Source organism: Solea solea, chromosome 8, assembly GCF_958295425.1.
Source record: "Solea solea chromosome 8, fSolSol10.1, whole genome shotgun sequence".
NCBI classification, from domain to species: Eukaryota; Metazoa; Chordata; class Actinopteri; order Pleuronectiformes; family Soleidae; genus Solea; species Solea solea.
In genome coordinates, this window is record NC_081141.1 from 766,245 (window position 1) to 897,497 (window position 131,253).

A 131,253-nucleotide genomic window follows, 5' to 3' on the forward strand; every position below is an offset into this window, starting at 1 on the left:
ACATACTATACTATGACTTTTTTGACTGATTTTGGACGACATACTATACTATGACTTTTTTGACTGATTTTGGACGACATACTATACTATGACTTTTTTGACTGATTTTGGACGACATACTATACTATGACTTTTTTGTCACATTTTGGACGACATACTATACTATGACTTTTTTGACAGATTTTGGACGACATACTATACTATGACTTTTTTGACTGATTTTGGACGACATACTATACTATGACTTTTTTGACTGATTTTGGACGACATACTATACTATGACTTTTTTGTCACATTTTGGACGACATACTATACTATGACTTTTTTGACTGATTTTGGACGACATACTATACTATGACTTTTTTTACCGATTTTGGACAACATTCTATACTATGACTTTTTTGACTGATTTTGGACGACATACTATACTATGACTTTTTTGTCAGATTTTGGACGACATACTATACTATGACTTTTTTTACCGATTTTGGACGACATTCTATACTATGACTTTTTTGACTGATTTTGGACGACATATTATACTATGACTTTTTTGTCACATTTTGGACGACATACTATACTATGACTTTTTTGACTGATTTTGGACGACATACTATACTATGACTTTTTTGACTGATTTTGGACGACATACTATACTATGACTTTTTGTCACATTTTGGACGACATACTATACTAAGACTTTTTTGTCACATTTTGAACGACATACTATACTATGACTTTTTTGTTACATTTTGGACGACATACTATACTATGACTTTTTTTACTGATTTTGGACGACATATTATACTATGACTTTTTTGTCACATTTTGGACAACATACTATACTATGACTTTTTTGACTGATTTTGGACGACATACTATACTATGACTTTTTTGTCACATTTTGGACGACATACTATACTATGACTTTTTTGACTGATTTTGGACGACATACTATACTATGACTTTTTTTACCGATTTTGGACAACATACTATACCATGACTTTTTTGACTGATTTTGGACGACATACTATACTATGACTTTTTTGTCACATTTTGGACGACATACTATACTATGACTTTTTTGACTGATTTTGGACGACATACTATACTATGACTTTTTTTACCGATTTTGGACGACATTCTATACTATGACTTTTTTGACTGATTTTGGACGACATACTATACTATGACTTTTTTGTCACATTTTGGACGACATACTATACTATGACTTTTTTGACTGATTTTGGACGACATACTATACTATGACTTTTTTGTCACATTTTGGACAACATACTATACTATGACTTTTTTGACTGATTTTGGACGACATACTATACTATGACTTTTTTGTCACATTTTGGACCACATACTATACTATGACTTTTTTGACTGATTTTGGACGACATACTATACTATGACTTTTTTGTCACATTTTGGACGACATACTATACTATGACTTTTTTGACTGATTTTGGACGACATACTATACTATGACTTTTTTTACCGATTTTGGACGACATTCTATACTATGACTTTTTTGACTGATTTTGGACGACATACTATATTATGACGTTTAGGAACGATTTTGGACGACATACTATACTATGACTTTTTTGACTGATTTTGGACGACATACTATACTATGACTTTTTTTACCGATTTTGGACGACATTCTATACTATGACTTTTTTGACTGATTTTGGACGACATACTATATTATGACGTTTAGGAACGATTTTGGACGACATACTATACTATGACTTTTTTGACTGATTTTGGACGACATACTATACTGTGACGTTTTAGACCGATTTTGGACGACATGCTATACTATGACTTTTTTGACTGATTTTGGACGACATACTATACTATGACTTTTTTGACTGATTTTGGACAACATACTATAGTATGACTTTTTTGACCGATTTTGGACGACATACTTTACTATGAATTTTTTTTACTGATTTTGGACGGCATACTATACTATGACTTTTTGTCACATTTTGGACGACATACTATACTATCACTTTTTTGTCACATTTTGGACAACATACTATACTCTGACTTTTTTGAAAGATTTTGGACGACATTCTATACTATGACTTTTTTGACTGATTTTGGACGACATACTATACTATGACTTTTTTGAAAGATTTTGGACGACATACTATACTTTGACTTTTTTGACAGATTTTGGACGACATACTATACTATGACTTTTTTGACAGATTTTGGACGACATACTATACTATGACTTTTTTGACTGATTTTGGACGACATACTATACTATGACTTTTTTGTAACATTTTGGACGACATACTATTCTATGACCTTTTTGACCAATTTTGGACGACATACTATACAATGACTTTTTTGACTGATTTTGGACGACATACTATACTATGACTGTCAGTCAAATTTTGGACGACATTCTATACTATGACTTTTTTGACTGATTTTGTACAACATACTATACTATGACTTTTTTGAGTGATTTTGGATGACATACTATACGATGACTTTTTTGTCACATTTTGGACGAAATACTATACTATGACTTTTTTGACAGATTTTGGACGACATACTATACTATGACTTTTTTGACTGATTTTGGACGACATACTATACTATGACGTTTGGGACAGATTTCGGACGACAAACAATACTATGAAGTTTTTGACTGATTTTGGACGACATACTATATTATGACGTTTAGGACCGATTTTGGACGACATACTATACTATGACTATTTTGACCGATTTTGGACGACATACTATACTGTGACGTTTTAGACCGATTTTGGACAACATGCTATACTATGACGTTTTAGACCAATTTTGGACTACATACTATGCTATGACTTTTTTGACTGATTTTGGACGACATACTATAGTATGACTTTTATGACCGATTCTGGACGACATACGACACTATGACTTTTTTGACAGATTTTGGACGACATACTATACTATGACATTTTGGACTGATTTTTGACGACATACTATACTATGACATTTTGGACCAATTTTGGACGACATACTATATTATGACGTTTGGAACAATTTTGGACGACATACTATACTATGACTTTTTTGACCGATTTTGGACGACATTCTATACTATGACTTTTTTGACTGATTTTGGACGACATATTATACTATGACTTTTTTGTCACATTTTGGACGACATACTATACTATGACTTTTTTGACTGATTTTGGACGACATACTAACCTATGACTTTTTTGACTGATTTTGGACGACATACTATACTATGACTTTTTGTCACATTTTGGACGACATACTATACTAAGACTTTTTTGTCACATTTTGGACGACATACTATACTATGACTTTTTTGTCACATTTTGGACGACATACTATACTATGACTTTTTTTACTGATTTTGGACGACATATTATAATATGACTTTTTTGTCACATTTTGGACAACATACTATACTATGACTTTTTTGACTGATTTTGGACGACATACTATACTATGACTTTTTTGTCACATTTTGGACGACATACTATACTATGACTTTTTTGACTGATTTTGGACGACATACTATACTATGACTTTTTTTACCGATTTTGGACGACATTCTATACTATGACTTTTTTGACTGATTTTGGACGACATACTATACTATGACTTTTTTTACTGATTTTGGACGACATACTATACTATGACTTTTTGTCACATTTTGGACGACATACTATACTATGACTTTTTTGACTGATTTTGGACGACATACTATACTATGACTTTTTTGTCACATTTTGGACGACATACTATACTATGACTTTTTTGACTGATTTTGGACGACATACTATACTATGACTTTTTTGTCACATTTTGGACGACATACTATACTATGACTTTTTTGACTGATTTTGGACGACATACTATACTATGACTTTTTTGACAGATTTTGGACGACATACTATACTATGACTTTTTTGACTGATTTTGGACGACATACTATACTATGACTTTTTTGTCACATTTTGGACGACATACTATACTATGACTTTTTTGACTGATTTTGGACGACATACTATACTATGACTTTTTTTACCGATTTTGGACGACATTCTATACTATGACTTTTTTGACAGATTTTGGACGACATACTATACTATGACTTTTTTGACAGATTTTGGACGACATACTATACTATGACTTTTTTTACCGATTTTGGACGACATTCTATACTATGACTTTTTTGACTGATTTTGGACGACATACTATAGTATGACTTTTTTGACCGATTTTGGACGACATACTATACTATGACTTTTTTGACTGATTTTGGACAACATACTATAGTATGACTTTTTTGACCGATTTTGGACGACATACAATACTATGAAGTTTTTGACTGATTTTGGACGACATACTATATTATGACGTTTAGGAACGATTTTGGACGACATACTATACTATGACTTTTTTGACTGATTTTGGACGACATACTATACTATGACTTTTTTGACTGATTTTGGACGACATATTATACTATGACCTTTTTATCACATTTTGGACGACATACTATACTATGACTTTTTTGACAGATTTTGGACGACATACTATACTATGACTTTTTTGACTGATTTTGGACAACATACTATAGTATGACTTTTTTGACCGATTTTGGACGACATTAATTACTATGAAGTTTTTGACTGATTTTGGACGACATACTATATTATGACGTTTAGGAACGATTTTGGACGACATACTATACTATGACTTTTTTGACTGATTTTGGACGACATACTATACTATGACTTTTTTGACTGATTTTGGACGACATACTATACTATGACCTTTTTATCACATTTTGGACGACATACTATACTATGACTTTTTTGACTGATTTTGGACGACATACTATATTATGACGTTTAGGAACGATTTTGGACGACATACTATACTATGACTTTTTTGACTGATTTTGGACGACATACTATACTGTGACGTTTTAGACCGATTTTGGACGACATGCTATACTATGACTTTTTTGACTGATTTTGGACGACATACTATACTATGACTTTTTTGACTGATTTTGGACAACATACTATAGTATGACTTTTTTGACCGATTTTGGACGACATACTTTACTATGACTTTTTTTTACTGATTTTGGACGGCATACTATACTATGACTTTTTGTCACATTTTGGACGACATACTATACTATCACTTTTTTGTCACATTTTGGACAACATACTATACTCTGACTTTTTTGAAAGATTTTGGACGACATTCTATACTATGACTTTTTTGACTGATTTTGGACGACATACTATACTATGACTTTTTTGAAAGATTTTGGACGACATACTATACTTTGACTTTTTTGACAGATTTTGGACGACATACTATACTATGACTTTTTTGACGGATTTTGGACGACATACTATACTATGACTTTTTTGACTGATTTTGGACGACATACTATACTATGACTTTTTTGTAACATTTTGGACGACATACTATTCTATGACCTTTTTGACCAATTTTGGACACCATACTATACAATGACTGTCAGTCAAATTTTGGACGACATTCTATACTATGACTTTTTTGACTGATTTTGTACAACATACTATACTATGACTTTTTTGAGTGATTTTGGATGACATACTCTACGATGACTTTTTTGTCACATTTTGGACGAAATACTATACTATGACTTTTTTGACAGATTTTGGACGACATACTATACTATGAAGTTTGGGACAGATTTCGGACGACATACAATACTATGAAGTTTTTGACTGATTTTGGACGACATACTATATTATGACGTTTAGGAACGATTTTGGACGACATACTATACTATGACTATTTTGACCGATTTTGGACGACATACTATACTGTGACGTTTTAGACCGATTTTGGACAACATGCTATACTATGACGTTTTAGACCAATTTTGGACTACATACTATGCTATGACTTTTTTGACTGATTTTGGACGACATACTATAGTATGACTTTTATGACCGATTTTGGACGACATACGACACTATGACTTTTTTGACAGATTTTGGACGACATACTATACTATGACATTTTGGACTGATTTTTGACGACATACTATACTATGACATTTTGGACCAATTTTGGACGACATACTATATTATGACGTTTGGAACAATTTTGGACGACATACTATACTATGACTTTTTTGACCGATTTTGGACGACATACTATACTATGACTTTTTTGACCGATTTTGGACGACATACTATACTATGACTTTTTTGACCGATTTTGGACGACATACTATACTATGACTTTTTTGACTGATTTTGGACGACATACTATACTGTGACGTTTTAGACCGATTTTGGACGACATACTATACTCTGACTTTTTTGAAAGATTTTGGACGACATTCTATACTATGACTTTTTTGACTGATTTTGGATGACATACTATACTATGACTTTTTTTTACTGATTTTGGACGGCATACTATACTATGACTTTTTGTCACATTTTGGACGACATACCACATTATGACTTTTTTGACTGATTTTGGACAACATACTATACTCTGACTTTTTTGAAAGATTTTGGACGACATTCTATAATATGACTTTTTTGACTGATTTTGGACGACATACTATACTATGACTTTTTTGAAAGATTTTGGACGACATACTATACTTTGACTGATCGGTCAAAAAAGTCATAGTATACTATGTCGTCCAAAATCTTTCAAAAAAGTCGTACTATAGTATCTCGTCCAAAATCTGTCAAAAAAGTCAAAGTACAGTATGTCGTCCAAAATCTGTTAAAAAAGTCATAGTATAGTATGTCGTCCAAAATCAGTGAAAAAAGTCATAGTATAGGTTGTTGTCCAAAATCAGTCAAAAAGTCATAGTATAGTATGTCGTCCAAAATCTGTCAAAAAAGTCATAGTACAGTATGTCGTCCAAAATCTGTTAAAAAAGTCATAGTATAGTTTGTCGTCCAAAATCAGTTAAAAAAGTCATAGTATAGGTTGTCGTCCAAAATCGGTCAAAAATGTCATAGTATAGTATGTCGTCCAAAATCGGTCTAAAACGTCGTAGTATAGTATGTCGTCAAAACTCAGTCAAAAAAGTCATAGTATAGTATGTTGTCCAAAATTTGACAAAAAGTCATAGTATAGTATGTCATCCAAAAACAGTGAAAAACGTCATAGTATAGTATGTCATCCAAAATTAAACTCACAAGACTCAGGATTGCATGGTTTGTTTGTTCCAACCAGGTTTTGAACCCGGATCTTCTACATTAAAGTCAGGAGTGCTAACCACTACACCAATCTTGTTCTCTTTGTGTTGTCACCTCTTCATCGTATACTATGTTTTCCAAAATTGGTCAAAAAAGTCATAGTATAGTATGTCGTCCAAAATCGGTCAAAAAAGTCATACTATAATATGTCGTCCAAAATCGGTCCAAAACTTCATAGTATAGTATGTTGTCCAAAATCGGTCAAAAACTTCATAGTATAGTATGTTGTCCAAAATCGGTCAAAAACGTCATAGTATAGTATGTTGTCCAAAATCGGTCAAAAACATCATAGTATAGTATGTCGTCCAAATTGGTCCCAAACGTTTTAGTATAGTATGTTGTCCGAAATCTGTCAAAAAAGTCATAGTATAGTATGTCGTCCAAATTGGTCCCAAACGTTTCAGTATAGTATGTTGTCCGAAATCTGTCAAAAAAGTCATAGTATAGTATGTCGTCCAAAATCGGTAAAAAAAGTCATAGTATAGTATGTCGTCCAAAATCGGTCCCAAACGTAATAGTATAGTATGTCGTCCGAAATCTGTCCAAAAAGTCATAGTATAGTATGTCGTCCAAAATCTGTCAAAAAAGTCATAGTATAGTATGTCGTCCAAAATCGGTCAAAAAAGTCATAGTATAGTATGTCGTCCAAAATCGGTCAAAAAAGTCATAGTATACTATGTCGTCCAAAATCGGTCAAAAAAGTCATAGTATACTATGTCGTCCAAAATCGGTCAAAAACGTCATTGTATAGTATGTCGTCCAAAATCTGTCAAAAAAGTCAAAGTACAGTATGTCGTCCAAAATCTGTTAAAAAAGTCATAGTATAGTATGTCGTCCAAAATCAGTGAAAAAAGTCATAGTATAGGTTGTTGTCCAAAATCAGTCAAAAAGTCATAGTATAGTATGTCGTCCAAAATCTGTCAAAAAAGTCATAGTACAGTATGTCGTCCAAAATCTGTTAAAAAAGTCATAGTATAGTATGTCGTCCAAAATCAGTGAAAAAAGTCATAGTATAGGTTGTCGTCCAAAATCGGTCTAAAACGTCATAGTATAGTATGTCATCAAAACTCAGTCAAAAAAGTCACAGTATAGTATGTTGTCCAAAAATTGACAAAAAGTCATAGTATAGTATGTCGTCCAAAAACAGTGAAAAACGTCATAGTATAGTATGTCATCCAAAATTAAACTCACAAGACTCAGGATTGCAGAGTTTGTTTGTTCCAACCAGGGTTTGAACCCGGATCTTCTACATTAAAGTCAGGAGTGCTAACCACTACACCAATCTTGTTCTACTTGTGTTGTCACCTCTTCATCCTATACTTTGTTTTCCAAAATTGGTCAAAAAAGTCATAGTATAGTATGTCGTCAAAAATCGGTCAAAAAAGTCATACTATAATATGTCGTCCAAAATCGGTCCAAAACTTCATAGTATAGTATGTTGTCCAAAATCGGTCAAAAACGTCATAGTATAATATGTCGTCCAAAATGGTCCCAAACGTCATAGTATAGTATGTTGTCCGAAATCTGTCAAAAAAGTCATAGTATAGTATGTCGTCCAAAATCGGTAAAAAAAGTCATAGTATAGTATGTCGTCCAAAATCGGTCCCAAGCGTAATAGTATAGTATGTCGTCCGAAATCTGGCAAAAAAGTCATAGTATAGCATGTCGTCCAAAATCGGTCAAAAAAGTCATAGTATACTATGTCGTCCAAAATCTTTCAAAAAAGTCATAGTATACTATGTCGTCCAAAATCTTTCAAAAAAGTCGTACTATAGTATGTTGTCCAAAATCAGTCAAAAAAGTCATACTATAGTATGTCGTCCAAAATCTGTCTAAAAAGTCATACAATAGTATGTCGTCCAAAATCTGTCTAAAAAGTCATACTATGTTATGTCGTCCAAAGTCTGTCTAAAAAGTCATAGTATAGTATGTCGTCCAAAATCTGTCAAAAAAGTCATAGTACAGTATGTCGTCCAAAATCTGTTAAAAAAGTCATAGTACAGTATGTCGTCCAAAATCAGTCAAAAAGTCATAGTATAGTATGTCGTCCAAAATGTGACAAAAAAGTCATACTATAGTATGTCTTCCAAAAACTGTAAAAAACTTCATAGTTTTGTATGTTGTCCAAAAACAGTAAAAAACGTCATAGTATAGTATGTCATCCAAAACTAAACTCACAAGATTCAGGATTGCAGAGTTTGTTCTTTCAACCAGGGCTTAAGACGGATCTTCTACATTAAAGTCAGGAGTGCTAACCACTACACCAATCTTGTTCTCCTTATATTGTCACATCTTCATCATATACTATGTTTTCCAAAATCGGTAGTATGACTTTTTTGACTGATTTTGGACGACATACTATACTATGACTTTTTTGACAGATTTTGGACGACATACTATACTATGACTTTTTTTACCGATTTTGGACGACATTCTATACTATGACTTTTTTGACTGATTTTGGACGACATACTATACTATGACTGTCAGTCAAATTTTGGACGACATACTATACTAAGACTTTTTTTGTCACATTTTGGACGACATACTATACTATGACTTTTTTGACTGATTTTGGACGACATACTATACTATGACTTTTTTGACTGATTTTGGACGACATACTATACTATGACTTTTTTGGACGGCATACTATACTATGACTTTTTTGTCACATTTTGGACGACATACTATACTATGACTTTTTGGACAACCAACTATACCACGACTTTTTTGTCACATTTTGAACGACATACTACACTATGACTTTTTTGATAGATTTTGGACGACATACTATACTATGACTTTTTTGACTGATTTTGGACGACATACTATACTATGACTTTTTTGACTGATTTTGGACGACATACTATACGATGACTTTTTGACTGATTTTGGACGACAAACTATACTATGACTTTTTTGTCACAATTTGGACAACATACTATACTATGACTTTTTTGACTGATTTTGGTCGACATACTTTAGTATGACTTTTTTGACTGATTTTGGACGACATACTATAGTATGACTTTTTTGTCACATTTTGGACGACATACTATAGTATGACTTTTTTGACTGATTTTGGACGACATACTATAGTATGACTTTTTTGTCACATTTTGGACGACATACTATAGTATGACTTTTTTGTCACATTTTGGACGACATACTATACTCTGACTTTTTTAACAGATTTTGGAAGACATTCTATAGTATGACTTTTTTGAGTGTTTTCAGATGACATACTATACTATGACTTTTTTGAGTGATTTCGGACGACATACTATACTATGACTTTTTTGAGTGATTTTGAACGACATACTATACTATGACTTTTTTGTCACAATTTGGACAACATACTTTACTATGACTTTTTTGACTGATTTTGGATGACATACTATACTATGATTTTTTTGTCACATTTTGGACGACATACTATACTATGACTTTTTTGACTGATTTTGGACGACATACTATACTATGACTTTTTTGACTGATTTTGGACGACATACTATACTATGACTTTTTTGGACGGCATACTATACTATGACTTTTTTGTCACATTTTGGACGACATACTATACTATGACTTTTTGGACAACCAACTATACCACGACTTTTTTGTCACATTTTGAACGACATACTATACTATGGCTTTTTTGATAGATTTTGGACGACATACTATACTATGACTTTTTTGAGTGATTTCGGACGACATACTATACTATACTTTTTTGTAAATGTTTAAAATCCTTAACAAGCAGTGACAGAGCTGCACCAAGCAGGACTTGAACACACAATCTCTGGGTTAGGGGACAAGTGTCTTATCCACTAGGCCACTGAGAATCTCTGTCTTTTTGACACACGCTGTTTTTGTCACATTTGGAAAGACATACTACACTATGACTTTTTTGTCAAATTTTGGACGACATACTATACTATGACTTTTTTGACTGATTTTGGACGACATACTATACTATGACTTTTTTGACTGATTTTGGACGACATACTATACGATGACTTTTTGACTGATTTTGGACGACAAACTATACTATGACTTTTTTGTCACAATTTGGACAACATACTATACTATGACTTTTTTGACTGATTTTGGTCGACATACTTTAGTATGACTTTTTTGACTGATTTTGGACGACATACTATAGTATGACTTTTTTGTCACATTTTGGACGACATACTATAGTATGACTTTTTTGACTGATTTTGGACGACATACTATAGTATGACTTTTTTGTCACATTTTGGACGACATACTATACTATGACTTTTTTGTCACATTTTGGACGACATACTATACTCTGACTTTTTTAACAGATTTTGGAAGACATTCTATAGTATGACTTTTTTGAGTGTTTTCAGATGACATACTATACTATGACTTTTTTGAGTGATTTCGGACGACATACTATACTATGACTTTTTTGAGTGATTTTGAACGACATACTATACTATGACTTTTTTGTCACAATTTGGACAACATACTTTACTATGACTTTTTTGACTGATTTTGGATGACATACTATACTATGATTTTTTTGTCACATTTTGGACGACATACTATACTATGACTTTTTTGACTGATTTTGGACGACATACTATACTATGACTTTTTTGTCACATTTTGGACGACATACTATTCTATGACTTTTTTGACTGATTTTGGACGACATACTATACTATGACTTTTTTGACTGGTTTTGGACGACATACTATACTATGACCTTTTTATCACATTTCAGACGACATACTATACTGTGACTTTTTTGACTGATTTCGGACGACATACTTTACCATGACTTTTTTTGAGTGATTTTGGATGACATACTATACTATGACTTTTTTGACTGGTTTTGGACGACATACTATACTATGACTTTTTTTGATTGATTTTGGACGACATACTGTAGTATGACTTTTTTGACTGATTTTGGACGACATACTATAGTATGACTTTTTTGACTGATTTTGGACAACATACTATAGTACGACTTTTTTGAAAGATTTTGGACGACATTCTTTACTATGAATATTTTGAGTGATTTTGGACGACATACTGTAGTATGACTCTTTTGAGTGATTTTGGACCACATACTATACTATGACTTTTTTGACAGATTTTGGACGACATACTATACTATGAATATTTTGTCACATTTTGGACGACATACTATACTATGACTTTTTTGTCACATTTTGGACGACATATATATACTATGACTTTTTTGTCACATTTTGGACGACATATATATACTATGACTTTTTTGTCACATTTTGGACGACATACTATACTATGACTTTTTTGATTGATTTTGGACGACATACTGTAGTATGACTTTTTTGTCACATTTTGGACGAAATACTATACTATGACTTTTTTGACTGATTTCGGACGACATACTATACTGTGACTTATTTGACTGATTTCGGACGACATACTTTACTATGACTTTTTTTGAGTGATTTTGGACGACATACTATATAGTATGACGTTTTTGTCACATTTTGGACGACATACTGTAGTATGACTTTTTTGAGTGATTTTGGACCACATACTATACTATGACTTTTTTGACTGATTTTGGACGACATACTATACTATGACTTTTTTTGAGTGATTTTTGACGACATACTATAGTATGACTTTTTTGAGTGATTTTGGACGACATACTATACTATGACTTTTTCACTAATTTTGGACGACATACTATAGTATGATTTTTTTGAGTGATTTCGGACTACATACTATACTATGACTTTTTTGACCGATTTTGGACGACATACTATACTATGACTTTTTTGACTAATTTCGGACGACATACTATACTATGACTTTTTTGATTGATTTTGGACGATATACTGTAGTATGACTTTTTTGTCACATTTTGGACGAAATACTATACTATGACTTTTTTGACTGATTTCGGACGACATACTATACTGTGACTTTTTTGACTGATTTCGGACGACATACTTTACTATGACTTTTTTTGAGTGATTTTGGACGACATACTATATAGTATGACGTTTTTGTCACATTTTGGACGACATACTGTAGTATGACTTTTTTGAGTGATTTTGGACCACATACTATACTATGACTTTTTTGACTGATTTTGGACGACATACTATACTATGACTTTTTTTGAGTGATTTTTGACGACATACTATAGTATGACTTTTTTGAGTGATTTTGGACGACATACTATACTATGACTTTTTCACTAATTTTGGACGACATACTATAGTATGATTTTTTTGAGTGATTTCGGACTACATACTATACTATGACTTTTTTGACCGATTTTGGACGACATACTATACTATGACTTTTTTGACTAATTTCGGACGACATACTTTACTATGACTTTTTTTGAGTGATTTTGGACGACATACTATAGTATGACGTTTTTGTCACATTTTGGACGACATACTATAGTATGACTTTTTTGATGGATTTTGGACGACATACTATAGTATGACTTTTTTGATGGATTTTGGACGACATACTATACTAAGACTTTTTTGTCACATTTTGGACCACATACTATACTATGACTTTTTTGACTGATTTTGGACCACATACTTTACTATGACTTTTTTGATTGATTTTGGACGACATACTGTAGTATGACTTTTTTGAGTGATTTTAGACCACATACTATACTGCGACTTTTTTGACTGATTGTGGACGACATATTATACTATGACTTTTTTTGAGTGATTTTGGATGACATACTATAGTATGACTTTTTTGAGTGATTTTGGACGACATACTATACTATGACTTTTTTGTCGAAGTCCATACAAGAAAATCTTTTTAGCTGACTGTGAGACAGGAGCTTCTGGTCTACTGCTGCCTCATGTGGTCAGTTTGTGTCACTGAGGATTTCAAACACTGAAGTCACAGTTTTCTGTATAGTGGCTGAAATCATATTTTCACTGAGAACGAGTCTCTATACTTTCAGCTGGTTCTCGGCGTAATGGGTGAACATGGCACATTCAAAAAACCTGAACTACCACTTGTAATTAGCTTTTCCACTGCTTACTTTTATTCCCCCTGATACTCACGTTGACCTCTGGTAGCAAATATTGTTCACTGAAAATGGATATGATGCAAATAATGCAAACAACTTTTCTTTCTTTTTTTTGGTGGAGCAGTGATGGCGGCCTCTCCTGTCACTCACCCAACTCCCCCCTCAGCTCCTCACAGAGGAGTTAGTGGAACTGTTTGATTCACTGGGCCTCTCTACAGTTCTTATTGATTTATTAATCACTCCACCAATGAACTAACAGATACTGACCTTTTCATAGTCCCAGAGAAACTGCCCAACCCCCCAAACCAGCTGAATCGATCATTTAATGGAACATCAAGGCCGCACAGATTATATGTCAGCGTTTTGTCATGCGTGGCCCCCCATATCCAGAGAGGTCAATACATTGACCTTCCCTAAGAAGTGTGTAAACAACAACAGGATTGGACTGAGTGCCGTTATTAACCCCCGTCATTGCATTTAAGAACTATTTAGACTGTAGGCTATAATGAGGGCGGCTGAGCTGGGGGGGTCACTGAAACACTCCCGCTCTCTTACTGCTGCTGCTGCTGCTGCTGCTGCTGCTGCTGCTGCTGCTGAAGCTGCTGAAGCTGCTGCTGCTGCGGTGAAGCTGTAAATATGGAACCAGACAGTCATTAGTGCCTGCAGCTGCAAGGCATTCTAGTGAGAACCCTAGGGTTCTCACTAGAATGCCTTGCGCTGCAAGGCATCTCTTGTAATCGTGCGCGTTTATTCTGCTTTTTATTCTCGCGCCCTCCCGTTATTTCGGCACGCTACTCCTCCTGCATCTTTGAGAAACCCCCAACACAAGTTATATCAAAATGTGCGCCTTGACCGGGAATGGTGTGCTATGACTTTTCTAAGATTTTCATATAACCATTGGGATAATATTTACAAAAAACTGAACAAAAATTAACATTGAAGTGGATGGGAGACCGAAAAAAACCAAGCCCGCTTTGGAGCATCACAGTGTCGTCATACTTTAACGTAGAAACGTGGTTGGAAGTTTAAACGGGTCACAAGACTTGGGACTTTTCTGACCTAAGTCGACATTTTGATACATGTTACGGTTTTTGAACTATCGCAGTTTAAGTTTTGTACTTTTTTTCAAAGCTTTCTGATTTTATAATGGGTGTGTGTGTGGTCGTTAGGTGTGAGCTAGAGTGACACACTCTAGCAAGATCCAGCAAAATAATCAGAAAAACTTCTAAACAAACTCTTCTCCTGCCCACAATTTCCAACCTACAGAGACAATTTTTACATCAAAATGTTGCCATGGTTGTCGTCTAACCCTGTGTGTGTTTGTCATGTTCATATGACTTGTAGTTTTTCTTAAAATCACCTCAAAGCACAGAGAACTCTGGTCACAGTCTCAATTCACTCCCATGTTAAAATGTCTGCTTTGGAGTTGTGGAAAATCAAGATGAGGGTGATTTTAAAACTGTGATTTCTCTGTCAATTCACGCCCGTTTGTCACAAATTTTGAGATGGGAGCTGCTGAAAGCCTCCTGGCGCTCACAAACCAAAAATGTTATCTCTATCATCAACCGTTCTTGAGATATGACAACTTTAAAACATGCTGTTTTCTCTGTGAGAATGGGAAACAGAGGGGATTGTGAATCTCTCTCTCTCCCTCTCTCCTGTCACTCCAGCAGTTTGCCCCGCCCCCTCCTCTGCCGGCCCTGATTACACACACCTGCTGACAATTAAGCCATGTGGACTATAAAAACTCCCTGTTCCCCTGTTTCAGTGCCAGTGTGTTTTCGTCCATGCCTGATCACCATAGCGCCTCGTCACAGCCCCAGAATCCTCAAGTTTTTGATCCTCTTGGTGAGCGATGCTTTATTTTGTAAGTTTTCTTATCATAGCCTGTTAGCTGATACCTTAGTTAAGATTTATAGCTTTTGTTTTCCTCCTTGGGAGAGATTTTTTGTTTGTTAATTTTCACAGCCTTTTAGGAACTCCAATCACTAGGCTTGTGACTTACCTTTTATTAGTTAGATCCAATCATTTAGATTGCGTTTTGTTTTTTATCTCATTCTTAGTTGGTTAAGGATCGCCAATCATTAGGATTGTGCTTTTGAGTTAGCTTTTGTTTTGAAGTGTTTAGAGCCGTGTTTTCCTCCGTTTGGAGAGTTTTCTGTTTAAGTTTTACATGATAACCTTAGTCCGAGTATGTTTCCTCTTCGGAGTGATTTTTTTGTTCCGCGTTTATAGTTCCACAACGTTTCTCTTGTAGAGCGTTGCGCTTGCAATTTGTTATAGGTTTTCATAGCCACGCTTTTGTTTTTCCTCAGTAAAGAGGACCTGCCTTGAGAATTGTTTATGAGTGCCAATAAAGACAATTAAAAGGCCTCTGCGTCTGAGTCCTCTCTGATCCGTCTTGTTATCTCCTCTAAAACTCGGTGTTTTTAAAGGGTGAGTCCAACAAAATACCACTCTGTCTAAATGCTTTTAAAGGTTCAATCCACATTTTTAGATTTTATAACGCAGGTGTTCGGAAGGGGGAGGGGGCATCAGGGAGTGGGAGGGGTTTATGAGTTATTCTCTTTCAAAGGGTGATTCCACCAAAATACCACTCAATCCTTTACCAGCACAAGTCCTGCACGCGAAGACACATGCCGCAAGAACTGCAGGCACACTCGAAATTTCGGCACGGAATTGCGGAAATCTAGTTTTTAAGTTGGCACACTAAATAAATAAATAAATAAAACCTTGTGTGGCTTTTATATATTTACTTTATATCATATTATATTATATTATATGACGTATAATAATCTTTTCTTTTATTTGTTGCTCAGTTTGTTTCTGGTAATTAAAGTGGTGAGCTTCAACATGTGTAAAGACGTAATGTAAAGAAGTGGTAGACACTTCTTTCCTACTCTGTTCAGACACAGATCAAAACAGACCGTTTTTTATTGTTATGCAAAAGTTGAATATTTCTCTATGTTAATGATTTCCTTGCCTTTATCTTTGCAATTAAACCATAGCATCGGGTCTGGATCCTGCAGCCCTGGAGTCACAGATACCTGCAGAATGGGGACAGAGAGCAAAACCACAAAAAAGTGTCATTTCATAATGTGCTATGTATATAAAGAGCCTATAAGGCCTGTAGCAACATAACTGATGGATGGTTTAGGTTCCACTGACAGCCTTAACTATGAACTTCATCAAAATGGAGAGTTTTTAACTTTAAACACTGAGCGAGTGTTCACCACTGAACTGGCACTGGAGAGGAGCCTGGACTGAAGTGATCTGTTAGTAACTTTAATTTGAAATGACATTTTAAACCATACAGGAAGCTAGTGGAGAGAAGCTAACACTGGAGTGACATGGTGTCTCGTTTTACTTCCTGTCAGAACTCTGCAGCTGCAGAAACTGGGCCCTTCTGGTGTTTTTAGTCTTACTGACGTTCCACCTTTTCAAGCACATTGTTACTGTTTGCCAGCATCTTTCTTGCCATAAAAGATACTACAGTCGCTACAGAGCTCCCCACGCAACTAAAGATGTATATATTTACAGTATATATAATTACAAGTGCTATACATATTCTTAACCACCACAGCTGCAGTAAATGCAATTGAAGTTTGTCTGGTTGTCTCTAATTTCTGTCTCTTGTTTTTATGACTTCCTGTTTGTTTGCCTTTATGGTTTTATGTTTGTGAGCCAAAGGCAAAATAATGAAATAAAGTTTTATTCTATTCTATATCATGACATGAGACAGGATTTGGTCTTAGATTTTGGATATCATCATTTCGTGATAAGGTATCTGATCTATTGATTAAAAAATACATGGAATCGGCATAAGTGTAATAAATGTGTGTGTCTTTCATTGTAAGTGTAATTATTTGTGTTACAGCAGAATTTGATCATATTTATAGTTAAAAAGGTGTAAACGTGTAAGATCATGTAATACAGATCATAAACACTAGATATTCTATGTCAGACTGTATTTACAGTCACTTTCCCTCAAAAGAAAACTTTTGGTGACTCCAGAGAAACAACCTGTGTGCAGCTTTATATCCACATATATATCTAATATCTGTGGATAAAGCCTAAAAAGATCCAGATATGATTTATTATTATAAACAGTTTGACTCTTTTAATTTCTGGTGACGCTGAAATTTAAAACCCAATCACATGTCGGACGGTGTCTCTCTCTCCTCCCAGAAATGTTGTTTACTGTTGTTTCTATTTTTTATTATTTTCCTCTAAAATGACACAAACAGCCTGAAGTTAATCCTCGTCATGGAGCCACAGTCACAGCTACAAAAAAACAACAAAAGTGTCCTAAAAAAACAAAAGTGGAAACAGGCCAGCTGGAGCTTACTGTGGAGCAGCACAATGGCTGCTGTGAGGGCTTGGAGGTTGCAGTATTGTCCTCTGATTACTGCCCACATGAACTCAACTGGATGCACAAGAAAAAGAGAGCAAAGGGAGGGGGGAGGGGGGGAGACGGGGGGGGGGGGGACAGGGGCAGGAGAACCCAACACAACAATGAGGCTGGATCCTCACGCTGCCCTATCAGCCAGCCAGTGTCAGAGAGCACTGGCTTCCTCAATGGATGTCACTCACTGCTCCACTAATGTCAGATGACATGGAACATAATGCACCAACTAGATCGTGCGCTGGAGAGTCGGAGTAATGGCTCATGAATTCAGTCGCCCTGGAGCAGAGATCTGTCAAAACTCAGCAATGCACTGTGGGTTCATGTTTTTCACACACACACACAGTCACTACAGTGTGTGTGTGTGTCACCCCCACACGCTCTCTGTATGCAGCCAGCCATACTAAAAACCATTTTCTTTCTAATTAATCTCGCCACTCCTGTGCAGCGGCGTCGGTCAGAGTCCGGCTGAGATGCTTAAGCCTCGATCAATGGGTTGAGAGCAAAGGGAGAGTCGATAATGTTCAAAGTACAAAGTCCTGGAGGCTGACGTCGCCCCAAATACAGTGGCCTGAGGATGCATGTGGCCCAAAAACTGCCCAGTGTTCCCGCCACGCTCCGCCCACCTTTTGTTCCTGAGAGAAGAGAAGTGCAAGTGGAAGTGTGTTCTAGCTCTGCCTGAGGTGTGTGTGTGTGTGTGTGTGTGTGTGTGTGTGTGTGTGAGACACAAAAATAGAATAAAAACTTGCAGAAGAAGAAGACACAATCATGATTCAATAACAGAGATCAATGTTTCCCATTCTGTTTAAATGGATTCATAAATATAAACCCTGACAAGAGCACATTTCTTACAGCTGTTTCTGTGTCACCTCATATTATTATTATAGTTTAATTTAGTTTTGCCATCGTAAACATAGAGATGACTGGTGTGTATTTATAGAACACGTTCTAGTCTTGATGAAAACTCACACGCGGTGCATTTTCCTATCTTTCACACATCTTTCATACCAACTGTCACGCTGCCGGCACAGTGCCTTGCCCAGGGACACATCGGCATGCAGAAGAGCCGGGATCACAACCTTGACACTGAGCTGCTGTCGCCCACACATCGCACATGTGTTACAGATGTTTCTATAATCTTTGTACTTTGTCACTTTCTTACGTGGTAATCTTTATTTTTGTGAAAAATCAATATTTTGTTTTGTTTTTTAATGAGAAAAAAAACATGAACTCAGTGATGGTGCTTAATTCTAGTGGCATAGCACGGCAGCCTATGGATGAGTGGGAGGGAAATGACCCTGTAACAGGAGGGTTGCTGGTTCAAATCCCAGGACAGGTCAAACACTTGTTTCAGGAAGGGCATCTGGTGTTTAAAAAAACTCCAAATCATTGATCCACTGTGGTGACTCCTACAAACAGAAGCTGAAAGAAAGGCTAAAAAAAAAGTGAAACGAGTTATTATTATTTATTGATTATGATGTCAAATTATAGACATTTACATTCCTGAACAGGAAAAATTAGTTTCACTGGTTGGATCTTATGCTTGATTCATTTCTGACTTCTGACTCAAATTGAGGTCAATTCAGTTTATTTGCCAAAAAAAAAATAACAATAACAATTTTAGTTTGAAACAGGTTTTTAAAAGATTTCTAAAAATATATATGTATATTTTCTAATTTTTATGACACTGTATATTCGTATATATATACATATGTACATTTGTGTATACATATTTGTACATATATATAAAACTGTACTGTATATATATATATATATATATATATATACAGTACAGTTTTAATGATTTCTTTGTCATATGGAGCAAATAAACCACAAAATATTCACGTTTGAGGAGATTGAAGAAGAAAAATCCGACTGTCAGACAAAAAAAGCCTCAACTGATTATTTGGTGGTAAAAATAGTTAGTGATTTGATTTATGAATGGATGAATGATTGCAGCCATACTAAGCTGCAGATGTCTGTCTGTTCACTGTCAGTCTCCCAGAGCTTCAAGGCCCAAAGATGCAAATGTCTCCGTCGTCTTGTGTGAAAATCTCTGTCATTATCTGAAGCTAATGAAGCAGACGTGTGAAAATGATACAGTGACTTAGAGCCGCTCATGCAGTTCACTTCAGTCCAGTTCACTTCAGTCCAGTTCACTTCCTGTGTGTCAGTGAAGCCACAGTGAAGCTGATGAAAGGTCAGTCAGTGAACGCTGACATCTCTGCTTACTGACTTACTGACATCAGTGCTGCCACTTTATGTTTATGTAAATGCTTTGTATTTTACACAAGAGTATTAGGAGTATCAGGGTATAATTTATGTCAAAAAATAATAATAAAAAAGCAGGAATTCTGTGATTAAAGTCACAATTCTGAGAAAAAGAAAAAGAGTTCTGAGATTCGGTCTTTTTCTCAGAATTCTGAATTTCTTAGATTAAATTTAGATTAAATGTGTTGACACAGCAGCTGCTGGACTTTAGCGTCTGTCTAACTGAGGTAAAGCAGCAAACGCAGTCGTCTGATATCGTACACTTGGCAGGGTTAGAATTCATCAGGTGAAGCTTTTGTTCAGCTGTTAAAAAGCTTAGTTTCCTGCAGTGACTGCTCCTGTCTTCTGCTGGTTCTCAGCACAGGGAGCCAGCAGGGGGCGCAGTCACTCCTCAAACAACCAAACCTCAAACAATAAAATTCACTATCTGTAATAAAACTGTGATGCACCATCTCTGCAGGACGACAGTGCACACGAGCTGTGTTGATTTGGTCTTGGGTTTCTTCAGAGCGAGACCAGAGCACCCAAACACGCTGACCACTGCTCGTCTGAGGTCAAGAGACACAACATGACAACAGATGGACTCAGTCCTGGGGACAACAATGAGCTTATCTGCCAAATAAACAATACAGGTTTGTTTCCGTTTAATGCTTCTTAGATGATGTTTGACCGAGCACACTGCAGTGACCTCATCAGGAACAATGGCCACATATTTACTGGTGAATCCATCTCTGATTACTTGGTTAACTACACTAGTTAGTGGTGTGGATCGCTCTCTGATTTGTCCGTGTTTCAGCTGTTTCCTCCACAAAATTTGGAGCTAAACAAACCGCCTATCTGGTGGGGATCAGTGGAAGAGCGAGCTGCCTTTCAAATGTAAGGCTGTGGGTTTGATTCCTGGCTCATAGTCTACAGTACATACCAACATGTTTCTGGACAGGACACTTCGTGTGCTGGCAGATGTGTGATAGAAAATGAGCGGCAGAAAGATGCATGAATGAGTGAATCCAGAAAAGCACTCAAATATGTAGAATATAAATATGTATAATATGTATAAAATAAATATGTATAATGTGTATAATATAAATATGTATAATGTGTATAAAATAAATATGTATAATGTGTATAATATAAATATGTATAATATGTATAAAATAAATATGTATAATGTGTATAATATAAATATGTATAATATGTATAAAATAAATATGTATAATGTGTATAATATAAATATGTATAATATGTATAAAATAAATATGTATAATGTGTATAATATAAATATGTATAATATGTATAAAATAAATATGTATAATGTGTATAATATAAATATGTATAATGTGTATAAAATAAATATGTATAATGTGTATAATATAAATATGTATAATATGTATAAAATAAATATGTATAATGTGTATAATATAAATATGTATAATATGTATAAAATAAATATGTATAATGTGTATAATATAAATATGTATAATATGTATAAAATAAATATGTATACTGTGTATAATATAAATATGTATAATATAAATATGTATAATATGTATAAAATAAATATGTATACTGTGTATAATATAAATATGTATAATATGTATAAAATAAATATGTATAATGTGTATATTATAAATATGTATAATATGTATAAAATAAATATGTATAATGTGTATAATATAAATATGTAGAATATGTATAAAATAAATATGTATACTGTGTATAATATAAATATGTATAATATGTATAGCATAAATATGTATAATATGTATAATATAAATATGTATATGTATAATATAATATGTATATTTATATTATAATATATGTATAAAATAAATATGTATACTGTGTATAATATAAATATGTATATGTATAAAATAAATATGTATAATATAAATATGTATATGTATAATATAAATATGTATATTTATATTATACTATAATATGTATAATATAAATATGTATAATATGTATACTATAATATGTCTAATATGTAGAATATAAATACGTATAATATGTAGAATATAAATATGTAGAGCATTTACTAAATACACATTAGTCAAAACATATGTGATTGTTTAACAAATATCAACATAGACCCAAATGAAACTTGTGAAAATGATGTGACTTCACGCAAAGCTTCATGAGTGGATCAGTATGTAGGCAAACACTGCCCTCAGCTGGTCGTTCAGTGAACAGCATGCTGCCACTCAAATCTTCATGGACAGAAAGACAGATGTAAACACTGTCTTCTGCTTTGTTCCAAATGTCTGCATGAAAAGTGGAAACAGGAGAACATGAAGCTTTGTGAGTTCATATCAATAGATGTTTTTAAATGTCTTTCCTGTGTGTTGACCTCTGATCTGACACCTCTACAGTTAGAATAGTCACTGCTGCTCTTATTATTTACATCATTACATAATGTTGTGCTTAAATGCAACACATACAAGAATAAAACTCTTATTTTAACTTCATTTGGTCCAAAGACAACGAGCACAACGACTAAATACTTACAAATACACAGGAAACTGATCAACTGATGTTACTCATTTTACAAAAAATATCACATGACATCACCAACATCTTTTTACAAAAAATACTTTCAGTGTTTTGGGGGCGGAGCTTTGGCCAAGGGGGCAATAGAAGAAAGTGTAACTATGATAGATATGAACTTTCATGTCACGATTCTCATGGACACAATCATTGTCATTTATGATATTTCTTATTGTTATTGTTTAAAAAAAATTAAAAATAAATCATCACATCATTTCAGATTTAGTAAGAAATTAATATTTTAAATTAAATACAATAATCTTAAATGACATCATTATATATATATATACATACATGTGTGTATATATATACATGTATATGTACATATATACATGTATATGTATATATATACATGTGTATATGTACATATATACATATACACACATGTATATATATATATATATGTATGTATATATGTATATATATATATATATATATGTATATATGTATATATATATATATATATACATATATGCAGTGTGACTGGGATGACACAGACGCCCCCTAGTGGCATTTAAAAATAAGCCTCTTGGAAAGCGGTTGATTTTAATGATTTACTGTGAAACAAATATGAAAGAATTCCAATGAACGACAAAAGCAGCCGTGTTTGTAACTCAGGTGTTGTGTGTTGCATCATGGGAGGACTCCTGATGCAACACACAACACTGGGTGAGACAGTTAACCCCATGTTGCTCCTTACCTCTGCAATGCATGTGTGAATGGGAATGAACGAATACAAGCAGCACATGTGACATCACACATCAGTCTGAGACACTCAAACAACACCTGCTGCGTCTGTGGCTGAGACATGATGACCATGTCTGGTGGATCCCGTGCTGGTTCAGGACTCTGGATTTCAGACTAGTGGCTGCTGTGACACAGGAGCTGGTTGTTGGTGTGTGACGGGGCTGACCGTGGATCAGTGACACACGGTGGATCAGTGACACACGGTGACAGTTGTTGTGACGCAGCAGCTGTTTGCTCAGACTGCCTGTGAGTCCCTGGTGGATCGTGAGCGTGTGACTTTGAAGCCCCGGCGCTCTGACAGTGTGAGTCCAGGTGTAACTGTCTCTGCAGCTCCTCTGCACTGTGCGCTAACATGATGCTCACCTTCCTCTGGTGGGCCAGCGCCTCCTCCTTATCATTCAGCTGCAGGATAAGAAACACGATGACTTCAACTGAGACTTCTTTATAATACAATACAATACAACTACAGCAAAGTCAGACAGAAGCAAACATGCCTCACATCCTGTGTGTGTGTGTGTGTGTGTGTGTGTGTGTGTGTGTGTGTGTTCCACAGGAATATAGTCTTGTGATCATGGGAAAGTTTTATAATCTTTCAGCACATGCACGAGATTATCACAGCTGAGCTCCATGTGATATTTGAAAGGTTTCACTAAATACTGACATGCATGTCAGGACTGACACTGAATACTAAACAGCCTGCACCTGACCTGCACCTGACCTGCACCTGACCTGCACCTGACCTGCACCTGACCTGCACCTGACCAGCACCTGACCTGCACCTGACCAGCACCTGACCTGCACCTGACCTGCACCTGCACCTGCACCTGCACCTGACCAGCACCTGACCTGCACCTGACCTGCACCTGACCTGCACCTGACCTGCACCTGACCTGCACCTGACCTGCACCTGCACCTGCACCTGCACCTGACCAGCACCTGACCTGCACCTGCACCTGCACCTGACCTGCACCTGACCGGCACCTGACCTGCTCCTGACCTGCACCTGACCTGCACCTGACCTGCACCTGACCTGCACCTGACCTGCACCTGACCTGCACCTGCACCTGCACCTGACCTGCACCTGACCGGCACCTGACCTGCTCCTGACCTGCACCTGACCTGCACCTGACCTGCACCTGACCTGCACCTGACCTGCACCTGACCAGCACCTGACCTGCACCTGACCTGCACCTGCACCTGACCAGCACCTGACCTGCACCTGCACCTGACCTGCACCTGACCTGCACCTGACCTGCACCTGACCTGCACCTGACCTGCACCGGCACCTGCACCTGACCAGCACCTGACCTGCACCTGCACCTGCACCTGCACCTGACCTGCACCTGACCGGCACCTGACCTGCTCCTGACCTGCACCTGCAGCACCATCACAGCCCTGTAAGGGCCACACTGATGATGCTGTGTTCGCCCCCTGCTGGCCAACCAGAAACAACACAATCAAACAGAATCTACACCGACGTTATAATCCATAATTTATGCTTGATTTCATTGTTCTCAGACTGAAAACAGAAGTGTGTGTGTGTGGCTCCAGATCCAAACACTCTTCGCCTCCATCAGTAAATTCAAATTCAAGTTTTTTTCAGCATTGACAGAAACAAGGACACAGTCGAGCAGCAGCTCCTGTTTCACTGGTTTTTTACACTGACTTTGGTGAAGGACAGTGAGTGGACAGTTTCCACTTGTCTAATGACGACATACATGTCAGACTGAAGCAGGTGTAGATTTCTTCAGTGGTACTTTTGTTTTTTAACTGTCTGCAGTGATTCAGGTGAGAACGATGACGCCTCTGTGACGCAGCAGCAGCAGCACAAACAGCTGAAAACAGGCATGAAGACGTGAAGTGAAGACACTGACCAGGTCCAGCAGTTTGTAGAGAGAGTCTAAGAGCTCATCAGTCATCTTCAGCTCCAAACCAGGAGGCAGCAATCCTCTCAACCTCCTCCTTACGTCCATTAAAGGACTCTTGTTAACGCCTGAAAGTGAAAGACAAACACTTTATTTGAATCATTCCAATAAATGGGAATTATGAGGCGCTCAGTCAAGGATCATTAGCTACAGGAGACCCTGCTCTCTTTAAGTCTGTTATTCTCATTATTATATAAACTTCTGTGAGATAATATATGTTGTTATCAGATGTTATTATTTTATTGGAACTGGATTAAACTGAGAAGTTCTATATTTACATTTAGGAAGTGGAAATGTTCTGCTATTTTTGTGACATCTGCCTCTGCTCCCACTAACCCCCGGTTTCTCTCTGCGGTCTCTCCGCGTTATGCAAAGAAAATGAAAAGTCAAAAAGAAAGAGAAGGAAAGACCTTCAGCTTTGCACGGGTGTGATTTCAGGATGTTGTTCTCCGCCAGCAGCAGGAAGTGATCACTGCGTTTCCTCAGCTGCTGTTCGAAGGCGATGCGAAAAGCGTCTGCAACCATCCACGCCTCCTCTCGCCTCACGCGCTGAGCATCGAGCTGGAACACACACACACACACACACAATCACACACACACACTTTAATTTTAACAGTAACAACAATTATCATGAGCATATATCACATAAATGTGTCACATGACATGACTTTATAACCTGCACTAATTTCTCTCTCAGTTTTAAACTCATTTTGATGCATAAACATGATATTTAGTCATTATTTATATAAAACATACATGTTCATGCTTTCTCTGGTTTTCACAGTGTAACTGAGCTAAAAACACAAGTTACACATCACCACTTCCCCTCAACCTGGCTTTCAAAATAAGAGACACTGTCTTTGGCTTTTCACTACTTCCTGTATAAACCCTCTGCCATAACACTTGACATGAGAAAATAGCTTACAGTTGTAATTCTTGTCAAATAAAATAGACATTTTCATTTTAGTGGTGACTTCACAACTGTCACGATACACTCGAGGTAACAGGAAGTAGTCCCACTTCACACATGTGCACAACAAATCTGCTGTAAACAGTCAGATTAGTCACTTATTCCCACAGTTAACAAACACACATTTCTTCCATCCCACACACGACTGTGACGTGATGAAGTTTACCTCCTGTTGCAGCTGCATGAGCTGCTTCCTGCTGGCAGCAGCTGTGCGACTGCAGGTGCACGCTTCCACGACTCCAGGACAGCGACAGGCTCCCAACACGGCCAGCTGCAGAACACAGAGCATGACACTGATACAGCTGCAGCAGCCTGAGATCACACTGAAAACAGGAGCCAGCTGAAGTCTAACATGTCCACAGACACTGTCGGCCACTTTATCTGGCTTTATGTTTAAATAACGGATGTTTGTGTCACTCTGTAAAGCGCTCAGTCCATCACAGCACGCAGGAGCTCGTCTCACCTCCAGGACGCCTGCGTGTCTCTCTGCGCTGCACTGAGGTTTGGTTCCTGTGTAAACCCTCTGCTCCCTCACATTGAACATGGAGAGAAGCTCCAAACACTGGCGACTCAGATCTGCAAACACACACACACACACACACACACACACACAGCAGCGTCAGTGACTGGAATTCACTTCACAAAGATACGACGATGACGTTATTCAGTGTTTACCAGAGTTTTCTGTTCGCAGCAGCTGGATCTCGCGCTCTCGTTCCTGCAGGCTGTCGCTCACACTCTGGTTCTCACTCACCATTCTGAGGAAAACACAAGCAGTTATACAGAGGGGGAGAGAGAGAGAGAGAGAGAGAGAGAGGGGGGTGTGAACAGAAGGAAATCCCACCGGTTATATTTCTGCTCCCAGGATTGTTCAGCCTTCTTCATTTGGACCTGACTGAAGCTGAGCTCCCACTGCAAACTGTTCACCTCCTGCAAGAGACGACACATGTTTATTGTGTGTGTTGTTTATGTGTCGTAATGTCGTAATGTCGTAATAATGCTGCGTAAATGACTTCTCTGGTTTAAACAAAGTGACCCTGAGCAGATGAAGTGAAGATGTTCAAAGTGTAGTTTGTTATCATCAATCATCATACTAAGATATTTGTGCACACTCTACTGTAAGTGCCTGTAACCACAGGAGAGACAACGCAATGTTTAAAAAGGATGAACTGCCCCACTGAACAGGGCAACAATCAAGCGTGCTGCCCCACACACACACACACACACACACACACACACACACACATACACACACGCACACACGTCAGATATCCAATCACTGTCTGTATGCGAGTGACCAACAGCAGAGTCAGATTTGTGAAGCATGTTTTGTTCTAAATGATTAACGTTAACATTCATTATTATTTTGTAGAAAGCAGCCTAAAGTACACGTTCACTGCAGACACACACAATCTAGAAAGGTTAGAAAATGATGTTCTGCAATAAAATGTTGACATTTTTTTTCCAATATTGGTTATGATGAGAAGTCTAGTAGAGAATATAACATAGAAGGAGAAAAGTCACAGGTTCATAGATGCCTGACTAAGTAATAATAATAATAATCAGGAAACACAATGTAAACTATTTGTATCTTGGAGAAACAACTATTACAGACAAAATTAAAATAAAAAGCAGTAATATATTAAAGTATGCAAACGTGTTGTTAAGTATTTCATATTTGTATCAGGACGTCTGTAAAGACGTTTTATGAGCAGCTGCATGTGTCAGAACCTGTTTGTGGTGGATCAACAGAAACAGAGCAGTGAGTTCACACTGTGAGAGCAAACACACCAAGCCTTTGTTTGAGCAGCAGAGGAACCAAAGCACCAACCTTCTCCAGAGCTTTGGCCCTCTCGTCACTCTTCTGCAGCAGACTTTTAGTGTGACTCGTGGCTTTGTCCAGAATGGCCTGTGTGAAGAAGAACAGAACACACGTTTAGTTGGTCTCATCATCTCAGACCGTGGATGCTTCCATCTCTCTCTGAGGGAACTTTCATACCCAGGTGTTTCCCCCACCTGTTTGTCCTGTGGGAACACACACGTCGACGTCGCTCTGACACAACAGCGACAGCTTACACTCACACACACAGTGGTCTCAGTGTGTCCAGTCTAGACTGCAGTGTGTAACATACATGACTCAACACAGGTATGAAAGCACCTTTACAGGCTGCATTTACACTGCATGGTGCACATGGATTCAGATTCAGGTCTCATTCATGTGTGGAAGTGCACAGAGGAGATGTTCCCCTGTCATGTCTTTCAGGTGTTTGGGGCGAGGCTTTCTAAATGTCACTTTTCTGTTTCAGCCTCCTGACTGTGTTCAGGTCAGTCTGTGCGTTAACCAGTGAAAAATGAGTGAAAATGAGTCACTTTTGAAAGACAATGTAAGCAGAGCAGAGACCAGTGCTGTGTTTCCATCATGGTGTGTGTGTGTGTGTGTGTGTGTGTGTGTGTGTTTACCTTTCCCTGTAAGATCTTCAGAGCCTGATATTTTCCCTCCAGGTAACGATGTGCCACTTCCAGTTCACAGCACAGCACGTCGATGACCTGAGAACACAGCAGGGTCATCAGTGACAGTCCAGTACTGGATGCTGTTTTTAACTCTTCATGATTCTCACCTCACTCGCTTCCTGCAGTCTGTCTTTCAGCTCATCTTTGGACATGTCGTTCAGAGAAGCTGCTCGGTCACACAGAGAGAGAGAGTTCATGTATTAACAATAACAACAACAACAATAATAATAATAATAAGACCTTAGAGATATTTGTCCGTCACATTTTACTATCGTCTCAATACGTGTGGAACCTCGTCAGAGCGCCGTGCCCAAACTGAGTATTAGAAATGCACCAGACGTGTTTTCTTGTAGCTTTTTCTATCAGTAAGAAGCAACAGGGTCAGACAGACAGACAGACAGACAGACAGACAGACAGACAGACAGACAGACAGACAGACAGACAGAGACTGTTTGAGTTTAATGCTAAAGGTGACTCCTCCCTGTAAAGTGAACAGACTGGTCCACAGACAGATACAGTCACTGGTCTCTCCTCTGTGATGTGACATCAGCCATTATGTGTCCGCTGTAGATCATCCTGATCTGACCTTGTTTGTATTTACACCACCAAGGAAACATGCGTCTGTGCACTACTCACTCTGTCACTCTGTCACTCTGTCACTCTGTCACTCTGTCACTGGTGATGAACCACTCATAGACAGTGAGTGTTACCTGTGTAACTATGTAACCATGTGGCTCCATGAGGAATAGCTTATATGGAAGAGCAAAGGTTGCAAAGGGGCAGAAAATTCCAAGTAAGATTAATTTAGTTAGCTGAACAAATGGAATAATAATAATAATATTGATTGTATGGTTACTGCAGGAAGAGACGAACAGTCCAACTGTAGATCAACGGTGACGACTCATGTCGAGTACGTACTAAAACCAACCTAAACCACAGGTGGAACAGGGGCTTTAGTTTGAGTTTTTTGTAATATGGAGTATTTTCCACATAAAAAAAAAAGTCATAAAAACCCAACAAAAGATGTCATTTTAAAAATGTATGAGGACAAATGAACAAACTTCTCTGAATCAAATAAAACCGTCTACAAGAAAGTAGACTGAACATGTGCGTCATTCTGCAGGAGTTCATATCTTTACGTACACGATCATGTGACTTAGAAAGACCGCTGAAACCTCTCAGTGCTTACACGAGGTTAGACAGGTGAACTTTGGTGGAGTTGTTGGAGCATTGAAAAATGTAAATCTGAGGGCCGTTCTCCTCACCGCAGCGTGGAAGCCTCCAGCTCACTCTCTGCTGTGTCTTCAGAGACTCTGGGAGACCACAGAGGCTCCCAGTCTTCTTACTGGAGGACGGACTGGACGCTGATCTGAGCCTCATCCCATCGCCCAGGTCTCCATCCACCATGTCATCATCCAGGCTGGAGGCCTCGCTCACCCCCTGCATCTGAACCAGGTCAGAGCTAACCTGGCTAATACACCTAAACACACACACACACACACACACACACACACACAGCATTTTCAGATTATTGTCATTTTTATGCATATTTTTCAACTGGAACTTGAATGCTATTGGTTTAGGGTTATTGTAATGGGGGAGGGTCCCTTCATCATGCTGAGCCTCATTATTAGGCAGCTTCTTTACCTTTAGACAAAATGAGCCCAAAAAAGAGATTTAACTAAATGCCTTTGAGAGGAAGCAGCTGAGGTATTGAGGTGTGATCACTGTAAGGTCAAGGGTTTTTAAGGATGATGATGATGATGATGATGATGATGATGGACTTAATATCAACTCCCAAACCTACGGCCAGTTTTAGAAGATACTTTCTTTAAGCAGTTGTACATGAAAAAGTTGACATCATTCAGAAGGCCGTGATTTTCTCACATCCATCCATGAACTCCTCTGTGCCAGCAAAGGCCTTATAGATGACAGGACAATGACACGCCCCCCCTCCTCACCTGACCTGAACCCCACTGAGGGCTGGTGGGTTCTTCTTAAACATGAGGTTTACACTGAGAGGAGATAATGCACCTGGGAGCAGATCAACAAACTAACAGACTCCATGGACGGCTCATGAAAAGAAGGGTGGATTTAATGGTGAAATGTCAGAATCTGTAATCTAGTTTAATCCCTGCAGGAGAAAATCCAGGCAAACTCTCAGAAACAGAAATGCCCCGAGTCACTTCATCAGGTTGTTGTTGTTTTTTTACTGTAAGGCGACAGTGCTCGCCACTACCCCACCGTGTGGACTGAAACATTTAAAGTCCATAAAAGAGACAGAAGTGAGTCCACTGACAGTGGTTTTCTCTTGAACGCAGCGGGGACGGACTGAACCAAACCAGATAACAAACGTATTCTAAGAAGCATATTTGTTTTGAAGGATAAACAAACCTGTGCTCACTGGAAACTTTTTCCGGTTTGTCCAGAAACTGGAGAAAGTCTCGGCTTTAAATAATGACATTTCACAACACTACATTACATATAACACCAATGTTGTTATTACTAAGTTTACCAGCACTGACCATTTGCATTATGACATTATTTTAATTGTTTATACCTGTAAATGCCACACATCATTTTAACTTAAAGATAGTATTTGTTATTATGTCAGTCCATGAGATAATAAACCATTTTATTCCAATGTACTTTAGTCACTTTAGTCACAGCACAATGAAAAATGCATTCATATTGTAAATATTTATAATACCATCTTTCATCACAATCTCTGAGTATGAACAGAATTATCTTTATTACTTTATATTCTGCTTATTCCATCATTGTTTACCCCATTATCTAAATGTTCTATATGTGCTGCTAATGGGAACTTTGTTTGTAAACTGTCAATAAAGAAAACTGTAAAAATAAAAAGTAACGAACATAGTTGGAGATTTGATATAAACTGTAAAAGACAACATTTGTTTTCATGTGATATTTGTCAGCAGCTGCTAATCTGTGGGAATATTAATGGCAAAAACCTGAAGGGTGGACATTTTAAAAAGCAGGAGTTTTCTTCTCACCTGTGACTGGAGCTGGACTGACGCGATAAACGTTGATTTCAAGTCTCCACTGAGTCAACGAGAGTTCAGTGAATGTAAAGAAGTCACTCACTTGTCATCATAAGAATAACGACAATGTTTCCGTTCTGTGCGTCGTCTTCCTGCACCTGCCGAACAACGTCTGCTCAGTCAAGCTCGACTCAGTACATCACAGCCACTTCCGGTCATTTTCTTCAAAATAAGTTTTTTATTTAATTTAACTTAACTAAAATAAAAGTTTAGAAAACAGTTAGAATTTGAACTATGGCTAGTTATTAAGTGCATGTTTTTTTGTTGGGAAAATGAATGAGAGAGAATGACACTTGATCACTTTGCTCTATCCGTCATATTAGAGAGGGGACTCCAACAATTATTTTGCATTTGTGTCACTTCCACAAAAATACCTCTAATCCAGCATCAGCAACAACTGCCTACACTGCAAAAAAAAGCCTAATAATGATGGGCAATAATCAGACATTTGAATATGATCACAGAAGTGTGAGGAGAGAGATTTCCTCAGCTCTGTGCTCATCTGCTCAATGACATCAAAGCTGCTCATTCATATCATTGAACAACCTCCACAGATAACTAGTTTTCTAACAATCATACCTGCTGCACTTTTAAGTTGAAAGTACTTTTGGGACTTCCAGCTGCAGCCAATAAGTCACCACCACCACCAGAGGGGATATTTAAAGGAGTTTCATGTGTAAATATTGGATGACAGGGTGTGTGAGTGGAAGACAATGTTCAGGTAAAGACGATAACAATCTGCTTCACATAAATCATTTTTATTCATACGTCTGTGGAGATTTGGATCATTTATCCCTCTGTAAGTCTAAACGTGACTAAAGAGGGTGGTTGTTGTTTAAGTTGTAAGTTGTTGTAAGTACAACAACATCATAGCCTGACTTTGCCGTGTGCGCCCTCTGCTGGAAGTTCCAGGAACTAGTCTGAGACACTATTGCTCACTTCAAACGTAGCTGCCCATGGAGACACATGGACAAAGTGATTAGAAGTCATTCATCGAAATACTCACATGATAAAACCTGATTTATGTCTACAATATTGTACCATGTTGGCTGCTTTAACTCACTATTAGACTTTAGTTTATTAGTGTTTCCCCACAGCAGAATTAATTAATACGCTGCTAAATGTCCTGCACCAAACTCCATGGAGACAATCAGTGATTTTAGCTTGTGTGGACACAGGAGCTGGTTCACTGCTGCCTCGTGTGGTAAGTTTGTTTCACTTATTTAAATCTGGACCAATGACTTTAAACACTGAAGTCACAAAATAACACAATGGAACTTACCGCCAGTGGCAGCTGTGGATCAGCAACTCCTCTGAGCCATGATGTCAAGTCACTGACTTTCCTGGACTTTGGTGCCGGGAGTAAGAGTTTACTCGTGAAACAAACCTCATTTTACAGCCCAAAAAAAGAGGCATATTCTTAAGATACCACAGAGAGGTGCCATGAGCATGTCTTTCCCAGCAGGGGGCGCACACAGTCAGTACTCAATACAACCACAGCTCAGAAGACTGGAATCATCCAGAGTGAAATGGATTGAGCTGCAGCCGGGGCAGTAACAACGGGCTCATCAAGCAATCAACAAAACAAAGACACAAAATATACAAAAAAAAAAATACACAAGTGCTGAACTTATACATAAAACTAATAAATACTGACAGAACTGAACATTTAAGGGCCTTAAACGCTGAGATTATAACAATTAATCTCCACGTGTTCTCGAGCAACACAATCACATTCACTTCAGGCTTTAAAGACAATATGAATCATCACAGCCAACTTTTTGGGAACAAAAATAACAACGTTCTTTTTCTCATGTCAAAATTTGTCTTGGAACTTATTTTGTTTCTTCCTAACTTTTTTCCATTTATGAAAACCAGACGAAGAAAAGGTGAAAGTGTGTGTGTGTGTGTGTGTGTGTGTGTTTAGTCACTGTCATATTCCTCAATGATCAGCTCCTCCTCTAAAAGAGCTGGATTTGTGGTCGGTTGAGGCTGACTGGCCGGCAGAGCGTCCTCAGCTCCACCCTGTCCTTCCTCTTTCTGCTCCTCTTCCTCACCGTCTGTCTCCAGCTGTCCTGGTTCTTTGTCCGTCAGAGCTTCCAACTTTAATCTGAACACCCAGATAACACAGAGGATGTCATTTAGTTATGAACAGAGGCTGGGTCAAGCTTTTGTAAGACTTTTATTTAAGACTAATTACATTTTGAGGTTCTTTTATCAAACATGAATCTCTTGAAAATGGTTGGCTGGTATATTTGAAAAGCAAGTACCCATTTAAAGGTTTGGGAAACAAAAATGTGCTGTAAGGTGTAATATTAGGACACGTCAGCGCCTGAGGTCATGAATGTTGCTATGGATACTTGTGGATGATGAATCAGTGGTGAAGAGCACACCAGCCAATTCATTCTTTGAACCGTTCATTTACCTTCTAGGGCAACTAACGATTATTTTTCAAAATAAAATGATAAGTGTTGTTTCCAAACCTCAAAATGAGGATGTTCTCAAATATCCTGGTTTATCCACAAACTAAAGTCATTCAGTTTGAATGGTTTCTTTGTTTTATGGAGCAAAGAAACCAGATAATATTCACATTTAAGAAGATAAAAAAAAAAACACTCAAACCAATTAGCAAAGTAGTTGGTCATAATCGATTAATATTTGATTTATTGAGTGATTGTTTAAGCTCCGGTATTTTCCCTGCTCACTACTTATTATCAGATGGTCAGTATTAAGTACTAAGGGGATTGATAAAGTATCTAAAATTAAAAAAAAATATATATATCCAACTGCATTATGGGAAAATGAAAAGGGGAGCTGTACCTGCTGCTGAAGCTCCTCAGTGACATGTGACCCACGTCCTGGATGAAAGCGATCTGAGCTGAGAGGAACAACAATCACAGAACACTTACATCAATACAAGTGTAAAAACAACAGCTGGAACAAAGTGCTGTACAACAGAGATAAACAAGATAAGATAAATAAAATATAAGAAATGACATCATAGGCCTAGACAACAAACAATAAAGTACTGTAGAAATGAAAAAGTCATACAATAAAACTATAAAAGGATAAAAAGAACAGATCCTTAATAATGACACGTGTGTGTGTGTGTGTGTGTGTTACCTTGATTCCTCATAGGATTGGTAAGTTTAGCCAGGTATGGCAGCAGCTCCGTCTGCAGGCTGACTGGTGCCAGACAGAAGTTCCTGAACAGGGACTGAGCAGCCAGGCAGTTCTCCCGGTGCTGACACAACAACAACAACAACAACAACAACAACAACAACAACAACAATCTCATCTACTGTAGCTGCATTTAAAGTGACACAACATAGGATTTCAACCTTCACATAAAGTCTACGAGACTGACACAAAGGAACTTCTGCTGAATGTGCATACAGTGAGTAACAGTCATAGAAGCCGGGATGAAAACACAAACTAAAGCACTGTCGTACGTCGTTTTATTTGTATAAAATGCTATAACATAGGCTGCTGTACCAGGTCTGAAGACATGGACACATATTTCACAACACTTTACCAACAGTAAGAATGTGTGAGGAATTGACCACAGTTGTTTTAATGACTTTAACATTTAATGTGATGTGTTTTTTTAATTTAAGCTTGATGTCAGACTATAAATAAGACAGAGTCTTAAGGTTTTCATTTTCCTGAGAGGATTGGTCTCAATCACAAGTTCATGGTCTTCATTGATAGACGATGATTTCAATTATGTAAATTATTTTAAATAAAAAAACTTCAACAGGAAATCTACTTGCATTTGTATATAGAGTCTATGCAGCTTTCACCATGTATTTATTAGCATAATATGATTTCTGTTGTTACCATTGCAGATATTTCTTATCAGAGAGAGAATATGGATGTGTGTGTGTTCAGTGAACAGCCTGACACCACAAACAGCATCTACATTACATTGTTCACCTGAGTGCAGAATATAGAGTTTGTACTTAAAATGAATAGTTGAGTTATTCCTCGCTCAGTCAGTTAATGAGTGTCTTACCCTCTTGCTGATCAGCAGCCAGTTGGGTTTGTGCAGAGGTCTGAATCCAACACAAACCTGCTGAGAGTTGGAGTGGAGGAGCCCTCTAGTGGCCACTGAAGATCCATACTCCTGCATGGTGCTGCGACTCTGAAAACAGCAGCGCTTTAAACAGCAGCTTTAAAGAGACACTGAAGGACGTTGATCCCTTAGATTACTCTATCGCCCTGTGTCAGAGGCGAGATTACCAGTGTGGATAACGTGAGTTTCAATACTGCGTCAGTATTGACGCTTGTCAACAATTCAAAAAATAAAACTATCAGACAAAAGTATAAAAATGAGAGAAACACTAAACCTTAGCATTCTTATTGGCATAAAACGTATAGAGAGCAACTGACCGTCCAATCAGAAGTGAGCAGGTCGGCATCAGACAGATACTCGCTGGCTCGGGCCACGTCCTCCACCTGAGAGAAGAAGTCCAGGTAGTTCTGGTGGAGGTACAGGTTGAAGAACTCTCCAGACATGTGTGAACGTTCAACAACCAGCTGAAGAAGAACACTGACGGTGAACACCGAGCCAAGATTTTAAAAATGAAAACATTTAAATCAAGATTTTCACCTCAGGGTCAACTAATAATGTTTCTCTGTGATGATGAGACAGGTGAGATGGTAGAGCAGGAGCAGGAGCAGCAGCAACTTCAGCTGCTTCAGCATCTTCATGGTTCCTTCCTGTTGATGAGAAACAAAAGAGCGTCCGTGTCACTGACAACAACCTGCATCTGCTCAGCCAGAGCAAACACTGGGAACCAAATCAAATATTTAATTTATAATACATTTTTCAATATAATAAATATGACGATAATCAATGCAACAGCCATTAAAACTAGGAAAAGTCATCACAGACACTTTCTCACAAAAATCTAAGACCATTTCTCGTCTCATGTCACGATATATAGATCAAATGCAGTATCTACTAAACACTGCTCCACCGTGTGGATCTAAAAGATGGGCGTGTCTGTAAATGCAGCCAACACACAGTGACTGTAGGGTGAAGTTTGGACTCACGTTTGCAGTGGAGGATTTTTCCCAGTGCTCTGAACAGGAAGAGAGAGGCATCTTTCCCTCCTATAGCCTGCTGCTCCTCCTCCTGCTCCTTTGCCTGTTTTGACTTCCTCTTCCTCTGGGTCGTTCTGGAAAGGGTTTTACTCGCTGAAGCCACAGGTCTGTCCTTCTTCAGCCTCCACAGATCCTTTTCCAATGACGTGTCTGAGAAAGTTACCGTTGAGTTCAGTGGGTGAGAACCAGGAGGTTAAAACCTAAAGTTAACTCTTCGTACCTGGGAGGGAGGAAAACTGTAGGCTGTTGACGGCACTGCGGATATCTCCTGAGCTTCCTGAACACAGCATCTCCAACACACTTTTGTCTGGGACACACATCCTACCACAGCTCTGTGGGGGATTATGGGGAAACATGGGCTCGTTTAATCCCGTACAAAAACAACGTGCAATCAAATGTATGATTTCCTCTTTACCTTTCCTGCCTCCAGGGTTGAAATGCGGGTGAGGACCTTCATCATCGTGGTTGGAGCCACTGGATTAAAACTAAAAACAAGAGAAGTCAGTAGGTTTGATTTATTATTATTATTATTATTATTATTATTATTATCATCATTATTATTACTAATATAGGAAATGGCATTATTATTTTTTTCCACCAGGGTAAATCCACTCATTTAAATGCGAGTGAGGTTTAAAGGCAGCAGTGCGAGTCATGTGGGAACCTGATGCAGCTGATGTCCAGCTCCTCCTGGACGTCTCTTGGAAAAAGCAAGCGTGAGCTGCTGTCTCCGCTCAGACTGTCCGACACTATGAACACTAAGGGACATCGACTGGTCTTCACAAAGCGCCTGAAAGACACGCGGCACACAATTTCAACACACTGTGTACACAATACTATAATACACATGTGTTATAGCACTGAAGTCTGAAATCACTCCCTTCTTAATTTAATATAAACCATCATGCACTGCACTTAGGCTGAATGAAAAAACAAAGCAACAACAGTGTATTCAGAGAATTCAGAAAGCATGGATGTATACTTTAAAATACATGTAGTCTTAAAGTAAATGATTCTTACTTTTGAATATAAACATATACACAGATATTCTGGCACAATTTAAAGTTATAATATATAATAAAAGTAGTGGTATGAACACCAGAATAAAATCCATGGCACCTTCAGTCTACAGTATCTTAAGAATGTTTGCAAGTGTGTGTTCACATATTCACAGTAACTGCTCCTGGTTTTCTCTGCTGCTCTCACCTCAAGTTATCGTGCAGGTTGCTAGGATGTCTGTAGAACTGGTTTGGCAATTCCTGAGAAAGCAAAATCCAAACATTAAACATTGTGTGTGTGTGTGTGTTTTTATATATATATATATATATATATATATATATATATACATATACATATACACACACACATATGTGCATAATATATATATATATATATATATATCAGAGTTCTTGTGCTAGTGAAATGAATGAATGAAAGTGAAGAAAACAGGAATAGTGTGTTCATATGAAGATGGGGTCCAAACCTCCACCAGGATGAGCTTCCTGTCTGTTGCTCCATCATCGCCTGCCATCCTCAGACAACTGTATTTGTTGGCTCTGAGGAGGAAGTCTTGGAACTGAGCCTGCTGGGAGCTGCAGGACATGCCGTTCATCCTCCATTCTGACAGAACAATGAAGAAGGAGCGAGACATGAGAGAAGCAGGCTGGAGACGCCGGTTTGTTGACTCTGCATATAACAGTGAAGGAGTAAGCTTCACCGTTATGGGTAAGCTCAAAGTACTCTGACTGTCACACAGACTGTCTGTCTGTCTGTCTGTCTGTCTGTCTGTCTGTGCTATCCAGGAGAATGAAATGACTAGCCTCATGGACCACTGATAACTATGAACATAATCCAACCATGGTGGTTTATTGTGAGTTGTTGTGACATCCACTTCAACAGCCTCTGTACTGCGTTCACTTTAAGCAGGAAACTCTGGTTCTAAACACAAATACAATTACTTTTCAGTTTCTAATTATTATCACTCATTTACTCGTTATATGTTTGCTTCAATGAAGCAGATAAAAAAAAGCAGGTTGAATTGACCATATTACCATATTACCATATATATATTATATACCATACCTGTTGGAGCTCTTTTATTGAGAGTCTTTGTGGTAGTTTGACAATACATGTACAATACATGATCAATTAAGTTAAAGGAAACTCAATTCAATTAAGTTGTATACTGTGTAAGAATGGGAAATAATTCAACTTTACCCTTTACCAGTGTTCCAAAACACTAAAATAAAATAAATATGGGTCTACATTACAAAATATCCATTTACATGCTCAAAATCTTGCATTTCATTGCATTGGAAAATTTGGATTGAAGACTGGTGAAGTAAATGGTTTGGTCCGAGCAGCATTTCATCTCCTAAAGAGAGACTGTAGTAAAAACTAAATTAAATTAAATTAAATTAAATTAAATTAAATTAAATTAAATTAAATTAAATTAAATTAAATTACATTGAAAACATGCGGTGGAGATTTGTGAGGATAGCAATAGTCTGGTGAACAGTCACAGTGTGATGCACTGTGACTGTTTAAAGCGTACAAAAGCTGCCAATTATGTGTTGATTTGGTCGTGATTAACCATCACCATCACAACCAGATTATCAGGCTGACATTTGTGGTATGAACCGGTCTGCACAGACCGTCTCTTTAGATGTAAACACCGTGAAAAAAAATCTGAAACTCTGAGCAATCATCTCATATTTTAAACTTCAACCCCAATATCTATAAGATAACATGGCCTCGCTTTTGCAGCAGATGTGTATGGGGGTGTATGTGAATGAGAGATTAGGGACCTACCTTGCTGGCTGCTGCTGCTGCTGCTGTATGGCTCTACATTGGTGGGGTTGACCCACTCCTGAATCCTTAAACCCAGCTCCTGAGACAAAACCTGGACTGTAGCAGTCTTCCCACATCCTGATGGTCCTGTCAGCAGGAGGATTCCACCCTGTAGGTAACAACAGACAGATGCTGTATATAATATTATAATGATACTGTATAGTATATAACAAGTATACTTGTGACTGGGGAGGAGCAGAGGAGAATGTGCAGAGCTCAGTTTTTCACTAAATGCCATTTCCTTGTATTGTTAAATACAAAAGGTCAGAACTGGGAAAAAAGAAAAACTCAAAGAATCTAAATAAAAAACAAAATCACTGATGAAATGAAAACTGTCATATTATACCTTTGATGCGTTTGTGTGGGTCCTCATCCAGTTTTCTACCTCCTCGATCTTCTTCTTGTGGACAGCCAGCTCAATCTACACACACACACACACACACACACACACACACACAACACGACGACTGTCCATTACAACCATTACTGTCAAACTACAGGTTTCACATTTACATTTTTATAAAGCTTCAAAACACTGTACTTTAAACGTAAACTTGAACCCCTGATTCTAAGTTTGAATAAGTAAGTTTTATAGTGATTGTGCCATAAAACGTCCATACTGAGGCAGTTACGCCTTGAATAGTTCTGGCACTATCAGCTCAACATACGTGATTTTTGAAATGATTAAGTAGAAGGAAGGTCTTCTAGCTTTTTATGAGCTTATGTAAACACGTAAATTGCTTTATCAAAGTGATTTTCAGGAAATAAAGTATCACAATATATAAAAGGTACGCAATATTAAATAGTTAACAAATGTACACAATGCTAAGCCATCAGCTCCACACGACTATATCTGTGTGTCTCTGTAGAGCAGTGTTGTGTCACTGCGTTGCTCAGCGATATCACAGCACTGCACGCAGGAAGTGATTTGTTTTACGACGAAACTGAGACAGACGAGGCAAGAGCACAAAAGAAACATGTGCTAGTAAAGCGAGACAGCGGCGGACGGTTTGTAAAGTGATGTGGACAGTGTTATTGCTGTCATTACTCAACAATAACACTGTTGGGGCAAACAGAAGTTATGCACAATATTCTGCCTGTCAGGTAAAAATAAGAAATAATCCTTGTTTTGGTAAAGAGTCCAGCAGTTCTATTTTAGTACTGCAGACAATGCTAGACCCTGTATTTGAGATTTTATCCCCTTGTGGGCCACCAACACACTCTTTGATGATATGATGGTAAACTAACTGTTCAAACATACTGTACATATCAGAAGAAACAGCGATGATTGCTGACCTGGGAACGCGGTGAGTATCTGTCCACCCAGGGCTCATCGTGGTCTCTGTGGGCCGACTCTTTCAGCAGGGCAGAGATGTGAGGGTCTGACCTGCTCTCCACTCCTTTCCTCTTCCTCGGCCTCTTGGACTCAGCTTGAGAGCACAAACCCTTTCTCCTTCCAGGTAGAGAAAAGCTTTCGCCTGTCAAATCGCTGAAAGACGGATCCACCCAGTGGTTCACCTTTGGTAAATACATCGAAACAAAAATGATTTCTGTGTAATTATTCAGTTATTTTATTTATAATGTTTTCTAAGTGCAGTTGTATGGAGTCAAAGCTGACTTTGCAGTGTGGACACAAGGAAAAACAGATTCTGTTCATTTAAAACAGGGCTCAACAGGGATGATATATGCCTGTTAGAAGTCTAACTAACTGAGGGAGAGGAGCAGGAGAGAGGGTGAGAGCGGATCAGTGCTCCACCTGATCAACAAATAACATTAAAACAAAGTGGTTTAGGGGTTTGGTTACACTTTAGGATAACTTTATATAAAACCCAGATTTTCTCTGTGGACTTTAGTGCGGTAGAGAGCGAGAGAGCAGTTTAAAAACTTCTGTTTTCAGTCTAATGGCAGGAAACAGCTTAAACAAATACATTCTTAAATTATCATAAACTTAAAATGACATGACAAGGAAAACCTTTGTTCGTTGGCTGTAATCTGTTTTTGCGTGATGTCATTTGTTCCACAGAGATTATTGTACAAATCACAACATTTGACAGAAAAAGAAGCCACAATCACCTTTACTGGTTTCTTGTGCCATCCTCGAAGAAAGCAGGTTACAGCAGCAGCAGCATTTTAACATCTGCGTGACTTCACCCACTTATTCCATTTATGTAGGAAATGTTTTGTTCTGTTTTATTCCAAAATAAAACATCAGCATAAATATTTCTAGGATTATCTTTTGCCAACAAAAGAGGAAAATAAGGGATTCAAATGGAAAAATCCCATTTATAGTTTAAGATATTTTCCCCAGAGCATCATGCCATATTCAGCTGTGTGCTGTGGTACAGCTGAAAGGTATGACGTCATGTTTTTATTTTGTGGACAGACTAACACAAACAGCTGACTGTAGACATTTAAAGATTACTAATAATGACACCTTGCTTCCAGGAAACAAACCATGTACAGTCATGATCACTTCAAAGCACTCACTCTGCTTGAAGCAGCTTTATCTCCCATGGAGAGTTTGTTCATCCTTCACACTGTGGGCAGGAGGTCACTGAAGAGCCACTCAGCACTGAGGTCAGCTGCTGCAGGAGCTCATGCTGAAACACGTGAAGGGAAAATATATATATATATATATATATATATATATATATATATATATATATATATATATATATATATATATATATATATATATACACACATACATAAACTGTACATATACATACACACATACATATATACACATACATACATACATACATATGGCACTTTTCATACAAATACAAATGAGTGTAACACATGTTTTACACAATAAAATCAACCCCCCCATAAAGAAGATATTAAAAGAGACAAAGAGAAGACACCACCATCATCAATGAGGAAACACTGAGGTTAGATTTTCTGCATGTTTGTCAGATTATTATCAGTTATTGAATTAACAGGAGGTGAACAGGCCGAGTTATCTACAACTTTGCACTTGGAAAATGTTTATGTTAAAAAACTGTCTAACCAGGTGTTGGAGGCACCTAGTGATGACCTGTGTGTGTGTGTGTGTGTGTGTGTGCCAAACACACTCACAACAAAATAAGCTTAAATTAATGGTCAGGGTCAATAAAAACAATTGTTTTACAAGAATGAGCAAAACAGAGATAAACAGTATAATGTCAAATTGAAACTTAAAGATGGAAAATAAAAGTAGGAGAACAGTATATAGAAGTAAAACATGATGTACATGTGAGGATCAGAGTAAATGACGAGGAGAGCAGAATATACATTATACATATTATCTAGAACGATATTTAAGTCGTTAAAATAACGTCAGACAAACACGTACGAGAGACTAACACGTGATAATGAAGCTGTAGTTGATTAAAACCTGTTAAAGAATGTTAATACACTGTTAATGAACTCGCCGCGTCGTCACTTCACGATGTCGCATTTAAAACAGTATCTAAAATAATAATAATGATAATAATAATAATAATAATAATGATAATAACTCACCTTGTTCGACCATTTGTTGCGTGTCAGCGTCGGTTTGTGCGTCACTTGAAAGTTTAGTTGTGAAACAGAAGTAACGTGTGTGTCAAAGTGACGAAGTCAACGTTAGTATTTAACTATTTAAAACTGCGACTGCCGCAAACCGGGCCGCTCGCTCTGCCGTAAAGTGGCAGTAAAGTGTCGTCACCGCGGCGCTGTGTTGTTTCCTCCGCAGCTGACAGTGAAACATCACGTTAGTGAAACATCACGTTAGTGAAGCGTCGCACGTGCGTTAAACAGTGTGTTTGTAACTGTGAAGAAGAAGAACAAGAAGAAGAAGAAGAAGAAGAAGGAGAAGTAACAGCAACAACAGCAGTGCTGTGTGTGTGAGGTCATCGTCAGACACGTGTCGGCGGCTCGTGAGAGGCATGAAGATGAGGAAACGACCCAACATTCTGTTAACAGGTGACAACAACTCACTCACTCACTGCTGGGTTTAACCATCTCAAGTAGACTCTTAATGACACTTCAGCCATCAGGTCATTAATACAAGTGGATACTTACTACTATTGTGTACTATCATAGTGAACCTTCACTTCGGTACTGTTACTACCTAACTATACTCTACTGTATTGTGTGTGTGTGTTTTAGTTCAAGTTGAATATTTAGACTGTGATCCATTCACTTTCTACCGCTGTATCCTCCACATGAGTGTCGCCGGGCTACTGTGATCAACTCTGATCCATTCACTTCCTACCGCTGTATCCTCCACATGAGTGTCGCCGGGCTACTGTGATCAACTCTGATCCATTCACTTTCTACCGCTGTATCCTCCACATGAGTGTCGCCGGGCTACTGTGATCAACTCTGATCCATTCACTTTCTACCGCTGTATCCTCCACATGAGTGTCGCCGGGCTACTGTGATCAACTCTGATCCATTCACTTTCTACCGCTGTATCCTCCACATGAGTGTCGCCGGGCTACTGTGATCAACTCTGATCCATTCACTTCCTACCGCTGTATCCTCCACATGAGTGTCGCCGGGCTGCTGTGATCAACTCTGATCCATTCACTTTCTACCGCTGTATCCTCCACATGAGTGTCGCCGGGCTACTGTGATCAACTCTGATCCATTCACTTTCTACCGCTGTATCCTCCACATGAGTGTCGCCGGGCTACTGTGATCAACTCTGATCCATTCACTTTCTACCGCTGTATCCTCCACATGAGTGTCGCCGGGCTACTGTGATCAACTCTGATCCATTCACTTTCTACCGCTGTATCCTCCACATGAGTGTCGCCGGGCTACTGTGATCAGCTCTGAACAATCGATTGTTTGCAGAACTAAAATACAACTTGACACAACATCTGCTATAAAACTGCTCGACATTGAATAGTTGTATGTTCTCTACAATAATGTAAATACATGAATACATTAGAATTAGAATATAGGTTGTTAAAGGTTCAGTGTATTTTTCCCAAATCATTTAAGAAAGAAGTTAAGTTGATATTTAGGAAAATGTCTCTCACTGTTAAATATCAGTATCAACTTCAAAAGTCAAGCACTTTCAATGACCCATGTCTATTTAGGGCAATTTTCAAAAACTTTCAAGGACGCATGAGAACCCTGAGTTGTCTGTTCCAGGTTTAGGTTTAAATGTTAACCCCTTTTTGTCGTGCAGGAACCCCTGGTGTAGGAAAAACCACTTTGGGGAAGGAGCTAGCCCAGCAGACAGGGCTGACCTATGTTAACATTGGAGACCTGGCCCAGGAAGGTAACCACTTCACCAATGTCCCCGTGTTTGGTTTGGAGGATACAGGATTAAAGAGATGCCTTTATTAACCTCCACGCAGACTGTAAATAATAATGATCACAATAAACTCGACTAAACGAAACCAAACTAAATCTTAATATAAATGAATCAGCTTTGTGTTTTCTGCTCTCTGTCAAAACTGATGTTGTCCTGATCCTCTTTCCTCAGGACAACTTTATGATGGCTATGATGACGAGTACCAGTGCCCCATTTTAGATGAGGACCGGGTGAGTGGGATGATTTTAACTGTATAGAAATATTAATATTAGGTCTGTGCTTCCATAAAGCCTGCACCACACAAGAGGTCAATTGGCCAGTTTTCCTGGACCTTCTAACAATTGTGGTGCTTCCAGTTTTAGGCTGGTTTGAGCAGATTATCTGGCCCAAATATCCTGTAGTGTGACGGGTTAACAAACACACAACAGCTACTAACTGACGCTGCCGACGGCCCGCCTCCATGTCTGTCAACATTCTGAATTACATCATGCACGTTTCTGTGAGATCCCAAATCTCTGGACTCTCCTCCCTGATATAGTTTGATTGAGTGTGTGGTCCTGCGTCTTGACTGGATTATCTAGTCTGTGCTTTCTCTGGATTAAAATCAATCCTCTAGTGTGGGGCAGGTTCAAGACAAAACCATGGCTGAACATCTTGGAGCGTATTGAAGGTAGTGACTTCTTCTTTTTTCTTCTGATCCTGCAGGTGGTGGATGAGCTGGATGAAAAGATGGAAGAAGGAGGAATGATTGTGGACTACCACGGCTGTGACCTGTTTCCTGAACGCTGGTTTCACATCATCTTTGTGTTGCGCACAGATAATACTCAACTGTACACACGGCTAGAGAGCAGGTGACTTCTTCTTCTTCTTCTTGTTATTATTATTATTATTATTATTATTATTCTCAAATGATTATCACGACGCCTTCAAGGCAACTCATGAGCGTACGACACATTTTGAATACAATGTGCTTGGCATTCAAACTTGTGAGGAGACTGTTGCTACAGCAGTTATAAAAAATAAACTTTAAAACATTAGATAGTTAATTAGCATGGACTCACATTGTAAACAGGATCCCAGTTCCCACCCATAGCTAATACCTGAACAATAATAAAAAGAAACCAATACACAGAAGGATAAGAAAATGTAGGTCAGTCCATGTTTTTGACCCAGTTCAAGTGAATGGATGCTAGGAAGACTCAGAACTAGCTGCTAGCCTAACTAGAAAGGGCCTGATAATATTACCACCTAGCGTAGCAATAGTGGACACACTTGACTGGGACAGTAGTCCAATTGAACAGGGTTGTCACACGGTGAAAGTCAGGTTTGTTGTGTTTTAGAAAATAAGGAGGCTAACTGACGCTAGCAGCTGAGGTTTACTGCTGCTAGCCCCTGAGGCTAATTTAGCTAACTGGGCTGGTCATATTAGCTGTGCTACTGGTAAATACTTTGTTAAATAACTATAAATATCAGGGTTTTTGTTTTTTTTTAAAGCTCAAAGACTTGAGAAAATATATATCTGTGCCATTTAGTTGTTTATAAGAACTACTGGTCTAATATGACACTGAGGTTGACACCCAGATTCAGGTTCCTGGTCAGCAAGAGCCTTAAAAATAACTTGACAAGCATTTTAAGTTAAGTTTTCCCTTAACTGCCAACCAGGAAGCTGCAAAATAGGACGCCAACTCCAGCGTGGCTGGCTGAATCTGTTAGGAATGGTTACAGGGTTGATTGACTGGGTCAGAAGTGAGTTCCTCTGATCTGACTCTGTAGACTCTGTCCTGTGTGTGATTGACAGAGGATACACCGGGAAGAAACTGCAGGACAATGTGCAGTGCGAGATCTTCCAGACCATTTATGAGGAGGCCATGGAGGCGTACAGCAAGGAGATCGTCCACCAGCTGCCCAGCAACACTCCTGAAGAGCTGGAGAGCAACCTGGAGCAGATAGTGCAGTGGACTGAGCAGTGGATGAAGGACCATAACTAGCAGCTGCTGTCAACAAGTCATGTTATTTGGACACTTAAGCATCATGGACTCTGGTGGTTTCTACTTAGACCCGACTCAATTCTGCAAGGACTCTCTGTCAAATAGTTATTCTTAAAACATGAAGAAGTGTTTTAAACAAAAGCAACATTAACGATCTGTCACATCCATCAGTCAAGAAGTGTGAGCTGGTGTCAAATTACAGTACTCACCTACTGCTGCATTCAAGTCATATTTTTTTATAAATAAACGACCCAACGGGGAAAAAGCACCGTCTCCATGTCCATGTAGTTCTCAGTGTCAGCTGGGAGTGGCTCATGTCAAGCACAAAACACTAGAAAATGAATCACAGAGTATCATGATGTCATTTATTATTAGCCCACACCAATGTGACGGCTCTGGTGATTAATCACGGAATTCAAAGACAGAGTTTCAACACAGACGTTGATATTAAAGGTTACAATAAAGGTAAATATTAAAACTGTACTTTACTGTTGAACGGCGTTAAAATCACATGTACACACACACCCTGAGATCACTGTGACATTTCCCCTGATACAGATGCATGCATGTGTAACCATGTGAAGTAAAGGTTTGAAAACAGGATTTCTTTATATAGGATTCCTACATCTTGGTTGACATCCAATTCAAGGACTTGTCAAGAACTTTCCAGGACCGATCCTCTCAAATTCAAGGACCAAATGTCCTGACAGCTTTTAAGAGCCGCTTTGCCCGTGGTGTCTACTTTCATTCATTTGCAGCACGTCTTAGGTCAATGGTCCACAACACCTCTAATATTTATGAGTCCTGTTTGTCACGTCTGCCTCGTCTACATCAAACAAAGCATGAAACAGTTGGTGGCGTCATAACAAAGAAAAGACATTTACCTAAATATCAACTTAACTTCTTTCTCGCACACAATTCAAACACTTTCAATGACCCAGGTCTATTTAGAGCAATTTTCAAAAACATTCAAGGACTGGGAACCCTGGAAAAATCTACAGCCATACGTTTTTTTTTTTCCTGAGTAATCCCGTCGACGGCTGCTGTAAACATGTTGATGTGACCGGCAGGAAAACGGCTTCGAGAGAGAGGACGGATCAAGGAGGACGGAGGAGTGGGGACGAAAGAGGGACGAGGAAGCAGTCGGGGGGAGAACTATGGGCTGTGATGGGAGGACAGGACTGCGGAGAAGGCAGTGTGATAAACTGTGGCAGTGGAACTGTGGAGTACTGTAGTGTGCAGCAGCAGCACCACATGGAATGCATTTTAAAAAATAAATAACGTTCTCATCATCATCATCAAATGATCTCACAACATAACAGTTACATCGGCCTGATCAATACACCAGGATCAATATAAACCACGTCACAACTGTGGCAGTGAGTGAGTTCCACTAGTGCTCGGAGGCTTCAACCATTCAATTCATCATCAACTCGTTTTATAATCCATGTTTTTCTTATAATAATCAGATTTTTTCAGCCTCTTAAAAGTGAAGATTCTCTGGTCTTTGCTCCATATCAGAGAGAAATCAAATGATCAAATGATCTTGTGAATGGAGAAAAACGAATATTTCACTAATATTTCAGGAGTGACTTAAAAGTCCTGTCTAGCTCGCCAGCATACAGTCCTTGTGATGTATTTTCTAATGTGCCACGATGGGCAGCTTCCTGTTTCGTTGTGACTTATTATGATGCTATTAAATTAATAAATGTTCACACACAAAAACGGATCCTATCTGCGATGTGTCAAGAGTTCAACAATCTAAAAAAATGATATTAAAACATTTTTTCAGTCATCGCAATAATAATGAATGGATTAAATATGAGGGTTAAATATTATGATCAAACGTCTTATTAACACATATAATTGGAGGGTTGGTTTTTTACAGGCTATTTCATGCATGTCACTGTGGTCCCAGCACAAAATATCATTCTGAAAGTCAGATTGGTCCCGAAATCTTTAAGATTTGTTTTAATGCCACCAGGACGGAAATATATAAACCTACACATACGGTTCAAAACAACTTTGCACCATTTTAACATTAAACATGACTTTTTCTGGTGCTGTAGAGTTAGAATATCGACTTCAGTGTTGTTTCGCTGCATGATGTAACTGCAAGACACTTCCAGAGAATTAGCTTTTAAACGATAAATGCTTTCTATTATTTTGATTAAATAATATTTTTATTGTCAATTAAAACTTGACAATAAAAATCCTGATAAAATCCTACTTAACCTTTCTAATGAATTATCTTTAATGGATTAAAGATAGCGTTGGAGAAACCTGTGATATTAAGATCCAACTAGATGATTACATTATATACAGTATGTAAATATAAATAACATAACTAAAGTTAATAAAGTGAATAAAAAGAAAATAATCATAATAATAATAATATAACGTTTGCTATTTATAGCTTAACATACTGTATGTGTAGTAGAAGCTGTACATATTAATTAAAAAAATAAATAAATCTAAAAGTAATCCAATTTATCCTCACCTCTCTTTTTTTAATTGTACCCTACATTTACACAAATGCCACTTATGCTTATAATAATAATAATATACATTTTAAAAATCTATAAAAGTTAATTTGATTTTAACACTGCAGCTAAAATTCATACGATTTTACAGTTTCATAGTAAAATATTAACCATTTCCTTCCTATTTCTATTTCTAGAGTTATGAGGTTTTCTCGTAAGTTGCATTTTTATGAGAACACTGAGAGAGAACGTGTGGATCGCGGGCGTCACACAGAACGTCCACGTCAGGCGTTCTTGGGCAGCAGCAGTGAGAGGTCTTTGAAGGCACACAGCTGTACCCTCTCCTGACTGTAGAGGGCGAGCAGGGACGGCTCGCTCAGCACTCTCAGCTCATGCTGTCGGTCAGCTGACTGGGAGAAATCGTCGGGACCCTCTCCACAGCCGCCGTCCTGAGGGTGACTGGGGTAACCGGGGTGAACCATGAGCTCTGCCGTCACCACGGCTTGATCCGAGCCCGACGCACTGTTGGAGCTGTAGCCTGAAGAGGGCCCTGCAGACAGAGCGTGGTGGAGCGCCCTCTGCAGGTGTGGCACGGACATGTTCTGCCCCATGGTGGTCAGTCCCAGGTACACGTCTGGCCACCTGTGGACATGGAAAAGGTTTACGATGGTCAGTGGACTGCACTTAAACTCATTGTTCTTCTTCTTCTTCTTCTTCTAATAATCATAATCATTCCTCTTCAGGCTGTAAATAACACTGCAAAGCACCTTAACCATAACCAGTTAATGCCTAACCCTAACCTGAACCTACAGACACCCACACACACAGCAGACCTGATTCCATAGCGGGTGAAGACAGGAATGGAGTCCAACGCGTTCTTCTCCACCTGCGTGTAGAATCTCTGCAGGTGCAGAGGCAGCCACGGGCAGCTGTGCAGACCTAGTTCCACTGGAACACGCGTGTACGGGATCCTGAAATCTGAGAGCACCTGAGCAAACACCTCCCGCACCTCTGCAACACACAGACACACCCACACAGTGTGAGTGAGTTTATTTATCAGTCGAATCCTCACACAGACTCAAAGGGAACTATAATGTGTAATATATAATGATATCACTCTGGTTTATATCATTCCATATCAATATCAATCAAATCATAATAATATCTGGATATTTTTAGTATACAAGATAATCTGTGGATATAAAGCTGCACACAGGTCGTTTGTGCTTCTCAGAGGAGAGAGACACTGGAAATACTGTGTACTGTTGTACTCTGCTACAACACAAATACTCTGTATTCAAATTAAGGAAGAATTATCAAATGACTTTTTGCATGAACGTCAAACAAGGAAGAGAACGTGCGGCTCGGTCAAGCCAGGTGTAACTTCTGTGAGGTTACACGACGGTGCACGGAATAAATATGGAAGCAAAAAGCTGCTCCGTGTTCGTCTACAATGAATTAACCATTTTAAAAAAGCTCTGATTTTCAATCATGTGTACAGAGCTTTTTTTAAACAACACCGTACCTGGCAGCACATGGATGTGCTGGTGTCCGTCCATGTGCTGGGGCAGGTGACCCGTGAGCTCTCTGAACAGCCGGACCTGAGCCCGCAGCTCCTGCTCCACCTGACAAGAGAACATTTGACTCTTTGTTACACTGACTGTAATTGTAGTAACTCCACATTTCTCATGCACCACAGAACGTCTTCACCTCCAGCACAAAACCAGTTCCATCTGGTTCCACCTGGTTTAACAGTCACCGATAAGGACTTGAACATCTGGTTTATGCATTTACCTTCAATGAAGCGGACGACTGAATCATAGGATTACTCTTCTTCTTCCCTGTTCTCTGTATCCCCCTCTCTCAAACCAACTAACTTCATGTCCTCTTTCACTACATCCATAAACCTTCTCTTTGGTCTTCCTCTGGACCTCCTGCCTGGCAGTTCCAACCCCAGCATCCTTCTACCAATATACTCACTATCCCTCCTCTGTACATGACCAAACCATCTCATTCTGGCCTCTCTGACCTTATCTCCAAAACATCTAACATGTGCGGTTCCTCTGATTGACTCATTCCTGATCCTATCCATCTTCGTCACTCCCAAAGAGAACCTCAACATCTTCATCTCTGCTACCTCCAGCTCTGACTAACCTTCATTCCTCTCCTTTCTAGATCTCCACCAGCTTTTCCTCCACCTGGTCTCTGCTCTCACCACAGATCACAATGTCATCTGCAAACATCATAGTCCATGGAGATTCCTGTCTAACCTTATCTGTCAGTCTGTCCATCACCACCGCAAAACAAGAAGGGACTCAGAGCCAAACCCTGATGTAGTCCCACCTCCACCTTGAACTTCTCTGTCACACCTACAGCACACCTCACCGCTGTCTCACAGTTCAGATATTCTGCATCACTTCATCTAACTCACTCCAGAAGGTTTCCTTCTCCTCTAATTCACATCCCACCTGTGGGGCATAGCCACTAATAACATTTAACATCAAGCTTCAGACTCATCAGTCTATCTGACACACATTTCACTTCCAGGACATTCCTAACAAACTCCTCCTTTAGGATAACCCCTCCTCCATTTCTCTTCCTATCAATAGCATAGTAGTACAACTTAAAACCTGCACCTAAGCTTCTCGCCTTGCTGCCTTTCCACCTGGTCTCCTGGACACACAGTATATCCACCTTCCTTCTCTGCATCATGTCAATCAACTCTCTAGCTTTTCCCGTTATCGTCCCAATATTTAAAGTCCCTGACTTTGAATATTGTCAAATGAAGGCAGACTCTGACTTCCTGAAAGCTCACCCACACACAGACAGATGTGAAGGACAGACACTCTTAAATAACAGACACTTCCTATTATAGAAGATTCTGGCCACGAGTCAGTGAAGCCGTTTAGTATTTTATATATATTTCATTTTATTTGTTCTTTAAAAATGTTTTTTTTATTCTTATAACTGATACACAAGTTCTGATTTTTCAGCTGCTGGTTTAAATAAAAAAATAAATAAATGAATAAATAAATGAATGAATGAATGAATGAATGAATAGATAAATAAAAATAGAAATAATTACAGCAATAAACAAATAATTATTTGTCCATAAAATAAATGTGAAAAATACAATTAATTGAATATTCATTCATTTATTTTTTTTATTTAGTAATTTCTTCTTTTATTTATCTATTTATAGGTTTTTCTTCCTCCAAATCTTTGCTCCGTATCACAAAGAAATCCTTAAATCTGAATAATTTTGGTTTGTGGGGAAAAGAAGACATTTAAGTTTAACTGTTTGAGGTTTGAAAAACACAGACGACATCAAGGCTTTAACATTTTTTTCACCTGTGTTTTACAAACCAGCACCTGAGAGGTTTACATTGTGATCCACTGGATCCAGATTCTGGATCTGTATAGAACTTGCCATCCTACATAAAACATGTCCAAATGAATCTCTGAGATAAACACATCTGAACGGGTTCAATGGGACTTCACCATGTTAAATCGGTTTGAAATGAGTAAACACCTCTGTGTCAGTCTTACAGAAGTCAACATTAAGAGGGGACGATCATTTACAGCTGTTCTCGAGTTCCATTAGACAACAGTGACAAACAGGAGCGGCGTACCTGCTTCATGCTGAGCTGGCCTCGCTCCAGCGCCTGACGGAAGCCCATCTTTCCCTGGAAGAAGCCATGCTGGTTTATCAGCGTGGAAGACTCCTGCACACTCTGACACACTGGGATCCCCTCTGACAGGTTGGCATGGAGTCCGATGGGGATGTTGTGTCTGACGGAGAAAAGGAATCTTCTTTCAGAGCGACTGCACCAACTAACCACATGATCTGAACACATTTCATACACAGGGGCAACGCCATGTGCTTTAAACAGAAACAAAAGAACAGTATAAAGCATAAAATATCATGTTTATATGTAAATATATATATATATATATATATATATATATCTTGTATATTTTAACAAGGTGGTGTTAAGTACTTGGCTTTTGATGAACTGTAAAAAAAAAAAAATCAGAAAACTTGAGCTGCTTCATTTGATGAAAAAAAAATCATATTAATAAAAGTCTATAAAATTGAAAACAGATTCTGTTTTAATAAGGTCAAAAAAAAGGGTAAAAGCACTCACAATATTATGCTGGGAAAACCATTAATATTTCACCTTGAAAATGCTGTGTATTGATGTATTTTAAAGTGCCACAAGGCTCCTCCTCCTCCTCGAGTCATTCATATTTTCATACAACACAATACCAGATGCTAGAAGTACCTTTTAGCGAGATCAGCTGCTTCTTTTGCGGCAGTCGCGTTAACCAGCAGCGACACGTTGGAGATGCCTCCTGCCAGGAAACAGTCGACGATCCCCTGGTTTCTCTGAGGACAGTAGCCAAAGTCATCTCCTGTCACCACCAGCATCATTCTGGGTTGTGGCATAATTGCTGGCGTCTGTGGAGAACACACAGACGCACACATTATAAAAGCTGCAGTGCCTCAGTGAATAGAGACTGAACAATATTCACACCTTATAAAATCTATGCCAGTTTAAGTCTACAATGACTCCGGGCTGTGTTCAAGTCTTAATCTCATCATTAACTCACTGACTGAATTCAATACCTAGCAGGTGTGTCACAGTGTCATATGACCCCTGTGTCAGGTGTGCCACTGAGGTCTGCTTTGTCTGCTTAAAGCAGGAAGGTGGCTTTGACATATTATTAGGGTATTGTGTTGCATGCTGTGCGCTGTCACAACTTTTCATAGTTTTTAAAAAAAAGCAGAAATTATTTGTGGTTTTATTATCGAAATTGCAATGCAGCCTACTGCAATTTTCGCAGGAGGCGCAATCTTTGTTAAAGCCAAACTGTGTCATTGTCTTGATCTTTGCACATTATTCTACAGACTGAAGAGAACATATTTGTTTCTTTGTTTTTCAGATCTGCCCAAATATCACACAGTAATCATTTTAAATTCCCTCTGACATCACAGATCACACGAAGACTTCCTTTTATTGTCATTGCACAGAAAACACAGCAATGAAACTGGCAACGAAATGTTGTTGCTTGGCAACCGGATAAAACAACAACACAGCATTGAATTTTAAGGTAGTTACTGTAAACTATGATTCAAGAATAAATAAATAAGTGTATATGTACGTATATAAATATATATAAAAGTAGTGCAAATATACTAAATTTAGTGTGGGTGTTTTACACCCACCCGTTATTATAAAGTTTAGATTATAACTCCAGTTGCTTCTGAACTAATCGAAATGTTATCAAATTGTAATAAGGCGTAATATCTGTTAAAGCCCTACAACTATGACCTTGATGAATGAGAATCTACACAGAGATCTTACTAAGGGATGATTGAGATGTTATGACTGCACCTCATGTTACTGTCTTCACCCACATTTATATAAAAGTCACTGATTTAAAATCACATTTATTCACTGGTTATTATCAACTAGTCTCTGAGAGAGTCCTTCCGTCTGATCATGGACTACAGTGTCGACTACAGTGTCGACTACAGTGTCGACCCAGCTGTGTCAACACTGTAGTGACTCACTGGCGTCACTGGTAACAGCTATGAGCCGGAACTGAATTAAATCAACAACATAACAGGAAACATTTACATTTGACTCATGAGAAAACAAATGAAGAGCCAGGTGTGACAATGAAGCCTTCAAATAACACTGAGAACATCTTCTTAATCTTTCACTGTTCACTGTAGAGTCCTCTGGTGACACTTTGTTTGATAAGAACTATTATTTGCCGCTGTAAAGGACTTTGTTTGTAATTAATATCATACAAAGTTACCTTGACAGACACTGTGTTCTTTCGCCGGCTACATTTCCCTCCGCCGTGAGCCGCCGTGTCATGGCGGCTCACGGCGGAGGAGAAACAGTGTTACCTTTATTATTAAAACTTTAGTCAAACAAAAGTCAGTTTTACCCATTTTACTAAACGACGTTGTCCATAAGTGTCAGTGTCCGGAGCGGACTGTAGTTCATCTCGAGCCGTCTTCACTTGTGCTGTGACAGACACCGCCGGCGCTTCCTTCTTCTTCGGCTGTGGTTACAAGTGGCAGCTGCTGATGTCCACGTGGCTGCATTACTGCCACCCACCGGCCGAACCCCGACAGTTCAAGCTACAAAAATAATACAAAAGCCTTTTTTTGTCACCTGTTAGGGATTAATGAATATTTTACAGTAGGGAATTACGGATTTTATCGCTTTATTAATGTAACTTTATCCACATTTCTACAGTAAAACTGCTTGAAAATTAACAATTTCTTGTCAAGGATTAAGGATTTTCTTTAATTGATATTTTATAGAAGGGCATTATCACTCACTCAGTTGAATTAACCTGTAACTTTCCCCAAATTTCCACAGTGAAGTTACTTGAAACTTTAGGAAAGATGCGGTGGCCAGGAGCAAGAATGTGTGCATCACTTTGAGACAACACCAGTGCTATTTGGTCTTTCTGGAGCAATCCCATGGTTAGTTACATTAGATTAATAATGTTGTTTTATATACATTATATATATATATATATATATATACATATATATATATACAGTAGCTGGCCCTTCACAGTTTTAAAAGCATCTTTAGTCCCCTGATGTTTGGTCAGTGTATCATTGCAATGTTCTTACAGTAACTGTGAGTCCACTGTAGAATCTTCCGGCAGGAAACTACAGTTATCAGCCGGACATCAAAGCACAAAGTTGATGACATCATAACACTATCCGTTATAGACGTTTGTTTAACCGTTATCTCATTTCATTTAACTAATCATCATCATCACCCTTAGGTAACTAACCAGTGTGAGAAATAAAACTTCATAAACACACTCGAGTTGTTCCCGTCATACTTGTTCTGTCAACCCTTTCCAGAGGGGTTTATTGAACTGAAAGGATCAGTTTGGTAAAAATCTGGACATGCACAATATTGGACGTATATACATAATATTTTTATATACGGATAAAAGTCAAGGAGGTAGCAGCATATTCAGCCCACTGCTTTAAGTCATCATTGACATTATTGTTAATAATCATAACACTGTGCAGCCCTAGCTGATACATATTTCCTGAGCAAGATATCATGTGATAAGTTTGCATTAAGTTCTAGTCATCAAAAGTCAAACGTGCAACATCCACTTTACAGTGAGGCCAAATGCTTAGCCATCTTTATTAAGAAACAATATTAGGACCAGATCAAACAGCTAATACATGGTGGATTTTTTTTGGCCACTGCAGTTCCTTCCTATTATCCGGACACTTCCTGGACCGCCAGCCCTCTTCTTCTTCTTCTTCTTCTTCTTCTAACAATATTTTCATCTCTCTCCTCGGTGCTTGTTTCAAGAACAGCTTTTGAAGAACTCAGCTGGAGCCATTCCAGCTGAGTGCATCCTTCTCCAGCTTCTCCTCTGAATCCGCCTCTCTTTCAGCCGGACAGCTGCTGATCAACCTGCTGTTGGGAGTATGTACGAGTGTCAGTTTGGGGCTCTTGTCTTTAACGTGACAGGTGGTTGTGATGGGGTTTAGCGCGAGTGGAGACGTGCGTGGACGGTTCCAAAAGAACACAAAAAGGGTTTTCCAAGATTGCCACCAATTTAATATATCAAGTGCCAATCATTTGAAAACATTTCCAGGTGGATAAAAGAAAAACGTGAGTCAAAGAAAGTCACAGTAAACGTTGGTTTTTAAACAGCAGGGTCTTTTTTTTGATAGCAACTGAACTGTGTTGCAAAAACCAAAAAAAGTACATGTGAAAAAAAAAATATGCACGTATGTAAAGATGGAAGTGAATGTGTCGTGCAGGGCCGGCTCATCCTAACTCATCCTTTACTTTCAACACTCAAGATTCTCTTCTAGCATTTTCATGCACGGCCTGTCGGAGAGTGTGCGTGCGTGTGTGTGTGTGCGTGTGTGTGTGTCTGCTCAGTGGGAGTGTGTGTTGAAGGAGACGTGAGGAGGGATTGTTCTACAGGAGGTTTTTTACAGTGCAATTCTAGAAGCAGAGGAAGTGAGGGTTAGAGACTCCCGGTCTCTGCTGTTCGTTCAGATGATGGAGCAAAAAAGAGATAAAAAAGTTTACAAAGATTTACTCTGCTCTGCAAAAAAAGATAAAGTAAAAGATCTCTGAAAATGTTTGTCTATGTGAGAACTATTTGAATACATGAGTTGTTTATATAGAGGAAAAGCCAACACATAATTAACACATTATACTGAGTATTTCCATCTAACTCTGAGTGAACGTTGAGTTCTCTTAGCTTCTCTTTTTTAACTTTATGTAAAGAGTAGAAAGTTAGAAATGGCCTGGACGTTTATGAGGAGGAGGAGGAGGAGGAGGAAGAGAAGGGGTGGGCTGTCTGATCCACATAGGGTCCTGGACAGGGAGGGCTTTAAGTTGCCACTGGTTGGCTTCAGTTGGGCAGCTCTAGGGCAGTGAGGAGGAGAGAACTGGTGGAAGAGAGTAAGTGAGGGAGGTGATGAGGTGTGTGTGTATGGGGGGGGGAGAATAAGATTGGTATTTGGTCGGGCAGGTGAGAGGAGAGTAGAGGGGAAGAAAGAGAGAGACAGAGAGACAGAGAGAGAGAGACAGAGAGAGACAGAGAGAGGGGCTACACGCTCGTCTGATCAGTCCATTGGCCGCTTTTCGCTGTGTTTTCTTGTAAACTCTTCAGCGTTCTTCAAGAATTTTTTACGGTCCTTTGAGTATTCTTCTGCTAGGTCTGCCCTCAGGGGGTGCTCCGGCTGGGGGTCGTTCACCAGCGCGATGAGGGACTGAATTACTGTAAGAAACAGCCAAAGGGTTCACGTTAGACATGACAACCACCATCACAAAGCACTAACACCTCCACCTCCACCTCATGCACCTAACATTGTCAGAGATCTTTTACCTCACCTTCATGAAGTACTGAGGACATTTCTTTGATCTACTATATAATCGTCTTTGCCAAAAAGCTGCTGTAATCATGGGACATGATGACAAACAGTGCTTCAGTATCATCAGCTTATTCTGTTGAACTAACACAAGTACCTTGGTCAGTTTTGGTGGCAGGCTTCCAGTTCTCAGCACTGATGACAGGCAAGCACACCTGGCCCTTCTCGTCAATGTTGGGGTGATAGATCTTAGTCTTAAATGTGATCTTCGGAGGCTTAAAGGGGTATTCAGTGGGGAAAATGATTTCGATCCTGAACGCACCTTTGTCATAAGGTGGGTTGTCCTGGAAACGAGATAAGAGTGTTAGTGAAGGGACGCGAGCGTCTACAGCTCATACTGCAGTCAAACAACAAACAGCTACTCACAGGAACAATGAGCCCTTGCCATGACAATAGGTTTGATTCCTCAACTTGAATGTTTCTGAAGTTCTTCATTCCAGATTTGCGAATGTCCTCAAGTTCCTGAAAGAAGTAGACAATGAACATGACTGAAATAAAAACCATCCAGACGGGAGGCGGCGTTTCCCAAGCAGGTCACACAAAGCATTTAACCAGAACTGGACTTTAATATAACGGTGCATTCCACTTGTAGACACTCGGAATTTCCAAGGTCATGAACTAGGATTTCCAGCACGGACACTCCTAAGATTATTTGGGTCAAATTTGAAATCCCGATTATTTATTACACGATATATGAACTTAAAACAAATGGAATTCAATGCACGTAAAAACATGAAATGGTTTAATGGCCACAATGACAATTGAAATAAAAGTTTCGATTCATTGCACAGCCCTACATAGTACTGTTAAAATTGTATCCATCGACACGCTGCTACACTGTTTACGCGCGCCAAATACTGTGGAGGGGTTATCCACTGGTATTGCTAACAATGACTAGCCCAGAACACGTTTGCCTCCATGTTTTTTCCCAACCTTTCTGGAACACAATAAACTCAGAGGTGATGTCACTGAATGGGATGCAGCATAGTTAGTTTATACATGTGTGTGCTGTGTTATTGATTCCTGGGGGCCTTGCTGTACTTTTCATCACAGGAACGAGCTGATGCTCCACTATGTGACGAAGAAAAAAGCTCATGGTTAGCAGTGTTATACATTACTAATGCTTTGTTTATATTGGCTACAAGGGTGTGCGTAACAGAAATAATGTAATTTCCCTGAGGTGTTGCGTGCAGTACCATGTTGTGCACCTTTGAAATGTTATAACTATACTCACAGTGCATGCCGTGAATGCATCTGAGGAAAAACTGGCAGAGCACATTTGTCCTTATAAGCAGCTCCATAAGACCAGAGGGACTAACATGTACTTCTGGAGTCTTCCAGAAGAGTTTTGATGGAGTAATTAACAAATCAGCACAGGGAAGAAGTTCCATGTAAGCTGTACGGGGCTACAACAATTACTCCATTAATCGATTAATAATGGATCACTAAATTAGTTGTCAACTGAATCGTTTAGGTTCGTGGATAAAACATTCAAGAACATCATCATTTCCAGGTTTGGGAAACAACTATCAACACTTTTTTATGGACCAAACAAGTACTCAATCAATCAAGAAAATAATCAACAGATTAATCGATTATGAATAGAATTGTTAGTTGCAGCTGTAGCAATCACTTGTGTGAGATACAGAGGTCTTTTTTATGTTTTTGGCTGAATAATGTGCTGAACTCACACACCAATCCAATTTTTTATTTTTTTTTTAAATGGAATTTATTGTGTCCATGTTACCGGACACTTCATCACGGTGATTGTACATTTTTTTATAGTGATAACATTTGTGGCCATATTGGCTGAAACAAAGTTAACATGATGCATTTTGTTAATATTTGGATGGTATCTCATGGTCTCATGGGGCTTTACTTTAAAATATTGATATAGCAATTTTACTTATTATAATATATAACATTAGTCAGAAAAATCACAATGACTTATTTTCTGCAAATGATTCAGCCACATATTTCAACAGGTACATGGTTGAAATATGCTGTGAGCTTTGAACATGAAATTTCCAGCCCTTAAATACACAAGTGCTGCTAAGTGGGATTGTTTAACGACATGAGGGCAGTAAAAATATGCTGCAACAATTTGACACAGTGGTCAATTGTGATTCCCATGCAATCATTTGGTACAAAGCCTAATCTGAATACAACGTCGTCTGTTGAGTTGCGTCTGATCCATCCTGATGGGGGTCTTCTGGGATCAGTACAGTTACTAGGCAACAGCCTAAACTATAGCCCCAATCTGCTCACTGAAACTGCTCTGGAGGGTGATAATACTTTGCTCAAGCTTCCTTGTCCTTGTTCCGTTCTTTTATTCAAAAACAAGATAATGCTCACGATGAGTCAACAGGTTAAAAGTGGCTGTTGTACAAAGTCTCACACCAACTCATCTGTTAAACTGCTCATTGTTTGTTTGTATATTTAAGACTTTCTGTTTTATATGAAGTACTGAATTACCACACTAAAGTTTGTCAGACTACACGCTGATAGAAAATGTTGACATAGTTTCAAACTAGCTTGGTTTTGCCTTGAAAAATGGGAATTCAAATTCCTTTTATGGTGGAATTTATTCATGCACTTATGGAAAAGGCCAAGTTAATAATTATCCCAACACTTTATGGGCCAACTGTTATGACAATTGTCTACTTTCACATACAAACTTCCTCATTCATGTCAAGCGGCCTAAGAGAGAAATGCATAGAGTTGCTTATGAGTCATGTCATTTTCACTTTTCATTTGTGGAGGAAGAGGAGTCAGAAAACAATAACTTACAATAACTCTGTTGTAATAATAATAATAATAATAATAATAAAATAAAAAAGACTGCTCATTTGTAACAATGCACACACGGTATACCACTGCACTCCTTTATGCCATTCCTTTATTATTGCACTATTTTTTTTCCCCACTGTTGCACATTTGACATTTTCTGTTTATAATATGTGTTTGTATTGCTGCTATGTTGTGGATGAATAAAGTATTTTTATTCTATTCTATGAGAGAGAGACACACACACACACACACACACACTGTGTGGTTAATCACAGCAGGACGTCCACGTTAACACAGACAGTGAATAACGCTCAGTAACGTTCACGTCGTTGAACAACAACAAAGGTTAAAGGCTTGTGGTTGTTTTCCAGCACCAAGGTCCCGATGACGGAGCCTGAATCCCGGACGACGACTGACGCAAAGTGGCCAAGCTAGCTGCAACGAGGCTAGCAGCGTCAGTGATTATCAGGCGCCGTGTTCGCTTTGTTTCAAACACGCCAACAAAACTCGTCCCGTCGTCCGTGTAACCCACGCCCGTGTGTGTGTCGGTGTGTGTGTGTCGGTGTGTGTGACCGCTGGTCGTCGTCGGCGGCGTCGGCGGCTCGACTCGGGATTCTCCGGCCTAGTTTACCGGCGACCACATAACGGAACAGCGGGTCTGAGGGTGGACAGTTGTGACCTCTCGTTCTAAACACCTCGTGTAACACGGCGCTCGCCGTTTTCCTGACACGAGACGTGTTTTCTAAGAGTTTCCACGTGGACACGCCGCTCGCACGAGGCGCCACTGCGTGGTTTCATTGTATCAATCGAGTGAAAATAACGGGATCAAGAGATTTACCTTGTACAGCCTCCTGCTCGCCGCCATCTTGAAACTACTGTGTTCCCAGAATACCCAGCGCGGCGAATATGGTTGTGATCCGTGTGTCCCACTGTCCACTGTCCTCTGTCCCTCTGTCCTCTGTCCACTGTGTGCACAAAGTGTGGCAGACCATCTGTTAAATGTTCACTTCACACAAAGCACAAATCACACTTTACATAAAAACATCCAAATAAGGCAACAATAAGGTTACAGTTAGACTTTATAATAAAAGGTTACTGTTATGACCCCAAGATGCTGCTGTTGTGGTACATTGATGCACTCAGTGAGAAGAAAATGTCACATCATATTTGATAATGATAGTTTAACTCGTGTCAGGTTGTATTTAAGTGTTGTTTTTATACCTGAGAGCAGCTACAAAGCTCCTGCTCCGTTATACAGTTCTAACACTGCTCGGCTCCATTCTACTCACTTTAGCTTCCGTTGTTATATTTGTGTTAGTACCTGGAACCTTTAATTAACTCTAATGGTTCAGTGCACCAAAAACACAGTGCACCACACAGCTGTGTTATGCAATTGATCCTTTAAAATGAACAGTTTGACTGTTTTTTTTGTCCCTCTCCACATTACAAATTTAATTTGGCAGAGATTTATTTTTTTTACACCTTATGCCCTTCCTGATGCAACAAGTCCCATTTATTCAGGCTTGTACATTGGAAATGTCCAATTAACAATGAGTAATGGGAATTTGGTACCTTGCTCGGGAGTATTCAAGCCCTTGACCTGACGGGGACTCAAACCAGCAACAACCAGGCCTCAGAATAAGCCTTTTATATGTGTATATCTGGGATTGGCTCCAGCCTCCCCTGCAACCCTGATGAGGATGATAGAAAATAAAAAAGCCATAGAAAACGATGGCTGGATTACCAAGTTGTCTAGAAACCTGGGTCATTGTGGAATGTGTAGCACGGCGCATGCTGCCTTTCATCCATGTTTCACAGAGATCCACTTCTTTCATCATCTGTGATATCACACATCAAAGGATTTATAGAAACTATATGTTTTATATTTGACCCTGCGTCAGCTGGGATTCCATTCGCTCCATGTCCCTCATGTGCAGGATGAAGTGGTAGAAAATGGATGAATGAAAATTCTTTGATCATGACTGAAAGTTGGTCTAATACATTAATGTGTATGTACTGCATGTCTTAACTTGGTGTGATAGACCTTAGGCACAGCAGACACGGCTTTGACCAATAACATTAATCAGGTGTAAGGGTACTAGCAGTTGTTTTTTCTTATTGTAAAACTGCGTCCATTTTCTGGATGTGTTCCACATGAGAATTCATTTTGCTGAATGAAAAAAAAACCAAATCTAAAGTGGTCTAAGGGTTTTGAACAGTACAAAGTATGTAAAACCTTTGCCAAAATCAAATATGTGAAATGAATGAAGAGTTGAAGGCCCTGACATGATCCACACCCATACCTTATATATATATATATATATATATATATTCATTTCAGGGACTTAGCCTTAAAGTATCATAAAACAACACATTCTAGGTGTTGGGTTTAGTCCTTAGTGTTTACTTAGTTATCCTTAGTGTGGAAAGGGTATTAAGTGGGCGTGAGCTTGGACAAACCCACTCAGGACCCATATTGTCAGCCTGAATCTAAGCCATAAGGGGACACTGCTATTGACTTCAGAAGCTAATGATAGCAACAGTCAGTCAAGCTGTTGTTTAACTGTCAAGAAATCAATTTTTCCCACATAATGAATATCTTTTGTCGCAGCAGTGTGAGGAAAACAAGGAATAACATGGAAGAATCAGAGGTTTCGCTCTTTGACGTCTGACCTGAGGTTGTACTGCCCTCCTGTGGACAAAAAGAAAAGGAGAATTTGAAAGTTTAGATATCTGTCCCTTAGATTCATACAGTGTTTCTGATCTGATTTGTTCTTTCATTATTTCTTTCTGCATTTTTTCCTTTTTTTTTAAAAAAAAATTGAATCCTGTTATTAATTTTTTATCTATACAATATTAGATTGTAAGATGTTACAGAGATTCCATTCCTGCTTTGTGTCACGTCACAGCACACAGGATTTTTTGGATTTACCCAGGTGATGCAGCTGCAGCAGCAGCAGCACCACCTGTGTCCCCACCTGTGTCCCCACACGCTTAAAACACTGACTCTATCTAAGGCCTTGAGTAGTTTACAAACTTGTTTCCAGGCAAAACAGTTTTTAAACCTTTTGGTAAGTGGTTAGAATCCATTTTTCTTGCCAGCAGACAAAATGTCTGTGAGTCTGGGTCTCGGTGAAGTCAGCTGACGGAATAACGACGACAGTTGCACAACAGCGTCAGATTTGAACTGAATACAAAAGACATTTTTAATCATAAAAAACACCCACACATGGAACCACAATTAAAAATACAGAGAGTGAAAAACAAGGAGAATCTGTAAAGAACCGTTCTCTTATAACCAGCATGGATCCCATCACATCGCCATCCTCAGCTCACAGGTGAAAGGAACAATATGAAAGATCTAAACCGTAAATCGCAAACAAAACTGCAACTTTGATGCAAACCCTCTCCGTTCATGACAGGAAAACAATGGGATGTCACTGAACGTAACAAGGACTTACTTTACAATGATAGCTTTTACACATTTGGTCACCAAAATTACCCAAATCACTTAGCACCAGTGGTAAGTTTCTCATGCAGATAACATTTGCTTTTCAGATACCTGTCAATCACATGTTTGTCTCTGTTACGATGAAGGCAGCAACATTTCCTACTGACAAACACGGGTGCAACACTGAAGCACACACATGTCAGAATCACAGGGTCAGAACAATGTCAGTGGGCTGTCTGGATCACTTCTATCCCTGAGTGTGAGCTCCTGGTGACCGATGGGAGTCCACATGAACCACGAGTCATCCTCACGACGACAGAAAAGTGAAATGTGGCCATTAATGCTGAGCAAATGTCCATCCCATACCAACACAAAGCATCGACACACAACACCAGCCAAAGTACAACAAAAGTGGAGTGAGATTGTTTCGTTTTGGCACTGTGAACTTTGTGGAACCGGATTTGTCACAGCTGATAACGCACGTTTACCAGAAAATGTCAAGTTTAACGCTTTGGGAAACACACGCGTCACATGGGTGCTGAGCATAAAGTACATGTAGTGTAGAAACTAGAAACTGAGCAAACTCATTTGATTCGCTCACATCTTAAATGACGACGCGGAGTGATGAGGACCAACTGGATCCGTTATCTAGACTACATTTACAGCAATGAAAAGGTACAGTAGGCGGGACTACTTTAATGCGGTGGGGTATTTCTGATCAATAATTCCATAAAAACCTTTCCGTGTAAAGAAAAGCAACACTTGTAAAAGAGATATCGGGAGAAATAATCCTGAACAAGACGTAGTGAATAACTGTTCACCATGGCAACCATGGTGGAAAATTACTTTTAGTGGAAGAACACACCAGTGTGTGTGTGTGTGTGTAGTGTCAACTTTGTTTGGTTAAGAAATGCAAGGGAACGGGCATGTGTGCTGTTTTACTAGTAAAAACTAAAAAGTGCTGTTTGTGATCCTGCCTGCCGACATGAGTGAAATGATTATTGCTCTCCCTAAATGACAATGAAGCAAACAACGTCAAAGTGTACGATGTAAAAGCTGCCCTGTAATAAACGCCATTAAAGAACTGTGAAAACAGTTGAATCACTGAGCTGCCTTCCATTTGAGGATGAAAGGCAAAACAGTCGTCAGAAGATACAGTAAAAACAGAGAAACGCGTGTGTGTGTGTGTGTGTGTGGGTTTTTTTCCAACAATTCGTTCACACACAAGGAAACAAGACCTTGTTGCAAGTCCCAACTCTTCTTCCTTTCATCCCGACTCTGTCGCACTTCAGTGAGGCACACAGTTCAGTGTTCCCATCAAAAAAGGCCAAAACAGCACAGAGTCACGTGTTCATGGAAACAAACACATTGGTATACATGAAGACGCCATGAACACTCGGAGTACCTGTGTCAGGGAAACCTCTGGTTCTGCACGTCTGGATCGATGGCCAATCAAACAGCACCGTGTAATAAAAGGATTTAGTGAAGTTGCATATAACAACCATCTGAATCATCTAGAGTGAATAGCTAGGTTTTTACTTAAATAGACAGTCAATTCTAATCAGAATTTGGGGTCACCAAAGAAGGAAAGGACTTATTTATGACTTTGATGTCATAAATAAAGAGTGCTGTCGCTGCAGTGATATTTGCGTTTGTTTTCTGCACCGACATGGTGGCACAAACATAACAGACTCATGATGATTATTAATAAATAAATACATCATTCTGAAATACTGTATTTCATTTCATCAAGCCCTTCATCCTACACACTGGATCTTAAAGGCAACATGCACCAAAATGAGTTGTGCTCCTCTCGGACATTGGCCATCAAACCAAAGGCCAGGTACAAAGTTCTCATGTATACCAATGTATGTGCTTGATCATGTGACGTACTGTTTGTGCCTGTTTCCTCACATGTTCACTCCAGACTGAATAAAAAAGGCCACAAAACAGGCCTGAGAAGGTCCAGTAAGAGACGCGGCTCAGTCTAGTGAAATAATATCTGAAATGCCACTGTCAGCTCCTCCTCCAGCTCCGCCCCCTGCTCCTGTGATGACCCGGGTTTCGTGGAGGGAGCTGGTGGCGTGTGCGCTGGTCTCGTAGTGGCTGCTGGAGGAGACCAGAGCGGAGCTGGTGCTGGCTGCACTCTGCATGCTGCTCGTCAGGTTGTCGAGGAACATCTGAGGCCGGTAATGCTGAGCAAGAAAAACAAGGGGATCGGGATCAACACGGCGTCACATTCACGATCAGAGGAACTGGACAAACAACTCACTGAAGAATCCAGGAGTAAAAAAAAAAATTCTAAGAATATATTTGCTGCCTTATCTTCTTATCTGTGTTAGACAGACTTTCTGAACTTTGTAAACCTCTCCTGCACCAAAGTCTACAGAGACAATCAGAGACGTTATATTACAGCACACATATGTTACTAATCTCCCTCAAAATCCTCAAATGTGTTATTTTGTGACTTTGGTGTTCAGATTGACCATTTTCCTGTGTCCCTGTGAACTAAAATTTTTCCTTTTCTCTGTGGACTTTGGTGTGAGAGAGTTAGCAGTTTAAAAAAATCAGTTTCCTGTCAGAAAAGGCTGACTAACATGGATATAAAGACGTGAACACATTCTTAAGATAACATGCAGAAAGAACCAGCTGAACCTTTTGTTCAGTGAGAGGTACAATCACAGGGCAGTCAGCTCTGACTTAGTGTTAATAACTTAAACAGTAACACTTCAAAAAAACAGGGCTAATCCCATCAGTGTTTTAACAGGACTCTATGAAGACTCTATGAAGAGTCTATGAAGAGTCTATGAAGAGTCTATGAAGAGTCTATGAAGCTCTATGAAGACTCTATGAGACTCTATGAAGACTCTATGAAGAGTCTATGAAGAGTCTATGAAGCTATATGAAGCTCTATGAAGAGTCTATGAAGAGTCTATGAAGCTCTATGAAGCTCTATGAAGCCTCTATAAAGCTCTATGAAGCTATATGAAGAGTCTATGAAGAGTCTATGAAGCTCTATGAAGCCTCTATAAAGCTCTATGAAGCTCTATGAAGAGTCTATGAAGCTCTATGAAGACTCTATGAAGAGTCTATGAAGCTCTATGAAGACTCTATGAAGCTCTATGAAGACTCTATAAAGACTCTATGAAGCTCTATGAAGACTCTATGAAGACTCTATGAAGACTCTATGAAGCTCTATGAAGACGCTATGAAGCTCTATGAAGACTCTATGAAGACTCTATGAAGCTCTATGAAGGCTCTATGAAGACTCTATGAAGACTTATGAAGCTCTATGAAGCCTCTATGAGGCTCTATGAAGACTCTATGAAGCTCTATGAAGACTCTATGAAGGCTCTATGAAGACTCTATGAAGCTCTATGAAGACTCTATGAAGACTAGACCTAAACAAAGTCCACAAAGGATATGAAAACATTTGTATTCTGCTATTTCACACTGTGAATTCTCCTGGTTTGCAGTGATATGACAGCTTTTAACACACATACCTGAGAATCTGCTTGAATTAAAGTAAACAAATCCAGACCTAAAAGTAAGAAACAGAACATAATTATTAACAAGGAGGAGGACTCCGGTATGTAAGCGACAATGTCTCCAGTCGTAATGTTGAGCTGACTGACTCTGCATTTCTGTGGGGATGTTGGCCAGAGTGGACGCATGGAAGGGGACTGCATAGTCAGCGAGCGTGGAGGTCAGATACGTCGGGTCCAGGGACTGGACATTTGGCATGCGCACAGTGGGTTGGTAGGTCAACACTCTGAGATGAAACAAACAAAAACAAAACTGCTTTAGATTGAAACATTAGAAAGTGTCCAGTGTTGTCAAATGTTTATGGCTCTGAAAACAACACAGAGGGCCTCGCTCACCCCTTTGCATGCATATCCTCATTCTTGGAAATGTATATGCAACGTTTCTTCAGTGGAGGGTCTGAGTCCTCTTCATCAGAGGAGGAAGAGGAGCTTTCCAGCGTGAGGTCAATGACATCAGCCTTCTTGGTGGAGCTGGGCTCAGTAGATTGAGGAACCACTGATGGCTGGCGCACAGGAGCTGAGGTCAGAGACGTCAGTAAGGTCAATGGAAAGTCTTAAAGGGCCACTTCACTCAAGTATTTCACTAAATCCCAGAGATAAATGTGTTATTTGATCATCAGACAGTGGATCTGAGACACAAGTCTCACTCACACAACAACAGAGGAAGTGGGGATTGAAAAACATAATATAAAACTGACAAAAATTAAAATAAAAGCCCTACACTGTGTTTCTGTCAATTATAACCAGTAAAAAAATTTGAAAAATTAAATAAATTAAATAAATAAATAAATAAATAAACAAACATGGCTAAAAACTAATTCCACAAATAATGTTTGTAAGCAGGATCAATTGACACTGTATCAAGTATCAACACGTGTCATGACCACGTACTGACCCTCAATCTTTGGAATGGACTGAGAAGGGACCTTGACCGCCTCTTTCTTTGGTCTCATGGGACACCAAGTTCCATCCTCCTGAAACTTGATCTCATCCACATCTGAGCAGTCATTCAGTATTTCCAAGAATAAACTGGGAAAAGAAACATTTAACAATAAGTGCTTTGATTTTTCAGCCTTTTAAATGTCAATACTTTCTTAAGTGTTCCATATAACAAAGAAATGATTAAAACCAAATCATTTCGGTTTTTGGAATAGACAAGACATTTTAGAACATTTTATGGACCAAACAACTAATCGATTAATGGAGAAAATAATCAACAGATTACTCGATGAGCAAAATAATAGTTTGTTGAGGCCCCAGAGACGAGTGAACGTGGGTTGTCTGCTTCTGATCCATGAACTCGCCTGTAGCACCACTGACTTAAGACACAGTTATGATTTTATTCGATTTCCACTTCAATTAAAAATCAATTCAGTTATTTTTCAGTGAGACTCACCATCCTACATGAACACTAGATTCTTGGGGGAAATAAAAGCTTTTATCAACACATTTCTGTCTTTGTTGATATCTAATAAAGGACAGTAAAACTTTCTTAACCATATGTCGGACTATGTCTGACTGTGATGGGAAGCTGCAGGCATGTGTCTGTGAGCAGGAGATACATGGATATTATATCTTTATCGTGACATGAGACAATACCATCCACTATCAAGTGCAGCAGCCTTTAAAACTAGTCATCACAGATACCCTTATCTGTGATGACTAGTTTTAAAGGCTGCTGCATTGATAATTAACACATGTATTATATTGAACTCTAGATATTGTAAAATAATCTTGTTATTGCAGAATTTGACCTTGTTTATAGTTGATTTAATTGCTTCTAACGTACGTATCCTTTATTTAACATTAAAAAGCCAAAGAAATAAACCAGGTATTATCTGAAATCAAAGGTAATAAGTGTATTTTAAAAACTCATATATCGGGATATAGCCTAAAAATATGCAGGTATTATATTTGAAATATAAGATTTGAAATATTTAGTGGGAACATGACAACAGATAAACTGGGAAAAGTCATGTTTACTGTGAACTGACCCATCAATGATGAGACTCTCGTAGGCAGCTTTCTTGTCACAAACAGGACAGATCCAGGTGGGTTTCTTCTCGTTCATCTGAAGGTAGAGGGCAGCATCGAAACACTGCAGGTGAGAGCACGTCACCGCCCGACACGGCACCGTCAGCCGCATCTTACCCAGCTGCACGAGAACACACACACACACACACACACACACACACACACACACACACACACACACACACACACACACACACACACACACACACACACACACACACACACACACACACACACACACAGGTCAGTCAAGACAAATCAGAAATATCATAATTATCACTTGAACAAATATGAACCAACCATCGTAAATCATTACTCCCTTAGACAAAATTAATTATGTGTGAAATATGGAGGAGCACGGGGTTTTCTTTTTCCTGGTTTCCTCAGAAATATGTTTTTAATGAATATAAGATCCATCCATCTTCTATCGCAGGGGGTGCTGTGCCAATCTCAGCTGGCATAGGGTGATAGGCGGGGTCACATCTTGGACAGATCGCCAGTCCATCGCAGGGACACACATAGAGACAAACAACCATTCACTCTCACATTCACACCTATTGGAGTGTCCAATTTACTTAATCCCAATACAGTACTGCATATTTATGGACTATGGGAGGAAACCCGAGAACCCGGAGAGAACCCACAGTAAGCACACACGGGGAGAACCTTCCAAAAGGTAAAGATAGTCAGAATTTGTGTAAATGCAGATGATTCACTTACCGGACACATAAGTGAGACTCGAAGGCTTGTTGTAGCAATCTCACTGTCTGGATCTGCTGTCAGCTTCTCTTTAACTGGAACACAGAGGAGGAGGATACTAGATATTTGTGTATAATAAGCATTAAAGTTGTGGTGTGTAACTGCCTGTGTTCATCAATAACAGCAATGTTTTGTTTACATCACAACTGATGGAGAGAAGGTGGAGACTACGCCAGTAAAGTGAGATGGCAGCGACTTTTGGGTAAAGAAATTGACCCCAATTCTCTGAAACATGAGTGGAAGGCTGAAAGAGAAGATTTGGAATATAAGTGTCGTCCCTTCAGAAAGCTCTGCAGGCTCACGCGAGGCGTGGACCATAGCAACAAGATCGGTGTTTGGCGACAGAAGTTGCTTTAATTTACTCACCAATGTTTCGTAAATCTTAATCACTAACGTTATCTTAAACTTTCCTCTGAATGACAACTGACTGGAAGTAAAGGAGCCAGCTTATATTTTAGCAGTGACAGTAAGTAACATTACATGCATATAGTAAATAACTTCCACTGATTTCTGTTCCCTGAATACTCAGAGAATCAAAGAATCCTTGCAGCTCCTGTGAAAAGCTCTTCTCAGGTGTAACAATCTGGTTGCTGCTGTTTGAGAAAACTGCATTTTAGCGTTTCAAGGGTGAAGGACTATGTAATTACTTAATGCTCTGGAGTGGTCTGGGTTTCTGATGCCCTTCATCCTCAGCCTCTGAAGCAGCAGTGGTGATGTCAGTTGTCTCACCAGGTACACAGACATAGAGTAAGTCTGAAAAACAATAGATGGCTCGCTGTCATGATGGTGTCAAGGACAGGGAAAGGAAGAAGACAAAACAAAAACAGCTGAGAGGAGTTCTCACTTTTCCAATTTCAGGTGCCCATGTCACTGAAATCTGATTGGGTACTGCAGAGGAGAGTCGGACGAGCGACGTGATATTCAGCGGTCTTCCTGGTCTCTTCTGTTCCACGCCATTTTTTGGCGGAGGTGCGAAACCCTAGAGGGGGAAAAATACATTGTTGGAATGTTTACAGTTGAAAGAATGAACTGGCATTTTTTAGTTGGAAATGGCGACGAAAACAAAAGACTTACAGGCAAAGGAAAAAGTTTCCCATTGACCTTTATACACAGACTGTTGGGATAATTATCTTCTTGAGGGCAACTTGTCTCTGACAAACAAAACCTGCAAACACAAACACACGTGTATCAACAAAGCAGGCAAACATAATGCTGGTGTTTCTAACTTTAGCATTGGTTAGCATTTTACAAATGAATAATCGTGATAACTAATCGTAATAACTTCCATTACTATTCGTCCATAACTGAGAAGCTGTGTCGTATTGACAGATAAATAACAGATATACATTAAAATGACAACACCAAGATGAGATATCATAATGATTTACACATACACATCAGTTTATATGGTTGATGTCTTTTAATTAAACGCTTATTTAATCAGGAATAAAATCTCAAATAAAAATCTTTCTGCAAGACTGACAGGACCACATACAGGTTAGACACGGATAAGACAAATTCATACAGCATACTCTAACACGATGTAGAAATGAACAAATATACATAAAACTCTACTTCAAATATGCAAAGTCATCTACAGCCAGATGTTACTGCAGGGATTTTGCCTAAATGCCTGTATTTATTTCCCTTTGAATAATTTTACTATTAAATATTTGATTCAGATGCAGTCTGTGAACTATGAAAATATGAAAATGAAATAAATATAGCCCGATACAGTATATCATGATCATTTGAATGGGTTAATATAAATTTAGGTTAATTTTGCAAGGCCCACGTTTGATAAGTGCTGCCAAGTCACAAAAAGACATTTACAATCAGGTGAGTCTTGACTATTCTCACCTCAGCTGAATTTGAACCATGTAATCCCTTCTGCCACCTGGTAGAAAGTCCCTGTCAACAAAAAGAAATAAAGAGATGCCATTTCATTATCAATATATCATGTACATGACGTACACAGGTGTTTCCCAGTTAGTGTTGAATAACTGTGCCACAGTGCAAACAATCAGTCATACCTGGATATGCATACTTCCCGAACTTGCTGGGGTGTCAAGGCAAAGATGAAATATTTTTCTTGATGATACCTCTGTGCAGTACTCGCTCCTGAAAAATGCAAGTGATGACTGTTAGTTATGAAAGAAAAGATACTGGATTACAGTTAGGTTCAAAGCACACATTATACACTATACACTTTTTATTCATTTTCAGTCTTCCTGGATTCTGCCACCACGAAGGCAGGTGTTCAAAATTCCTTCACTGAAGATAAAACAGTTAAGAAAACATGTATTACTGTTATGATGACAGATGATTCACAATTAGATGGGTTTAAGCCTCACTGGCACTGTGAACGGAACTATTAACACTCAAGGTCAACATATTACATACTAGACAGGAGTGTCTTAAAGAAAATCCATGCCATCAAAATGGTTTATATTTACAGAGCCAGTCATGTGACTTGGCTGAGTAAAGGTGTCAGCTGGTTTCCAGGTGTCTGCTTACACAGGCGGGTGAGATGCGAATTCTGTGTACCACGTCTTACTTGTCATTGAAGCAAACACTATGCGTCTCACACAAGTAAACCACGAGTGATTCCCAGCTAAATCTATACTGCACGTCACAAATACAACAGCTTCTGTAGCTTTTCTGTTCCTTGAATGATTTCAGTTTCTTAACAAGTCTTTTATTGTGAAAGGAAATTCAGCTTCAGGGGCATAAAAGTATATTATTTATGGGAAAGCATATGTAAAACTGCAGCAGCTCTGTGACAGGTATCCTGCAGACATGAAGTTGACATGTTCCCCGAGTGAACAACAGCAGTGCATGAGATGCAGCACATTAGTAAAGCCGCCAGCACACACTTCACATGGACCCAGTCTGGCCTAGGCCTCAGTGAGCCAGACCTTCATCAATCTGTGTTTCCCAGAAGTGTTAAAGATTTCTTATCAGCCACTGTCAACCAAACAACTGACTAATATATTTGCAAAAGGTGTGTGTGTGTGTGTGTGTGTGTGTGTGTGTGTGTGTGTGTGTGTGTGTGTGTGTGTGTGTGTGGGGACATGTCTGTTTAGGTTTAATTCAATCATATTCTTGGGAAAATCCTCATAAAGGGTTATGGTTAGAATTGGCTTTAGCTCAGGGTGAGCTTAAAGGTTAGGGTTAGGCATTTAGTTGTGATGGTTAGGGTAAGAGGTTATGGTGTCCTCACAAAGAATGTAGAACAAGAATGTGTGCAAGCAAGTAGGGCTGGGGCGATATTGGCAAAAAAATAATATGTGGATATTTTTTTTATTTTGATGTATCAAGATATTTAGCCGATATCCTTTCAACATTTGCTTTGATGAGTTATAACTCATTAATTGTTGCTTACAGATTATATCAATGGACACGATATTAAAGGAAACGACTTTTATTTATGGTCTTAAAATTGAAGCTTTAAAAAGTATGGAAAGTTTTAAACAAAAGTTAGTATATTTTTAACAAAATAGAAAATAATACTATTACTATACTGTATATACCTGTCCTATAAGCTTTTATTGAGACGTATGTTTTCTCTGTGCAGCTGCCCTGAGTGGCAGGGAAAGTGCTACCATCTACTAGTGGTCATGTGACACTGAATCCTGCTGCTCCGTGCTCAGGACTTCTGCTGCAGACATTCAGTGAATGTGTGCAGTTTATGTGCATGTTTCATCAGCTTTGGCAAAGTCATTTACATACTCGATATTGTCAATTTGCACATCGTTAAAACTCAAATGACGACATTATCACAGCGATATATATCGCCCAACTCCCCGAGTAAGACAGATACAAAAACGCCTAACTGACTGACTTGACATATTTAAGTATTTATTGGGCTGAATTCTTGTGGAAGAAAAACATTATTTAAGCAAAATAAAGGGCGAAAATCCACAAATAAGACAATAAACTCAAGCAAAGGCAACTCACATAACTTTAGTTGTTACATACACTGTTTGGTCTTAGTGAACATAAACAATGTAACAATATTTGTATGCTGCGTCACTTATCTGAAAACACACTCTATGAAGCAACACTATCAGAACTGATGTTTGTGTTTTAGCACTAAAGCTTTAAAGCTATATGCAAGTTATTAAATCTCTCATTACAAAGTAATTGCTATTTTGTGATATTAACAACATTTGAGGTTAAATGTTAAAAAGACTTAAGATGTTTTATATTTAGGTAATAGATGAAATACTTGATGATTTAGGAATAAAAGACTTGAGATATAATATTTGTAACAGCATTTAACAAAGTCAAGACATGGTGGCAGAACCTATATGTGTTCTCTAAACTAACACAGACTTAAGATTTTTTATATTTAGGTAATAGATGAAATACTTGATGATTTATGAATAAAAGACTTGAGATATAATATTTGTAACAGCATTTAACAAACTATAACAGAACCTATATGTGTTCTCTAAACCAACACAGAAACAAAACAGCACAGACCTAAACTCGAAGGCTTGATCAAGATGTCCAGCACATCATAGAAGGGCAGGGATTTCATCTGCACATCAGGGTGGACGGGGGGGATGACAGGGGCTGGCTGCTGGAGGTTCATGCTGGTTTTGATGTCGTGCCACGCAGTTGTCATCGGGCTGACGTGTGTTTCACAGAATGAAACCCTGTTAAGAAAGATGTCAGTGTTCAGCAAAGTGTACCACAGCAAAGAGACAGCAAAGAGACAGCCAAGGCAGGGGGAAAAGGGTCAGGTGGTGACACTATGATCCTGGAATAACAGTGGAAAGAGTTTTGGTTTTTAGCACATCACATACTTCTTCTGTTCAGAATTTGCAGGAGAATCTCAAATTTACAATCACCTTTGTTTTGCAAAAAAAAAGAAAAACAACGGGGCCTACCAAAAACACAAACTGAGCATTAGGGCTGAGCAATATGACCATAAAAATTTAATCTCAGATTTTCAAACTCAGTTTAATAATTTGTATCAAATTTTTAAAAATAAAAGTACAAATGACAAAGAAATGAAGCAAAACAAGCTTTGTTTTATTTCCCCTGTGGGATTTGGACAACATTATGCAACAAAATAAAAAAGACTACAGAACTTCTCTATTTCCAGGCTAAAACATGCATAAAGATTAAAGCTGTGCACTTAATCATACACCTTAGGGGAAAGTGAACAGGAGCATGAAAAGTCACCTCCATAAAACACACAGTCTTTACCCAGGCCATCAGAAAGCCTATTGTTATTGTGTAGAACACAAGAAGATAATGCAGTGTATATTAAAAGCTTGCTATAGAAAAACAACTAAAAAAACATGATAATAGAAAAACTGAGATTAAACAAATAATAAAGAAACAGATGAATAAATAATTCATGGTAAATGCACATTACGGAATAGAACAAACGTTTTTATCTGCAATTCTTAAACTTACAACCTGGAATCACTTCTCTGTTGTGGTATGTGTGGTATGCCTCATACTTAACAGTGAGTGTATTTATATTTCTTAAAAACATAAGTATTATTTGCCTTATACATCTGAGACAAAAACTTTTAACATGATTATATTTCCTCGCATTACCTTGTATTTTAGTAACATAAGCTGCCATAGGGCAGTAAACATTGTCTGTGTCTTATGTGACTGTTGACCATGTTCACACACACAGTGAAACCTTTGTATTTCTGTTTAGTTGTCGCGTCTAACGAAACCTTTAGTTATCACATATTTCTTCCCATCTATTAGCATCAGAGCTAACTCTCGAAACGTAAACGGTGTGACGTTAAAATGCACCTTCCTGTCGATAGCACACTGGCCGGAACCTTCTTTTCCGCTTATTCTATTCGCTACATGTTATTAGTAGTTGGTGTATTTTCAATAAAAGTAAATTATCAACAGTGTTTTTCTTCGCTTACCCAAATATCTTCATTCTGCGCCATCTTGTTGTTCCCCGGTAATCCCGCCCAGCTTGTCTACTTCCAGGTGACGCCACAGCTGCTGTTAGTAAACTTCCTGTAACTTGGGTTTTTCAAAATAAAACAATAAAAACGTAGAGCATGTGTAAGCATAGGGAAATATGACGAATAACATACTGTAAAATACAGCTATACAATATTAGCACTGTCCTGTTAAAGATGAACTAGTTTTAAAGAAACAATGCCTTTGTTGTCTACAGATGTAGAACTGGTGTGGGACTCATTACCGTCCTATAACCTTATTATATGATATTACATGATAAATTGATACGGTTATAACATAACCTTGTCAGGACCAGTAGTCCTCATGAAGACCAAATCCTGGTCCTAATGAGGCAGAAACTCATTTCTGCCACGATTAGGCATGTGCAGCCTTTTGTTAGGGTCGCAGTCACCTGTGCTACCAGGCATTCATGGAGTGAAGTAATAGAACACACTGACCCCTTCCACTTTGTCATCTGTGGTCTGGGGCCAATAAATCATTGTTCACTGCACATGTCAGGTCAGACGACATGTCGGGCAAATGGAGGTAAAGTGGGGGAAAAGTCAACCTGGGAAATCAGACACACGCTGAGTGAAGGCCGAGGTCGAGGTCGTTGCCGTCCGCAGGTGTTTGTTTGCAGCTGTCAAACAGTCGGCGCCGGAAAAACAAGAATGGAGCTAATAAAGTTTTAACAGCAATACAGTTTGCCTCCATTTTGTGGCTTTTGTGGAAATTGTTATACAGTTCAAACAGACTCGGTGCTTTTAAACAAAGGGTTTATTGGTTTATTTGATAATATCTTTGGAATATCACAAGATAAAAAGAGGGAGGTCTCAGATCCCGATCCAGCAAGATCTGGTTTAAATTAAAGGGACAGTTCAGGTTTATAGTGTGGTAGTATGATGTAGTGACACAGGAGTTTTAGAATTGTGTTATTCTGTGACGTCACTGTTTGAAATCAAACACCGAACTCACCACAGGAACTGGATCGTGGATCATGGTTTAAAGAAACCAATATTACCATGGTTACAGCTGTTGACCTCTGACCTCTGACACTCACTGTATCAGTGTCACACGAGGAGGAGGTCACTTTAGAATCATCTTTGATTTCACAAACGTTTGGTGATATTTGGGATTTTTAAAAGAGTTGATGAGATGCAGGAAATTGTTTGCGTGAGAGTTGGTTTGGAAAATCCTGTCATCTGTGATCCCAACTCAGTCGTGTCCAGTTAACCTAATCCCCAAGAACTGCACATGGGGAGAACATACAGTATAAACAGGGATTCAAACAGGGATTCAAACTGGTGATCTTCTTGCTATGAGGCAACAATGCTTGCCACTGCGTCACTGTGTGGACACACGGGAAGATTCAAGAACATTCAAAGGCAATTAAAAGCAATGTAGAGAAGAAAGTTGAAAAATGCACTTTGTAAGAACTTGAGTTGAAAGAGCAGAAGAAATGAGGTGAAGAGATTCAAAGTTATCTCTGTAAACATTTAAGATCAATCTGTTGTTAGGTCGAACTTGGCTTTAGCCTGATCCCAGTTATAACCCTAAACTTTGATCCAAGTCTGAATCCTACAGCTGCGTCGAAGAAATGAAGCAGGATCGGCCAAAATGCCCTTAATTTGATCAACAACAACAACAACAACAACAACAACAACAGCAGCAGCAGAAGCAGCATCTCGCTCCAGCTCTAATAGGTCCTCACACAGACAGACAGAAGTAAGAAGTTACACACACACACCTACACTGAGCTTTATTAAGTGCACCATGGTCCTGAGTGGCAGTAGATGGCCAGATCCCAATTATAGTTGGAATGAAGCAGCAGCAGCTGTTGCTCTCGGGGAGTGCGGTGGGAGGCTTGTTAGGTGTTTGGCTGCTGGAGGAACTTCCTCTTCCTCTGGGGAGTTTTCCTCTCACATGTGTCTGTGAGCCTTGTTACGCTGTCAGCCTCAGTCCTCCACACAGCTCTGATAAACACAACGGTTCATAGGCTGAGTAAGAACGAGTTAGACCGCGGCAATGAAACTTGGCCTATATTAAATTCAACCTTCCTTGATACTAACTACATTGTAGTTCCATTCAGATTAACCTGCATTTAATAGCTAATTGAGCACTAGAGATATTTGTGAATATGGACAAAGTGGTGACCAAACATCTGCAGAAAAGGACATGCTATGACATATGCATTAGTATGTTGTCAGGACTGAGAAACCCTGGAATAATGCATCAGGAAGCACTTGTGACCACACCCAGCACCGCTGCTGGACTTACAGCATCTGACCAGAGGAGGTCAGTGACACACTTCTGCTCATCTCCATCACCAGTGATCACAGTGAGCCTGTTCAAAGTGAATTAGGTCTTGACAGTGGACAGGCTGAAGACGACTGTTGGACTCTGCCTGTGTCTCTGGTTGTGCTGTGGTCTAGCAGCAGGCAGTGACCATGACTGGGTTCTGTCTCTCTTTATTTGTCAGGCAAAGCAGACAAACAGCTGTGTTTGTGAGGCTGTCAACACATGAGCTGCTGCAGACGCACTCATCATCAGCCAGGCTGCTCACAAAGAGACAACCTTTGTGTGTTTTTAACATATTTGCATATTAAAAGTTCCACATGCAGTGGATACACACTGGCAGGTGCACGTACGCAGGTCTGTGCAGCTATTCTTCTTCAGACTCTACATCAACAACCAAAACAAAGCATTATCCTTAATGTTAACCACTTCATTCCTAACTCTAAACTTAAGTACAATTCAAATCTTAGTCCTAAACTTAAACACTTCCTAAGAAATGAGGAAAAACACATCTACGTAACCTTACCCAGAGGTAGTTAAAGCCTAAAACTGCTAATCTAACCACAGTCCACATGTTACCTCTAACCATGACCAGTTCCTCAGAAACCTCCAAAAAGCTGCATCGTGCACTGGAGGCCGTACAGGGTTTTTAAAACCTGTCCAGAGTAAATGCAGCCGTGTGGCGGCTGTGCCCAGACCTGCTCAGTAATCCATCCCGGCTTCTTTCACATTTGTTTCACCTAAGTATTTTTAAAATGCCTTTTTTCCTTTTCTTTTTCTCACTTACCCAAATTTCATTATTTCATTCTTTTTTTAAAGTCATTTACTCTCTGAAAAGTGAGCAGCTCAGCGAGTGCAGCTGCTGAGTCTGTGCAGAGCATTAAGCAGGTAAAATGGGATAAAGATTGGTTAATTAAGGCTGAGAATCCTCTTGTAATTAGGAGCAGCAAAGATTAGTGGCCATCGACGGAGTGACAAGGATTTGCACGTAATAGACTTATTATTGGGGCCGGCTGAATGTTACTTTATACTTCTGAATAAACAAAAACAAATTAGGAGGAGTCGTCCGATAATGGGTTATCTTGTCAACAGGCTGACAGAAATCCATGGCCCTATAACACAGTGTTCATTTTATGCACCACTGACAAGCGCAGTGCTAATCAATAACACTACTATAAAATAAGGTGAAGCATCAATCTGCGCTGAAGGTGTACAACTGGACCTCAAATGTCAGCGGCGGCTTTTTGTCTCTTTTTTCTGACTAATTTACTAGTTACTGCAAATGTAATCAACGTGTGTGTGTGTGTGTGTATTACTCATGTTGTGGGGACCTGCATCTGTTCACACACTCACATTATTTTCTTTCTCATCGGAACAAAAATCAAAAATCAAGTCCCTTTAATGTAAATGATTAAGACATGTTGTACGGCCAGTGATGATGTTAGGTTAAGGTTAAGGTTAAGGTTAAGGTTAAAGTGAGGCCATTGGTAGTTATGGTTAAGGTTAGAGTTAGAGATGTCCTCTGAAGTCCTGGAAACCAGACTGGTGTGACTTCATTATCCACTGACGTCTCAGTTGAAAAGCACTTTCTTTCCTCGGACTGTCACTGGTCACCTTTTCACCTTTTTATTTACAGCTGAAACGATTCATCGATTCATCGATTATTTATCGATTACTAAATTAATTAACTATTTTGATAATTGATTAATCGGTTTTTTTCATGATTAAAACAAGATTTCCGATAGTTGAAGCTTCTTAAATGTGAATATTTTCTTCATTTCTTTGCTCTGATAACAAAGAAATCATTAGAAGTGAAACATTTTGGTTTGTGGACAAAACAAGACATTTGAGAACATCATCATTTACAGGTTTGACAAACAACGATCAACATTTTTGAAGGTTTTCTGATATTTTATGGACCAAACGATTCATCGAGAAAATAATCGACAGATGAAATGATTATGAAAATAATTGTAAGTTGCAGCTCTATTTTTATTTACAGACTTTACAGATCTACATACTTTTACAACATCACCTGAAACGTCTACCACTTTATCGTCACTGTAGTAAAAACTCACAGCTGATGCTCCTCCTCCTCCTCCTCCTCCTCCTCCTCCTCCTCCTCCTCCTCCTCCTCCCTCCCTTCCCTCTCCTGGTCATGTGCATCTCTTTGTTACTCATTATTACCAAATAAAGAAGAAGAAGAAGAGTTGGTGACATGTCACATGACACAGTTTTATATAACTACAAAAAACCATGAACATCATAAGTTATCATATATTTTTTAGGAAAATTACTTTTTGTGTCGGTGTTTAAATGTTTAACATTTGTGGTGTGCATATTCACTTTATCTATATATCTATCCATGTATCCCACAGTGATTCTGTGATTCTGTGGTTCTTAAATGATGAAGTTTTAAGCTGAAGACATGTTGTATAGTTAGGTTAAGGTTATGGGTGAGGCCAGTACTAGTTATAGTTAAGTAAGAGTAAAACTATTTAATGTCATCTGAAGTCATGGAAACACGACTGTGTGTGTGTGTTAGGGCTGAACGATATATCGTTATCGTATCGATATCTAGATATGAACATTCAAGATATTCATATCGCAAAAGCAACGATATAAACAATATAGATTTTCCCCCGCGCTCGCCCTCCATGTACATTTCTGGCACAATAAACTTCATTTTTACGATTGCCCTTGAATGCACCACTGCGGCCAGCCAACCACAAACCTTATTTCATGCTTGCTGTGGATCGACAGCTGAAGCTAACCAATGACAAACATAGGAGGGCGGGAGGGAGACGGACACTGAGACGCGCACACACACACACACACACACACGACATACACAACGGGAAAGAAAGTGACATGAGCGTGGAAGATAATGCGGCCGGTGGCGATTTTGGATTTAAAAAGGATGATGTCAACCAGAGCGAGGTGTTGTGCAGGTCGTGCTTGGCGAAAATTGCGACGAAGCGAGGTAGCACAACAAACATGTTTCACCACCTGAAACAACACCATCGCGTGCTGCACGAAGAGTGTATTACAATGAGAGAAACACCGGGGACTTCTCAGTCATCCCAAAAGAAGCCCAAGCAAAGTGTGTTTACTGATGCGTTCAGTAGCGTTACACCGTATGAGTCGACGTCCACCGGACATAAAAGCGTTACAGACGCTATAACATACCACATTGCAAAAGACATGGTACCCGTGTACACAGTCTCACAGTGAGTTCTCATCAATAAAACTGCACTTTCCATGTGGAAAGTTTCCACAGTCTTTTGTATTATAATGTTTTTATTTTTCTGAAAAATGCTTGGTTTTCACTGAACCCGTAGTCATATCGTATCATATCGATATCGAGATATCTGGCATGAATATCGAGATATGAAATTTTGTCCATATCGTTCAGCCCTAGTGTGTGTGTGTGTGTGTGTGTGTGTGTGTGTATCAGGCCACAATAACAGAATTCTTCCACATAATAAAGTGCCTATTGTGAGCGAGTGAATGCAGAGCTGATGCTGTGGAGAAGGTCTCGGCTGTTTTCTTAACAACAACAGTCTGACGAGAAGAAAGAAGGATACATTCTTTATTATTGTCACACTGTTTCAGCATAGTTTAAAAAGTTGGACTTAGTGAGTGGATATGTTGCTGGTTATGTCACATCGTCACATTTGTCACATCACTTTTCCTTTGTTTGCTGGCGAGCGTCTCGAGAGTTTTGTCCTAAATCAAACTTAAGTGACGGCTCTCACTCATATTTGGATCATCGGTTTTCCTCGGAACGTCATTTACAAAAGTGACAAAGAGCTGAAAGTAGTGATTTAAAAGAGCTGAAAGTAGTGATTTAAAAGAGCTGAAAGTAGTGATTGAGACCATGAACTCCTCTGGGAAATGTTTCCTGACATTATAAATCAGGTGAGAAGTAGATTTCATGGTTCCCTGTCCATGAGTTTAGCAGAGGTCCTTCAGAATAGTTCAGAAAAACCACTGACGTGATGTATAATTACAATTGATTAGCAAACATTTGCTTATTAGAAAGTGAGAAACTCTCCAGTCTATATTATTGACTCATTCAGATTTATAACCACAGACGTGATGGCTTATTAGAAACTGAGTGACACAAGTTAAACAATTATACCATAACTAACGACTATGCTGTAGAATCTGCTTATGTCCTCATAGTGACAATAAAAAAAGAAACACACAGAGTTATTACACTGTGTTAATGTGGCTTTTGATTGACAAGTGTAATAACTTTGTTTTAGGTGATTTTAATCCTCGTTATTCTCAGGGATGTGAAATCTCTGAAGAAGCTGACACACTGTCTTTTTGTCTCTTTGTCTTTACACGATGCTGAAAGCATTAGAATGACTGACCAATAACAGACAACTATCCTGAACTTAAGGTCAACTTCTACACATTTCTAGCATGTTGGTGTTTTATCTTCATTGTTTGAAGGATGTGTTCACAGATGCCTTCATAAGGTGTAACAGGTGTAAAATAAAGAAGCAGATCATCTGCATACAATGATAACCTGTGAGTTCTTCTAAGGATTTCCAGCAGGCTGCACACTTCTCTGAATCTTAAGGGTTCATTTCACAACATCAAGGGACTAAAGAAAGCTGAGTCACACTTTCACTAACACTTTCATTATTTATGAATAATAGGAATTCATATATTATCAGCGGTCAGCAGGTTTCACTGATGAACCCAGTTTGATCTGCAGATGTAATCTAGGTTTCCTGGATTAAGATTTAAACAAGAACGACACAGGAAGCATTGGCCTGAAGTTAAAAGCATGATTTTATTTCTAAATACACTACAAGTCAAATGGCAAAACAGGAAAATCTCTTTCACCTCTTTTTTTTAATATATATATATATATATATATATATATATTTTAACCCCTGAGCACCACAATCCAGCTTTCCCATAATGCACTGGATTCATCCAAGATGGACAAAAGGGAAATAAAAGAAACATTTAAAGCATCATACACAGCTAATAAAGCAATAAGTGTCTAAAAACTAGCGGCATAGCATAGATAAAATACAAAGTAAACAACATGTTACTCGATTACATAATTCAATGGTTGTTTTTCTGCATGCAGAGCCGTTGCTTCGTCTTTTGCTCGTCTGCTCTGCTCTTTAAAAGGAAATCAAGTGAGTCACAGCGTGAAAAAGTCTTTGGTGAAAAGAATGACGCGCACAGTCATGTCCTCTGAAGTGTTCAGTGATTGGCATCATTCAGCAGTATGTACACGGAGCCAGTGCTGAGCAACTCAAGCTGAGATCATGGAAGTTGAAAAAAGGAGCCCTGATTCAGAGGCAGCGTACGAAGTGTAACAATCTCACAGATTTATAAAATGTGGCGAGTAATCTCCTACGCAAGGTTCAAAGAGGGGAAACAATGAACAGGATTTATCCTGACCAACACGTTAACCTCAACACAAACAATAACACACATCAAATCCGTTGTGTGAGTTATTTGTTTGTCGCTCGTGAAGGAAATCAAGCTTTTTTGGTCACTGAATATTTGCTTTTCCACCTTAAGAAGCTTCACGATTGCTGACCGTGTTCAGAGTGAATGGATTATTAATTGACCTCTGAATGAATCATCAACTCTTTTGATAACTGATTAAACAGTTTGACATTTTCTTCTCATGAAACAGTTCAGTGAGTTCTTAAATGGATTCTTTGCTCCGGACGAGACAAAACACAACAGGAAGTTTCATTTTTAAAACATCAGCTGAGATTTTTCTGACAGATTTTGGACCAAATCTATTGTTTGAAAAAACAACCAACGGTAATTGATAAAAGACAATAATAATTGTAAGTTGCAGCCCCACAGGCCACAAACATGATGATTTTAGACTGAGTCTTATATATTATACAATAATTCAACAGGTTCTGGACACTTCCACTTCAGAACTGAAGGTTGGACACATGTATCATGTATCTCTGGTTTCATCTAAGTATTCAAGTCGAGGTGGTTTTGTTTTAGTATTCAAACACTGAGTGACATTGAGTGACTTTTCTGACCTCTGCGTTTTTCTATCTGCAAAAACATCTGATTGCTAATGAGCGAGTTTCAAGTAAGAGTGAGAATTATAAGCACAGCAGCTCCACAGACGACTGCGGCTCGCCATTGTCCTCTGCTGCACCACCGACTTCGTACAATTACCCCAACGTCAACTACACTCGCACAGTTTAACAGCCTTATCGCCAACACTCGGCCTGGAGCGTTACACTGTCATCATGTGCTAAAAACACTGTATGTGTGTGTGTGGCTGCATGTGAACTTAATGTGGTCTTGACTCCAACACTAGAGGTGGAACATCCTCGTGCTCAGTAAATGAGTGTTTAGCGGACTGTTGTGTTATATTTTGGCAAAAGTCTGAGGATCAGATGAAAACATTAGTTTGCAGCTCTGACAGTGTAACTCTGCAGGGCAACTGTGACTGTGACGCCGCCGCCGCCGCCGTCGTCCTCTCTGTGTTGAGTGGATTTGTTTTGTTGCGCCGGCACAACACCCGACATAAAAAGCACTTTGAACATGTTGCTTGATGCTCGACTGTAATCTTCTGTTTGTGTTTTTCTTCTTTTTCTTTGAGCGATAAGCATTTGTATTCACACAAACATGGATATGAAACACCGTGGATACACTGGCAATTAAGATTGTGGACATATTCGTTGGCACAGTCTATAACAAATGAGGTAGATGTGTGTCAATAAAATATTCCCTTCTTTGGTAGAATCATACAAACAATGAAAACAAACGAAAAGGAAAATCCAGTGATCTGTTGAAACATTGATTTCAAGTGGCTGTACAATAAAAAATAAATGGAATTTATGAGGTATATCTGGTATTTATACTTTACTATGACTATGTACAGGTAGATTGTGAGGTATCTGCATTCAAGGCGACTTGCAAAGAAAGCGCTGGAGCCGAATGCAACATTAGCAGGATCAAATATAACACATAATAAATAAAAATCTGAACAGACGCAATACAAACCCAGACATGTTCAAACTGTTCACTGTTCGTTTCCCTTCACAATAAAGTCAAAATGACACATTTATGAAAGCAGAAGTGTAGAGAAAACAAATGTCACGGATGTTACACACAAGTGCATTAATAAAGAAAAGAAGTGACTCAGATCTGCTGACACGCCGTGAATCTCTTGATTGATTTCGTCCCGTCAGCGTCACATGACGTGACGTGAACGCGTCGACATAAACAAAGCTGCGGCTTCTCTAAGTGTTTCTCACCACAGCCGCAGCAGTGAAGCAACATTGACCCTAATGACCAGGGAAAGCTTCTCATCGTCTCACATCACGTGTCGTTCGCTCATGAAGGCAGAAGATTTTTCACATGTCATTTATTCTCTGGTCAAAACATGATCTTGTCTTGAGAGCAAATATAAAAATCTGATCATCATTCTTCTCTAGTAAAGTTGTCATACTGGGATCCATAGCTATTGATTATCTGATTTTTGGTATTTGCTGATTGTGTCCCACAATGCAATATTACATACAGTACGTCAGGGGCCAACTTTCAACTGGTTTTAATTTGGAGAAGAGGCGGGGCCAAATGATTATGACTGTGGTGCAGTGGTGAGTACAGGTGCCTCACGGGAACAATGCTTAGATTAGTGCCGGCCCCCTACTGCAGGTAGGTCACAAGAACCCACCCTCACGTACTCCACGCACGCACGCACGACTTGGGTGTTGATAACACGCACAACTGCCGCCTCTTCCGCCTCTTCCTCTAACAGCATAGCAAGCTAAGTGCTATGCTAGCTGGCTAGCCTGTCTTACATGGTCTTTAGTCTGATTTGAAGGATTTGGATGAAATTGCCCTGGTGATTAAGCAAAACTGCCCCTGAAGGAACAATGTGACTGTAATACTGGTCGGCCTCTGGGACACAGGTCTCAGGGTCTGGAGGCTTCTGTGCGTCTGGGCTCCACTGACAGTGGATCTACATGAACCTTCATCTGCACAGATGTTAACTCAGTAAAAACAAGGCACACACACACACACACACACACACACACACCCCTCTTTCATAGCCTTGGTTTTGGCTAAGTGTTAGCGTGTGTTAGCGTGTGTTAGCGTGTGTTAGCGCCACAGAACACGTGATAAAATCCACTTCTAGATTACATTAGGATGTTTGTTGCTTATTGGGAGAATGTGATGCTGCACGTTTCTTTGGTATCAGCTGTACGCAGTGATTTGTCTGAGGTTTGTCTGACAACACACACACACACACAGACACACACAGACACACACTCAGACAAACTGTTGATGGCTGCTGAAGGTCGGCCACAGCCTTTTCATTGTAATGGTGCACAGGATAGATTGTTCCTTTGGCTTCACCGAGGCTGCACCTTAGTTTGAGAGCCGACTGTGCTTTTGTACTGTTCCACAATGAGACAACACACACACACACACACACACAGAGGTTAAATGTCCTGGAAACGCACACACTACTAATTAAGAGCAGGGAAAGAGACGGACAGACGGACAGACGGACAGACGGACAGAGGGACGGACAGGTCTCTTACCAAAGTGTTTAGTCTGCTGCTGTGACCTACTAAAGAAATGTGACCGTGGATGAAAATCCACCTTCAAAAGCTACTGGACTTTGTCTGATGATCACGTCTCCAACCGCTTCATGTCTTGGGGAAGACAGTGGCTCTCCTCTGGGGTGATGTGCGAGGAGGAGGGACAGGACACTCAGGGGGAGGGGTTTCTGTGTCCATGGAGTGAGGAAGAGGAGGAGGAGGCTGAGGAGGAAGAGGAGCAGGAGGGCTGGAACTGTGCGGGACTGGTCTTTCCCTGAGTCTGATAGCTGCTGTGTTTCCCACGGTGTCCCATCATCGCTGCGATGGGCGACTGTCGAGCGAACAGGACGCCTGAGGAGCAAACGCAGCCGTCAGTGTAAGGACGCCTCCCACTGACCTCCCACTGACCTCCCACTGACCTCCCACTGACCTCACACCAGGCTGAACATCACTTCATACTCGCCTACTTTCTGATTTTAAACTTAAACTTCCATTTAAAACATAACAGACTTCTCTAATAGCATTGTAATGAAGGGCAGTCATTTCAAGAGCAACTTAAACTGATAGTTCAGATCAATTCTGAGATTAAAGTCAAAATTGTGATTAAACTCAGAATTTCTGAATTCTAACGTTAAACTCCGAAACAACAATTCTGACTTTAATCTCAAAAATTCATCTTACTTCTTACTTCTTTCTTATTTCATGATTTCAGCTCTGTCACTGTCACTGTCACGTGCTCAGTGCTGACGAGTCACAACATTTATTTACATGCTTCATGTTTCAGGGTAAAGTGAGTGTGAGCCTGTGGCAGGATGTCTTAGACCAGGGGTGTCAAACATACGGCCCAGGGGCCAGAACTGGCCAGCCAGGGGGTCCAATCCGGCCCACAGGATGAATTTGTTAAAATTTCACACTACGTTTACAATCTAAACTTAATGTCAAATACAATATTTTTCACTTGCAGATACCTGCGACTAAATGTTTGTGCTTTTATTTCACAGTGTAATTTTAGGCATGATATTGTTGAAATTGCACTTATATTTCTGAAGAAATGTCATGTTTTGTAAAAAATAATGAAATGTAAAACAAAGGAGTTGTTGTTGTTGTTCATAGGTTATTATGCTATTATTTGACTGTTTTTTACTGGTACGGCCCACTTGAGATCAAACGGTGCTGTATGTGACACCCGGTCTTAGACAGAGTCAGCACTCAGTGACATGAACAGCCCGTGTTAAAACAGAGAGGCAGTAATCACTTCACACACACACACACACACACACACATAAGACAATAAGCCCCATCGACCTCAAATCCACAGGCCCAATTTTGAGATATTTAACTTTTTTAACTATATTGGACTGCCACTTCATTACGATGGATTTTATAGCAAAGACATCAAATTGCGTAGAGGACTAAGCACCAGGGTGCTGCTATAACTTATTGAATTTCCTGCCTGCAATTACATCAGCAAACGGCCGCTCTATTTACCTGTGTAGACAACTCCATTTATTTCTATTGACATGTTGATGCTGCTAATGCCGTTGGTAGACAGGTTCAATGCGGTCTCTTGTCTATCATCTGTCAAGAGAGGAGGCAGAGAGCGAGTGAGAGAAAAACTCAATATGAGCATTTAGAAAGGGAACAGAAGAAGCAAGAGGAGTATTGGTGATAATTCAGAGAGTGACAGGATAAGGAGAGACGTATTAAAGAGTTGTGGGGAGGAAGAGCTGTCAAGAGAGGTTACACACATTTGTGTGTGTGTGTGTGTGAGCTGCGGATGAATCGTATCGCGGCACACACAGTCAGACGGAGCGCCTGAATAAATGTGACAGGTTGTGAAATAACAGAAACGGACCAACGCTGCACTGACACACAGTCAGCGCAGTGAGCCGTAAACACACGTTTATCCATCTAAGTGCATCTGGTGGGGACAAATAATAGTGTTTATATGTAATCTTTAAATGACAGTGTTTACAAGTGAGAGCTAGACCCAGACGGCCAGCGTGGGAATTAACCCGAGAATGATTCTCACTCATTTCTCCATCAAGTATCAAGTGCAAAGCCTGCTATTATGACTAATATGAGAGAGGCAGCGATGCAGACAGAAATGATATCACACTCGAGCAGATCGGCCCCTCGTTCTTCCTTCAGCCTCTATCATTAAGTCATGTATGTGACTTATGGCTCGTCACGGCCAAAGCCTCGGCCAGACGAGCCGATTCCGCTCTGTCTTCACAACATCTGTGGAGCTGTGTTATGTGATGAACTATGAGCACATTAGTGGTTTCACAGTCAGATCTCACGCAGACGAGGCCACTGGCTGTTTTTGACCCATTGTTGGACGTCTGAAATCCACAGGGAAACGTTACATTTGTGTTTCACAGGCAAGGTCAAGACACTTTTATTTATAGAGCACAAAGGGAAGGTGGTGTATGGAGACATTTCAAAAATGCATTTAAAAGCAACACACACACACACACACACACACACACACACACACACACACACACACACACACAGAGTGTTGTGAGAAATCAATATTACGTCATAAAAACCACAAGAAATAATAATTAAAATTTGTCTTAAAGCATTGAAAGGTTTAAGAAGAATGAAAAAGTAAAAACATGACCTGAGACTTTACTTCTTAAAAGACCATTGTTTCAAATGTAGGTCAAATTACTGACTGTATTGGAATCTCACCTCTGTTGTTCAGTTTGATGTTGAGTGGCAGCTGCGTGGCCATGGCCAGCAGGTTCTGCTGCAGGGCGTGCTGCATGATCCTGTGCTGCTCCTCTGCCATCATCATCATCTTCTTCTCCGGCGGTTCACCGCTCTCCAGCTTCTCTCTGAGCTGCTCCAGAGCCGCCGCCTGCATGGCAGCCGCCGCCTGAGCCGCCTGCGCCGCCTGCACCGCCGCCTGCGCCGCCACAGCGGATCCGTGGTGGCCGCTGGGCGACATGGGGAGGGCCACTCGGCTGGGCAGGCAGCCGGCCATCATGGAGTCCTCTGCAGAGAAGAAGACCATGAATCAACTGTGAGTCACATGGTCTATATACTGTATGCTGTAGTTTACGACTTTGTTGGAGTATAACTTCTTTACTGAGGTTGTGAACCCGGGTGTTTTTGCTGTAAGGCAACAGTGCAAACCACTTTTCCACCATGTGGTCCATTAAGTATGTGCACAGGTCAAATTGCTGATGGTTTATGGTCAAAAATAAAAAATAAATCAATGGAAAACAAATGAATCGTGTTGATTAAAAAGAGGGAAAACATTCACACGAGTCATCACCTGCACATGAACCACACCCTGAAGAGTTTCAGGAATCTGAACGTAGCCTAAAGCTCTCTTTGTCCTTACACATGTCAGCAAACTAGATGCTACACCACATAGTTTCTTATTCTTATCATAAAATATCTCGTTGATTTATGAGATTTCAGTGGATTTCCCTTGTTTCTGAAAACCTGAAACAATGCAGGACTTTTACATTTACAATCATCTCTATGCACAGATTCTGTGCGTGAATATAGAAAATTAAATAAGGATTTATTCTGTATTTGGAAGATGAAATAGCATAGTTCCATATTAAACAGTTCAGAAAGCACTTTGTTCCTTATTTCTAAAAATCAAGTCAGATGAGTCCGTTCATGAAGATCAGGGAAAAGCGTCTGATTCACTGTGAGTCTGTGTATCGTAGCAACGGAGACGCAGCGAGATGTTTTTGCACTGAGATTAATTTGTATCAAAAATGTTTGCACGACTGAAAATGTTGCTTTTATTTATTTTTTCCTTGAAATGCAGTTAAATATAGTGTAATAATGCGACTTCTCCACCTGAGCTGGAATCTTTCAAATTAAAGTTAAAGTAATAATTACTGTTGCAATAGTTCAAGTAAATAAAGTATATTGTAATATCCTGTTGCGGAGCTTATAACAGAACCTGTACATTAATATTACATGAATTTAAAGGGTGAACATGACTGTGCTTTTTTTCCTTCATTAAAATCATTTCATTCTTTTTTTTTAAACCTTTTTTGATATTTTCTAGCAGATAAACAAGACTAAGAACAGTGTTGATGTCTCGATGTGTCGATGTCACGCGACACGTTATATTATCGTTCACTTGCTTTTCTTCCTCGACGACCTTTGTGTGCATTAGTGCATTTGGGAAACTGTCCACGCTGATATGAGGAAGTCCTGCAAGATGTTTCCTCTTTGGGGTAATGACCATATACCAGCCACAAGTTACATGTGTATGAATGGATGCAAATAGGGCATCTATTGTGACATCTATTTTCCTTTTTTCTGGACATGCCAACACACTGACTTCTGCTTAAGTTGCTGGTAATCATGCAACAGTTTCTCAAAAAAAAGATGTGGTGATCTGTGCAACACATCATGTGCAATCCTTTGCTTTTGTATTTATAAAGGAGGAAATGAATCATATTGACAGCAAAAAAAGGATTTTGTTTATTTAGGATGTGGCCTGCTGATTGCACCATGAATATGTCTGGATTGCTATAATTACCCAGCTTCCCCTTGCATCATGCCGCATGCTTGTATTTGTTCAATTGCAAACTTCCCAGAGAAAAAGAGGTTTCAGAAACTCTCAGTGACATAAAGAAGAGTAGTTTCTTATATCCTCTTGTTTTCATGTAAACCATCACAAGGAGCGGCCTCAGGTTTGCACATTCACTGATTTTCAATCAGATCAGATATAGTGTAGTGTGTGATCTACTTATACATCGTCAGTATGGTACATGCATGTGTGTGTGTGTGTGTGTGTGTGTGTGTGTGTGTGTGGGGGGCAGAGCAGGAAAACAGACTTTAGCCACTTAACAAAAGGCTCACCTAATAAAATCTATGTCAACTTTAAGTGCACATTATCTTAAGAATTTACTCGGCCGCTTATCTCCACATCACACGGCCTTTTCAACAGGAAACTGAAGTTTGTGCTAACTCCCCTTCACCAAAGCACTTAGAGAACATCAGGGATTCTACATCACAGCACGCACACACACACACACACACACACACACACACGCACACACACACACACGCACACACACACGCACACACGCACACACACACACAGAGGTTGTTGAGTTCAAGTGTGTCTTTTTACCTGTGAGCTGAAAACACTCCTTTTCTTTATGGACTTTAATTAAGTGGTTAAATTTTCTTTTGTTTTTACTGTTGCTGGCAGCCATGTTTGTAATATACTGACCATTTATAATAACCTCAAACAACCACATTTAAAAATCCTGCATTTCAAACCCATTTTTACAGACTTGTATGTGATTGATTATTTTATCTTTTTATCTTGTCTGTTTTATTCCTTTTTTTTGCACGAATGACTTTCACAGTATTTATTTGCCTTTACATAAGACTTTTATCTGTATTATTGACATATGGTGACGTGGATGCAGGTTGTTCACTGAGCAACATTCTATGTTAGTGATAACTGTGAATTAAACACTAATTAACTGAAATAAAAATGTCACTGTCAACAGCTTCATCATAACTGTGGGGTTTTCATTAAAAAAAGATCAAATTACAGGTGAGAGCAACTTGTGTAATAATTGATCCGGTGAAATGATAGCGATGATATTTTCATGTATTTTTACCATTTTGCAGCTTTGATAATTTCAGAAATTCCGCTTTCATTCATCAGTTTCAGTGAAGATACAATAATTACAACTTCCTGATCAAGTTTCACATTAAAAGCCTCCCAGGAAAAAGTGGTACGATATCATCAGAGCCCCTTAAAGGCTTTTAATGTGACACATCTGAGTGTTTTAACCATTTAAAAAAACAACAAAAAACAACTGCTGCTCTTAATTGGTTAATAAAAAAGAAATGGTGGCAATTTCATAACTCTGTGGAGGAAGTGTTGAGTTTGCATCAACGGTAAAACAAAAGAGGAAATGATGAGAAAACACTGAGGATTCTCACGAGATTCAATCACACTCACATGTACCTGAGAAATGTGATGCAAAAGCTTTCAGCCGTTTAAATACTGATATCAATGGCGTGTGCGTTAAAAACGTACCCTTTTTGATCACAGGCACCTGGGCCATGTGGACGCTGTTGTGAGTGAGCGTGGGTAAGTGGGACATCTGCATTTTGGGGGAGGACAGGAGGGTGGGGGTGCCCACAGGAGAGTAGTTGAAGATGGCTGAGCCGTAGCTCTGTCGACGGCCTTCCCGCCGGTTGCTGTCGATAGCTGCCTGAAGCTCACCGGGGGAGCTGAGGCCCCGCTTTGCACATTCATACGGGTAGAGGTACTTCATATACCTGCAGGAACAAAGAAGAAGAAGAAGAAGAAGAAGAAGAAGAAGAAGAAGAAGAAGAAGAAGAAGAAGAAGAAGGAGAAGAAGAAGAAGAAGAAGAAGAAGAAGAAGAAGAAGAAGAAGAAGAAGAAGAAGAATGAAATGAATTCACGTTTGCAGGGTGGTGACACTAAATAAACACTCAAACATTATAGTAAAACAAGGGATTAATAATGATGTGATAAATCATTTGGTGATCAGAGCTGCACAATATGGTCAAAGAAATCATATTTTGACATTTGACACATTTGCTCTGATATTTACATCACATGACATTTATAATGTCCGTTAATGTTTGAAAGCATTGGTTACAGGTGACGGAGTTCATATTCTCTTGCTACTCAAACATTTTAATAAAGAGTTACCACTGTGTATTCATGACAGAAAGGAAGATTATTTTAAAAACAGAGTATGGTGACTAACCTGTCTCATAGTGCACATACTGTTGATGTGGGCTCACTATTTGGCAAACAACTCTTACAAATGAATGAATGCGTGACATGAGTTTTTCCGTCACATGCTTCAGAGAATAAAGTCGGGATTAATCGGAGCAGATTGTCACTTGTGACAGCGACGATCAGCGCGTGTGCACGCAGACAAGTAACCAGGTTAAAGTTCACTTTCCACCAGTACGCTGATTTTTTAAACATCGTGTACATGACAAAGCCTGTTTCCATAATTGGAGTGAGGAATTGCACAAACCTAATTTTCCATGTAGACGCGGTTATCTCTGACATTTACTAACATACTCACATCAGGATGGAAATAAATACACATATAAATAAAGAGATCAGGATCAAACACAGTGTCTTCTATTCCTGAGATTGTTTAAATCAGTCGCAGCTAATCACAAGCTCAGTGAGGCTGATGTTCCATCGCACATGTACGGGGGGAGGATTCAGAGTAACAAGGTTATTGCAGTGAATGTAAAGACGTTCTTTCTTTACAATGTGGCAACAGTGGAGAGAAGCTGCTGCATTAATGTAAACATACAGTAAATCCATGAACACCATCAATGGATCGTTCCATTTCAGCTCTGACTCTGGAATAATAAATATCTATTGATTCAATCCCAAATAGCTGATGATTAATAACCATGATCATTGTTATCATTATGATATTTCACTCTCTGCTCATTACACATGTTAGAATTACGCACGTGTGAGTGACGTTAGCCCCGAGTTCACCGTGTAACCCACCAGGTTTAGTCTGGGTTAGCCTAATACAAGAGTATTACATGTACCACTGATTTACTGAGAAACAACGTGTTTTAACTCTTTAACACCGAGAGTATCACAGGCCACATGTTTACACATTTCATTAGTGTAATTACGCTACGGTTTCCCAAAGCTGAGAAGTTGCACGTTAAAGAAAATGTGGTTTTTATGGTAATTTCACTCGTGCTGTCGCAGGAAGACAGAAAATGGAAAAAATGGGGAAAAAAGTCTGTACATAGTTTCCATTTTTCCAAAGTTCTCCCTTCATTGAAAACATGGCTGGAAAAACAGATTTTAGCCACTTAACAAAAGGCTCAATGAATTAAATCTACTGCTGCTGAAGTCAATCATATATATATATATATATATAAAATCTAAAAATCTTTGGTAAAATCCGTTTTCCAGCCATGTTTTCAATGAAGGGAGCACTTTAAGAGCCAGATGCTGCTCAACACTATCATTACACTGACTCACGTATGACTGTCTGCACGTGTCAACAGGTGAATTCAAGTCTCAATCACTATTTACACTTAATTAAAAAGTGGACGTGTTGATGTTGGATGCACATGGTTGTGTGAGCAGTGAGTCCAGGTTATCAGTCATCTAAGGTTATCACCTGCGCTTGTACTCACTGTGTTCGGAGAGTGAAAGCTGCACTGGTAATGGAGGTAGGGAGGTTAAGACCTTTGGTGATCTCGCGCCATATTTTCTTATTGATGACTTCCACTAAGCCGCCCTTTTCTGTGACGAGCTTGTAGAGCATGTAGAGATCCAACACCTGCTTGGCCATGATAGGAATCCGATTCACTGGAGTCCCTGCAGAAAGCAAACACAATATCCACAATCAATTCCATTAACTTTGGTTCCTCTCATCAATAGGCTTCTGCACCTTCTTATAAAGCCAATTTATCTCCAGCCAGTCAAATGTCTGACAGCTCGCTGTTAACGGCAGGAAATCTCAAGTCTCACAGAAAACTTTGTCCCCGTGTCTCACGTACGCTGACAGCGTTCATCACAAGTGTTTCATTCACAGGACTTTATTACATCATGGAGAAAAACACAAATGAGTCGTGACCAACGCCTTCCTCTCACACTTACCACAGTAGGAAAGTGGATATGATGTTTTTAAGCTCATCACAGCACGTGAATATATATATATACATATGTATATATACATATATATATATATATGTATACATATATATGTTAATAAGGCGCATATATTAAGCATATATGTATACATATATATATATATACATTATTAGGGAAGGCATTAAATCACTATTTTGTGTCAATATCTACGCTATCTGTCCGATACAGTCATTTTAGACCCATTCTGATATCTGATCCAGTGATTTTGACCAGCTCATTCCTAATATATACTAATATATATATATATATATATATATATATATATATATATATATACATATAAGAGGTAAGACCTGAATTTCGGATCTCCGAGTGTCCTGACGTAAGAATGTGTGTGATAAATAAAGTTGCATTGCATTGTTTTCTGTTGTACTGTAAAATCAGATTATGCTTAAAATGCTTAAATGTATACAATTAAAGAAATTGTAATTGTAAAAAAAAAAAAAAGCCTCACATAAATCAGCCTTAATAAAGTGTGTAACGTGTGACCTTATGTTAAAGACTGCCAACCTGCGCCTTATTAACAAAATAAAGGGTCTGGGATAATAATTTGTATTTGCAACTTAATGTGAAGCAATAAAGAGAGAACGAGCAGCTCTTTGTGAGGACTCCAAAGTGGTTGACCCTGAGATAATTAACCTGCATTTTGCTGATAGAGTTCCATTGTGGCCATCGGATTTACCATAATAGCGATCAATAGCTGCAGAAATATAGTGCAAACAACAGCAGTGGGGCCTATACAGCGAGGAGGGGGGGGGGCGCTCTGAAGTATCGTCTGAGGTGGTAAAACCACATCAATTAAGGTCAGTAATTACGGCTTCATTTTGTGCTGCTGGCATGTGAACGGATGAGACACTATTAAAACAAAGGATTGATCTTCTTCTCCTCACAAAGACAAACGGCAGCACCGAGTCTGCAGCTGCAGTCCAGAGGACGGAGACAAAAACACGAGTGAATGAATGAGGCGTGAGTGATGATGTGTGAGCGCGTGACACGACGACGGAGCAACTCCAATCATCTTCAACTCTCTTATATTGAGTGAAGAAATGTTGAGACAGAAAAACTCCGTCCTGAGCTCCTCTCATCACATGAACCAGGGCCTTCATGGCCCCGCCCCGCTGCTCCACTATTATTGATACAAATATAACACTATAAATCACATTAATTATAGTTGTGAAGTATTAATGTGCACTGTATTCATAGTGAAGCACTCAGTGTGGTCATACTGAAGTGGAATGAAACATGTAAACCAGTTTAATGCACAGATCTGTGCATGTGAACACTAGAATGGAATTTTTGATCAATCGTGCTAAAGAAATTTTAATTAGGAGGTAACTGGTCTGCGTGAGTCACTTCACATGCTCGCGTCATCTAATGTGTGCATGTGCAGCACCTTTCCTCTCACACATCACTCACACATTCACACCAGGACGCCAGCGCTGCAGCAAACAGGAGACGAGCTGTTCTCCCACGACCGCCTCAATCCAACAGTGTCACGACACTAACGCAGGTGGAAACTCAAGAAACTCAAGAAACTTTAATAAAAACAAAAAGGAAATAAAGGAATAAATAAAGCAGGAGGCAAGACGTGAAACACAAACTAAAAGCAATGAAGACACTGAGGAACAAAGAGACTAAATACACAGGGTGAAGAATAAAGAGAAAGAAAGAAAGAACAAAAAGCACCTCGGGGGTCGTGACAAAAACATTTCCTCCTACAAAGACACTACAAACTACTGTCAACATTTAATGTACGTTTTATTTTATTTTTTTTATTCAGGAAGAGAGATGAGTCAGGAAGTAAAATGATTTTATACATGAAACGTTTGCTTTATGTCACATTTCATCTGTTTTCTCTGTGCAGACGGAACTTCTGCTGTGGTTTGCAGAAAAGTTCTCAAATGAAAATGAATGATAATTTCTTTGTTATAGGAAGCAAAGAAATCAGTGAGCTTGTTTTAGTCATTAATTATTTAACATAATTATCATAAATCAGTCGTTAAAACACAAACTCAAACTGATGAACGTCTTATTTATTGTTCACAGATTCATCGTTGCAGCCATAATTGTCCACTTGTTTTTCTAATGCTCGTCACACTTCATTCTACACCCTGTGACGTGTGACAGAGGTTTGGTTTAAACACTTTAACGTGTGTATTATTATGTATATCATGTGTCTAAAGCTAAAGCTGCAGCTGGTCTTTATCGCTCCTGTATCCACGCTGATCTATACAACTATTATTTTGTGGAGGACACAATAGCCGACCAAACAAGGATGGAGGCAATAAATAAAAGTCTCAGCCTTTGTCTGACAGAATGTGAGGAGAGGAAAGTCTCTTAAAACAAGATTTATGTGCTTTCAATACTGAGGGTGATGTATTTGTCTCTCTGATTCCCTGAAAGAGATATAAGGAATAAAAGAGTGAGGACAGAGACCTTTGTCAGCACAAAATATCTAATCAGCCCATGTTTCATTATGACAATGAGTAATGGTGGACACAAGCGTCGCACGCTCGTGTCCAGTTAATCCTTCAGCTGCAGAGAGAAGAGTTTGCATCAGGAGCAGGAGCAGCGCAATAATCATCTTTATGCTTGGCTTCATCGCTGACGTGTTGACTTTACGCCGAGCCAATAATGGGATGAGAATTTCTCCTCCTCATTGACTTTGCTCTTTTAACCCACGGAATGAACGATGAATGCAAACCAACGCTTTACCTGCTGCTGCTGCTGCTGCTGCTGCTCAACTCTCTGGATGAAGAGACTTTAATCTAATCATTACATATAATCCTGATAATATTCTGAGCCAAGAACCTGCGTTTTACGTTCTAAGACGTTCTGGATCTGTAAAGTCTGTGTAGATTCTCACTCATCCAGGCCTGAGTCGGTCACTACAGGACTTGTAGAAGCCTCTTGAAAGAAAGGGGAAATATCTTCAAATCCACTTTTCTACCGACTCCATGGGTTTTGGATCTGTAGAGAACTTTACCCGTTTATAACTATTATTATCTGTGATAAGGTCTAAAAAGAATATCTTCTCTTGTATCTTAAATGAATAGAAATACTGTGCATCCACCTGCCATCGAACACCAAGAAGAACATCAGTGCACTGTGTGTAAATCTAAAGACAGAAAACATAAAAGCAAAGCGAGTTCACCTGCACAGAGAGGAATATTTAGTGTGACAGCGATCGAAGACTTTCAAACTCTAAAGAAGTCTTTTCTTCTACCACAGTGTTCTTAAGTCATTACGTCCGGACAAAAGTTGACTTGTTTGAGGGGAAAAAAGTGCTGATGGCAGTCGTCAGAGATAATAATCAATTAATAAGCACAACCCCAGGGCAACGGTAAATCACCGGGGGTATTTATCAACACACAAAAGAGGCCATCACAGCCATTGTCTGCTCTGCGTTTGATGGAATCTCTCGCTGAGGATAACGTGTCTCTCTGCTTTCAGGTTCCTCCGTGTTACACGGGACGGAAACGGACACCTGCACATGATCAGAGGTCAGAGGTCGACCAAAAGAAGATTTTTTTTTTTATTTGACAGTTTATTTATTGGACGACTTGTGTCATTAGTTTATACGTCATTTTAAATATATGGGTGAGGTGATTTGTATAATTTGTGGTTTGTGTGGTTATATTTGGAAATTGTCTCTCACACACACACACACACACAGTAGCCTCAGGGAGATGTGTTGTCTCTTGTCTCCCACGGTCCTGAAGACCAGACATAGACGTGTGAGCTAAGAGAAGACAGACACGGTGGATCAGAAGAGGAACAAGTCAAACCAGTAATCACTGTGGCTCACAAAGATGAAGAAAGACATCGTGTTATTACTCAACACTGTCATCTTAACACATTAAAGTAGTGTATATGGGAATTCTGCCGCCTAATAAAAGTCACTTTATAAAATATAAAGTCTATGCTATCTTAATGTTCTCCAACGCTCACTCTCCCGCACCAAAGCCCATAGAGAAAACCAGCGTTTTTTCCTCCACTGGGTTACAGGAACTTCTTCCTCTTCTTCTTCTTCTGCTGATGCTCGTTTGGTAAGTTTGTGTCCATGAGGTCAATTTGACCACAAGTCACAAAAATACACGTGTGAAAACTTTTTGTTAACTTTCATTTATTTTATTTACTACACTTTATTTTACTGTTCTTTTCTTTTCATTTACAAAACTACAAGTTGGAAAATGTCACACATAATTAAACGCGACATGATGATATGATGATATGATATGATATGATATGATATATATATATATATATATATATATATATGTATATATATATATATATATATATATATATATATATATATATATATATATATATATGTGAGAGGTGCAGATCCTGCTCAAACACATAGTTTGTGCATCAAGTATAAATGAGTGGCCCCGAGGCTGAAAACGGACACCGGGTGGTGTACAGTGAAAGGTCAACACCGTCAACACCATCAACACACACATCTCTAAAAGTCTATTTCCTCTCACATAACTTATCACTCTCTGCCTCTGGAGGACTTAGAGATATAAAAACCCTTTCCTTTTCCATGAACACAGATCACTTGGTCGGTGTGAGCAGTGAACAGCGTGTAAAGCAGTGAACAGCGTGTAAGTGCAGAGAGACTCAGAGAGAAGAGTGAACGATGAGCTGCCTGCAGCGCAGCCACATTCCACACGTACATGTGAGAATGATGCATGTGATGTCACCGTGCACTGACATATCTATAAGTGACACTGTGATTTCTTTAAGCAAAGACAAGAAAGACTCAGCACAACAATCACAAAATAACTGCTTTCAAAAGTTCAATATTAGAGTTATGCAGAGGACATGAGTGTCTTTATTACTTATTACTATTTTTGACATCATGAATATGAAGTGAAGTCTCTCTGTCAGTGGTTCTTATACCAAACACCACCTGAGAAAATACTGAGCTCTCAAAGTAAAACCATCATCACCAACGTTAAAACACAGAGGCGTCAACAGATGGAGCATTTGCTCTGTCCTCATCCTCCTCCTCTTCCTCCTCTTCCTCACACATACTTCACACACTGGTGTAGTGAAGTTCTTATTATTGTTTGTTATTTGTTTCATTTTCTCCTCACTCAGCTCCACTCTGATCACAAACTCCTGTACTGTGTGTGCAGAAAACACTGTTTCTGATTTGCCCACTGGTGGTACATGTACCACAGGTTGAGAACCACATGAGGGTCCATCTGGAACAAAATTAGAATTACAATGATTTATTTTTGCCCACGCACCAGTTATTGATAGTGAAGATGACCTCGTCCTGATTACATTATCTGTGGCTGCGGAGCAATGGGGAATTTGCTGCCTTGCTCAGGGGCAGCCCAGCACCCTCTTGGACATGGGCTGCCCACATTTCACTCATGGCAGAGATGAGATGATAAAGCAGAAGACTGTTTTGTGTGTTAGGTCTATGAAGGTTGGTGGGAACTGGACTTGCTTTAGTGAAGGTGATGACATTTCACTAAACTCCAGTATTTAGCGCGTGAAGGCTGGAACAATGCAGGTCGTTTGACCTCTGACCCACTTTCAAGTTGTTAGTTTCATCAAGGAGTGGAGGTGTAAATGAGGGTGGTCTCGCTCACCTGAGACACACGCAGCTCCTTTAAGGTCCAGGTTATGTGGCGTGGAGCACGAGGAGCCGGTGATTGAGCAACGTTAACGTTAGCAGAGACAAAGTGAGGCATTAACGTGCTCAGAACCGTCAGGCTTTGTGTGAAATAGAACTCGTATTATCGTAGTATTCATAAAATCTATACGTTACTCAACTCTTGATTTAGAAAAAACAGTTGGGAGAAGAATTAGATTCAGACGTTTCTCAGGATGTACGGCAAGCAACACTAGACACAACAGGCTCATCCTCAGCTTCGTCTGAAGCAAGATTGGCCAAATTTACACCAAATATCAAACAGCACCAGCCACATCATGGCAAGCGATATTTCAATTTTGTTCTGACATGCTAGGAACATTGAGAGAAGCCAATACCATCATATATATATATATATAATATTTGGCCTTTGCTACGACTTATGATGGAAAGAAAGATCACCTCCAACTAGTGTTTATCTTTTCTACCATGATGTGTACGTCCTAGAGTTAGGATGAGAATCTATTCTGAAAGGAAACGGATGGAGGATGTTTAACACTCTTCACTGGACTCTCTGCTCTGGAGCTTTAGCATTTCCTGGTCAGTGCAGAATGACAGTAATGTCCTGGAGGAACATTGATTAGGATGTTTGGAGGAGTCCAGTCTGATCCCAGTTGTCAGAGGCGAGCAGTGGAGATAGGCCGCTGCTGATCTGCTTCACACTGACAATGTCTCCCTACACTAAGTCCAAAATCAATCTCTAATTGAGCGCTCCAACAACAATCTATACTGTCTCGAAAACCCAAGTGGCCACCAACTCCATCATTACTTCATCAAAGTGAGCTTTCCTGCAGCTGTCACTGCAGGACTGAACGAGTACAGGACTGAACGAGTACAGGACTAAGCGAGTACAGGACTGAGCGAGTACAGGACTGAACGAGTACAGGACTGAGCGAGTACAGGACTGAGCGAGTACAGGACTGAACGAGTACAGGACTGAGCGAGTACAGGACTGAACGAGTACAGGACTGAGCGTGTACAGGACTGAACGAGTACAGGACTGAGCGAGTACGGGACTACGCGAGTACGGGACTGAACGAGTACAGGACTGAACGAGTACAGGACTGAACGAGTACAGGACTGAGCGTGTACAGGACTGAACGAGTACAGGACTGAGCGAGTACAGGACTGAACGAGTACAGGACTGAACGAGTACAGGACTGAACGAGTACGGGACTACGCGAGTACGGGACTGAACGAGTACAGGACTGAACGAGTACAGGACTACGCGAGTACAGGACTGAACGAGTACAGGACTGAACGAGTACAGGACTACGCGAGTACAGGACTGAATGAGTACAGGACTACGCGAGTACAGGACTGAGCGAGTACAGGACTAGACCTAGGTGAGATTTATATTCAAATGCATAAAAAAAAAAGTTCAGTGTGTAAAATTGGTAAAATCAATCAATTGAATTATAGAAATAATTGTAATTAAATTAAAAGTACAATTAATTGTCCTTATCAGGTGATTCTTGATCAATGTGGATTTTTGGTTTAGGACTTTTAACACCTAAAACCATACTTTTTTCTTTCTATCACCAAGTTGCTCCTCAACATATATGAACTTTATTCAAAATGGTCCCCAGATGATGACATTATAGTCTTATATTTTGAGTTTTCCTCCAGTAAAACCCAGTTTATAGATATTACAATTGAAGAACTGCTGGTTATGTAATGGTTAAGGAAACAGAAGCAGTATTTCCTTAAATTGCACACAAGCAGGAAACCTTTTGTGGTAAAAACAGTTGACAAAATAATCCAAATGGCGGCTCGTGTTTGTTGTTCAAATCCACACAGAACGAAACAAAGTGTGTTTTTCTCTCATTTAAAAGTCATTGTATTGCGAGTCAAGGACAGGCAGGTGAGAACATTGTGTACAGAGCGAGGAATTCAGAAAAACAAAAACATGACACAGTAACCTTGTGCTCCTAAAAATAGCCAGTCATTCTCCTCTGCTGGGTGGTCGACTTCCTCTCATTATGCACAGATCTATGTTTGCCAATCAAACCTGCAGCTGCCAACACAAGCCTCACTTTGGGAAAACAAACTGTATGTGGCCAATACATTCTGACAATGTATTATATTGTGAGGAGCCTGGGAATGTCAGGGTGACTGCCTCCCTCCATCTGAACTGTGCGCACCGTAATACACTATAAAACATCGTAAAACACTCTTTACCAAACTCTGTATTAGTGATGGGACCCTAATCACTAATCCATAACTATACAGTTCTAGCACTACTTTGTTTATCTAGCACTACTCGGCTCTACTTCACTCGACTCATGCTGTTTCCCATCATAGTACCTCTTCAATGTGGGCGGGGTCATCATAACATGGCTGTGTGAAAATGCTGTGATGTCATTTCATATGCGACACACAAAAAACTCTTAGGTATATTAGGTCATTTGAGGTATTTGAAATATTTTTTTATTGAGTCTTTGTCTAAATGTGTAAAAAGTGTTTTTTTCCCGCTTCTTTCTTTTTCAGCTTCCTGCAACAGTGTGAGTGAGATTACCGTAATAACCATAATAACCACACGTTGGCTTTGACCTGCAACTTAACGTAAATACGGTGATGAAAGTGCGCTTGCGTGAACGTGTCGTTGTGTTAAAGGGTTCATTGTGACGCGAGAAAAACATCAATATTTCACACAAGTGGCTTAAAAATCCTATTTTGTAGCTGCATCTTTCCTTGTGACTTATTATTATTATTAAATTAATTAATCATTTATAAGATTAGCCATGCTTTTTCAAACATATATGCATAAATCTTGAAAAAAAAAAAGGATGGAAAAATTAAAGCAAATTTGTTTGGGGACCCCAAATTTTTTTTCCTGTGACCCATCTGTGGGTCCTGACCCAGATTTTGGGAACCACTGCTGTAAAAAATTAAGTTATGTGCCATTATTTAAATGTTTCTTAACACTGCTGAACATTAAACATAAGTTAGTTGGTTAGTTAGTTGGTTAGTATACATTAATATAAATTCTTTTGTTGTGATGTCATAGAAAACATAGACACAACATCAACTATAATGACAATTGTTATGATGATTTAAATGATTTCATGTAAACCTTAAATTACTAGTGAGAGTCTGGAAGTTAAAAGTTAATCAACTTTCTGTGTTGAAACAATCTGTATCGTCCTGTTGAGTTTACTCATGGTTTTCAGGCTGCAGGTGACCTTTCGGTCCTAAGGTCATGCACTCGGTAACTGAGGTCTTTGTGCTCTGTGTCCACAGCATGAGGTAGAAAGTAAGGTGAGTAAAGTAAAGTATATAAGAATAGAGAATGATATTCAAGAAACAGTTGGTTAAAAAAAGCAATAAAAAAATAATAAAGTGAACTTATAAGCAGCTGAAGGCACTGACCTCGTTTCTGCATGAAACTGAAGAGATCGTCGAGAAACTCTTTGCGCTTTTCTCCATCGTCCAACTCATATAACTGAAAAACAAAGAGAGACGACACAGAATTCACCATCATTTATTAAACCTGTTGTGCTCAGATATACATCGTGGTTATATGGTAATAATATCAATCTGTCAATCAATCCATACATATAAACCAAAGTGCATCAAATAAATAAAAAAAACAACTTAAAAAATAATAAATAAAACCCTAAATCTCCAGGTTTATCTGCAGTGACAAAACAACAGTGAAGAAGAAAAAGATGAATAAATAATGAGAAATAATCATAATAAAAGAAGAATACAAAATAAAATGAGCATATGTATGTAAATATATACATATTGTCATTGTATTTTGTATTCTACATGTATATAAATACATATATATATATGCTATCTTCTCTTACCTTGTACCTTATCTTATCTGATCAAATATTGTCTTGTCTTATCATATAAGATCAAATCTGATGATAATAATACTTTCATACATCAGTGTCAGAGAAAACAATCATATATAATATCTCAGCGTGAGTTTCTATTATTCACTGAAGTCACAGAGGCTGATGGAAACATGTCAGTGGCGACGTTCACTTTGAGTCTGGCTCACAGCCATGTTAACAGGCCCACACCGATCAATACTGAGAGACAGAGGCATGACCTTTGGAATCAGTGGGGCCCTGTGGACGAGGCCCCTGAGATAATAACTGATCATTTAGAAGTGTATTAGCTGTCACCAGTATTACAGGAGCAGCGCAGGTCAGCACTCAGGAGGAAACTGTGGACATACATGTGTGTTTGTGTGTGGGGAGGGGAGGGGCCCGGGGGCCGGGGGGGGCCGGGGGGCCGGTGCACTGTGAGTGCTGCACTGTCGGCGGTCCGCGGTGGAGGGGAAATATCGAAAGGTAAAGCAAACAAAAAAATAAAAATGTTAAGTGCACAAATGCACTGCACATGACAATCCCACGCGATCAATGCTGAGGCGGCGGGAGAGCAGAGGCCCACAGAGCGCACAGAGCGCACAGAGACAATGATGAGCCCACACAAAGGAACATTCACTCACATCGATCACGCCGTCTTCAAAGTCAAACCTCAAATTCTTCACATATTTTGACATTTGGTTGCACATGTGACACGGAAGCAGAAAATACCTGTATGGATTTATTAATATCTACCTCTTGTGTATATAATGGTGGTTATTATCGACTGACATCATTTTAAAACTGCATTTCAACTGTTTAACAAGACGTGAGGAGCGACATGAAGTTACTCAATCTGAAGCCTGATGATGATGATGATGATGATGAAGTAGATTCATAAATAACAAACTAATTCTTAGTTGTTAAACTAAAATGTAAAACATCGACACTTTATTTCCCAAACCTCATTTTAATTTGATGAATTTTCATTATCGAGATCATTTTGAATGTGGAAATTCATTATTAATATTTCATGCGATTTTCATGCTCGCAAACATCTGCCACGATTTATTTTAAAGAGCCACAAGGGGGCGCCTGCATCTTTGCAGTCACTAGGACCTCATCATTTATTATAATGATCTTTTTTTTTGCCCTAATAATGTAATTGTTCTTAAAGAGGAAATTGCTTTAACAAATAAATGTATAACTTAAATACAAGTATTAGTTCTGTATATCTGATGGATTCTGTTTTAATACAGATTATTAAATACAATAAAACTATTAAAATCAAATCAAATATCAAAATCGATTAATGAGTTACGATGTTTTTTTAATATGAATTTGATGCAGATTAGGTCATTATTCATGCACGCTTGAATAGGATTGAAACAAACGTTGCATATAAAAGCTGAACAAGACTCTGTTTATGTTTGTTTACAACACACCTTAGTCCACGGTAAACTGTAAACTATTTAAAACCATGAGATCGACAGTAAAAAGGTTGTAGTGCAGCATCAGACATGAGGTGGGATTAAAAAGAATAGTTCCTTCACGTTCCAGATGAACACGTTTGGTGATCAGGTTAAACCAGACTGAAACAGAGATGCAACCACGACACAATGAACACGAACGCTTACATTCCATATTAACTGCCTGAATTATGTCAGGAATGATTATTACAAACGTTTGTTCACTGACTGTTTAAGTGAACTCAAAAACAGCTCGTGGTGAAGTCATTCATGTGTCATTAAATTAACTAAATAAAAACACTGTATGGATCCACACCTACGTCCATGAACACTGAACCTACTCTGTGTCCTCTTAGAATTGAACTTGAATTATTCACAGACACAGTTGTGTTTGTCTGCAGCTCAGCGGAGAGAAGAAGTTTAAACACTAGACAGACAGACAGGCTGAGACACAGACAGACAGGCTGAGACACAGACAGACAGGCTGCAAGGACACGGGGTTCAGCTGAACCTGAAAGCTCCCAGGCTGCTGTCACTCAGCAGGGTCAGTCGGGGGAAGTGAGTTGACAGTGAACTCAAGAAATGCTTCCTGACCTTGGTCCTGTGGGAACTACACCTGCAGCCCAGGACTGTGTATTTAAAGGGACAGTACGGGGTTTTGAACTTGCAGAGACACAGACGCTGCTGGTTCATTGTTGCCTTGCTGAACGTAAATGTTTGCATCACGTCACCAGGTAAACCCACTTCCTGCCCGACTTTATTCTGACTGTTCTCTGAGTGTGAACACAGACATCGTGAGTGTGGCCAGCAGCACAACACGGACGTGACGTCACACGACATCAGTCACAGAATCTCAACATCATTAAGACAGACTGACAGCCAATCACCAATGATGATGATGATGATGATGATGATGATTCATGGTGACTTCTTATCACTACATATGTAACTTGTACCACACTTAAAAATCTTTAAATTCCTTTTTTAAATGACACACTTGTGCTTTCTATTGATCTCTTAACCTTTTAACTTTTCCTAATTTGTCTTCCTGAAAATATGAACTCATATCAAATGTTAACAACATTCAATAAAGACCATGAGTTGGTGACCTTTGACCTCACAGATGTCAACATTCACAGTGATGATGAGCTGCGGTCACAGACAACAGTCTATAATGATGACTCAGCAGGAAGCATGACGACACTCAGTATAACAAAGTGTTTATATTCTGGTGTCTCACACGAGTCAACATGACTCAGTGTTTCTCACCCTGTCTGTCTGTCTGTCTGTCTGTCTGTCTGTCTCTGTGTGTGTGTGTGTGTGTGTGTGTGTGTGTGAGAGAGCGATAGTGAAGCAGCTGCTGAGACATGGCAACCTTCCAGTTGGCAAAGTGCCGCCTGCATTATCATTCTGCGAGGGCTTTCCTTTCACTCCCTCCCTCCCTCCCTCCCTCCCTCTCTCCCTCTCTCCCTCTCTCCCTCACAAACACACACACACACAAACACAGGAGAAACAAAAGATGTGGAAGCTAATAGTAATTGGCAACAGGCTGACCACATATTGGCAGCTTTAAGTGTTATTTCACTGTGGGCCACTGAGACAGTAGACACTGCTCTCTCACACACACACACACACACACACACACACACAGTAAAATGCAAGGTAAATATGAGGAGAAAATAAGCTGCAGTTTAAGTAATAGAGAATATCTACAGTGATCTAAGGGCGTGATGTTTCTCTGTTGCCCAATGAGCTGACTGTTGTATCCTGACCTCGCCATAACATTACCTTACTTGTATCCAAAGGGAAGGGTGCCAAAAAATGGAACTATTATTTTGTTAGTATTCCTAGTGGAAACACAGGAACCGCCCTGTCCCACTCAGTGGAAACATTGCTGCACTAGTATATAACAGTCAGGTTAGTTGTTGTGATGACACAGTCTAACTATCTACAGGACTTCAGGACACAAGACTCCAGTAAATTGGGGTTTTGAAATCACATAAATGACAGAGGTGGAGATAAAGTGGCCCAAAGGATTTCCACACTCCCTGCACCTCACCGCCTGTCGTCAATCACTCAGGGAACGAGGCATCAGCAGGTTAATCCAGAGTCTGTTCTCCACTGAGGAAATCCATATTTGATATAGAAGAGGCTTCACACGTGACTCTGCTGTCCACTGTCTGACATGAACACGGCAATAATGAAGAGACCACATCACAACCAACACACACACACACACACACACACACACCAAAGACGACACGCAAAAACTGACACTAATCCTTCTGACTGACAGACAGACAGACAGACAGACAGACAAGGAAACAGCAATGGAAATGTATAGGTAGTATAGGTGGGTAAGCAGGTAAGTAGATACTGTAGATACTGTAGGTAGGCGGATCAGTAGATAGGTAGGTAGCCTCATATGTTGGTAAGTAAGTTATAAAATATTCGAGTGCAACAACATTCAATGTCAACACTCTCACTAACTGGGTCAAAAAAACAAACCCAAACAGTCGTCTCCTAACTGTGAGTGGTTCATCTTAAACCTGGTAATCCATCGTCGACACCAGAAGCCACAAAATATCGGCAGTTGTGGGATAATTGAGGATAATAATTCACCAGCAGACAAAAGCTGATCAACCAGACTAGTCAAACTAGTAAAGGCTAAGCTAACTTTACTGGGTAAGAGCATGTGTGAGGACACCTGCAGCTGTTTGAGGAGGACATGTCCACTTCTGTCTCTGTGCTGGTGCACAGTGACCACAGCTTTCACATGTCTCACAGCACACCGCGCTCCTTTATCTGGGCCACTTCAAAGGCCAACACGGGCCCCGGGGCCAAAGGAAAGATACAAGGCCCAGTAAATCACTCCAGTTACCAAATTACAACGCAGTCCCTCCCGTCCTTTTATCCTCCCAACTTACTTCCTTCTGATCTATTCTGCTGCTGGAATATTAATCTGCATCAATCACGTCTGTTATTCAGACACAATCACACCAATATGGACCAATACATTACACTTTCACTCAGGAATATTAGTCATAACGAGGGGTTTATTTTCATAATAATTTAACTATAATTTGACCTATTAATCAAGAAATAATAATGTGCTTTACTATTTTTTTGTAAAACAGGAAATTTGAAAATTCATGTATAGCAATAATAATATTTTAGCATTAAAACGTTATTTTGGTTAAAGAGCTTCTACATACTGATGTATTAAGATCATTATTCATGTAGAGCAGCTTTATTATGAAACACTTGCAGGCGTCCTGGTTTATCGAGGATTTAGAGCATTTTAACATTTATTATTTATGGCATTTTTCAAAGACAAATCCAATGTAAAACATAGCAGCAGCTATGCAAAGTGGATGATGTCATCCAAAATACAGATTATGGATTTTTGTCTAAAGTACTTTAGACAAAGTAATACGTCCTGAACGTGGACAGAGACGTCACAGCACGGCGACAAAGCGGTAGTTTTCTGCGTCACTGAATCATTAGAATCAGTTCATTAAAAAGGTTTGTTCACAGAATCGTTCAGAACTTCCTGCGTGACCGGAGCACAGACTCCGTCTGAAATACAGCTCAACACACCAGACTCCTCTGTGAAGTCTGTTTAACTGATCTACAGTGTGTTGGACGTCGCGCTCTGACCGCCTGACGGGCTGTTGAGGTACCAAAAAGCACCGGGTACTTTCACTAATGGAAAAGCATCAGAATAAGGAGGCGAGCCGTGTTTTTTAGGATGTTTTGTCAAAAATCAGCTCATAATGAAACATAAGTCAACATATAAAGGTGATCTGAGAGCCTCAGAGTCTCTCTGCTCTAATGACCCTCACATCAAAACAACCATGTCCTGCATTCAAAATAGATTCAATAGCCCGAGTGTCCAGAGCAGGTGTGTGACATTCATTAACTGCTTTAAAACAAACCCCCACTTCCCATTTCACAGCTCAGTGCCCCATTACTGAGCCTGTGTCCACTGAAATCTCCCCATTAGAACATTAACCCCCCCCCCCCACACACACACACACACACACTCACACACACTCACACACATCCTGCCCAATAAAACACCAGCTTATCATTTCCTTCCTGTGCTGCTGATTAAAACTTCAACCATGCAGCGACTGTGCTCATAGTTTCATGTGTTTATTGTGTTTATTATGAATATATAATGAGTCCACATTCATTTATACTTTCAGTCACAGTCAGGTCATACAGTATGTTGTCATTGTGGTGTGGAACAGTAACCCATGATCTGCTTTGTGTTGGTGTTGTCGGCTGAACGGCGTCAGCTGCGTAAATAGTGCGACAGCAGTCAAGATTCAACATTTAACCCTTGAACACCGAAGCCTCACAATGTGTGTCTGGACTCTTTTGCTTATTTTAAACATAAAAGGGTCAAAAATTGTGCTTTTGCCCATTTTTCCTGAATAACTTTCGATATCTGGCAGTCATTTATAATTTGCTGCATGTTAAGAAAGTGTATTCATTTAAAATGAAGGGGAAAAAAACACTGCAGATTTTGCGTGTGAAATTTGAACAGTGTAAAACACAAAGATATCGTCTCAGAGGCCATGTACTATTTTCTCCTCTCTGGCAACAAAGACGTGAAGAAACAGAAGAAGAAAGTCGTAATTACGACAATGCAAAGTGCGCTTGTGCAAACGCGTCGTCTGGGTTAATAAAGGGTTAACGCTGCCTGAACTCAGGATAAATCAACTGTTTGACTTTTTATTTCTATTAGTTTTGAATACTGCATATAATATTTTGGCTGAAATTGTGATATGATTCACGACATTAGAGGGAACGGTCATGTTTACTTATGTTTCATTCTCATTTCAAATGATTACTGTGACACTGATGTTTGTGTAAAACACAGTGTGTAGAATATGAAGAGTAAGTCAACAGACGAGAAAATTGCAGCAGGTCGTAAGATCTCGATGAATTGTTCAGCTTTATATTTTATGACAAATAAAACCAGGGAATATTTGAAATTCTTTCTGATAAATTCTTTCTTCTGTGCTTTGTGGAATAGACAATAGTGTTTGGAATGATAGTTTGTCTAAGATTTTTACTCCCTCTCCTCGTCTATACTGTATTCCTTGCACTATCAAAGCTTGCATTGCTGTTGCCTATAGCAACAGTGTTCTCACAACTTTAACACTTAAAGCAAACCTTAGATAATGAGCCCCGTTTGCAGGCGCAGTTTCTTTTCTTTAGATTTGAAAGTAAACCGACAGCAGCAGCACACGATGATCGCACACGCACACACGCACACACGCACACACACACACACACACACACACACACACACGGTGTGTTGAGGCAATAATGCAACATAATTAAACGACATAAATCCCTTTTAAACCTCAACTAATTGACAATGGAATAAATATCGCTAATGAGACTCGGTAGAAATCATCAGGGCCCATCAGTCATGTCATTTTCATGTGTTCACTTCAGTTACTATCAAAGAAAGAAAAAAGGCTTCCCATTGATTCACATTTCCTACAATGAAAGGAAACTTTTAATTTTAAACATCTGTGCAGGAAGTGTTGAATATCAGTAGCTTCACATACGTCAAAGAAAGAGCGAGGCAGCAGCAACTGGAAGCTATTAGTGACAGAAAGTGAGAGCAGAGGAATGATACGGCATTTAAATCTCATTCAAGGTACAATATGTAAGAAATGCATTATATTAAGTCTTTAAATGACAATCAGAGATTAAGAAAACAAGTTGAAATACTGGCTTCACTGATATCTACATGTTTAATTCCGTTACTTACATATACAATAACACGTTACCAAACCTAAAAATCCTCACAACAACGTCTCAACAAGAGCTGCAAAATAAAGGACGGGTTTGAAAAATGGAGACAGTTGAAAACAGAGAGGACGTTAAAGATCGATGTAGATGTGGATTTTTTCTCTCTTCACGGTGCGTCGCTTAAAATCTCTGCTGAAACATTTGACTTTAACCCTTAGAACACAGAGCATTTAAGCTGCTTTATCCACAACTATATTAAAACATACAGAGGCTCTAAGAATGTGCAATATAGAGTGTCTTATATCCTTTTTTGATCTGATGACATGATTTTTGTTTCCATTTTCACCAACTATATAAACACACCAGAGCAAAAAGTATTAAAATGATTAAAAATCGGATAAGATTTGTGAAATTTGGAAAAACGTCACAGTTCAAAGTTTGTTTGGCTCGTTTTTATGAACAAAAATAGAAGAAAAATGGTCACTTTTGTGACTTCTGCACAATTAGCACTTTAACAAAACACGCAATATAAAAGTGATCAGAATTTTGACTCAACAACACAAGATGAAGAAGGAAATGCAGCCCTAACCCCAGGAGTTGTGTATTATTCCCAACGCAATTTACCAAGGGTGCACCTGTGGCACAGATCTGTGCCACGTGACCACGTGAGGGTTAAAACATTCAAAAACGTTCTACTTCTATTTGCTCCATGGTCTCCATGGTGGCCTCACCCGTGTCTGCCCACTTCACGCTAAAGCAATGACAACTGTCAAAGACATGGTCCTCATGTCCATCATGGTCCTCATGAGGTCATCAGAGAGGAAGTGCCGCCTCAGCATGAACAGCAGCTGCACGCGTGTCCCACACAATACGACACAGGCGAGTGGAAGCTGCTCCATGTGCTGACACACTGAGGTCACTCTGATTCAGCCTCTGTCACAGCTCCAGCACCTTCTCTGTGCTGCAAACTGCCCACTGGACACATTCATCTGCAGTGGAATACATTATATATAAATGTGTATTCTGTATAATGTTGTAGAACTGTCTAAGTTTACGCTCTAAAGCACTGTTTTCCTAACTTTCCTTAAGTTACTCGATGGACTTGTTGGAAAAGGCTGCAAACTGTGTCATGTATCTGTGAATCATGTCTGTTATACTGTTATTTAGTGTTGAGCTCCTTTCATGCACCTTTAAATTACATCAAAAACATCAGTATATTCTATCAGGAGGTGATAGATGACAAAATGTGTCCTTAAATATCTGGGAATAACATTCAGGAGGATAAACAAGTGACGTGTTCATGCCCTCTGTGACTCATGTTACTGTAGGCTCCCACCAGGCGGACGCAGGCCCCGCCCACTGAAACCATCTGAAACTATTTCTGATCACAACAAAGTCCGTCCTCCTCCTCCTCCTCCTCCTCCTCCTCCTCCCACTGCTCCAAAATAGAGCCAGTGAAGAAGCTGGAATTCAGCTCAGAGCAGAGGTGTTCATCAGTGTCAGAGAAGCAGACGCACGTCGGTTATTAAAATGTCAGGAAGCTGCTTAACGTTCTGTTCAAAGACCGTTTCCTTTCTTTCATTTATTCCACAGCACAAGTGAGGCCTCTAAACATGTGATACTGTGATTCAAAGAGCAGCAGCAGTCACAAAGTTCAGGTGATGACAAAGAAGGAACTGATTCCATGTTTTCTTTTAAGAAGGTTTAAGAAGAATATCTCTTTTAAATCTTATACTGTCATTTCACTGATGTGACTGACGCTGATCCTTCCATAATAAACTGTTTAATAATAATAACCAACGACACACATCACGGCTTCACTCTGATAAACAGTTGTTGAACAACACTAATAATCCTTCTCCCCAAACTTCAGTGAACGATACATTTCACCAGAGTGAAGCAGCAGAGGAGGCATCACAGATGTTCAGAGCACCATGTGATCAACCTCACGTGACTAATAGTCGGTGTAGCAGTGAATAATGTTGTCATATTTGTGTGATGTGGTGGTTGATGGTCCCGGCTCCTTAGAGTCAAAAGAAAACTAAAGTGGAACGAACACTGACGCTGGAAATGCTGACTCAGTGTTCCCAAATGTCAGCTCTGTGGTTCGCACACATGGACCGGGTCATACAACTACATGCACATGCTACTGTACATGTGTACACATGCACATACTGTACATGTACATGTGTACACATACTGTACATGTGTACACATGTACATACTGTACATGTACACATGAGACGAGAGAGAGAGAGAGAGAGAGAGAGAGAGAGAGGGAGGACAAAGTCAGACTTGTGTTGCATAGACATTTAGGTTTTGAGCTTATAATAAATAACTCATTCTAATTCTTCAGAAAACACACACACTTAAATCAATTAAAAGTTGTTAATTAATAGCAAGTCATTGTGTACTGAGGTAAGAGATGAATAAGCTGTATACACTTGACTCAGAGCTGAGACAGAGAGAGAGAGTGCAGTGATCAGCTGTTTCTCTGTGCCTCCCTCAGCTGATTTGGCTGGAAAATCATTCGTTGAGTTATAAAATATTTACAGCGCTGCGTTGTGCATCTATAACAGAATATTAAGAAGAACCCAGACGGGCACGGGTCACTGTGGACCTGACGTTCTGTTCTTTGATGCAACAGAGCACAGTGTCGCTGATTTTGATGGAAAAGGATAAAAACATTGAAACAATATGTGCTGATGGTGTTTTTTGAGACTGTTCCATGACATAAAACACTTGAGAATGTCAAGGAGAGAATTATGATATTAAAGCTGCAGTGCGTAACTTTTGTTTCCACCTCTGTTTGGTCTTTGTGATCCCAAACAATGTATCGTTATTAGTATGCGGCGTCCAGGCTCTGTCCATCCTTACTGAGGGAGCGTTTGTGAGTATACAGCAGAAGAGCAGGGCTGACTGGAGCCGTCTTGCTTTACTAGCGCAGTGTTGCTGCCTCCATCGGTCTTAACATAACATGAATAATGTCCCGTGTGCAGCGCTGGAATGTATCAGGTCATTAAATTCAAACATGTGAAAAGAACGTGAAAGATATTTGTTCTTCAACAGAGCTGCGACGATTAGTCGTCATAATCAACAACAACGTCAGGTGGAATTTCATTGTTGAGGCGTCGTCAACCTGTGCAGTAACTGCAATGCACCACAGGAAGTGCTGGGGGCAGTAGGCCCATTTCTCCCCTAGTATTCACCAACTTCTTTATGAACCAAAGAAGAAGAATGAATGTGGAAATGACATTAAAAGTTGTTTCAGTGTTTACATAAACATGGGATCGCTTCCTCGTCGTTGCTAACTCACATGCTAATTAGAAACAACACTGATGTGTGACCTGAAAGTGAGCTAATCTTTAGCTTTTGTCCTCTTATAGTTTGATAATGAGTCACTATCACTGCTCTCGCTCCAGCTGGAACTCTCAGGTGCAGCTGCTGCACACATCAGCTAATGAGTCACAAGTCAATGTAAAGGCACACACACACACAACCATCACGCTGAGTCACCACCGACATGTATATAAACCAAGGATTAACCTTTAAATCAATGTAGCAATGATTGTAAGACTTTGTGTAACTGCCACAAGTCTTTCTGGAACACACACACATACACACACACACACACACACACACACAGACACACACACACACACCTTAACCTAACCACAATGCAAATTGGTCCTAAACTCAACCAGGACCTCAGAAATGAGGTTCTGTCTCATTAGGACCAGGTTTTAGTCTCCATGAGACAAGGTCAGAGTTTATGACAGAAAAGGTCCTGAAGAGGTAAAAACATCTTTATATTATAATAGAAGAAAACACCAAGCACAAAGTTGCTATGACAAAAACTATGAAGAAAACAAACAACACAAAACAAATAAAAACTAGATGTTAGGGCTGAGAACAGTTTCCAATTTATTTCTCTATATTTTCTCTGGTTAGCAAGATTATGAAAATAAAAAAGATTTCTTTTCTTTTAAGTAGAAACAAATGTCCATAACATCCCTGCACTGCACAAACAGGTGTGAGTCCCTCACCCGCCCCTGCTCTGCTGCTGTATACACACAAACACTCCCTCAGTCGTGTCTGATAGTTTTGCTTGACAGAGTCTGAAGGACGCAGTTACATTGTGTCTGTTCACAAAGACCAAACAGACGGTTACGCACTGAAGCTTTAACACAAACTCTGTGTATGTGTGTGTGTGTGTGTGTGTCATTTTACATCTTTTACACAAACTTAGAACAACACATTTCAAAGAGTACAACAAATATGCTGAATATCCCCATAAAGAAGAAATAAACAGCCCATCATTTTACACATCGCACTTTGTGCAGCATATGACATTTAGAGGTTATATTGGATTTTATTTTAGTATTTTATTTTCTGCTAATCCCACCAGGCTGCAGGCCACACTTTGACGACTGTTGTTTAAACTGTCACAGCTAAATATAATATAATATAATATAATATAATATAATATAATATAATATAATATAATATAATATAATATAATATAGAGTTTCTATAAATAAATCTTCACATTCAGCTGTTGGTGAAAGGCTGAAACTTAAACTGGGTTTTTATTTAACAATCAAGTTCCTCTCTCTACACACACACACACACACACACACGGGCTAAGGTAAATTAAGGTTAGGGTTAGGCATTAACTGGTTATAGTTAATGGGTTAGGGTAACGCTTTGTCAGTGCAAGTCTATGCAGTGTTCTGTGTGCGTGTGTGTGTGCGTGTGTGTGTGTGTGTGTGTGTGTGTGTGTTGCCATGAAGCCATTAATAGTGTAATGTTTAACTGTTGTGAAAGAGCTGCTTTAATGAACAGTGATAAAACGTTGAATGAACAACATCCTGTGGATAAACTCGGCGCTGACCTCTGTGATTAACTCGCTCACCTTATACATCCATTCAAACATTAACTCATGGCTTTAATGACACACATGCACATGCTGCTGCAGCAGCGTCGTGTCCACACTGGACACACTGGTCCACTGGATGCAGAATTTCATCCAAACCAAAGGCAGCGAGCCGTCGTTCTGCATATTTCTGCCTTTTGTTCCCAAGAAATAGATGAGTGACACTGTCTTACACCACCGTCCTGCCCTGTAATCTGATGGATTGGACTTTTTTGGCCTAATGACAGATTAGGAAGCCGACCAGGTGTCCGCTGACGGGGGTCACAGGCGTAATTAAAAACAGCAAATGTGTTCACACAGTCTCGTTACGGGGACTAAAGGAAGTCCCATAGCATAAATCATCAAAGTTAAGATTAAGGAGTATCTAAGAAATGACATGTCCTTACATGTAAACTCAAACTCTTTTTTTAAACTGTAAAACTATTATTCATCATTACTAAGCTAATCATAGGTTTGAGTGTATCACATGATTTGCCATTAAGATGAATGAAACACATTCAGATTGATAATCAGTTGATCTGTTTGAGTCTTTTCTTTAATAATTAAAAGAGGTTCTATGATTTGTCTGCTTCTTAAATGTGAACATGTTCTGGTTTCTTTGCTCTGATTCCGTTTGGTTTGTGGGCAAAACAAGACGTTTGAGAACACGGAGCAAACACGTTCTCTGTTAATCCACAACATTAACGACAGATTAATCTAAACTATGGGAATAATGGTGAGTTGAGCAGCATCTGCTACAGTATAAACACACCAGCTGCACCTGCGCCTCAGTTTAACACACACACAGTTTACACTATATACAGCACATACATCACAGGGAGACAGTTCAGCCCAAGATAAATATTTTCTATATACAAAGAGCATCGGTGATGTTGTTTGAACTCATATCATCATCATTTAAACGTCTCCACGACCAAAATGACTGGACTGGACGAGGTCACAATAACAAACACATGATTATGGTTGTGGGACTGTGACAGACACAAAAACACAAAGATACTTCATGTGGGAACCACTTCATTCTTTGAATTTAACACATTTAACACATTTCTTTACATCAGGTCGACATCACTGAGGCTGAATCACCTGCTGTGGAGAAACCCGTCAACCACACTACGCCATCTTGTCCAGTGACTGAATAAATATCTTTATTTTGGTGACATTGATATAATAAGTAAACATAAACGAGATCATTTAACACAATTGTGCCAATAACCGAAAAAGGAAAACATTGCACTCACAATTATAGAACTAGACTTCTTAGTGTAAACAGGAAGCTGATAACAAGTATACCCACAGACTCTGCAACGAAGGATTATTTTCATAATCGATTCATATGTCGATTATTTTCTCGATTAATCAATGAATCGTTTGGTCCATGAAATATCAGAAAACCTTAAAAAATGATGTTCTTAAATGTCTTGTTTTGTCCACAAACCAAAATGATTCACTTTTAATGATTTCTTTGTTCTCCAGAGCAAAGAAATGAAGTAAATATTCACATTTAAGAAGATGAAACAATCAGAAATCTTGTTTTAATCATGAAAAAAGCTTTGAACCGATCAATCGATTATCAAAAATAGTTGTCGATTAATTGAGTAATGGATTAGTTGATTCAGAATTCAGCTCTAGTTAAATAAAAAATGCAGCGTTCCGATTGAACAACATGGTCTAAGAGACCAAGGGCAAACAGTGACATGGTAAAGAAAGTCTGCGTGTGTTTAGTTTGTGCCGGCACTACATACCTGTGCTTTTGTTCACATGTGAACATGCCTCCTGGTCATGCAGGGGCATGTATGGTGAGGGGGGTAATTAGCCATCAGTGAGCTCTACCTCATTCTATCTTTAACTTCAACGTCTGTCTCACAGAGAGCGTATAATCTCTGTGAAATCATGTCAGATGAATTTATACATATATATATATATACAGTATATATAGAAAGCTAATGAAAGGGTCTATGGGAGGAGTTCTGTGTATTCTGATGCTGCTAACTGCGACCACTGGGATGAGAGGACGGGCAACTGGGTGCTCCACTTGAGCGTTCCACGACAACAACCCCCACGCTCTGAGGGCCACACCTCGACAGCCAGACGAAAGGCTAACACCCAAATCCTCCACTGCTTTCATCAGTCGCACAAACTTGCCTCACATGCCTGGTTCCACCTCGCTGACGTCTCACAGGAGGATGAAAGCCGCGCGTCTCCTCATCAGATAAGCATTTTATACACGGCTAACGTCGCCCTCGTCACGCCCTCGTCACGCCCACGACATACAGACGGATTACAGACCAGAGGTGTCCAACTTACGGCCTGCAGACCTGATGCAGCCCAGCATTCACGCCGTGTGTGGCCGACATGCAGCTGACAGAATACTACATATGTTAACATATGTAAATATAACAAAAATAGAATTATAAATGTATATAATGACCTTTGCACCCATATTTGTTATTTCTAGTGTTTTCCAGTGTTCAGTGTAAACAGCAGCTCCTGTTCCCACAAACGCTGATTTTCTCTATAGACTTTGGTTAAGGATATCGAGAGGTTGACAAACCTGAATATTACAAAGATATTGATTGTTGATTATATGACACTCTTTTAATCGTGTAAACTGTTATTTCTTTACAATTCTGTTTATATTGTGTCTTTCTTTAATACAAATGAATAAATGAACACATAAAGAAAACATAACAATGGTTTGAAGCAGAATGTGTGAAGAATCAAAATGAACGTGTGAAAAAAAAAAAGACACATTCTCATCGCGTCGCACGTGCCGACAACCAGTCACAACATGCTGTGCTGTGTGCTGTGGGCTGTGGGCCGTTTCAGGACATTAGACCACTACAGGGGAACCAGAGGGAGCCATTAAAGAGACACAGAGACAGACAGAGACAGACAGACGGACAGAGATATAGAGACAGACACAGAGAGACAGAGACAGAGAGAGACACAGAGAGACAGAGACAGAGAGAGAGGCCTCACAACATCATCATAAGATGGAGGGCAGATAATGAGCACCTAGTTCTCGACCAGTCACCTTTGACCTTTAATGCAGCGACACATTTCTATTGTTTTTTTAAAAGGTGGAGCTTCAGATTCTACAACAGTTCTACACTCACACATGTCTTTATTCTGGATGTGTGTGTGTGTGTGTGTGTGTGTGTGTGTTAGGGCTGTTTGTGTTTATTTCTTGTCAAACTTAGTTAAAGTTAAGTTAAACTTTAACTTTAACTTTAACTTAAACTTAAACTTTAAACTGGTCTATTGAGTCAAATATTAATCTGTGTGCGATAATAATTGATGTTATGTCACTCACATACACATCCTGTACAAATCACTGCATTTACACAAATACAGAGTGAGCGGGGTTCACACACACACACACACACACGCAGACACACACACACACACACTAGCTAACCACAAAAACAGAAGCAGGTTGTGAGCAGTGTGTAAATCTCTGTGTGTGTGGATGTTGGCCAGCTGGACTGTGGCCAGCGTCTGCAGCGCGACGCTGTGAGAATTACGGGTCAAACTAAATGTGGAGTGACGTCGTGGAGGCTGACGCCGCTGCTAACCATGATACAGCAACTTCTTTTCTATTTCACAATAAATACAATGTTTAATTATACACGTGTCGATTGGTAGAGGTGGGAGAGACTGTCTGAAATCCTTCTTTCTTATACAATTAGATAGATAGATAGATAGATAGATAGATAGATAGATAGATAGATAGATAGATAGATAGATAGATAGATAGATAGATAGATAGATATATAGATTTTGAAAGCGTGCGGCAGTTTGTGTGATGGTGTCGACCTGCTGTCTTTACATCAGAGATGTTTGTTCAAGTCATCACAGCAGTTAAGCCTGCGGACAGTCCTGCTCCTCCCAACATACAGTATGTTAGAGTCAAATAAATGTTCATCATGTGTCTGTGCTTGTTTGAGCAGCCTTTAAAAGCCCCACACACACACACACACACACACACACAGTAATTAAACTCCATTATCTCTGAATAGTATTACTGTAATTCCACATGTCTGCATGTTCATGAATCATCTCTGTGTGCATACAGTTGTGATAAGAACAGCAGGTCACAGAGGGATTCTGTGATTATCAGCGCTTTATTTTGGGGGTGATGAAGAACGAGCCTGGCAGAGGTAAGTGGCAAACAGTCCACACCACAGACGTGTGTGTGTGTGTGTGTGTGTGTGTGTGTGTGTGTGTGTGTGTGAGAGACTCAGTCTCTGTGTGGAGCAGACTGAGGTAAATCTAATCCCTCCTGCTCTTCACATGTATTGTGTGCAGATGCTGGAACTGGAGGAAATCTCAAAAACATTGATCCTTCGGGGACAATAATAACAAGAACTCACACAAAAATAAAATAGAAAAATATAATGGGAATCTAACTACGATCACAGTCGTGGTCAGCGGTCAGGAGGGACGGCCATTTATCAAAAGGTTGAAGTTTAATCTGTAACTTTGCTGTTTATTTAAACAGAAAAACTCAGATGAAAGTGTCTCCTGCCTGTCGTCTCTGCGTGTTCTGGTACGTTAAGACGATTTGTCTTATAAATAACATGTGGACATAAAGCTGCACACAGGTCGTTTCTCTGGACTCATAAATGTTTGACCTTTTCATCTCAGACAATAGCTGCTTTATTTCTTTGGCTTTTTAATGTTAAATAAAGGACATTTACACGTGTTTACATTAACTATAAATATGGTCACATCCTGGGTTTAAGTTAAGGGGCAGGGAATGCACTGTATCTATGAGTGTCCTCAATAGGAGAATGTGTGCGTGTGTGCGCGCGCGCGTGTGTGTGTGTGTGTGTGCGTGTGCGTCAGAAGAGCTTTGCCGAATCAACAGCTCGTCTCTGTGTGGATCGGCCTTTTATAGGACCTGACAAGCCGACTCCAAATGGCTGCCATTCCCATGATACCTTTGTTTTTATAGGGTAGTCAACAAACATCCACCCCAGTGAGCGCGCACACACGCACACACACACACACACACACACACACACGGACAGCCACAACAAAGGCTAATCTTAACCTAACCCTAACCACAATTCAAATCTCAGCCCTAAACTTCACCAGTTTAAAAACGAGGTTTTGCCTCATGAGGAAAAACAAACACACAAACACACACACACACACAGACACACACAGCTACAGCTTACAGCAGGCTGGTTATAGCATTTCATTTAACCTTTATGACACTGTGTTATTGACCTTTTCCAAAACTAATCTTCCTGTACACACACACACACACACACACACACACTGTAAGGACTGTTTGCTCTGCAGACACTGGATGTCACAGCCACACGACACTGTCTCACTGTGTTCAAAATTCATGTGTTCATTCTGTGACTCATACTCATACATGATGGTTACATGACATGAATGGTGGAAATGTAGCAGATGTCACACGTCAATGAGAAAAATGGTTTTCCCAGAAAACGTATTTGCAGGAAACTTACGTCAGTCATGTGTGACGACTCATTGTTTCACACTGTCACAGCTAAATATCCCGCTTTCTATAAATAACTTAAACTGTTTTTTATTTAACAATCAAGTCTCTGTCTTTTGAGGCCAAAAAGAAGCTTGTTGCTGCTGCTGCTGCATTTATTTATGTTTACAGTCTAAACGCTGTCATATTCTAACTATAACTCTCACTTAGGTCTGCTCTCGTGCATCATATCGTCACGCCTACATCACGTAGTTACTGTCCCAGGACAGAATATTCCTATTGTATACAAATGAATATATATATATATATATAAACTTTATATAATATACATAAATACATAGTGTTCTGTATGTTTGAACATTTATAACCTTGTGCCGTCTAAAATCTATATGTTCTGCAGCCAGAACACTAATAATAATAATATTATTATTATTTATTATATATTATGTAATATTCCTGGTTGAATAAAACAAATGACAGAACGCAGCAGATTTGGCTAAATGGAATGAAAAAGAGAAGAAATCATAAAAAAGTGAACATTGTTGGAACAGATAAACTGTTCACAATCTCCTTCATGACGCACACTCATACACAAGTCAGATATAAATAAGGTTAATCATGGAGCTCAGAATGATTTAAGAACAGTTCGCTCAGCATTTTGTTTTTAATTCCATATCCTGTTCATGGAGAAGAATAACAATAATGAGGCTGAGATTAGTCTGAAACAATTACTCCATTAATTCATTGTTAATTAATTTATAAATGATCTATTTTGATAATCAGTGTTTTTTTTAAAGTTTTCTGATTTTTCAACTTCTTCACTGTGAATATTTTCTGGTTCCTTTGCTTCACATAAATAAATAAATAAAATCATTACCACTGAATAGTTTTAATAACTGACAGATCAAGCCATTATGAAAATAATCCTTAGTTTGGGGCCTAATTGAAAAAATAATAGAAAAACAATCACACTTAATAATAAAAATAAACAAAGTTAAGCTGTAGTTAAAATTCCTTACTCTCATATAAAGTATATAACTCTACTGGGATTATTATAAGTGCTATAAAGTCTTTAAAATGAAGTAAAACACGGGAGGGGGAGGGTACCATAATAAAAAAATTACTTAAAAACTGCGCGCACACACACACACACACACACAAAATGATCTATTAGTGAGAGAGATAATAATCATAAAATGAGAGCAATCACTATAAGAGCATTTATGAAAGATGTTTAACATAGTGAGTCCGTCTGTTTAACATAATGACACGCAGATTATTACATTTGTACTATTTCTTTAAAAATGATTTTTTTTTAAAAGTGCTAGGGTTAAGGAGAACACTTTTCTATGGAAGTGTGTGTGTGTGTGTGTGTGTGTACAGATAGTATTTGTAGTATCTTGACCATCTGCTTACACAATGCTGGCCTGAGCCGAGCTGCCTGGAGTCCGGGCAGGAAATACCAGCTCTGTGTGATGATGTGGCACTTTGAGCCATAAATTTACCATCGCTCCCCCACTCTGCTCACCCCATCCCCCGCCCCTGCTTATCCACGTCCACTCTCCTCCTCCTCTCCTCTTGTATTTAGTGTCATGAGTGTTTCCATCAGTACCTGCCTGTCACAGCACGTTACCTTACGCCGTGTTGTTTTTGTAATGCAGGTTAAATAATGATGGTTTGGGTCGGCGACTTCCTGCCATGCAGCTCTTGTTTTGTGTCACTTGATTGATGGTGTGATTTGCAGCAATCTATTCAACCAATTAGGTTATGATAATCTGATTAAAATGTTAGCAGCAGACGAGCGAGCGCTCGGCTCAGCCAGAGGAAGCGCCACGTAGCGCCGTGTCCTTCACGTCAGGAGAGTCGAGCGCGTTTGAACGACACGAGCTGAGATTAGAGCCTAAAAACAGGGTTTGGCAAATCCTCTGAGTTCAGATTGATGTGTTTGAAATAACATGCAGAAAATGAAGTTTTCATCAATTTAGTTGGAAATGATTCCGTTACCAACTCAACAATGGTGTGTAAATGAGTCTCTACATTATGTGATTTAGGTCATGATAGTTTGTCATCTTGTATAGAAAGCTTGGGAAACACTGGATTAGATGATAAATATGTTTATGTATGCTTTAGTTTGGTCTTTTCTAAGAATGGGAACTTTAATGTCAAATATCCAATCTTGTACAAGAAGTCTAATTTAGGTTTAAAAAAGGTAACTCACCACAGACTGTTGCTAGTGTCTGAAAACGTCTGACGCTGGTGATAATGTGGACTTTGTCTTCAATCACCAACTTGTTACAAAGACTCTTGTGTGAGTGAGAGAATAAAACCTCATTAATAATCACTGTGCATCATTTGAGTTATGAGAAACTTAACATAAAAACCCATGACAGAACATACACATATGTAAATTCTAATCATGCAAATAATCCCAGTTCCTCCTGAGCTGCAGCAGGTTCAGTGTAGTCACCTGTGGGGCTTTAGCCCCCTGAAATGGGATGTTGGATTAGTATGGAAAGCTGATAATCTGCCATGAGGTGATAAAAACCATATGGACAACAACAACAACATGATGTAGAAGACCTTCATGTATAAATCGTCTGCTGTCAGCAGCAACACCAGTGATGACTCCTCCTGCATCTCCAGTGAGTTGTCATTTATTTGGCTGTTGAGTAACAAATGCTTTCTTGTTTTTTTTTTCCAGAGCTGTCACATAAATGGCCACAGCCTCATGTGCACAAATCTGTTGTTTTAATCTGAAGTTGATCCCTCGGTGATCTCTGCTAAGCAGCGTTCTGATGGGCAGGAGCTTGCAAGTAGGTCAGAGGCCTTCAAACGCCGCTCATGCCAAACAGAAACAAAGTGTCAGCGAGCTCATGTTAGATTTCACAGGCGTTCACGCTGATTAACGGGGATCGTGTTACACGGCACTGCCCTGCTCTTAAAGACACAGAGACACACCCACCGGCTTCTGTTCTCCGCCATCACATTAAAACAATAAAGAGTGAACTTATGTCTGGTTACACAACACAGCACATTCTTTCACTTCAGCTCGTCCATAATGTCATGTGAGTCGTTTATTCATGGATCAAATGGAAAATGTAGCAGTGAATAATCTTTTCCTTGTCACATTTAGTTATTTAGTTATTCAGGAGCGTGGACATGAGTCTATCGTTACTGGACACAAATGAATAATATAGTTCTAAGTGCTTGTGTGAAAATGTAATTCAAATGTTATTAACAAGGACGATTAAAGGACCAGAAATCCCCCCCCCCCCCCCCCCCCCACACACACACCAAAGCTCACTATAAATGAAAGGTCCTCTTGCTGTGCTGTTAGCCTTCCTCTGTTTGTACAACGTGTTTTCTCAAGCAATCTCTACTAAAGGAAACAAAGACAGGAAGTGAAACAGTTTCCTTTTTTCACACTGAGGAATCCATAAACACGTCGGGAACTTTACCAACTTTGGATCGATTTCACTGCTGCACTTAATCCTTATTTTTACCGATTGCTTCCGTGACCCTGTGAACAAAGTGAACACGTGTGTGTTGCTCATGGTAACTTCATGGTAAATGTGTTTGAGCATCTACGTAGTCGCTGTTGTTTCTAATGTGCCAGTGTCCACCTGAGTCTGAGGCTACGATCATGAGGTTATAGCAAAGATTTACATTATAAAGACACTTGTGACACAAAGCAATGAAAGGTTGATCATATAAGAGCATGTTTCTGATATCCTGGGCACATTGAAGGTGTCATTCAAAAGTGTCAATCTAGAACCACATCTGTGGTTGTTTCCTGCAATAAAACCTGTCACCAGATCACATTTGGCCCCACACACACACACACACACACACACACACACAGATACAGTTCTAGTCTCCATATGAAAATCAGCCTTTTTAGCTCACAGCAGAACTGGAGCTGCTGGTCAACCACTGCCTCGTTTGGAAAGTGTCACTTAAGTGAAGTCACAAAAATAAAACATATGAACTTCATGATTGCGGCAGCAGAGTAAAGCCACAAACTTTCTCTATGGACTTTGGTGCAGGAGAGTGAGAGGTTTGCAGTGTCTGAAGGCCCACTGATGCAGACAGACGGAGTATAAATGGGCTTTAATGGCGACATCAAGTGTCAAACATGATCCAACAGAGAAATGACGATTAGGACACAGGACGTAGACGAGGCTTCAGTTGTGTGTTTGTTTAGAGACTCATCGCTCTGATGGAGTAACTCAGTGTGTGTGTGTGTGTGTGTGTGTGTGTGTGGACTGATGTCACTTTGATCACCTGTGGAAAAACACTGCAGTCGTCCATGTATGACGGTCAGGTCGCACATTCATTATGGTGACGGTTGTCACGGTTACACATCAACACACTTGTGTCCAGGCTGAGTTTAGTGTCATGAGCAGGAATTCACTGCGAGATCTCAGCTGATGAAACAAAAGAAATCATTTATTATTCTGCAAATCCTTTCATAAAGAAACATGTTCTATCATGTTCTATCATGTTCTAACATGATGTTCTAACATGATATTCTATGATGTTCTATCATGTTCTAACAGTGTAACGTCTTCAAACGTCAGGAAACAGAGTGAATGTAAATAAATCTAAAGAATGTTTCTGATCATAGTAACTGTGGGCGTTTCCTCTCAGGATGAGCAGATATGAAACTAATCACTGCATCAGATATCAAAAGGATCAAAATGTCAAATTCTTGTGTATATATCGTTTGCTTCACTATGCACAGACTGTAAAAATGTAAAATAAATCAAATAAAATCAGCAGCAGCATTTTATCGGAGCCATGTTGTGTGCTGCATATTTCTCTTTTGTGGGAGAAAAATATCTTTTAAACACCTAAGAATGAGTCTAAAAGGTTTTATATCACGACGCGCCTGTTTCCCACACAGAGAGATGCACAAACCTTCTACACAAGAACAAGACCAAACACACGGCTATGCACCATCTGTCATTTACACCCACATCTGAAAGTATACAGTGTGTGTATTTTTAAATGTGGGTAAATCTAAGTACAGGAGTTGCCTCTTTGTTTCTTTGTGTTCAGTCACAGAAGTGACACAAAACATAGAAGATGCTGATGTTACCGTTAGCAACGTCATGTGATCACCCCAATCACCTATCAGGCTACTGATGATGTCACTTTCTCTTGTGATGGTGTAAAAAAAACCTCATAAAGAGTTTCTGAGTTTCATCAGATCTGATCCAGTGACATGTTAACAGATCATTTTGTCATGTTTGTGTAAGACGGTAAAGTTCTATCCATCGTCTGGATCCGGTGGATCAACATTTCACGTACTGACGTGTAAAATGAAATATTTTTGCTGTTTTTCTATTCGAATCATTTGAACCTGGGACTAAAAACCAACTGGATCCATTTCCATTGTCAGAAGCCAGATGTTCGTGGGAGTTCTGCTACAACATAAGCCAGGTTTTTAATTTGTCTTTGTCTGACAGTTCCATCATGACAATAAAGATCAATTTCCTTTCCTGGTGCAACTTCACATTATTACCTGACGTCACTAGATTCGTCATCATTGGGCGACGATGGGGACGATGGGGAGTGGCTGAACAAGCTACTGATTTACTAGCCGACTGCGTTAGCATTTTCAAATTCCTAACAGTAAAATTAGAATAAACCAAACAAATACGGATATACTTCTGAATACAAGCAAACACGCAGGCTTTGGAACCACATGCGGAGTATAATCCAGACGTGTGTGAGTGAGCTGTAGCATCGCTCTCTTCTTCTTCTTTGGTAGGAACGCGTCCTATTCCCTGCATCCAGACTTGTACCGCCACCCGATATAATCCCAGTGAACGAGCATGAAAAGCTGGCGCAGTAGTGCTGAGGTAGCTGCACCTTTGTGAGTGACCTGTAACCTGACACTATGCCCTGCCTCCAGTTTATGGCTCCTCTTGATGAGTGGACAGACTGGGGAAGCTCTCTCAGTCGAGTGTCACCTCACACTTCTCTATCAGCCACAGAGGGGATTGTCTTTCCTGTGAGCAGCAGCAGCAGCGGCGTGAGATGAGAGCAGGAAACATGACCAGCAGCTATTGTTAGGTGGATGTCACCCTGTCACTCACAGCCAAAATGTGTGTGTGTGTGTGTGGGGGGGGGGGGGGGCGGCGGGGTCTATCAGTGTGCTGGCATCTTAGATAGCGGGTGTGTTTGTAGGGGGAAGACAGGGATTAGTGATGGGGAACAGTTACTGACCTCCTGAATCAGAGCTTTGAATTTCCCAGCATGCTCGCTGCTTCTGCCTGACTGAGGACATTTATAGGAAGCACTTAATGATGTCTGTCTGATAGCATAGACCAGTCTCACATCAGCAGGTGTTATTTGGTTTGTCCCATCAATGTGGAGGAAAAGAAGGAACGATTTGGGATCGTCAAAATCTCCTGGAATTTTATTATAAAATTAGGATTAAAAAAAAGTTACAGAACTCTCACACACAGAGCTCCCGGGACTCATAAATGGAAAAA

General features: G+C 39.3%; 7 protein-coding genes across 7 annotated transcripts; 1 reads left to right on the forward strand and 6 right to left on the reverse strand.

Moving 5' to 3' along the window:
* Window positions 1-24,060: 24,060 nt before the first annotated feature.
* Window positions 24,061-32,891, reverse strand: ccdc125 (coiled-coil domain containing 125). Its single transcript, XM_058636509.1, has 12 exons — window positions 32,755-32,891; window positions 31,000-31,214; window positions 29,842-29,900; window positions 29,684-29,770; window positions 29,055-29,132; window positions 28,068-28,153; window positions 27,899-27,981; window positions 27,687-27,799; window positions 27,390-27,494; window positions 26,664-26,814; window positions 26,203-26,321; window positions 24,061-24,730 (listed from the first exon to the last, which is right to left on the reverse strand). The coding sequence occupies exons 2-12, from the start codon at window positions 31,178-31,180 to the stop codon at window positions 24,443-24,445; spliced, it is 1,350 nt and encodes a 449-aa protein (XP_058492492.1). The 5' UTR covers window positions 31,181-31,214; window positions 32,755-32,891; the 3' UTR covers window positions 24,061-24,442.
* A 653-nt stretch (window positions 32,892-33,544) lies between these two features.
* rad17 (RAD17 checkpoint clamp loader component) lies at window positions 33,545-44,417 on the reverse strand. The gene is made up of 17 exons (XM_058636012.1): window positions 44,269-44,417; window positions 43,249-43,361; window positions 42,058-42,279; window positions 41,108-41,182; window positions 40,723-40,870; window positions 39,395-39,531; window positions 39,118-39,170; window positions 38,576-38,701; window positions 38,327-38,396; window positions 38,132-38,243; window positions 37,861-38,061; window positions 37,415-37,524; window positions 37,195-37,341; window positions 36,818-36,946; window positions 35,926-36,046; window positions 35,623-35,680; window positions 33,545-34,912 (listed from the first exon to the last, which is right to left on the reverse strand). The coding sequence occupies exons 2-17, from the start codon at window positions 43,288-43,290 to the stop codon at window positions 34,726-34,728; spliced, it is 1,938 nt and encodes a 645-aa protein (XP_058491995.1). The 5' UTR covers window positions 43,291-43,361; window positions 44,269-44,417; the 3' UTR covers window positions 33,545-34,725.
* A 15-nt stretch (window positions 44,418-44,432) lies between these two features.
* On the forward strand, window positions 44,433-48,318 carry ak6 (adenylate kinase 6). Its single transcript, XM_058636013.1, has 5 exons — window positions 44,433-44,709; window positions 45,929-46,021; window positions 46,229-46,287; window positions 46,763-46,908; window positions 47,856-48,318. Exons 1-5 carry the CDS (start codon window positions 44,673-44,675, stop codon window positions 48,043-48,045), a joined length of 525 nt encoding a protein of 174 aa, XP_058491996.1. The 5' UTR covers window positions 44,433-44,672; the 3' UTR covers window positions 48,046-48,318.
* A 2,114-nt stretch (window positions 48,319-50,432) lies between these two features.
* On the reverse strand, window positions 50,433-56,621 carry ydjc (YdjC chitooligosaccharide deacetylase homolog). Its single transcript, XM_058636014.1, has 6 exons — window positions 56,493-56,621; window positions 54,815-54,990; window positions 54,161-54,320; window positions 52,054-52,153; window positions 51,362-51,539; window positions 50,433-51,170 (listed from the first exon to the last, which is right to left on the reverse strand). Exons 2-6 carry the CDS (start codon window positions 54,976-54,978, stop codon window positions 50,813-50,815), a joined length of 960 nt encoding a protein of 319 aa, XP_058491997.1. The 5' UTR covers window positions 54,979-54,990; window positions 56,493-56,621; the 3' UTR covers window positions 50,433-50,812.
* A 1,075-nt stretch (window positions 56,622-57,696) lies between these two features.
* Window positions 57,697-63,242, reverse strand: ube2l3b (ubiquitin-conjugating enzyme E2L 3b). The gene is made up of 4 exons (XM_058637140.1): window positions 63,116-63,242; window positions 59,854-59,949; window positions 59,585-59,771; window positions 57,697-59,336 (listed from the first exon to the last, which is right to left on the reverse strand). Exons 1-4 carry the CDS (start codon window positions 63,140-63,142, stop codon window positions 59,182-59,184), a joined length of 465 nt encoding a protein of 154 aa, XP_058493123.1. The 5' UTR covers window positions 63,143-63,242; the 3' UTR covers window positions 57,697-59,181.
* Window positions 63,243-65,453: 2,211 nt separating this feature from the next.
* pias2 (protein inhibitor of activated STAT, 2) lies at window positions 65,454-78,058 on the reverse strand. The gene is made up of 14 exons (XM_058636876.1): window positions 77,979-78,058; window positions 76,555-76,730; window positions 74,100-74,187; window positions 73,927-73,977; window positions 73,141-73,231; window positions 72,911-73,045; window positions 72,714-72,819; window positions 72,028-72,101; window positions 71,268-71,428; window positions 70,169-70,302; window positions 69,610-69,790; window positions 69,364-69,500; window positions 69,232-69,269; window positions 65,454-67,923 (listed from the first exon to the last, which is right to left on the reverse strand). The coding sequence occupies exons 1-14, from the start codon at window positions 77,990-77,992 to the stop codon at window positions 67,711-67,713; spliced, it is 1,599 nt and encodes a 532-aa protein (XP_058492859.1). The 5' UTR covers window positions 77,993-78,058; the 3' UTR covers window positions 65,454-67,710.
* A 7,049-nt stretch (window positions 78,059-85,107) lies between these two features.
* On the reverse strand, window positions 85,108-109,250 carry arid3c (AT rich interactive domain 3C (BRIGHT-like)). The gene is made up of 7 exons (XM_058635820.1): window positions 109,152-109,250; window positions 106,637-106,709; window positions 97,068-97,251; window positions 94,939-95,183; window positions 91,590-91,895; window positions 90,378-90,467; window positions 85,108-89,240 (listed from the first exon to the last, which is right to left on the reverse strand). The coding sequence occupies exons 1-7, from the start codon at window positions 109,248-109,250 to the stop codon at window positions 89,062-89,064; spliced, it is 1,176 nt and encodes a 391-aa protein (XP_058491803.1). The 3' UTR covers window positions 85,108-89,061.
* Window positions 109,251-131,253: the final 22,003 nt, after the last annotated feature.

Coding starts and splice junctions, on each gene's coding strand:
- arid3c (XM_058635820.1), bottom strand. CDS start 109,250: ATGAACCAGCAGCGTCTGTGTCTCTGCAAGTTCAAAACCCCGTACTGT. Junction 95,184..97,067: donor GCTTTCACTCTCCGAACACA/GTGAGTACAAGC, acceptor TTGTTCCTGCAG/GTATATGAAGTACCTCTACC. Junction 91,896..94,938: donor GGTGCCTGTGATCAAAAAGG/GTACGTTTTTAA, acceptor TCTTCTCTGCAG/AGGACTCCATGATGGCCGGC.
- rad17 (XM_058636012.1), bottom strand. CDS start 43,290: ATGAACAAACTCTCCATGGGAGATAAAGCTGCTTCAAGCAGA. Junction 38,702..39,117: donor AACCTGCACGATAACTTGAG/GTGAGAGCAGCA, acceptor CGTGTCTTTCAG/GCGCTTTGTGAAGACCAGTC. Junction 38,062..38,131: donor ACAGTTTTCCTCCCTCCCAG/GTACGAAGAGTT, acceptor TAACTTTCTCAG/ACACGTCATTGGAAAAGGAT.
- pias2 (XM_058636876.1), bottom strand. Junction 73,978..74,099: donor CGGGAAGTATGCATATCCAG/GTATGACTGATT, acceptor TTTTGTTGACAG/GGACTTTCTACCAGGTGGCA. Junction 71,429..72,027: donor GAGTCTCACTTATGTGTCCG/GTAAGTGAATCA, acceptor GTTCTCGTGCAG/CTGGGTAAGATGCGGCTGAC.
- ube2l3b (XM_058637140.1), bottom strand. CDS start 63,142: ATGGCGGCGAGCAGGAGGCTGTACAAG. Junction 59,950..63,115: donor CGAGCAGGAGGCTGTACAAG/GTAAATCTCTTG, acceptor TACTTCTTTCAG/GAACTTGAGGACATTCGCAA. Junction 59,337..59,584: donor TGCCACCAAAACTGACCAAG/GTACTTGTGTTA, acceptor TGTTTCTTACAG/TAATTCAGTCCCTCATCGCG.
- ydjc (XM_058636014.1), bottom strand. CDS start 54,978: ATGCCACAACCCAGAATGATGCTGGTGGTGACAGGAGATGACTTTGGC. Junction 51,540..52,053: donor GCACATCCATGTGCTGCCAG/GTACGGTGTTGT, acceptor TGTGTGTTGCAG/AGGTGCGGGAGGTGTTTGCT. Junction 51,171..51,361: donor TTCACCCGCTATGGAATCAG/GTCTGCTGTGTG, acceptor CCATGTCCACAG/GTGGCCAGACGTGTACCTGG.
- ak6 (XM_058636013.1), top strand. CDS start 44,673: ATGAAGATGAGGAAACGACCCAACATTCTGTTAACAG. Junction 46,022..46,228: donor TGGAGACCTGGCCCAGGAAG/GTAACCACTTCA, acceptor CTCTTTCCTCAG/GACAACTTTATGATGGCTAT. Junction 46,288..46,762: donor CCATTTTAGATGAGGACCGG/GTGAGTGGGATG, acceptor CTGATCCTGCAG/GTGGTGGATGAGCTGGATGA.
- ccdc125 (XM_058636509.1), bottom strand. CDS start 31,180: ATGCAGGGGGTGAGCGAGGCCTCCAGCCTGGATGATGACATGGTGGAT. Junction 27,982..28,067: donor TGGGAGCAGAAATATAACCG/GTGGGATTTCCT, acceptor TGTTTTCCTCAG/AATGGTGAGTGAGAACCAGA. Junction 27,800..27,898: donor GCTGCGAACAGAAAACTCTG/GTAAACACTGAA, acceptor GTGTGTTTGCAG/ATCTGAGTCGCCAGTGTTTG.